Source organism: Ochotona princeps, chromosome 31 (assembly GCF_030435755.1).
Source record: "Ochotona princeps isolate mOchPri1 chromosome 31, mOchPri1.hap1, whole genome shotgun sequence".
Classification (NCBI taxonomy): Eukaryota; Metazoa; Chordata; class Mammalia; order Lagomorpha; family Ochotonidae; genus Ochotona; species Ochotona princeps.
The window spans coordinates 1,921,092-2,065,270 of record NC_080862.1 but is presented as its reverse complement, the minus strand read 5'-3'; the positions used below and the strand labels follow the sequence as shown (position 1 = coordinate 2,065,270).

The following is a 144,179-nucleotide window of genomic DNA, read 5'->3' as shown; positions in this document are numbered from 1 at the left end:
CATCTAGAGTTTGACTCGAACATGATCAAAGCTGAGGCTTTATATTCTGCTCTCAAACATGGTTCACCGCTCCAGGCTTAGTGATGGCTTTATTTTTAAAGTCGGTAATCAATAAACAAATTTTCTATTATCATAATTAATCAGCAAGCACTAATAATCACATGTCCTTGCTGTGTCTCTGACCTCACAATCCTGTGCACCACAGCCAAATGCCTTCTCCTCTTCTGTATCTTACTAACTGCTAACAGTAACAGTATCGTAAATTGTTTCTCCTTTGCAAGATCACATTCTGGCAGTGTTTTAATCTGCACACTTTCTGCTTATTTTTTTTTATCTTGCTAAGATTCTCGGAATTTTTCCATCAGATCTTGAAACTTCCCATTAGCAGGAACTATTATCTAAAATATATTTCATTCTTTTCCTGGAAACTCTTCTACGAGTCTCAGTCTAATTTCCTTCTCAGCCCACGACACAATTGTCATCCCTGAATATCGCTTCGTTACACCCTGACAGTAGCAAGAAAGCCTACGTGTCCTGGAAAAGAGTGAAGCGGCTGTGACGGGAGAAGGAACACGGCCCACAGGAGACCACCTTCTTTTACAATATCAGTTCCAAGTTTACAGAGTTCTCCACACCACCCTCGGTCTTAAGAATTTGCTGCAAACACTAATGGAACTCTCCGAGCTCAGAGCTCATTTCTGCTACAGCGCAGGAGACGGATGGAATCGGCAACGGAAGAGCACAGGGCAGGGTCTGAGGAAGGAGTACTCCAGGCAGGGCTGCCCTTGTCCTGCGTCCACCAGGTCAGAGCCCGTCCTGACAAGAAGCACTCATGCCAACCAGGAGGTTCCAGAGAGCCTTACTATCTAGTTCCTATTGATATTCTACTAAATGAACAAGATCGATTCCCCACATGCTTAATTTTAGTCTCCAGACCTCGAGGTGTGACACCCCAAAATCACACCATTACTGTCTGGCCCTCACCCTAAATCATATTTTTGAGTAGATCGACACTCTACCTTAAGTCACATTGTAACTGACTGGCTAGCAGTCAAACAGGCCCTCCTTTCAGGAATCACACTGGAGGGCTTTAGGGATGACCCTCCCCCCAGAAACCTAAGAAAAAAGCTAGACTTCATTTGGAAAAATGATGAGTTCTTTACCACCCAACCACATGTCTTCTTCTTCTTGATTTTTAGTCTCATCATAATTATAGATATGGATAGATACATCCACTGAATATATATACATAATATATCACTCAATATATACTTATATATTATATATCCTGTATCAAAATACATTATATATGTCCTACTTTTATGTGTGTGTGTGTATACACACACACACATATCTATATATATCCTCAAATTAAAATACATGGATGGGGTCAGCATGGTGGCACAGTGCGTTAAGCTGCTGCCTGGAGTATAGGCATCCCATATGGGCACAGGCTCAGGTCCTTGATATTCTACCTCAGAGCTAACTCCCTGCTAACATTTCTGGGAAAGTAGCAGAACATGGCCCAAGTCCTTGGGCCCCTGTACACACATGGGAGATCTGGATGAAGCTCCTGACTCCTAGCTACAGCCTGACCTAGTACTGGCTGCGGCAGATATTTAGGGAGTGAACCAGCAGATGGAAGACTTCTCTGTCTCTGTTTCTAACTCTACCATTCACATAGTTTTTCTTGTTATTGTTGTTGTTTTTAATAAAAGGTACATGTTTTAGCTGTTCCACTTCCCATCCAGCTCCCTGCTTGTGGCCTGGGAAAGCAGTCGAGGACGGCCCAAAGCCTTGGGATCCTGCACCCACGTGGGAGACCAGGAAGAAGCTCCTGACTGCTGGCTTCAGATCTGCTCAGCTCTGGCCATTGCAGTCATTTGGGAAGTGAACCAGTGGATGGAAGATTTTTTCTGTCTCTCCTTCTCTCTGTAAATCTGATCTGCCTTTCCAATAAAAAAAAAATGAATTTTAAAAATAAATAAAATAAACTGTTAAAGCAGAAGGACGTGGATGGCAATTGTCATTATAAATTTTAGTATTCAGAGAGCTCCCAGTACATTTCCCACTTCGGGTCTAGTTCCGTTTACTGTGTGTTGCTCGGGGCATCCTCCGAACTTGAAAATCTCCCATTAGCTCTGGACAGATTACTTATTTAAAAATTCCCTTCCCAGTGTTGGCACTGTGGCATACGGGCACCGGTTCAAATCCCAGCTGCTCCAGTTCTGATCCGGCTCCCTGCTATTCTACCCGGCAAAGCAAAAGAGGATGACCCAAGGGCCCTGCATGGGAGCTGTAGCACCGTGCTAGGCAAACACAGAGGTAGGCGATGCACTACCGCACTCATCCGGGCACTGACACTGAGTGTCCCTTCAGCTTATTCAAGATTCTTGGAAACTCCATCAGTCAGCCTTTTTTATTCCTTTAACAAAATACTCAAGGCAAGCTGCATAGGAAGGGAAAAAATGCTTATTTTGACCTGTGGTCTTGGGGATTCCAAGACCGGGAGGCCCCACTGGTCAGGTGATGAGGACGCTGAATGATCATGACAAGCAACAAAGACTGTGCAAAGCAAGGAGCAAGAGAGAGACTGGGCTGAACTCAGGCTTTCTATCCAACACTCATGAGAACCGCCTTCTAGGCTTGCAGGCCCCGTGACCTCGGGAGACCTCGGGAGCCCCGTCCTAGTCTACCTCCAGGATTCTGTAACCGGAAGAAGTTTCTACACTCACTATCACTGACTTGCAACTTTGAGGTTTAAATATCTGTATGAGTTTAGGAAGCAAATCCTTTTCAAATCACAGCAATCCACCCATGGCTCCCCAAAACTTATGTCCTTCTTATGGGTAACCTAAAATCAGAAAGCAAACAGGATTGCTTCTCGGCCTCTTGGCTAAGAACAAGTGTAGGAAAGCAAACCGGACATACAGACCATGAACAAGCAGGGCCTTCATGTCTACCGCGTTCTGAACCACACTTAAAGCTCAAAACTGTCTACTTCAAGCCCGATCCCACGCCACGCCAACAGAATTAGATGATTCCCCCACTCCCCTAACTTGACAAAGGCGTGTTTGTTTCAGTGACAACTGGACGCCTGGAAAGAACAGGAGCACCGAGCTCACAGCTGTTCAGCAGGGAGCGGCTGGGAGGAATCCAAACCATGCTGAGCTGTTTGTTCTTGGCTGATGATGTTTTTCCAATAGCTTCCCTGCTAATCATGCCAATTTGATCCCTAAAATCAAGGATTTTTTTTTTCAGAGAAGATCTTACATATTTTAACACACTTGTATTTGATACAAGTTTTCTAACATTTAAGTGATTCGGATGGACATTTTCTTCCATCTCATTTTTCTAGAGTGCCAAGCAGTAAATTCCTTGTTTCTCTCACGAGTCCTTGCCCCCACCCAGGCACACACACCTAACTTTTCCACCACCTCCACCTCTCCCCTGCCCATTTTCTATCAGAATAAGCTGCGCCTTTGAAATGCTCCAGGGTTGAGCCTCTCTACCTGGTCAAACTTATTTTTTTTCTGGTTACCGAGGCAAAAATGGTTGAACTGATGAAACAAATGATTAGCACACTTCTCCCTAAATCCCCAAGATTTTTTTTCTGAACTTTCACATTTGTTGTTTAGTTTAGGAACACCACAAGATATCTTTTGTGGAAGTACAATGCTCAGAGATAGAACTGCTCAAAGCAGAGTTGAGGCTGAAGGATGTAAGTGGGAAAGAGGTTCGGAAGAAAATGAAAATCTGTTCTTTTTACCCTCACTCACATAATGGGTGCTTTACCGGACACAGAATAAAATATCAACCTTGAATTTGGCTCATGATCTTCATGATCTTGGAGCATGAAAATACTGCCAATTGTGGAGTAGTCTGTGTGCATTTTATCCCTTTATTTTTTCCAACCATCACTCACTGTTCTAGATATCAAGAATAGGGCAATAAACAAAAGAGATAAACTCTGCTTTCATGGAGTTCACAGTATTTTGGGGGAAGACAGGAAGCAAATAAAAACATGCACTTCATGTGATAAGATGAATAGGAAGACAAGAGAAGCGGGATGATAAGGGAAGATGCTTGTATCTACGGGCTCTGCAGCTGCACAGTCAACCTCCCCCGAACAGAAAACAGTTTTTGAAAAAAACAGAAAAGTTGCGTGCACTAAACAGCTACTTACATCTTTCGGTCATTATTCCCTAAACAAAAATACAGCAGCTACTTACATATCTTCTGTTGTTTTAGATATTATAAGAAACATAGCGATGATGTGAAGCATACGTAAGAAACACGGTTTCACACAAATATTGTGCCATTTTATACTGAAGGACTCAAGCGTGGCAATATTTGGTATCTGTGGAATGAACCCTCTGGGGACACGGATGTGCAACCACGTATGTGGGAGCGTGTTTATGTGCATGTCCGCAGGCGTGTTCTTTCACAAGGTGGGCAATATTCAATCAGGAACAGGTTCTATTGAGATGTATGAGACTAGTGCTGCCTTAACTAGACAAGCTCCTGTAAGCAAGAGCACAGATCGTCCTTAACATTGACCTCCAAGGACCTGCAGGGAGTAGCTCCGTGGATGTTTGATCAACACGTGTATGTGCTGAAAAGAATCAGCCGGTCTTACGGCAAACAGGAAGCAACGCACTGACTGTCTGGCTTCTTAGTTCTCCCACGGGACATCTTAGGTGGCAACTTATGTACATTTATCTGATTATAGTTCAGAACATCCCTGCCTCTCACCTACCCCCTCCTCCCCCTCCCCAGACTGCTCTGCCTTGGACACAAAGTGTCCCCTGTGATTTCAAGGCCACATCCCCTATCGCATTCCCAGCCTTGGTTTGTGATGTTCTAACTGCTCAGATTACACGGTATGGGGCAGGCTCCAAAGAAAATAAGGATGGGGAAATCATGAGGGCCATTAATAGATTAAATCCCCCAGGGCATAAAACTGGCTGTTTTAAATCAGAAAATAAACAAATTATTGCAAAATCAATGGCCTTACGCTGCAACCTTGAGCATTACAGGGTTAAATACTGAAGTTTTAGATGATGACTTATTCACACAGCTACTTAATGCTTTGCTCAGCACAATTTCAGGGTTACACTGGCCCTATCAGGTGAAAGCTGGTTTACTCTTAAATTTGATATTTCTGGAAGCAAACTATTTTTAGCATTGTTTCTTAGGTAGAGCAATTGTTAAATGAGATTGCTAAGAGTTTATACAGTGTACCAGGAAAACAAACAGGCCCCGTGGTTTTTTTGTTTTATTTATGTATGTATATAACTCGTAAGATGGACTTAGTCCCATCATTCCTCTCTTGGCAACCACCATCTGCTAAGAAACATGACTGCTTCTTGATTTCTGATCTATTTTACAATTTGTGACTAGTTTTTTAAAAGTTGCTATGTTTACAACTCTGGACATCATTCAGTGTGTCAAGATTATTCAAGAAAAAAGTGCAATCTTGCTTTTAAAATTTGATCTTCAAGGTACATGTGACGGAGTGGTGTTAATTCCAGGTCACATACACAAACACAGCTCAGAATCTGTGACACTGACAGCAGCAGCTTGGATTACTGGCTGTAGCCGAGACAAGGAAAAGTAGGATATATTTTAGGTCTGTGATGGATAAAGACAGCATTTCATTTAAAACGTCTGCCATTGAGAGCCAAAAAGCATCGGAATCTGCTGGCCGGGAGTTTGTGTATTGCGTCCCAATGCAAGCTAGCTGACCGGTTTCTCCTTTGCCTCTTAATCCTGTCCTGCAGAGGGTACTCTAGTAACCCTGTGGGGAGGGAGAGCGGGCAGCCTGGACCTTCCTTTACCCAGCTGAATGAAAAGAGAATTGCCGGAGGATTTTGCAACAAAGGTCTCTAACAATGCTCTTGGATGCCCGGAGACAAGGCTACCACCCACCTTTACCCAAACACAAAGGACTGCGTGGCACACAGGATTTTCAGTGCTACAGCTGGCTGAGTCCCAAGCTAAGCAGAGAGCCTGCTCACTCGCTCTGAGCTTCCCACCCAGCCGGACTGTCCACAGCGGCCCTTGGCGGGGCTGCCGGGCTCCAGTTCCACACAGCAGCAGACCTTCCTGCTCCGCTGCTCTGAGCTGTACTACACGCATGCGCTCCTGCTTTTCTGTTACAACAACCACTACTTTCTCATTGACAAGCGGCAGTAGCCATTGCATCTATCTTCGCTTTTTTTCTGAAAATTTGCATATTTTCATTGGGAAGGCAGATTTACAGAAAGAAGAGACAGAAGGAGATCTGCTGGTTCACTCCCTAAATGCTTCCAACAGCCGGAGCTGAAACAATCTGAAGCCAGGAACCAGAAGCTTATTCCTGGTCTCCCACGTGAGTGCAGGGTCCCAAGGCTTTGGGCCATCCTCAACTGCTTTCCCAGGCCACAAGCAGGGAGCTGGATGGGAAGTGGAACAGCAGGGATGTGGAAGGACACTGTGACCCTAGAAGGTCAAGGAGCACAGGATTACAATTGATAGGATAACGCTTGTATGAGAACAACTGAGTGGACAGCATGTGAATGAGAACACTTGGTGGGACATACAAAACAAAAAGTTCCAAACAAGGATGTGGAAACAGTCAAACAGCTGATGGGTCCCGTAGATGAGCTCAACGCCTCCTCCCTTATCCCACAAGCCCCTTAGTCTATAACAGTCCGATGCCCCTTATAAGCTGGGGCTATCGGTCACCAGTCCGCAGCCCACGCGTGTTGGTATAGGCCCCGTGCACCAAGTCCACTGCTGCAGGATAGGGACACAGCGACAGGAAGCGCTGCCCATATGGGATCGTGGTGCTGGGAGGTAAAGGATTAGCCAGCTGAGCCAACGTGCCAGCTCCTTCATCTCTTTTCTAACTCTCCTATGAAAACTAAATTAACATATAAAGTGTTGACAATCAAACCTGGTACATAATCCGTGTTTAATAAATGTTTCCTACTGCTGCTATGATGCTTAGGTTAGGGTTAGAAGAGAAACGACGCAGGATTCCTCCACTATGTGGTTGATTCCCTACTAGTATAAAGCTTAAAACATTCTGCAGGGATTATCTTTGGAAAAGGTGAGAAAGTGGAAGGAAGAAGGGAGAGAAGAGAAGGAAAGAAGCTTACAAACAGATAGAAAAAGAAAAATCTAAAATTATGTTCAGTTAAGCAAATAAGATTTTTTCCTTGTTAAAAATTAATTATATGCAGCAGGAGTGATATTGGATTACCAATAAACTCAAGTGAAAAATGTTTTTAAAATGCAAATAATTAATGTTAATGTACTTGGTATTTCAGGATAAGTAACTGCTTTATCAACATTTCTTTCACAGCTAAGAAATGTAAATACCCATCAGCACTGTCATGGTTAAAATGTTGATGTTGCTCCATGCTCTGCAATTTGTTAACTTGAGTAAGGGTGATTTAGAGTGACTGACATGTGATGATCCCCACGACAAGCCACTGTACAACCACACATACAGCAAAAATCCAGGGATTCAAACAAATCATAGAATGAACACCTAAGCATTATCTCGAGGAAAAGAGAATAGGTTGGAAGTAGCTTAAACAGCATTAATTTCATGTGAACACCATATGTTTCTTGAAACTTTCACACAAAGGGTATATTCACATGCCATTAACACCTTGTAATTTAAAAATATATCATAATAAAAGAACGGTAGCAAAGAATTCCTGACAACAGTTAGTGTTGTTCCTTTTTGTTCATCCTTCTTTTACCTCATCTTCCAAGGTCCTTCCAAAACATGAAAACAAATTCATCATGAGTACCAGAATGTCCCCACCACAGTGGACGTGGCACGCTGCATGTAAGACACTAACTGGTAATGGGAGTTGACCGTAGTAGTGTTCACAAGTCATACCCGAACACAGGCAGCAAGCATGGCCTCACTGGTTGAAATGTGTTAGCGCTCCTTTATATTGTCATTTTATTGGAAAGACAGAGATGTTGCACTTGCTAGTGCATAACCCAAATGCCTGTAGCAGTCACAGCGAGGCCTGCAGCCCGCATCCCAGCCTGGGTTCCCACTGAGTGTCAGGGAGCCCAGCCCGGGAGTTGCCACCCGCTGCCCCCCCAGAGTGCACGCTAGCAGGAAGCCGGACTCTCAGGCCCAGTCAGAACCTTAACGTCTACATCTTGAAACAGGTGGCCAGTATCCCAAATGGCATCTTAACTGCATATTAAACACTTGTCACAATTCAGCTGTAGCTAGTCAATGTGTTAAATGGAACACAAAGGGTTCCATTTAACAGGGTTAGAGTCAGAAACTCCTCATTAGGCAATTGCATCCTTGTATGAACACAATGTACTACAAGCCTAAGACGTATAATACACACATGCACGCATGAACCCGGGAGCCATCCCACACAAAACATGAGATTAAATGAAGCACAGATGAAAACAACACAAACAAGAGACGCAGCAAACATGAGATCTAGGAGGCCGCTGCCAGTGTAACATGGTATTCTTGCTGCTTCTCTGTAAATACTGTTTTTACAAGTACATTCTGTAGTAATGATAAACGGTATCAGGGAATAGTAAATGTCAAAACACTAGCACAGCCATTGATTAACCTCCTCAAGCTTTTTGTACTGTACATAATTATATGTGCTGCTTTGATGTGGCTTTGGTGCAGGTCTGCACGCACCAGCCTCACCACAAACAGGTGAGTCATGCGTTGCACTGTGACATGATGATGGCTATGCTATCACTAGGCAACAGGACCTTTTTCCCCAGTAAAATCTCGTATGCAGATAATACAGTCAGTCTACAGGTGACCAGAAGGTCCTGACGCAGTGGGGCATGACTGAAGTAGTCGTAGTCGAGACTCATTCTCTTATCCTGAGCCCAGGGAGCCCGCAGTTGACCACCTCGTGTGGATCCTGTCACAGTGTTAGTACTCAAGGCTGCTCCGGTCCTTGTGGCCGTTCGGGGAGTGAACCAGTGGACAGAAGATCTTTCTCCCTCTCCTTCTCTCTGTAACTCTGCCTTTCAAATAAAGATAAATGAAACCTTAACAACAGAGAAAATAGGAAAGAAAAGGAAAAGGAAAAGAAATCCTCATGAGGTATTAAGTAGTACTGGCGGGTAGGAGGAGCATAGAATCACAAGCATGATTAGATCAACAGACTGCCTCCAAGGATGGATTAATCCATCTATGAATTAATAAGTCTCAGCAGTAAGTCTATCATAAATTCCAGCTGGACTTGGTCTGTTGCGATTTTGCAAAGCACCCCCAACAACAAGAACACCTTCCCCTCAATAGCCTTTTCAATCTCCCAGCTTCTAGAACTAGGAACTAATTACACAAGCCTTTATTTTTTGTGAATTACACAGTGTATATTCAGGTAGAGCAACTGAAATAGACTAAGAAAACGTTCATGGTAGTCAGGGGCTTTACAATTATCTGGCTAAATCTACCTAATTCCAAGAATCCCGTATTTCATTTTCTCTTCTTGAAGTCTGATTAAAAATGAACACAGTTCTTAAGCTCACAGCTGGGTAGTGACCGGAATAGCAGAGACGCTGCAAGTGCTCCTTGGGTGTCAACATCTCCTCTCAGACCTGCCACGCTACGTGACCCTCAGGCGTCCATGGCACCCATGAGCAGCGGCCCACAAGGCCCCCTTCTCGAATCTGATCTTGCTTGGAAAATTGCAGAAAGCTGACTTGAGCCTCCCTTCCATATCTGGTGACACATCACAGAAAAAATTGAGGGCATTCAGTTCCCCAGAAGACACACCTCCTTAAAGACAACATTACTGAAGGATAGGAAAGCTACTTGGAGTTCCTCTGTGACTTTGTCTAGCTCCCACCCTAGGATTTCATTCTTCCCAGTCTCTGAAACCTTCTGTGACATCCACTGAACTACACTCCTAGTCTTCCAGCGTTTACCATTTGAGGGGAAGAAGGAGAGAGAGAGGGGAGGAGAGAGAAACAGAGAGACACAGAAAGAATGGGACAAAACGCCCACTGCTGCTTCACTGCCCAAATGCTGCCAAGGGTCCCTAGCAAGGCCTAACGCTGCCTTTCTTCTTTTTTCCTTTTTTTTTTTTTTTTTTTTAGATTTATTTTATTTTTATTGCAAAGTCAGATATACAGAGAGGAGAGAGTCAGAGAGGAAGAGCTTCCGTCCGATGATTCACTCCCAAGTGACCGCAAAAACGGCTGGAGCTGAGCCAATCCGAAGCCAGGAGCCAGGAACTTCCTCCAGGTCTCCCACGTGGGTGCAGGGTCCCAAGGCTTTGGGCCGTCCTCAACTGCTGTCCCGGGCCGCAAGCAGGGAGCTGGAGGGGAAGCGGGGTGCTGGAATTAGAACTGGCACCCATATGGGATCTTGCACATTCAAGGCAAGGACTTTAACCACTAGGCCACCGTGCCAGGCCCTTCACTACCTTTCAAAAAAATAAAATTTCAAAAAAATTAAAATTTGAAGAGGAAAAGATCTCACAATCTGTGCCTCTTTTTCCATTTTCACGTGATCTTTTCCTATGGCCCGATAACTAGAGCCTCGGAGCCAAATGCCATCCCCTAAGCTGGTACCATCCAAGCTACTGGGCTCTGGCTGGACCGCTGACCCTGTTTTTGACTTCGTCGCTGCTCCATCACCCTCCTTGAGCCTAACTAGGGTATGCCCCACACTGGTGTCTAAGGCAATCTCAGAACCACTACGGAGCTGCAGAATTTATACTTACTCCCATATGTATTTTATTTAGTCTCACACATTTCTAGAGCTCTTCAGATCAAAAAACCTGGTTTCTTAAAAGGCAATCTCAACAGCAGATAATACGCGCGTCTATTAAATCACCAATTGTCTTCATTTTAAGTTCTTGATTGATATAAAGGCCTGTTCTTTTTTTTTTTTTAAGATTTATTTTATTTTTATTACAAAGTCAGATACACTGAGAGGAAGAGAGATAGGAAGTGGAGCTGCCGGGATTAGAACCAGCGGCCATATGGGATCAAGGCGAGGACCTTAGCCATCAGGCCACGCTGCCGAGCCCTAAAGGCCTGTTCTTTTAAATACTCTGAAAAACTGTGTATGTTGGCAGTGTCCGGACTATAACAGAAAGTCATCTTTCATCCAGTAAGACCGCATGGCATTTCTTTGAATATTCTTTGATCAAGCTGTTCCCATTGAAAATAAATATGTATTTGAAATTACCAAAAGGTCTACACAAGTACGAAATTACTACTTGTTTTATTAATTTCTTAGGGAAAAAAATAAAGTTAATCACTGCTTGAGTTTTGTCCATTCCATTACTACATTTACTACTGCTTAATTACTTTTAATTGTTAATAATGAAACCATTTTAATGAAACAACATGTTTAATTTTCCAATGAGTTAATTTAAATGCAATACTTAGTTCTTTAAGCTGGTTATTTTGAAAGCAATTTTTAAAAATTATTCTCCCAGGCTCGGCACAATGGCTCGATTGGCTAATCCTCCCTCTTCAAGCGCCGGGATCCCACACGCGTGCCAGTTAATGTCCTGGCTGCTCCACTTCCCATCCAGCTCCCTGCTTGTGGCCTGGGAAAGCAGCAGAGACGACCCAAAGCCTTGGGATCCCCTACCCGCGAGGGAGACCTGGAGGAGGCTCCTGGCTCCTGGGTTCAGATCGGCTCACCTCCAGCTCTTACAGCCACTTGGGGAGTGAACCAGTCAGTGGATGGAGGATCTTTCTCTCTGTCTCTCTTCCTCTCTATAAAATCTGATCTGCCTTTCCAATAAAAATAAATAAGTCTTCTAAAAAACTGATTATCTTGGAGCAGGTGTTTGGCATGGTGATTCAGGTGCCGACTGGGGTGCCTATTTGCCATGTTAAAGTGCCAGGGCACAAGTCTTAGCTCTGCTCCCAATTCCAGCTTCCTGCTTATGCAATCCCTGGGAAACAGCAGGTAATGACTCAAGAATGGGATGTGTGCCACATGGCAGACCCAGGTGGAACTCCTGGCTCCCGCCCCAGGCCTACCCCAGCCTGGGCACACACAGCAGACCCAGGTGAAACTCCTGGCTCCCGCCCCAGGCCTACCCCAGCCTGGGCACACACAGCAGACCCAGGTGGAACTCCCGGCTCCCGCCCCAGGCCTACCCCAGCCTGGGCACACACAGCAGACCCAGGTGGAGCTCCCGGCTCCCGCCCCAGGCCTACCCCAGCCTGGGCACACACAGCAGACCCAGGTGGAGCTCCCGGCTCCCGCCCCAGGCCTACCCCAGCCTGGGCACACACAGCAGACCCAGGTGGAACTCCCGGCTCCCGCCCCAGGCCTACCCCAGCCTGGGCACACACAGCAGACCCAGGTGAAACTCCCGGCTCCCGCCCCAGGCCTACCCCAGCCTGGGCACACACAGCAGACCCAGGTGGAACTCCTGGCTCCCGCCCCAGGCCTACCCCAGCCTGGGCACACACAGCAGACCCAAGTGGAACTCCCGGCTCCCGCCCCAGGCCTACCCCAGCCTGGGCACACACAGCAGACCCAGGTGGAGCTCCCGGCTCCCGCCCCAGGCCTACCCCAGCCTGGGCACACACAGCAGACCCAGGTGGAACTCCCGGCTCCCGCCCCAGGCCTACCCCAGCCTGGGCACACACAGGAGACCAGGTGGAACTCCCGGCTCCCGCCCCAGGCCTACCCCAGCCTGGGCACACACAGCAGACCCAGGTGGAGCTCCCGGCTCCCGCCCCAGACCTACCCCAGCCTGGGCACACACAGCAGACCCAGGTGGAACTCCTGGCTCCCGCTCCAGGCCTACCCCAGCCTGGGCACACACAGCAGACCCAGGTGGAACTCCTGGCTCCCGCCCCAGGCCTACCCCAGCCTGGGCACACACAGCAGACCCAGGTGAAGCTCCCGGCTCCCACTCCAGGCCTACCCCAGCCTGGGCACACACAGCAGACCCAGGTGGAGCTCCCGGCTCCCGCCCCAGGCCTACCCCAGCCTGGGCACACACAGCAGACCCAGGTGGAGCTCCCGGCTCCCGCCCCAGGCCTACCCCAGCCTGGGCACACACAGCAGACCCAGGTGGAGCTCCCGGCTCCCGCCCCAGACCTACCCCAGCCTGGGCACACACAGCAGACCCAGGTGGAGCTCCCGGCTCCCGCCCCAGACCTACCCCAGCCTGGGCACACACAGCAGACCCAGGTGGAGCTCCCGGCTCCCGCCCCAGGCCTACCCCAGCCTGGGCACACACAGCAGACCCAGGTGGAACTCCCGGCTCCCGCCCCAGGCCTACCCCAGCCTGGGCACACACAGCAGACCCAGGTGGAACTCCCGGCTCCCGCCCCAGGCCTACCCCAGCCTGGGCACACACAGCAGACCCAGGTGGAACTCCCGGCTCCCGCCCCAGGCCTACCCCAGCCTGGGCACACACAGCAGACCCAGGTGGAACTCCCGGCTCCCGCCCCAGGCCTACCCCAGCCTGGGCACACACAGCAGACCCAGGTGAAGCTCCCGGCTCCCGCCCCAGGCCTACCCCAGCCTGGGCACACACAGCAGACCCAGGTGGAACTCCTGGCTCCCACCCCAGGCCTACCCCAGCCTGGGCTATTGCATTCATCTGAGGAAGGAACCAGCTGATGACAGGTCTCTATCTGCTTCTCTACTTGCATTTCACATAAAATATTTTTCTGATGAGTCTCTTGACCTTATTCTTTGCAATCAGAGACGGGGCTAGTGAAGGAAAAGGGAGGAAAGACACTAGGTGAATATCAAATGACACCCAGAAGTTTTTAAAACTTCAGCAAAGGTTTTATGCTCTATCAAGCTCTTCTCAACTACAGAAAAATGGATGGCTATGCCTGACAAGGTGTTATAATAATACCGCAGAAGCAATTCTTGTCTCCATAATGGAAAGTTACATGTCAGGATAGAATAACTCTGGGTCTTTTCTATTTCACATGGACTGATAATTTATATGGCCATTTTGAAGGGATGTCAGTATCCAGTTTCTCATTCAACTACATTTGTTCTTTTCCAATCATCCATTTCCTTTATGACTCTTTCCTAGTTACACAGAAAAATGTGAGACTGCAATGCTTTTACCTGAATCCTTAGACAGAATACAAACTGCTAGGACTTTCGCAATGACATGCCAGTTTACTGGCAACATCTGCTTTGAGGAACTAATCCTCCCCACCCCTACCCCCACTGGGATGGTTGGAACTGGGAGCAGGGTGAGCTTCAGGCTTTATTACGATTCGTTATATGCCTCCATAATAGTGTTCAGTATTTTTCTTCAAAAAAATGTTTTTAATCCTGGGGTTGGTGTTGTGCCACAGCAAGTTAAGCTGTCACTTCCAATGCCAACAGCCCACATGGCTGCTGGTTCAAGTCCCATCTGCTCCACTTGCAGCTCCCTGCTGTTGTGCCTGGGAAAGCAGTGGAAGACGGCCCACACGTTCAGGCCCCTGCCACTCACACGCAAGACCTGGCCTGGTCCAGCCCTGAGCATTGTGGCCATTTGGGCAGTGAGCCAGAGGAAAGAAGAGATCTGTTTCTCTCTCAGAGGAAGTAAAATCTGCCTTGAAAAACAAATTTAAAAAGAAAATCCATTAATGGCTAGTGCAGTAGCTCAACAAGCTCCAAGTGTCAGTGCCAGCAACCCATAACAGCACCAATTCATGTCCTGGCGGCTTCACTTTCAATCTAGTTTCCTACTTATGTCCTGGGAAAGGAGTATAGGATGACCCAAAGCCTTGGGACCCTGCACCCACGTGGGAGACCCAGAAGATCCTGGCCCCGGCCTTTGGGGAGACAGAGAGAGCGCTTCCATCTGCTGGTTCACTCCCCAAATGGCTGCAGTGGCTGGAGCGGAGCCAATCCAAAGCCAGAAGCTAGGAATAGAAAATACTAAAGGTCAACTATCAGATCTTATAGAAAAAAATTGATTAAAGAGAGGACGTTGAGAATCCTTGCCAGTGCGGAGCCAGAGCTAGTTGCAATTCCACCTAGAAGGCCCCAGGAGCAGTTAACATGGAAATGAAGAGGCAAGAAACTTCCTGGCTCTCAGGTTTAGACAACAGATCAGAGAGGGCTTCCTCCCCCAAGTAGGGGAACAGGAATGAACAGACTGAGGAAAGGAACCTGCTAAACAGAACAAATTGTGTTCCAGGAGGCTGCCTCTTGCTGGGGAAGTGTAAACTCCTCAAACCCCGCCCCATGCCTACAGGACCACTTGTCACTAAAAGCTCGAATGCTGTGAATAAATTTTGACTGTCCACCTTCAGTCAGCAGCCCAGGTGTATACTTATCGGCTCCATGCACCAAGCCCATCGCTGCAGGACAGCGAACAGTTAACACTGCTTTTTCAGAGAGCACGGCTGCCAGTCACTTGCTGTGTCTCGGGCAAAGAAAACTCTACAGAAGGTATTTCTGAGCAATGGCAATGCGCACTATGTCAGCAAACAAACTTTCCCATTAATTCTTTCAGCGGTTGGTTTCAGGACAAAGCTGATCTTTCCTGGTGACTACACAGTGAAGCCCTTTTGCATTTTTAAAAAAGATCTATTTATTTTTATTGCAAAGTCAGACATACAGAGAGGAGAGACAGAGAGGAAGATCTTGCGTCCAATGATTTACTCCCCAAGTGAGCCCAACGGCCGGTGCTGCGCCGACCTGAAGCCAGGAGCCTCCTTCGGGTCTCCCACGCACGTGCAGCGTCCCAGGGCTTTGGGCCGTCCTCAACAGTTTTTCCAGGCCACAAGCAGGGAGCTGGATGGGAAGTGGGGCTGCGGGGATTAGAACCAGCGCCCATGTGGGATCCCAGGACATGCAAGGTGACGACTTTAGGCACTAGGCCATCGCACTGGGCCCCCTTTTTGCAGTTTATGTTAGTAATATCCTACTATGAATTTTGTGCTCCGCCAGTTTGAAGAGCAACTTAAAATCTACAAGAGCAGAAAATAAAGACAAAGCAAAAGCATTCTTCGAGACTTACTCTTCCATTTGAGTGTCAGTTGGTGTGAGAGCTGCTCCGCTTAGAATCCAGCTGCCCGCCCTGCTAACAGGGTAGGAAAGCAGCACAAACGGCCCAAGTTCTCAGACCCCTGCCACCCACGTAGGAGGCCCGGATGAAGCTCCTGACTCCTGGTTTCAGCAGGGCCCAGTGTCAGCTGCTGCAGCCATCTTGAGAGCGAACCTGCAGTTGGAAGGTTCACTGTTTCTCCCTCTGCCACTCTTTCAAGTCAGTAAATAAATCTTTAAACAAGATATTTACTTGAAAGGCAGAGTGACACGGTGGGGGACGGGGTGTGGCATAGATCTGTGGGTCCACTCCTCAGATGTCTGCGACATGCCACAGCCAGCATCTCCACCTGTACCCCCCATGCGGGTGGTGAGCTGCTGCCCGCCCCCTGCCCGGATGCTCGTTAGCAGAAAGCTGGCAGAGGCCAACGTGGGAGTTGATCCGAGGCATTCTCCATGGGATGCATGTGTCCCAAGCAGAGGGCGAACCCACAGCGCTACGACATTCACCCACTATTCACTTCACAGGGTGAGAACATTGAGAATGAACGAGTGGTCTCTACTTAGCAGATACAGGAAGGTCAATACTTCCAAATGTGGCCTGGAATCCCGATCACCTGGAGGATTCTTGCACAAACCACCTGTGTCTAAGCCAACTGCACTGACTGTGGGGGGCCTGAGAGTTTGTAGAGCTTCCAAAGGCACACCCCTGTGTGCCAAGGAGCTGCCCAGCAGGCACACCTTTTTTTTAAAGATTTATTTTTATTGCAAAGTCAGATATACAGAGAAGAGGAGGGATCTTCTGTCTGATGGTTCACTCCCCAAGGGACGGCAACAGACAGCGCTGAGCCGATCTGAAGCCAGGAGCCAAGAACTCCCTCCAGATCCCCTACGTGGGCATAGGGCCCCAAGGTTTTAGCCCGTCTTCAACTACCTTCCCAGGCCACAAGCAGGGAGCTGGATGGGAAGAGGGGTTGCTGGGATTAGAACCAGCACCCAAATGGGATCCTGGCGCGTTCAAGGCGAGGACTTTAGGCGCTAGGCCACGGCAATAGCCCAGGCATACTTCTTAAACATCACAATTGCACCACTTTGAGAACCACTAAAAAATAACTATTGGAAGGGAACCTTGCTATGTACAGGTTCAAAATTAGCACCAGTGGCCTGGCGTGGTAGCCTAGTGGTTCAATCTTCGCCTTGCATGCGCCAGGATCCCACATGGTTGTCTTGGCTGCTCCACTTCCCATCATCCAGCTCCCTACTTGTGGCCTGGGAAGTAGTGGGAGATGACCCAATGTCCTCGGACCCCGCACCCACATGGGAGACCCAGAGGAGGCTCCTGGTTCCTGGCTTCAGATCAGCTCAGCTCTTGCCACTGTGGCCACCTAGAGTGGGCCAGTGGATGGAAGTGTGGTAAGGTAGGCAGCTAGTTCAAGGTCATGAGCTCAGAAGCCGCTCCCTCCACTACTAACAGGGTGTTCCCTCCTGCCCACCTGTGATGCTCACCTACCACTGCCTGGAACCCGAGTGTGACCACGCCCCTCACAAGCCCCTATAAAGGCCCACGACAGGGGGGCCTCACTCTCATGGTCGTGTGTTTCTGTCGCTCACTCTTTCCCAGCACAGACTGAGGACAGGTAGGCCCTGAACTTGTGCCCTGAGTGTCTGCATTCCTCACCCTCTGTTCACTGCTTGGGCGGGACAGACGCTGCTGCTCAGGTGCTTTGTGTTTCCAATGGGAGTACTTCGGAGAGTTGTAGGAGTGGCAGGCCTAGCGGTGACGGTGACGGAATGTGGCCAGAGAAGCCAGGGAAAGGTGTCTGCAGCCTGGTGGGGGGCCCAGGTTATTCGTAGCACATCTCTCAGGATAACTTACATTGCTGGGCACGCTGGGACACAGCTCTTCAGCTTAACAGATGGACTTCGGGGTAATGACCTTTTGTTCCTCTTGGGGTTACAATGACTGGATTGCCATATGGGCTTGTGGGCCCTGTTATCACCAAGCTTGGTTAATAATGACTCCTTCATGAACTTTCGACTTGTCTGGCGTCATCTCGCTCGCACCCCGCAACAGATCTTTGTCTCTCCTCTGCAAATCTGCCTTTCCAACAGAAAGAACCCTTAAAAATAGCACCATTCTTGGTTTCAGTCTCAGCAAAAAGGTGGAGAAAGGTCAATTATCAGCAGCTTAGGATATTACTCTCGTTGTCAATTACACTTCTGGAAATATCCTCTCTGACTGTCTGGAACTCAGGAGGCTTTGCTGTCCACTGGCTGGCGTCCCCGGCCTCCCGCTGCTCCAGGGGAGCAGCTCGGGCGCATCCCCACCTGCGCGGGGCGGGCGCTGCCCACGGGGAGGGGGGCTTAGCACTTCGGCGGCCAGCGTTTTAGCTCATTTAAAGCGCTAAATACCAACGGTCCCGGGGCCAATAAACCAAATTGCCCGCACCTCTGAGAGCAGTACAGCAGTATTCCTCAGCCGGTGTTCTGGCCAAGACCGGCCAACACTGCCACGGGGCACCAGTCTACCATACTATAAGTCAAACTTTACCTGAGGCACAACGTCAAAATACGGTTTAGGAGTTCCACTGCCCAACCGGCACCTGAGGTGGTTTTTTTTCTGGTAAGCGCCCTGGGGCGCCGGGGGGCTGCAGGAAAACCTAGCGGTCGCTCCCTGCAGACACTTGTGCCTCGAGGGCCGTGGAGGTGAGCGCCTGGAGGTGAGCGCCGGCTCTGCGTCCGCCCGCGGCCCCGGGCTCGCTCACCCTCCGCCGGCCGGGCCTCCGCCGCCCTGCCCCGCCGGCCCCGGGCCGGGGAGGGGAAGAGCCCAGAGCCGGGAACCGGGACAAAGCGGGAGGAGCCGGGATGGCAAAAACACAAAAGGCAGGGCTCCAGTGAGAATGTCGGAAGGAGGGCGGCTGAGGGCGGCTGGGGGAGGCTGGGGGAGGCTGAGGGAGGCTGAGGGAGGCTGAGGGAGGCCGGGGGAGGCTGAGGGAGGCTGAGAGCGGCTGAGGGAGGCTGAGGGCGGCTGAGGGAGGCTGAGGGCGGCTGAGGGAGGCTGAGGGCGGCTGAGGGCGGCTGAGGGAGGCTGAGGGAGGCTGAGGGAGGCTGAGGGAGGCTGAGGGAGGAGGCCAAGCCGGTTAAAAATAGCAGCGCGGCCCGCGCCGGCCGCGTCCTCCCGACTCCACCCTGGGGCGGAGACTCCGCCTGGAGGCCGCGGCGCCGTGACGTCAGCGCGCCGCCGCCCGGCCGTGCGCGCACGCACAGGCCCCGCCCCTCGTCCCGTACAGCCCGGGCGGCCGGCGGAGAGAGCCCGTCAGTCGGCCTGTCGGCGCGGCGGAGAGCGCGTCGCCCGCGGGCCTCGCTCGCTGCTGCTGCCGCCGCCGGAGGCCGTGCTGCGCCGTCGCGGGTCGAGGCCGGGAGCCACCGCGCGCCCTCGGCGGGCCTTGTCCGGGGAGGCGCCCCTCGAGCAGCCCCTCCGCCCGCCCGCCCGGGCCTCGCTCCCGCCCTGCCCCCTCGCCTCCGGCCGAGCTCCGGCCGAGCCCCGGCGCGTCCCGGCCACGCTCGGCTGCGGCAGGAACAAAGGCGGCCCCCGCGGCGGCGGCTGCGACCCGCTCCCGGCCCGTGGGAGCAGCGGCGGCGCGGCTTCTAGAACACCCGGAAGGCTCGGCCCTTGCCCAGAGGCCTCGGCCCGGCCGCTCGGCGCCGGAGTCGGCCGTGCGCGCGCGCGCGGGAGCGAGCCCAGCCCGGCTTGTGCGCTCGGGGTCCGGGGACCCCCGGCTGGCGGCGGCCCGGCCAGGTGAGCCGTGCGGGGTGGCGGGCGCCGCTCGGGGCGGGCGTGCGGGCGGCTCCCTCGGGAAGCACAAAGGCAGAGGCGTCGTGTGGGCGTCGGGGCCCGAGGCCCGGGTGCGGGCGGGGAACAATGCCCGGCGAGCGGGGCACACAAAGGGGCCGTGCGGGCGCGGGGGGCGCGCGGGGCCGGCGGGCGGGCGTGCGTGACTCAGGGCTTTTCCGGGCGGAGAGGCCTGGCCGGCGGGCGGGCGGGGAGGAAGCGGGCGCCTCGCCCTTTGTCCCGGCCCGGGGGGCGGGCGGGCGCTCGGTGGGTTTCTGGCACGCGCGAAGCTTCGCGGGACGCGGCCCTGGGGGAGAGCGGGCAGGCGTGAGGGCCCCGGGGCCGGGCTGCAGCTTCACCTTCGGCACCGGTGCTCGGCGTGAGCCCTCGGCGGGTCGGGGCTCCCGGGTGGGCCCCCCTCGGGACTGGCCCAAGGTCACGGCCGAGGCCCACGAGTGTCCGCGTCCTGCAGCGCTCGGGGCTCTCGGCCGGGGGGCCGGGGTGTTTAGCTTCTTGTTTCCGAGGGTTGTGGGGGGCTGCGTTAAAGGGAGGCACAGACTGCGGATCCCCGTTCCGGCCTCACCGAGAGCCGCCCCGAGTGGCCTTGTTAAAGGGGCCCGAGTGCTTCAGCGTCCGGGGCGGGCTGGCCGGGCCCTCGGGGGACGGCGGCCCCGCGTGCGTGGTGCGGGGTGAGCTCCGCACGCAGGAGTGCCGCCAGGCGCGGGCTGAGGGTATAAATAGAAGCTGATTTCAGAGGCTGTCACATTGCCACCTTGTGACAGGCTGCGGCGCCCTCCCATGTGGTCCCGGCAGGCTGTGCGCGGGCGCGGGGAGAGCCCACGGCCGCGAGGGTCCCGCGGCGAGGGGGAAGCCTGGGGGTGGTGTCCGCTGCTGCGGGGGGACGTGGAGTGGCCTCGCGTGTCTGAGGCCGCTGGCCGCGCTCTGGCCTGGCCTGCGGTTCCGACCCGTTGCTCTGCCCGGCTGGGGCCGTGCGAACTGGCCAACTTTGTGCGTGCCCTGCTGCTTCCGGACACGCAAATACAAATTCCTTTGAATCGTTTTCTTGTCACTGCAATAAGCGACTTCTTAAAAATCCAGCCTGAAAATATGTATTAATCAACTTAATAAGTGATGTTGAAATGTTTCTACTACCCTGCTCCAAAATGAGTCAGCTAAATTCCACTTACTATTTAAAGAGACAGCGTCCCCTACACGAGCATTGCTCAAAACAAGCTCTAGATCTTGATCACTTTCCGTACAAACGCGAGTGGCTTTCCAGCGAAGTGCTTAGAAAAGCATGTCCGAAGAAATTGTCCATTTCAAAGCTTTTTTTTAAGTTTAGTAAACTCAGTACATTTTCTGCAACTTGCCCTGCAGTGGTACTTATCAGTTGACAAATGGAAAAATTGTCATTTTCAAGTTGAGGAGGACTCAGTCCTTGCCTCTTAGAATTTGGATAATTACCATTTGCTTGCTTAGTTGTATTTTAGCGTGTTGTAGTTGGAAAATGACTGACTGCAAAGAGTGAACCACTACTTTTGTTTGTGAGTTCTTGAGTGATGGGCATTTTTTCTTAGCCGAAGGAAAGCCTTGGTGTTAACTGTGTTTCTCTCCATTTGAGCCAGACTTCTGGGAAAGCAAGGGTCTACTCGATGCACAAGGTTTCCCTGGTAGTATAACATTAACAGTTAGTGAAGGTGTTTATGTTGCTCGGCTGCCGCCAATTTGAGCTTGCAAAGGTTTTCTTCTGGTTGTGAGACAAATAGTAGAGCCTTAGGCTGAGAACCCCGAGATTGGTGGCAATGGGGCCTGGCGGGCTTTCTGCTTGTTTGGAAGCAGGTCTTAGACATGAAGCAGCTTTCCTAAGCAGCTGGCACCCGCACTCGGGGCTTCAGAGGAGGGCGACTCCAGCCAGAAGGGCTATAGCAGACTTGCCAATAAGATCAGCAGGTTCAGATTTTAGCTTTCAGAAAGCCTTTGGGCTGAATGCAGTATTCAGCCACCTTAAAGAACCTATATATTTTTAAAAATCACTGTTGATTGTAGAGGGTTTTTGTCTGGTTTTTTGCCAGTGACACAGACACATCGGTTGAGGTGATCTGCATATGCTGTGGGGGAGCAGAACAGCCTACAATGCCAGTTGCTCCAATCGGCTCAGCTCTAACACACCTAACCGACCTTTAGAACTGAAACCACATGAGAATTTAATGATAGAATCTGATTGTTAATGCATTTTATAAAGGTAGCAGAACATGTGATCTGTTCTTTTTTAAACGGTATTAACACAGCTTGAGCCTGTGTTAGAAAGATACTTGATGTTTAGAAGTAGCAGGTATACTGGTGGTTGCATTATTCCAGTCTTTGTGACATGCTAATTCCTGAACTTTATTTTATTTATAGCTGCAAAATATGGCTCAAGAGACTAACCAGACCCCAGGGCCCATGCTGTGTAGCACAGGATGTGGCTTTTATGGGAACCCTAGGACAAATGGCATGTGTTCTGTTTGCTACAAGGAGCACCTTCAGAGACAACAGAACAGTGGCAGAATGAGCCCGATGGGTAAGTTGCTTCCAAGGAAAGACCGCTTGAAGGGCTGGCGGGCAAAGAGCGGACAGCTCTGAGGGTGGACAGGCCCGCCTCAGCGCTTGACCGTCTACACTCACCTTCCAGCGCTGCTGGTTCTTTTCAAGTTGTGTTTCATCCTTGTGTTCAGTGTGTACATATACAAAGTTTTGAGGGTGTGGATCCACAATTGTAGCATGATGCAGGTGCTTAAATCACTGAACTTTGTTACTAAGTCTTTGTTAGTTGTGTTTTCGTAGTGTTGATGTATTCTTACATATCTTCCTTTTAAATAGGGACAGCTAGTGGTTCCAACAGTCCTACCTCAGATTCTGCATCTGTACAAAGAGCAGACGCTAGCTTAAACAGCTGTGAAAGTGCTGCTGGTGGCACAGCTGAAAAGTCAAGGTAAGAATGAGCATGGCAGTGAGGACATCAGAATGCGGTGTTGTCCGCATGTGCTGCGCCCTGGGCTTTCTGGATATTGCAGTCAAGGATCCCATTGACTCTGAGTGAGATGTGTATTTAAGCCCTGTCCCCTGACCCACCGAGGGGCTGTTGTTTTAAATGCCGTGCGTTTATTTCCTTGTAGCTCAGGGTTAGGAACTGTGGAGAGAATTCTCCACAGACTTTATTACCACAGAAGGTGTTTTGATAAAGCTGCTCCTATAAGCATTGCTGCTTTGTTTTGGTAGAACATGCTAACCTGTACATGTGTGCAGCCTTTGGTTGACCAGCGTATGTCAGATTGCTTGCTTGCTTCTCGGCCACTTAATGTTGGCCATCCACTGTCTGAAAAACTAGGTTATCCTAGTTCCTTTTGAGCATGCTGGAAAAAATGATGTGAACTGACAACTCATTATCTCCAAGAAGTGCCCTTCCCATGTTAAAATAATTGTTTGCTTAAACTCAATAGAAACGTGCCTGTGGCCGCCTTGCCAGTGACTCAGCAGATGACAGAAATGAGCATTTCAAGAGAGGACAAAAGAACTACGCCGAAAGCAGAGCTGTCAGAGCCAGGTACGCTCTCGGCTTGATTCTAGTCAGCTTGGAACTTGGTAGTTGAGAAAGGGTTGCGGTGGGGGAGGGCTGTCTGGTTTTCCCCATTCAAGTGGAAGAAGTGTGTGTGCAGAGCAGCAGGCACTCGGATGCCCTGGTCGCGCTCTGTCCCTTCGCATCTGCCTGCCAGCAGGATGTGTAGTCTGCGCTGTGCTGAGAAGTGAGTTTCAGGAAAGGTTTGCACTGGAGCGTTAGTGTGGTGGCAAGCGTCGTCTTCCAAAACGTTGAACGCTGCAAGGTGAAGGGTGAAAGGTCACCGTGGAAAGGCATTCTGATTTTCAGCTGTCTGAATGATCTGGCTGAGCAGGTTCCCACAAGCCCCTGCATACGCTGTGTGGCATACGTAGTAAAACCATTCTTCACGGAGTGGTGACCAAAATCTAAAACTTTATTGCAGGGGAGGTAGTTATGCCATCTATTTTAAGTACCTGCTTTTGCTGCGTTATAGCCAAGCAATTTAATCTTCCATAATCTGGCTTAAATTGTATGTGGAATTTGTTTTGTTTTGTGGTTAATCTAACATTAGGCTGTTGCCCTGTGGCTGTACTAATGCAGATGAATTGCAAATTTGAGCACAGTTGGGAATTAGAGTATTAAACCAGTTAGCTTAGGTATAAGTTAATAGCACTGATGCTGGCATATTGTGAAGGCAATTTTAGCACTGCCTATGTAAATTTGCCATTACAGTTTGGGTTGAGATTGCAGTGTAATTGGACATTACATAAGTAGAAATAGATTTTCACTGTGGTAGATTCTAATGTCTCAAGTATGAACTAAAACAGATGGGAATAAATTCGAGTACTTTTACTTTAAAAAAAAAGCATACAGCTTTCCATAGATCATTCTCTGTCTATCCAAAATCTGTCAGAAGTAGAAAATGTTGTAAAGAAATACTTCTAGGAAATTCATAAAAGTCTAAAATCAAAACTTAACGAACGCTAAGTAATCTTTAAAAGAAAGTTTTCTACATGTGACTCTGTGGTACAGTTGTGAAAATGGCAGAGTTATTTTAAAACTTGTAAATGTGGGTTTAGGTTAGGAGTCCTGGTTTACAGTCAGCCTGTATCAGTTTCACTTTTTTCCTTAGAACTGATTTGTGATCAAATACATCAGAAGGTGACATGAAGTGCTTTGAGCAATCCTTATTTGCATGTTTGAATCTTGAAATTTTTAGTATGGAAAAACTGAGCAGGTCTATCAATATTTTCTGTATCTTTAAAAATATAGATTAGAATCTTGTTCTCAAGTACTGGCTGTTAAGAGTGACTCTTTAAAGGAATGTGATCATTTTACACGGAATAGTAATTGGCAGTAATTCTCAAGAGAAAGTTCTGGTGTTAGGATGGAGTTCCTGTTAGGAAAGGTATAACATTCTTGCTAAGAATCTGTTCAGTGTTTTCTGTTTTTAAAGTGTAAGCCAATGAACTCTGCAGATTTCTAACTTTCACCCTTACTTTTCAGTGGTCACTCAGCCCAGTCCATCCGTTTCTCAGCCCAGTACTTCTCAGAGTGAAGAGAAAGCTCCTGAGTTGCCCAAACCAAAGAAGAACAGATGTTTCATGTGTAGAAAGAAAGTTGGCCTTACAGGTACTGCAGAGCCCTGCAGCCGGTAGAGAATTCTGAGACCGCCCAGTCCCTCGGGAACTAGTTGGTCTGTTGTGTTTCACCCATCAGTTGCAGGGCTGCTTGGGGTGCCCACATCCTGATCATGGTCCAGCTAAGGCATCCTGGCAGGCAGCAACTAATGGCACAGGTGTTTGGGTCCCTGGCACTCCTGTGAGAACCAGAGGTGCCAGGGCTCCTGGCGTTGGCTTGGCCCGTCTAGGCTGCTGCTGGTATTTGAGTTGTCAGCTAGCAGCAGGGGGAAGATCTTTGTGTATGTCTCTGCGCCTTTTGTAACTTTAAAGAAAGATCATTCTAAAGGCAGAGCCACAGAGAAATCTTCCATCCACTGATGAACTGCCTGAATTCACAGTGGCCAGAGCTGGGCTAATCAGGAACTTCTTTCTGGGTCTCCCAGGTGAGTACTGGGACCCATGCGCTTGAGTCATGTCGTGCTTTCCTAGAGGCGTTAGCAGGGAGCTGGATCAGGACACGAACCAAGGTCCATACGGGATGCTGACACTACAGGCAGAGGCTGTAGGTACAATGTGGCACTAATCCCCAAATGATATTAAAGTCTGGAAATGTCCAGAGTGGGGTAGGAAGAGTGGGAGATTTGAGGCATGAGGGGAAGTTGGGTTCCATTTTAATCTGTCTAGTCACATGGAAATTTTAATTTCGGCTTCTCCAGATTATTTTTATTCTTTAAAACAACTCTGACAGCAACACTTAATCTGTCAGAAGACAACGATTAGATAGATCTTTTTACAGAGACTGAAGCTGCCCTGCCTGCCCCCTTAGCTGCCACAGTTTCTCAGTGACTGCTCCCTCTTGTCTGCAGGGTTCGACTGCCGGTGTGGAAACTTGTTTTGTGGACTTCATCGTTACTCTGACAAGCACAACTGCCCTTACGATTACAAAGCAGAAGCTGCAGCGAAAATCAGGAAAGAGAATCCAGTTGTTGTGGCTGAGAAAATCCAGAGAATATAGAGTACTACTTGTGAAGAGACTGAAAGTTTGTTTTTATTTTAATATATCGTAGGAAAACATTAAAGAGCAGATGCATGGCCATTTTTCTTTGGTGTTCTCCAGAGTTTTACTTTACACTTGTCTGTCTTAATTAATATTTTAGGATGTTTGGGTGTTTGTTACAGGCAGAATTGGATAGATACAGCCCTACAAAGTGTATGTGCCCTCCCCTGGCTAGAATTGGATGAAAATCGACTCAGTAAACTGATACACACAGATAACGGACAAAATGGAGTTCCCATGTGCCAAACATTATGAAATCTCTGCATGTTTGCAGCATATCTGCCTTGTGGGAGTGTAATTCAGGTGTCAGCTTTTGGCTCGTGGTGTGTGCCCATAGCTGTAGGAAAATGGTACACCAGAAAAGGACTGGCAGTCTACTTCTACCATACTTCAACCTCACCCTCTTCATTTCCACACGTTCTTTGAGAGCAGGAAAACATCCGAGGCTCGTTTGCTTTCTGTTAAGCCCAGTATTGGGTGCCGGACGTAACCTGGTTAAATTGGTCTTCTAAAAGCTGTCAACTAAATGGTTTCTGCAAAAGGTAAACATCACGCCTGAGCCAGGAACGGGGTCTTGAGGTGAGCTTTGCCACCGATGGCCGGCACCAGGCCAGGTCTGCCTTCTCTTTGCTGAAAGTGTGTAGCACTGAACTGCACTAGGATTAACTTGTTTACAAGAAGAAAATAAAACTTTCGACTTTCACAATCAGCAGCTCTATCGAGTAACATGCATCTGAATTTTTAAGTTGCAAAGGTATCTGAACAGTTAATTTTCATGTACATCTTTTATTGAATGTTTTGGTTCAAGAAAGAATGTTTAAAACTTCCTTCAAGACTTCAGTTGTCACTGTAACTACCCTTCTGCATGGAGAACCCTCCCCACCATGGCTGCAGTAGACGTAGTGGTACCCAGCACCACCTGCAGAGGGCTGCTTTCTCCTAGCAACTACCTGGGCGTAGGACTCTAGTGTTCTCGGGTGTCTTGCATGGGCTGCATTATCTACAGCATTGTACAATAACAACTAGAAAAGGCAGTATACTTCACTGATGCTTGTCTGGTAATACCACTTCTGTGTTATAATGGAAGGTTTTTTTGTGCTGTATGAAACTTGTGTTTTTTATATATAAATGAGTATAGTTAGATTAGTGTTGTGGTAATGCCTGTTTTCATCTGTAAATAGTTAAGTATGTACACGAGGCACTACTTCTGATTTATTGCAGTGTTGAGTCCTAGTTTTTACTTTATTAAAGCCTTCAGATTTGCTTTCAATTCTTTGTACCTTAGTTCTGAGTTAGATCTACAGATGTGTACAGATAGTTCATATTTATGTATTGCACATAATCATGCTATTCAGCATTGATGCTCTATTGTATTATGTAAATAATAAAAACCATGTACAGAGGGAAGCGTACACTTGTTTATTGGGTTTTTAAGCCGTAGTTAAAATCCCAGAGAAAGGAAGTAGCTCGTATGCTACCATCTAGCTGCGTACATGTTTTGCGTGACTGGTTTATGTGGGCCCCCTGAATTTCATCTCAAAGTGAGGATGTGGTTAAGATACGCAAAACATTTTCAAATGTGCATGTTTGAAGAATTACACAACTTTAGGATCAAAACAATTTAGAAAGTACAAGTGGAGGTTAATAGCCTATTAGCACTTTGCTGTGCTGTGCTTCAATATAGGCAAGTTTGAAAATTGTACATCTTGGGATGCAAACGTTGGGTCTCATTTTGAGATTTGACCCATGGGTGTGATCTGCAGTTCTTATACCAGATAATAACTAGAAGTAACAGCCATGTCAATAACGAAAGCCAAGAGCAGAACTGTTGCAATAGATCATAAAAACGGAAGCTGAGAATACTGAATCCTGGCTCACTATGGGGCTTTTTGTGTTGCTTGGCTTCAAGTTGGGATGGGAGCAGGATTGTTTTTTGTGTGGAGATAAAAGGGCTCTGCCTAGACATGAATGGCTTCAAGGAATTACAGCTGAAAGGTAATGGCATTCACAAGGAAAACAGTTTTAGGCTAAAGCGGAGAATTCCTACTCCGTGCTACCTCTGATAGAAATTCGCACAAGAAAAACAATGTATACTGCGGTTTGGACAAAGAATCCTGTGATTCTGTGAGGTAACTTTACGTAGCAGCAGTTGAGCTAGGTTTGAGCTTGATGAGCAGCATGTACTGAGGAAATCAAATGCGTAAGGGCGCCTAGAAGGCCGAAGCCCACACTGTTGCCTTCAGCTGCAAGAAGGCTTTAACTGTGGGATGCACCTCAGGTTAACCTCAGCATTGTAAGAATGTTTTGTTCCCCATTACATAACTTAAAATCTGCACACCATTACCCAAGCCAGAGTATGAGAGCTGTGTGCCCTGTGTGATTTCTTGCAAATCTCATCCCATGGGGACCCCATCATTAAACCAGACTCTTGCTGTGTTACAAAGGAAGCTTGCTTTGAGCATGGTGAAGATCTTGCAGTCTAGCCCAAGTGCAGGCAAGTTGCCGAGTTAAATGGCGGTGACCGTGTATTTGGGGGACGTGAAGATAACGCAGCGCTGAGCAGTCACTGGCACATCCTATTTCTGATCATCTTCGGGGAATCTTCAGAACTTGCAATGAAAATGAGCACAACAATACAAGTTCAACAGATTTGTAACTGAAATTTTTCGTTTGGAAGTATGTTAGAATCCTAATTCTCAGACTGCTGATTTCCTTGTTAAAGAGGTTCTAAGTAACTTAATGAGCTGATGTCCCAAGGATGTCAGGGGTACCATGATCACAGTCGTGCTGGTGAGTGTGGCCGGGTCGAGTGACACCAGCGCACATTGAAGGGCACCGCTGTTGGTTCTGGCCCGTAGGCCTCCATTCCAGAAGTAAGCAGAAAGCTGACTTCTTCCATATCGGGTAGGAGATTCTATCCTCTAGATCTTTGCTGGTTGGTGAGCAGAGCAGCTGGTGTGAGCAGAAATGTTGAGTTTTCACAACGACTCACATTAGTACAGTTAGTTTTAGATCAGCTCAGCTCCGGCCATTGCGGCTCACTTGGGGGGTGAACCATCGGACGGAAGATCTTCCTCTCTGTCTCTCCTCTCTGTAAATCTGCTTTTGCAATAAAAATAAATAAATCTTTAAAAATTTTTTTTTCTGCAGCTTTACCAATACGTGAAGAACCATTAATGCAAAAGTTTTGTTTTAAAATTGTGATTTTTTTAAATGTTTGATTTTTAATTCTATTTTGGGGGGGGTGGGATTTGTTCTTATCTGTGAGGCAGGGACCCTCTGCCTCCTGGTTCATTCTGGAAATGGCCTGCTAGGGCCACAGCTGAGCCAGTTCGAAACCCAGAGCCAAGTGCTGCCTCCAGGTCCACCATACAGGTGCAGGGTCCCAAGGCTTTGAGCCTTCCTTGACTGCTTTTCCAGCTGGTGCTGTCCGGATCCAGAGCCAGCAGCCAGGAACTTCTTTCCGGGTCTCCCATGCAGGTGCAGGGTCCCAAGGCTTTGGACTGTCCTCGACTGCTTTCCCAGGCCACAAGCAGGGAGCTAGATGGGAAGTGGAGCAGCCAGGACTAGAACCAACACCCATATGGGATTCTGGAGCGTTCAAGGTGAGGACTTAAGCTGCTAGGCCACTGCGCCGGGCCCTCCCCTCATTGTTTGAACAGACTGGCAAACAGATTCTTTCAGCTTTCGAGGAAACTGAGGAAGTATGACGAATAGGAAAAAAGTTTCTGAGATGTCTTGGCCATGTTAATTCTAGAATTGGACATTAAGTGTATTTGAGTTTTATCAGGATGGGTGGTTAGAATTTCAGAATTTTTACCTGATTAATTAATTTTACCTTGCTAAAAGATTAATCTTTTAGCAAAGTCATTCTCCAAACTGGATCACCAAAATCAGCGGGAACGTTAAAAACAAGCCTAAGTGGGTCTCCATCCATTTCCCTGGTTTGGACTGCGAGGGTAGAATCCGTTTGGGGCAGGTCTCCCTTAAGTGACTCTTAACCAAGCAGAGCTGGAAAATGCTTCTCAGACCAGGCGCTCGCTTTCCTGTAGACTAACGTACAATAAAGGACGGGTAGGTTTTGGAAAATCCAAGGACCTGCTCACTTGAATTCTTTTTTTTTTTTAATTTATGTATTTTTATTCGAAAGGAAGTTTTACACCGACAAGACAGACAGAAAAAATCTTCCATACACTGATTTACTCCCCAGAATGGTTGCAATGGCCACAGCTGAGCTGATCTGAAGCCAGGAGCTTGGAGCTTCCTCCAGGTTTCCAACAAGGGTACAGGGGTGCGAGGACTTGGGTCAGTCTCAGCTGCTTTCCTGGGCCATAAGCAGGGAGCTGGGTCGGAGGTGGGCCAGCACCCCGTGGGATGCCAGTGCTGTAGGTGGATCAGCTTGCTACACCACCACGTGGAGTCCCTTCAGTTCTTGTATCTATGCATCATTATCCCCTCTTGCAAGTGTAGGAATGCTTGATTTTTATCAGAACTCTTCTGTCTTGTTTTCTAGCCTTTATATACTCAGAAGTCTACATTAGTGTGTTTGCAAAATGCTGGCATAGGAGCATTTCAATTTTAATGTTTAATCAGTTTCAATTTTTTATGTATATTGCTGATTACATTTGGAAAGTCCTTGTGAAAGGTAACCAGTTAGTCATATAGTTGTTTAGACTTCAGTGAAACTCAACAATAAAACTCATATGGGCTCTCCACCCCTCTTATATACTTGTCCATTGCTGTCCCTCCACCACCCTTGAAGGAAAGCTGCTTCAATATATAGGCATTCTTTCCCAGCTCTGGAAGAAAGAGCAAGGAAAGGTGGTGAGAAAAACCAATCATGTCTGTACTGTATTTTGTGAATTGTCTAGAAAGCTTGAACAAGAATGCAGGCCAGGCAGATCCGTCCCTAGCTACGCCTGGGCAGGCTCCCCGAAGCACGTTCAAACCTTGTCAAAAGCATTGCAGGGCCCGGCGGCGTGGCCTAGCGGCTTAAATCCTCGCCTTGAATGCCCCGGGATCCCATATGGGCGCCGGTTCTAATCCCGGCAGCTCCACTTCCCATCCAGCTCCCTGCTTGTGGCCTGGGAAGGCAGTCGAGGACGGCCCAAAGCTTTGGGATCCTGCACCCGCGTGGGAGACCCGGAAGAGGTTCCTGGTTCCCGGCTTCGGATCGGCGCAGCACCGGCCGTTGTAGCTCACTTGGGGAGTGAATCATCGGACGGAAGATCTTCCTCTCTGTCTCTCCTCCTCTCTGTATATCTGACTTTGCAATAAAAATAAAAAAGTCTTTATTTTAAAAATTCCCATTTTTTCCTTACCGTATTTGAAACTGAGTCTGTTCTTTCTCAGAAATGGTGAAACTCCATTTCATTAGTCTCTAAACCTACCAAAATTGTCTGGAATACAATCTGCCCCAACAAGCCAGTGAGTAGCATGAGCCTTTTCCTTCCCTGTGCTACTCTACAGTAAGACAAGTCCTCCAATTTCCTGAAAGTTAGTCTCTGTGCCAGCATCTGATCAATGAGCTATAAGCCACTGCTAAGCTCGGGTCTCAACAGCGTTCTGCACCAGAGGCAGCTGCCTGACCCAGCGGGTCGGACTCCACACACATCCGCCGGCCCGGAGAACGCAGGAGGGCTTGAGCACACCACACGAATGGGAGTAACAGGTGACATTCTGCCGGGCTGCTGCCCCGCGGCCCAGCTCAGCACTGGATGCTGTGGGCCATACATATCCACAGCCGCGTTAAGCATCAGCCAGCACAGTTATGTGCCTTTGAAGCTCCTGGAATAATACTACGACTCTTAGATGTTTCCTCTGGGTGTTTATCAACATTCCCTCTAAAGAGCATCTGGCTCATAATAATGTTTGCATTTTTTTAACATTTTTACATTTTTTAATTCAAAAAATAGTAGAGATATTTTTTCACCTGGTATCATACTTGTCATAAAACATCACTGCATGATTTATTTTATTTTATTTTATTTTATTTTATTTTTTTTTTTATTTAACTTCATTAATTACATTGTATTATGTGACACAGTTACATAGATACTTGGGTTCTCCCACCGCTCCCCAAACCCTCCCACCATGGTGGATTCCTCCACCTTGTTGCATAACCACAGCTCAAGTTCAGTTGAGATTCCCCCATTGCAAGCATACACCAAATATAGAGTCCAGCATTTTATTGTCCAGTCAAGTTCAACGGCTTCTTAGGTATACCCTCTCTGGTCTGAAGACAGAGCTAGCAGAGTATTATCCCAGTCAATTGAAAGCTCCATCATACCATCAGCAAAAATTTACATCATTATGGAATTAATTGACATAGTAATGAGTAACCAACATGTTGAAAGTAAATGCGAGTTCCCAGCCACCTTCTGTGACCACCTCACCTATACTTCAATTTAGTTTATACACAACATATAACATTCAAAACATAACATGTTATACATAACATCATATCATCTTAAATTAAGGCAAACATGTGGTATTTAACCTTTTGTGATTGGCTCATTTCCCTTAGCATTATGGTTTCCAGTTTGGCCCATTTGGCCACAAAGAACTGCATTTTGTTTTTTTTAATAGCTGAGTAGTATTCCATGGAGTAGATGAACCATAGCTCTCTTATCCAATCCTCTGTTGATGGGCATTTTGGTTGCTTCCATGTTTTTGCAATTACTGATTGTGCTGCTATGAGCATAGGAGTGCATGTTGGTTTCTCATAAAACAATTGTTCTGGATATATTCCTAGGAGTGCTATTGCTGGATCATATGGTATGTTGAATTTGAGTTGTTTGAATATTCTCCATACTGATTTCCATAGAGGCTGTACCAGCCTGCAGCCCCACCAGCAGTGGAGTAGGGATCCCTTTTCCCCGCAACCTCGCCAACAAGTGTTGTTGGTGCTTATAATTTTTTTTTATTATTATTCCTTTCTTTTTAGATGACATGAAGGAAAAACCAGCAATAACATCCAGCACAACAGTGAGTTCTCTGTTGGGTTTCAGCGCTCCGTTGTTAAGCAGGTAGAAGAGATTTACTTCAGAGAAAGTGGTAAGACAATATACTCCACATTTGAAAAGCTAGTTAATAAAGTTTGTAAAACAGCCTGTATGGTCACCCTTGAGTTACAAGTATTTTAGTCATTAGAAAGTGGCCAGTAGGGGCCAGTTGTGGCCAGTGATGCTGTGTAGAAAATAAAGCCACTGTCTGCAGTCCCAGCGTCCCATCTGGGCACCGGGAAAGCAGCGGGAAGACAGTCCAAGCCCTCGGTCCCTTACACTCATGTGGGAGACCCAGAAGAAGCTCCTGGCTCCTGGTATCAAACTGATCCAGCTCTGGCCATTGCAGCCATTCTGGGGGAGTGAACCAGTAGATGGAAGATCTCTGACAGCCTCTCCCTAACTCTACCTTTGAGATAACTAAATTATCTTTTTTTTAGAAAATTGCCAAATATGTGAATGGCCATGAAAAGATTCATGGAAAATAGATACCATGAAAAAGCTACACGTAAATTTCAAGACTTTTTGTACCCACATAAATTTGTCTTTTAATTCCACTGCTCATTTAGAAGAAATCGCATCATTTCCTACAATGTTCTGAAAGAGAAGGAAAGGTTGAGTTAGCACCAACATGGCCATAAAACCCCAGCAGCTGCCCTATGAGTAACCACAGCTCGAAGGAGGAACACCTTACGCAACCGAATCCAGCTAGGACAGTTGAAGGAACGTAGGGAGAGGGCCTGGTGGGCTGTGCAGCTGGGAGAACTGCAGCTCCAGCAGAGCAGTCAGAACAACCATCTCTGACGGATCAGAACAGCCCGTTCTGATCAGCTAAAAATGAGTCAGAAATGCAAGACGATGACAATTTTGACAAGAATTTTTTGAAGTACAACGAACGGAAGGCAGTGTGCATGTACATCAGAACAGCTGTAATCAGAGCCCAGGGTTGATGCGTGTACCAGAAACTTACTTTACGTGCCCTTTAATTTTCAAATGCTTCAGTAAATTGTTAATTCAAAAATGGGATACTCGTTTTTCATATTGTTTTTGGAAGACAGAGAGACACAGACAGTTCATGTCCTTGTCCATTGCCCAAAGCCTCAAACAGTCAGGGCTAGGCTCAGGGCAGGAGCCTGAAACTCACTCCCAGGTGGGGCCCAGGGACCTGAGTTCTCTTCATCTGCCGTCCTCCAGGGTGGCCAGCAACACAGCTGGAGCAGAAGCGGAGGAGGACTTAAACCCTTGGGATGCCGTGCAGTACATGGGCATCACAAAAACCACCGTGTTGGATGCTTGCCCTCTCATATTCTTGAAGTTAACACGTTTCCTCAGAGCTCCAGACATCTTTCAGAGTCTACGTCTGGAGTCCGTAGAGTTTGGGCTGCTTCCCGCTTGTTAAGCGTGGCAATAGTGTGGCAATTATTTTAACTCTTTGCTCTTGCTGTGAACTTTGGCAATTCTTGTGGGAAAATCCAAAATAGTTACAAGTGTTGTTCTGATTACAGTGCATTTTTATCCAAGCCCCCGTGTCCTGAAGTTTTTCATCTAATAAGCTCATTTGTTGCTAATTCACCTTAATTTCTTTCAAACTGCCCTTTAACTCAAACTTCCCCATTTTTTTCTATGGAGGCAAATGATGAGGTATTCAAAATTTAGTTTCAATAATATTTCAATTTTTGTGTATAGGATTTTTAAAAAGTCATTTATGTGGATACAAAAGTAATATTACCAGAATTGGAAAACATGAGGGAGTGACTGGGTGTGGGAGTCAAAAACAGTGATTGGTTACAGGCTGGAGCAGGAGGTGACGGGCTGGAGCAGGAGGTGACGGGCTGGAGCAGGAGGTGACCGGCTGGAGCAGGAGGTGACGGGCTGGAGCAGGAGGTGACCGGCTGGAGCAGGAGGTGACGGGCTGGAGCAGGAGGTGACGGGCTGGAGCAGGAGGTGACCGGCTGGAGCAGGAGGTGACGGGCTGGAGCAGGAGGTGACCGGCTGGAGCAGGAGGTAACCGGCTGGAGCAGGCGGGCTGAGTGCTCTTCAAGGTTTGTGTTCCATGTCTGACCAGACTCTGTAGTTCAGAAAAAAGAACTACTTTGGTCAATGACCAGCTGATACTTTTGTTACAAATAAAAATTTTACTTCATTTTGATTAGTGGTTTTTGTCCTTTCCTCCTCGTAAGTGAAATAGAATCCAGGAACAGAGAATAGAGAATCTTTATTTTTTTCTATTTTTTTCCTCTTTGTGATTAGAAAATCAATGGCACTTTGTCGGCTTGATTTAGTCACTCCACAACGCACACATACACTAAAACAATAGAAACTATTTCACACACACACACAAATTCTTTTAAAGGGGGGTAACATGGTTCCCCAGATCAGCCAGAAGTGCACTGGGCTTCAGGAAAAGTTCTGGATGCTTCCGGGTCTGCGGTGAAGTGGGTCTGTGACCACAGACAACCTTTGGGCTGTGGGATCCGCATCTGTTCCCCCCGTGAGGTAGTACCCACGCTGTAGCTACTGGCCAGGTCCTTCCCCACCATCGTGGACATTCAAAGAGGGGAAGGACAATTGCTCAGAGCCTCAACTCTCTCCCAAGAAGCAAAGCGCTGCCCTGCTACCAGCCTGGGAAAGCAGTAGAAGATGGCCCAAGTGCTTGGGCCCTGCACCCGTGTGGGAGACCCAGAAGAAGTTCTTAGCTCCTAGTTTCAGCTGTCCCTGGCTGTTGCAACCATCTGCACAGTGAACCAGCACGCGGAAGACCTTTCTTTCTCTGCTCTCCCCCAGTTCTGACTTCCAAATAAATAATTAAATCTTTAAAAAGATTTTAAAAAGCAAATGGTTTCTGCTTTAGAACAAGAGTCGTCAAATTGCAACGTATCCAGCTTGCCATCTGTATTGGTGGGCTGGATCTAAAAACAACAAGGATGGTTTTTCTTAGCTGATTGAATGATTAGAGGAAAAACAAAAAACATAACACAGCATCTGACACATGTGCAAATTAAATAGAATTTGAATTCAGAGTGTATAACTAAAGTTTTATTGAATGTCATTGTTTCCATGTTGCCTACGGCAGCGTTCCTATAGGCAAGGCGGAGGGATTGTGGCACAGACCACGAGAGCCCAAAATGTTTGCTCTCTGGTTCCTTGTAGAAACACTTCCTTGTTCCAGTTTTAGAAGGAGCCTAAGGGCCACAAGCGAAGAGTAGAAGGAAACGTGCCTGTCCACCTTGAGCTCCTGATACCTCCAGCTTCCTGCTTTTCTTGCTGGCTAGATTTGCCTGACCTTAACCTCACTCTCCTTATCTGCTTATTTACCAGATAGTTACTGCAATCTTCTTGAAGATGCTTTAACTTACAACAGTTCCATACGGAACTTACATCCCCTGGATGACATATTTGGCGTTTAGAAGAACCCAAACCAAAGAAATCCCTTCCTGGAAGGCTGTGGAGGGAGACACTCACAAAGATGAGGTTTTCTTTAAACCCTCATGTCCCATGATATAGACAACCGTTTCTTCCACTTCACCCAAAACAAACTTGTTAGTTTTGTTATTACTCTTTCAATTGCTCTGACAATGAGTCATTTGCTGCTAAATTCTTCCTTGGGGGAAGGAAGGATGGTGGGAATTACCTTGCAGTGATAGTCAGCTGCAGAGCACGTAGTCTCAGTTCCCTTTAGCTAATATGGCAACGCCTGGTAACTGTTATTAAGAGGGAATTTTTTTCATGATAGAGAAAATAGTTCCCTGATGGACTGGAGCTGTGATTAGAAATACGGGAAGCAATGGCCTCAAACTATAGCTTAGGGAAGAAGTGCCGGGAGAACCGATTACTGCACAAATCCTCTGGGCTGCACCCCAAAGGATCTAAGGGTCCCTGGGGGGGACTCGGGAGAGCAAGTGAAGAAGGAGGACGAAAAATCCAGACCACAGCCTGCAGAACAATCTTCACATAGCATTCTAGTAGGTCCTGGAATCCTAAATTTTAAAGCAACAATGAAGCTAAGTAGGCAAGGTCGTGATTTGACCATTGCAGAGAATGAACGCGTCTTTGAAGGCAGTGCTGCCTCGTTCAAATCCCACCCCTGTCATTGTCACTCTACGGACCTAGGTGAGAACTTGACTCCATAGGTCCATTTTACACACGAGAAAATTGCCGTCACACATCTGGTAAACAAGGAGAAGCTGGGACTCAACTCCTGGTTGTCTGCTCTCATTCTTCTGGAGCAACAAATCTCAGTCTGGGACACTTGTGCCTCTAGGGTTGGTGGAATAATGAATTTCCAAATCTATCCTTGAGGGTAACCTTATATGTCAAAAGGCACCTTCCGTCTTGAGGAGGGGAAATCGCGTAGGTGTGTCCGATGCGATTGCAACAGTGCTTACAAGCAGGGGCGTCTGAGCGGAAGGGAAGGAAGGCGAGCTGAGGCGAGCAGGAGCTGGGGGAGAAGCAGAGCCAGCGTTTGACACCAGGAACTCCAACATGGACCGACTATTTTCAAGCAGCGTCTTATGTCCGCCCTAAGGCCTGCCCCGCGTCGACGTTTGTTTCATCTTAGAATTCTCCTTTCCCTCTAGAGCCGGCACATGCAGACACACGTGTTTGTGGACCGAATGATGGAATGACTCTGTGGGACTTACCTGAATGCCCTTTCAGAACTCGTGTTGAAATGCAACCCCCAAGATAACAGCTGGTTAGGACTCGACCCTTTTAAATGGATTAACTCACTTAAGCAGCACGTTTTCTTGAGACTGGGTCTGTTGTGAAAGTCAGTCTGTCTGAGTGTCTCGCTCTCTGTCTTTCACCAAGTGCCGCCCTGTGTTGCCTTAGAATGTCGGTACTGGTAATAAGCCCACCGCCAGATGTAGTCCCCTGATCCTGAACCCGAACCACGAACCGAAACAAATCTCTTTGCCTTAGAACTTACCCGGCCAATGGGACTATGTCATTTACACGTGGAAACTGACCGGGAGATTTCTCTCCACACCCTTTGCTTTGTAATTTTAGCATGTGATCATGTAATTCCTATAGCAGTGTGACCATAAGCATTTGTAACGCAAAGTAAAATTTCATTTGCTTTTGCTGTAGCTGTAACAAATTCAGCAGTTTTAGGAAATCCAAACTTATTACTGTATGGCTCTGCAGGTGGACGGTGCGGAAGTGCCGACAGGGCTCAGTCCTTCCGGAGGCTCTGGGGAGAGTGTCTCCTAGCCTGGCCCAGGGTCCAGCACCTCATCCTCACTCGCGGCCCCTTCCCAGTCCCCAGGAGAGCGGTGGAGCAGCATGCGGCCAAGCGGGGCTCTGCCTCTCTCTCTCACCCTCGTGTTTCTTCTCTGCTCCTTGCCTGCCTCTTACAAGGACCCTTATGAAGTCTTGGGCTCACCACATCACGCAGGAGAATCTTAACCACCAAAAGATCTCTAACTTAGCCATGTCAGCAAAGTCTCCCTTGTTACCTACTATGTCATTAGACCCTATAGGTCATTTCCATGGAAGGCAATAGTCTCGGGTTTCCAGGGCCTAGGATATCCGAGTCTGCAGCAAGTTGTTATTCTGTCCAACGACTGGCAGTGACGGCTTGTTAGCCAGCTGTGCCTCAGTCTTCACATCTGTGAGACAAGGGGCAGCGCGATTGTTGCTGCCCACGAGGTCGCTATGGGCATTTGGTGAGTGACTCCAGGTGAAGGGGCCTGGAATATTGTCTAGGTTCAGCAGAGCCAGCTAGTATTCCAACTGTGGGTCACTTCGCTACCTTCCTGCCGCTTACTGGACTGCTAGCTCCCTGACAAAAAGCAAGATCTACACAAGTGTGCCTTGCCAGGGACTGACTGGGTTCCGGACGATTCCAGCATAAGGGCTGTGAATTAAATGTGACAGAGAATTTAGAACATTGTAAAAAAAATCACTACATTACATTGCCATGTGAAACAAAAGCAAAATAAAATATGCAAAACCACAGATATTTTAATATGCAGAACTAAAAATTATGCACATGAATAGACTGGGGGAAACACCCAAACATGAATGCATGAAGAACAGTGGTGGTTTGGGTGTGGAGGGATGACGGGCGATTTTTGTATGTTTAACTTTCAGATCTCCTCTCTTGAGCATATCTATTTTTAAGATGTAAAAATAAGTTATATCTTATTTATACTGCTGCTCTGACACACACGCATACGCACACACACGCGCGCGTGCACGGGGCAATATTATACACTGAGCCAGCTCAGAATCAGTGGTCCTGGCTGCATTACTGTTCTAAGCTCAGCAGTTACAGTCTGAGTAAACTCTGGCACGGTGCTGTTGTGGGAATTTGTTTTCCAGATTGGACAATCAAAGGACATTTGTCAACTACTCTGAGTTTACCTACGTGTACCTGCCACCCCTACATCCAGCATCTCTCGTAAGTCCTCCTTGATTAAAAACAACAACAACAGCAGATCACGATGACAGGTTTCGTTATGTACGGGTCAGACCATGCCTTCCCTTTATAGATCCACGGCTTCTCAGAGAAAACCCTGGAAAGCACCCCACCGACACTGACCTCACTACCCAGTTAACACGTCGTGACTCTCCTGAGTTCTGGAAGCTGGCAGCCATGTCACGGGCACTCGATCGTGGTTTGAGTGGGAAGCCGGGCACCAAGGGTACAGTGGGAGTGACCTGCACTGCCCGGCCCAGCACTGGTGCGTGTCTCGATCTGCTTATTGGGCTGGAGCTGCGCAGGAGCCCGTCCTCCAGCCCCAGCCTCTGAGCCTCGATGACCTCTTTGTTTACCCGCTCATCAGAAGGTGGCAGCTGGACAATCCCTTTGATTTCTGCACCCCGGGCGCAGCAGGCTAAGGCCTGAGCTGAATAAACATGCTATCATTTGGCCTTGGCAGGATTCCTGGCAGCCCAGGCCAAGCGATGTTTAAGGAGGATAAGGTTTAGATTAGAAAAGGGGTGAGTTATTTTTTCCTCTGGTGATATCTTAAGTGTTCTTGGGGTTTTGGATAAAGCCTCAGCTCAGTTGCTCCAGAAAGAAAAGCAGTGAGCTTGGGCCGTTCTAGGTTTGGCATGTGCTGCTCCTGAGTGTGGTTCCTGCTGTGAGGGTGGTGGACTTGGGAATTTGCTGAAAGTTCATAACCTTTTCTTTGGGTCTTTGCACAGGCACACTCACGTACACACACATACGCACACGCCAATGACTTCACTTATTCCTGGCAGCTGGAAGAGACTCAGGAGCCTCCACGACTACTCAGACAGCCTGCATCTCCTTGATGAGCCTCTGGATGCCCCAGTGCAGCCCTCTTGAGAGCCACTCCTCGGTGCCCACTGAACGGGCATGGCTGTCACAAAGCCGAATTCCCTAGGCAGTGGGGCCTCGCAGAGCTCGCCGGGAGCCCTGCCACTGGCTTCTGTTTATTACATGGTGTCGTGCAAACTAAAACGATGTCATCTCTCAGCGACAAATGGGTTGGAGCAGGGAAGGAAAACAGAACTAAATAAAAGCAAGGTGACACCTCTTGAGGGGCCAACTGTTCCCAGGAAGATTGCATGTCACCAGTGCCTTCCAGCTCTGCCTCTCCTTATGGGGTCTCTAAGTGACAGAGACTCCAGGTGGAGTTTTCCTTCTTGTTTTGTTTTCCAAATGTCTCTTGTTTATAAGCTATCTAGTCTATGGTATTTTGCTGTAGAAGCCAAAATAAGGACAAGTAGCTCAAGCACAAACATAGGCTGTCTCCAGTCTGGTTGAAGGTCCTAATAATAGAAACTTCAATAGCTTTTGTATTTATTTCTCTGAAAGATGGGATGAGGGGGGTAGAAAGAGGAGATGGCTCTATCTACCGTCCACCGGTTCACTTTCCAAATGCCTTCAATCGTCATGGTTGGGCCAGGCTGAAGCCAGCAGCCAGAAGTTCCATCTGGGTCTCTCTCCCACACGGGTGACAGGAACTCAAGTTCCTGGTGTTCCCCAGGATGTATTAGTAGAACATGAATCAGAAGCAAAGTGGCTAAGACTCAAACCAGGCTACCTGTTATGGGATGCCAACTTACCAAGCTGTGCATCAACACGGTGTGCCTCAGCACTCCCCCCACACCACCCCACTTGAGCGTTTTCAGTAAGACTCACAGCACAGAGGTAAGGGGACCCGATGTGTGTCTTGGTCTACCGCAAGACAAATACGCTTTAAAAATCCAGCTTCTGCTTCTCATTTTGATAACGCAGTCTTACCAGCGAAGACAGGTACAAGTCCCTCCAGGAGGCACACCTACTGGCACACTTCCCATGTGCTAGAGAGTGTCCAGAGCGACTGACCCGCTTTAATCTTCTCACTCACCCTACGTATATCACTGTTGTTGCCACTGTATAAACGGCTCAGAGCCGTGAAGCCAATGGCCCGGATCCTAGAGCTTGTGGACAGGAGAGCTGGTAGTGAATTCCAAGCCTCCTGTGTTGGGCTGCTCTGGTCTGGTCTCTCCGAATTTTTATGAGATGTTATGAATTCTCTTCACTTTCCAGTTGAGTTCGTCCTGGCTTGCCTTGCTAGTCCCTGGAGCCCTAACCCCCAGCAAGACTTCAGAGGGTTTCATGCTCTCCAGAGCAAACTCAGTTTTCAATGTATTTAAAGTAGCCTTCACACTGTTTGTGAAACTGCTAGATAATTTATCTTTTAATCTCCATGTAGGAGAAAACAATGTAAGTGGACGCATGCTTCAGCGCTCAGGAAGAAGGGGAGAAGAGAGAACACTCGCTGACCTCATTGCAATGTTTGCCATTAAACGTGAGAAATAGCTCCCAGAGCCTCGCATAGACTTACGAGATGGTGCTTTCATAGAAACCTAAGCCACGCGTCGTAACGCTCTCTTTCTAGTGGTCACAAGTCAATGTCAGAACTAAATTTCTTTATAAAATTGTTTTTGCCTTATTATAAACACGTTGCATGTCCCTTGTAGGAAATTCCGAAAATGCAAAAGTAACCAATGAAATAGGACCACATTTCTAAGTGTTGAATCCGGGCTAAGGTTCAAAGATCATTAGGGTTTGAATAGTAATTATGTGGTTATTTTTATGAATAACTGCAAAGAAAAACTTTCCCTTTTCATGCAATCTTAAAATGTTTTACAGAAGTTATTTTAAAGCAATCAAGTTTGATTTTTCCTGTTTGTTCCTAATTGTTACAGGTGTCTCCAGAAAATTGTTGAACATAGGCCTATGGCATTCATGGATACTTTCTATTGTCTGGGAGACCACATTCTGCCTTCTTTACACTTACACAATCACCCGGAATTGTGAGCTTTGAAAAGCTGTGGTTTAGAAAGGCTGAAGCACGGAGCAGGGCACGTGATTTCACGGTTTTACTGCTTGGGGGGCCAACACACCATACGAGAGTGTCTGGGTTGGAGTCCCACTCCGCTCCACCTCGGCCAAAAGGCGCACAAGGATGTCCCCTCTGCTGATCCACTTTCCAGGACAAAGCCCCAGCCCAGAACGCAAACCAGGTCTGCCCGATGGGCAGCAGGGCCCCAGATGTCTGAATTACCAATGCTGCCCCCAGCAGTGCACATGAACAGACAGCCAGGCTAGGGAAGACAATCAAGTGTGAAACCAGGCCCGCTGATGCTGCCTATGGTCGTTCCACTCACGTGCTTACCCTGCCCCTGCCCGTCATTTCAAACAAGGCAACTTGGGGCCAGGCCACGGTGTAATAAGCTAATCCTTTTCCCGTGGTGCTGGTGGGATCTCATATGGGCGCCAGATCATGTCCCGGCTGCTCTACTTCCCATCCAGCTCCCTGCATTTGACCTTGGAAAGCATTGCAAGGTGGCCTAGGTCCTTGGGCCCTGCACCCACGTGGGAGACCTGGAGGAAGTCCCTGGCTGCTGGCTTCAGATCAGCTCAGTACCAGCTCTCGCAGCCATCTGGGGGAGTGAGCCAGCAGATGGAGCCAACAAACCCTTCTATTCGTTACTCTATTTTTCTAATAAAAATGTATTATAGTGAAATATATATATATATATAAACAATGTAACCATGTTGTCTGTAGGTCTAAGTTCCACAAAGCATTTATAACCCATCATTTTGAGAGGTATTCATTGCTTGAGTAATTATTTATGTCATATTTACTTGCTGAATGCTTCTCTGAGAACCTCAATATAATTGATAAATATTAGCTTACTCTGGTTGGTTTTCATTGAAGGAAAAATGCGGGCTGTAATTACGAGCAGTTTGGAATCGCGGCTAGCTTTGCAGCTCACAGAGCACCTGATACTGCGCTCTGCGGTTCTGGCTTCTCGCTAGGTACGACATCCTGCCTTTTGTGTCTGTGATCTGCTGTCTTGTACTGAAAAGCTTCTGGATGACAAATCAGCAGTACCAAGTGAGGCCGAAAGAACCTGGTGTAAACTCACTCTATTTTATCTGTAAGATATTATTAGGAACATCTTGAATTAAACATGCACGATTTTATTCTTAGGGTCTTTCGAATAACTGACATCTCCTTTCTAGAATAACATCCAACATCCACCAAATCCAACCAGCCAGCGGAAAGTCTAGATTTACAGATAAGTGGCTTGCTGGATAAAACACAAGAGCTACACAAACCTTGTTGTGACACCGGTGTGCCTAGACTGGTGACCCTTGACCTCTGTCTTTCTGCTGACTCCACTGAGTATTTCCGGCTTCTGCCTTCTGAAGTTCAGCCATCGGATGTATCGTGTGTCGCTGTCTGCTGCTGTTGCTTTCCTGTTAACTCCCTTCAGGTGGGGGGGCTCCGTGCCATCCCTGGCTTGCGTTGACATCACCGTGACATCCCTGCAAGGTGATGCAGGGATCTGCTGTGTTTGCCCAGCTGAGTCACTGTCTCGTTTAGAAACAACTCTGGGGCCTCAGAGTCTGGGACAAGGGTCATCTTTGAGTTCACAGTGAGTTACAATATCTGCTTTTCCAAAACGCTGAGGAAAGATGGAAGGCCCTACTTTTAATTATATATGTGGGCATGTTTCTTTCTAGCACTGTACTAGTTAACCAACACTTGTATACTCAAAAATGGTAGCATGAACATGTATTATTACATCATGATAGTTTGAGTTGGCAAACTAATAAAACTGATATTTCCATAGGAACATACTTTGTTTTCCCAAAGTTTTCAATATCATTCCATTTAATTAGAAATAAATAATTATATTCAAGTTATGCTTGCTCAAAAGGTTTTGAATTCAGATGTCTTTAATCCCAGGAAATGAATATCCCAATTATTTGTCCTATGGTGATTTTAAGCTCTGTAATTTTATTGAGATTGATACCGTTAATTGCTTGGTGGTCTATCCTTCATTTCTGGTGTATCTTCTTTTTTTAACTTTTTAAAAATATTTACTTTTCTTTTTAATATGGTTTACATAATTCAGAGGGACGTACACCCATGTGGGACTCTGACTGGGGTGGGAAGGGTCAGGTATGGAAGACAGAAGGTGAGTGGGACAAGTTCTGTTTTTCCCTCCTGCGTCCATAGGGGAGGAGAAGAGGGGTCCACTGCTTGCCTGGGGATGGAGGATAGTCACATGATGACACCTTAGAGACCCCGATATGGGGGAGAGTGTCCTCAGGCTCCTACCTGAGTGCTTTGCACAGTTCTGAGAAGTTGTTGGTTTCATTGCTCCAGGGTTGAGAAAAATCTTTCCAAGGGCTGGTGGTTGGCAATATCCACCTTAGTGCTTGGCATTCAGCAACAGGTGGCACAGCCTGGCTCAGCTCAGCCTGCCCTCCACCCCCTCCAGTCTAGTTCTTGTCAACAGGTGCAACAGGCTAGTTCAGCCTGGCCCACTCCCAGCAGCAGCCCTCTTGTGAACGGCAAGTACTATGCTCCAACCAGGCCTGACCTGCACCCCATCCTGGCTCTCGCTTATGTCAGTGTGTGCTAATTTAGCCCAGCCTGACTCACCCCCAGACCCAACCCACAAGTATGCCAACAGGTGCAGCAGCCTAGCCTAACCTGGCCCATCCCAGATCCAGCTCCTATGTTACTGGACAGGTACCCGAACCTAGCCTGGCCTGCTTCATACCCATTCTGGCCCTTGAAAGCACCAATAGATGCTAAGGTCCGGCACAGCCAGCCCACACAAGTGCCTCAGCTTTGCCTGGCCTGACTTACCCTAGCCCTGGCTCTTGTCCTCCCCAGCAGGAGCTGTGGCCTAGTAGGGGAGTTCGCCAAGTTCCCCTCCAGGATTGCACATGCTGGCAGGTACAGTGGTTCTGCTTGGCATTGTCTACTCTCAGTCCAGGCCTTTGCATGTGTCAATGGGTGTTGCAGCCTGAGCCAGCCGGACCACCTCCCAGCTGTGGCTCCCATGCGCATCGGGTAGAACTGGGTGAGTTCTGTGGTCCAGCCTGGCTCAGCCTGTCTGTCCACGAAAACCAGTGGGTGCTGCAGTCCAACAGATGCAAGCCCACAATTCCCCAACAGAATCTGCCCCTACATCGGGTTCTCTCATATTCTGGTGGGTGCTGTGGCTCAGCTTGATGTGGTCCAGCACCTGTTCCAACACCGCCTCCCAGGATGAGCTTCAGCTGGAGGCTGAAACCAAAGGCAACCGAGACTTGAACCCAGACACGGGGATTGCAGGCACCCCCAAGAGTGTTCGAACTGCTGCGTCAAACGCCCAATCCTTAGTAAGAATTTTCTCTAGCAATTCCAACTTCAGATTGGCTAAACAGGAGCCTCCAAAAAGCAAAAAAATCTGCATACAGAGTAAAAAACCAAATTCTTGAAAAAATCTCTTGAAGAATTTCAAAATTAACAAACTCTTCACTTGATTTTTTTTGAGACATCAACTTGCCAGCCCTCAAATATATCCAAAGGAAAATGAAAAATGCATGCACTTTTTGGTAGTTTCCTGTGCATAATGCTAAGTCCTCATGAACTTAACTTTTCTCCAAGGTTACTAGTCAGCCCTAAATTCTTTTTATCATTTGCTATGAAACAGGTGTGCATCCTCAAACCCCCTCCTCTATCCTTTCCATTGCTTTCATGTGTCAAATGAAACTTCTATCAAAATCCTAGACAAATTAGGTGTGCTCTAAAACATACACTCTAAAGCAGGCCTTCAAATTCTGCAAGGAAAACACCTACTTTGGTCAATAGATTAAACACACACACAAACATACACACACACACACAGTTGATGCGTTTTCCACTGGCTAATTCCAATCGTAACAAAGTACCCATGTATAAAAGGAAAGAAATCAGATTTTACAACTTGGTTCCCCAGGGAACAGACTCTGAGATGGGAAGGGGAAAAGCAGCCAGGGCAGTGCCAGCTGTGCGGAGAGGCTTCTGCCATCAGGCTGGGGGTGGGTCTGCAGGAAGTAAGAGGTGTTCCGAGCTGGGAAGTGGGGCCTGGATCTTTGGAGCTGGCCTGGACAGGTTGCTGGATGCTGACCACCCAGGCAGGGTGTGACCGGTGCTGTCAGCTGGCATCCTGACCGGTGGGGGTCACTGAAGGGACAGGCCCAATAGCACACAGCACCAGGCCTCCGAAGCAGCCAACATCCCTCATGTTTAGAGAATTCCGCTGAACCTGGCGATGCCCTAGACACAGGAGACTACTTGATCAAGTTCATGGAAAAGAAAAAATTCAAAGAGAAGTTTGCTCTAGTGCAAAAGAAGGTCCACGGCTGGAAAGTTATGGAAAGAGCAAATTTCTGAAAAACTGTTTGTGAGATTAAAAAAAAAATTGGACCAGCATTATCTTTCAATTCAGCTCCCATGAATCTCTGAGGTTCCCTTAAATTAGTGACCACTTCTTTGGGAGGATGAGATCGGCTGTCCTGAATAGGTTTTCTTTGTGCAGGAACCCTCTTGTAACTTACTCACGTTGTGAACCCACGGGCTAATGCCTTCTCAGGGGAGCAAGTGTCAGCCAGAAAGCAGCCACCATGGTGGCAGGTGTATGTTTGCAATGGGGGAATCTCAACTGAACTTGAGCTGTGGTTATGCAACAAGGTGGAGGAATCCACCATGGTGGGAGGGTTTGGGGAGGGGTGGGGAGAACCCAAGTATCTATGTAACTGTGTCACATAATACAATGTAATTAATGAAGTTAAATAATAAAAAAAAAAAAGAAAGAAAAAAAAATACAGACATCAGAGCAAAGTCGTTTGGAGTGGAGTCCCACGGATGGGTCTTTTCGCGAGAGTGGTTCAAGAGCTCTGCATGTTGTTAAGTCACTTGGCCCTTTGGCTAGTGAGGGCACCAGATGGCTAATAATGCCATGTCATGGGAAGGCAGCTGAGATGTTGCTCAACCCCTACTATTTTCAACTTGAGCATCAACATCTACTGTAAACAAAGAGAGCAAGTAACTACGCCTGCAGAGGTGCCCGTGGCTCAGAGCTGTGGATTATCAGCTTCAACGGTGCAACGTTTTTCCTGTATATTTTGAATGTTCAGCAACACAGCACAGTCTAGTGAGGAAATAAAGAAAATGCCTACCAAGGACCCAGGATCTTATCCTCCCAAAGACTGCTGCACGGAATACCAAAGGTAAGCTTTGCTTCTGCCGAGTCTGTCCCTGTAAGAAGGAAGAAGCAAGGCCAGCAGCTTTCATTCTGCTAGGACCCTCTGCTAGGAGGCAGAAGGCTGCCGCACTGGCTGACGCTCGGCCGGGACCGGGATGCACCACATTGCACCGTGCAGGAAACAGAGCGTCTGCTCAATTATTCAGCCCAAAGGCCCAACCCCATTTCAAAGGCTAGGGTCCTCACAAACGCGTTCCTTGTGACAATAACATGGACAAAAAGGGGTGGCTGGGCTGTGCAACCTCAGATGTTCGTCATTGGAAACAATCCCTCCATTGGAGACACGCCTTGCCAGATTTTATGTAAGAACTACTACGGAGTGCGTCGAGTTTGGGGACAGGTTCTGTGCCAAGTTAATCACAGGCTGCTTGGTTGATTATAGCATGCGTTCTGTTCGCTCGTCCAGGAAGAAGAGCGATCTTTGCATGACGTGAGAGGGCTGAACATGCCAGAGAATTATGTATTGTGTTGTTTGTTAAACTTGAGAGCCGAGACCAGCGCTTCATGCTGAAAACCTCTAATCAGCCATAGATTGTTCAGACTCCAAGCTGTGTTTATGATAATAGCAGATACGTAGGATGCCTGTATCTTCCATTTGCAAATCAAATAGAAACACACATTATAATTGAAAGCCCCAGATGGAGTTAGAAATTAATAACAGAAAAACATAACTGAAATGAATTACTGGTGAAAAGAAGAAACCTACTCATTAAAGTCCTTGAGTTCCTAGAGTCCTAGCCGTCCCCAGGCGAAACGCGGGGAGAACGCATAGTAACTCACCTGAATTGATTAGATCTTCATCCTACCTGGTAAATCATGTCTAAGAAAAAGCAAGAAGACACTGCAACTACCACACAATCCTTTTTGATTTATTTATTTGAAAGTTAGAGTTACGGAAGGACAGAGTGAGAGGCACAGAGAGAACTATTTCATGCACTGATTCACTCCCCCAAAGGCTAGAGCCGAGCTGATCTGAAGTTGGGAGCCAGGAGTTCCCAGGGTCTCCCATGCGGGTGTAGGGGCCCAAGGCTTAGAGCCATCCTACACTGCTTTCCCAGGCCACAAGCAGGGAGCTGGATTGGAGCAGCAGGGATTAGAACCAATGTCAATGTAGGATGCCAGAACCTGAGATAGGGAAGTCTTCACACCTTTTTCTGTTTGTTTGTTTAAGTAAATAGCCGTTTTTAGCACATGGGGTTGTCATGGCAGGCTAATCTGTTGCCTGTAGAACCGCCATCCCATACGGGTGCCAGTTCAAGTCCTGGCTGCCTCACTTTCCATCCAGTTCCTTTTTATGGCCTGAGAAAGCAGTGGAGGATGGCCCAAGCCCTTGGGACCCTGCACGCCATGGGAGACCTGGAAGAAGCTCCTGGTTCCTGGATTCGGATCAGCTCAGCTGCGCCATTGCAGCAATTCAGGGAGTGAACCAGTGGATGGAACATCTCTCTGTCTCTCTTTTCTCTCTATGAATCTTTCCCTCAGATAAATATAAATAAATCTTAAAAAAAAAAAAAGAAAGAAAAGAAACCAGCCTAGCCCTTAGGAGACCAAGTTTCATGTGACCTCCCAGTCAACCATGCTGCCTCGTTCTTGAAGAACCAGTTTCCCTTGTGTCCTCAGAGTGCTACGGGTGCCCCGCCTCTGAATGACAGCGTGGTGAGCAGTGGGAGTGACACCGGCCGTTGCAGTGAGGGAGTCACAAAGACCTGACTTTGAACCTAAGCTCCTTGCTGAGCTGTGTGGCCTTGGGCCACTTAATTATCTCCTCTGAACCTTGGCCGTCTACTCTCTAAAACGAGTAATGAGTGTGACCTGACCCAAATCCATGATGGGAGCTCAATGTGGGCCGTGCCCTGGGCCTCACCAACCGGGGAGAAGAGAACAGTGTCTTCGGAATACTGCTGTGTCTACCAGGGCTTCTGTAATACAATATCACAGACTAGACAGCTTCAACAGGAGGTTATTTTCTCACAATCCTTTTTTAAGATTTTATTATTTATCTTTTAAAGGCAGACTTACACAGAGAAGGACAGAAAAGAGAGAGGCCTTCCGTTTGCTGGTTCACTCTCCAAATGGCCACAATGTCCAGAGCTGAGCTGATCAAAAGGCAGATGCCATGTGGATGCAGAGGCCCAAGGGCTTGGGCCGTCCTCTGCTACTTTCCCAGGCCATGAGCAGGGAGCTGGATGGGAAGTGGCACAGCTGGGATGCGAACTGGCATCCACATGGGATGCCAGCACTGAAGGCTGAGGATTAACCTACTATGCCATCATGCCAGCCCCTCTCACACTTCTAAACCCTAGACCATGGAGAAGATGCCGGCAGCATTGTTTTTTTTTTTTTAAATTATTTATTATTTAACTTCAGTAATTACATTGTATTATGTGACACAGTTACATAGATACTTGGGTTCTCCCCACCCCTCCCCAAACCCTCCCCCCATGGTGGATTCCTCCACCTTGTTGTATAACCACAGCTCAAGTTCAGTTGAGATTTCCCCATTGCAAGCGTATACCAAACATAGAGTCCAGTATCTTATTGTCCCGTCAAGTTCAACGGCTTCTTAGGTATACCCTCTCTGGTCTGAAGACAGAGCCAGCAGAGTATCATCCCAGTCAATTGAAAGCTCCAACATACCATCAGCAAAAATTTACATCATTATGGAATTAATTGACATAGCATTGTTTTTTAATGGCTCCATCCCCCCTCCCACTTTCCTCTGGCTTTTCAGAGGACCAGCCAGCTGTTACCTGCCTCTTCACGTGGCCACACTCTGGTTCATAAGCATCCCTAGTGGCTTCTTCAAGGGACACCATTCGCAGCGGATCTTATTTCACTTTAATCGCTTTCCAAAGCCTGAAGCACTGCTAGTTGGAGCTTCAACACATGTGGGGCCACCTAGGGGCACACGTCAGCCCGTGACGGACAGTGGCTTGCATTGGTACGGTCTTTCTGCATAGTGCCATTGCCCCAAAGCATCCTAAATTAGTTGGGCGTTTTGCTATAGAACCCCCAAACCAAGTCCACCTTCTGACACACTGACTGCCAATGCCTACCGACAGGTGGTAGAAGAGAAAAGGTTATTCACAGCAAAGCGCAGAGGTAGGCATGGGCACCCATTGCATAATTCCTCGGCTCCTTGAGGAGTTAGGCGTGAAGGTTCTTGTCGGTTGCAGTCGGGGCTGTGAGGTGAGCTTGTGTCTAAGTTTCTGGTTGGTCAAGGGTACTGCTGCCTTGCCCTTGGTTTGCCAGTCATGGCATGAACTTTAGGGAACTTACAATGGGATAGACCCAACTGGGTGTGGGGAATGCTGGGTCAGAGCAGCTACCTCCTGTCCTAGGCCTGGAATTTCTCTGCCCAAACCTGGAATGTCCCTAAACAAACTGCTCTGGACAGTTCTCTCTACTGGAGAAACACATGACTTCTTGCAACTGGTAAGGAGAACCTTGAAGGTTCAGCTGTACACCTCTCTCAGTTCAGGGAGTTCCTTTAGATTAGGGACAACTTGGGCTAAGGAGGCAGATGCGAGCGTGGCTGTTTGTACATTACAAGGGCTTGGCTTCAGGGAAGGGTCACTCAACATGAATTCCAGGAAGCATCTTGCAGGCGTATCAAATTGGGGAACGTCAAATTTTCCATTCCTGCCCTGCCCAGAAAGCCACTTAGGGGTCCTTCTCTGCCCTCAGCCCAGTGAAAACATGACTTAGCCTGGGGACTCTGCCCAGTGCTGGGGATGCCCAGGTGCGGGAGCTCTCGGTGCAGCCTAAACCGCAGCCCAGCAGGCCCATGTGGTTAGAACAAGACTCGCCCCCGTACTGGGTGACAGCCAGCCACTGGGCCCCTGCCAGGCTACTTATACTCTTATGCCCAAGGGCCTTCATGGAAACAGCTGCTTCATCTGTCTGCAGTCTCTTTGCCTGTAAAGTTTGGACAACAGCGTGGAAGGCTGTTGTCTGTGCCCCCTCCTTGTGTTTCAAATCAGGCCTGGGGGCACACTCCAGGGAGAGCCTCCCGGAGCACCTCCCTGACATTAACTACTGGCAACTTTCCTTGCAAGGTAGCTCACATACTCAATGAACCCCCAGTTTTACATTAGGGCAGGATTCCTTTGCAGCTCTGCCTCGCCTGTTACCTACATGCTCAATGGGCACCTTTCAGAACCGCGCCCCGAGGCCCCCGATTCTGCCCTCTTGACCTTGGCACTGCTGTTAGGAACGTTGGCTCCAAGGTCAGATCGTTGAACTTACATCCTTTCTGCGACCTTGGATGAGACACCCACCTTCCTTGACCCTGTTTGCTCACTCACACACTATCCTATCCCTTGTCTGGTGGGATCGTGGTTAGTGAGCTCGGCACTCCGTGTAGAGGATCGACCTCTGGGCCTGGGAACACCGGCATTATTGCCGCTTTCTGAGTAATGACTCTCTTTGTATTTCTGTCTAGTTTCTCTCACTTGGCTTTCTGATGCATGCAAATGATGCCACTGAATCTGTCTTATGCAGAGCAGGAGACAGTGGCGCCCGTAGCTCAGGGACACGCTGTAATCACTCAGGGTCCAGAGCAGGGCGCTGGGGCCCACGGAGGGGGTGCTTAACCATTGTGCTCAGTAAATGATATATGTTGGTCACAATCAGTTAGTCAACAGATTCGATATAGATGCTGCCTGCATTCTAGAAGGTGGAGAGAAACACGAGGGTGGCTGGGCAGTCACCTTTCTTTTCTTTTTTTTGCTTTGAAGAGGAGGAAGAAGAGTGAGGTTGAGATCTTGCTTCTGTTGGTTCACTCCCAACATGGAAACAACAATCAGGTCTGAGCCAGGCTCAAACAAGAAACCATCAGCTCCATCCTGGCTCGCGAGGGGCAGGAATCGAGGGGCACCCGTAGAGAGCTGGACCTGCAGAGCAGGACAGAGCTCACAGCGGCATTTGGACACGGGATACCAGACCCCTAAGGCACAGCCTGACACACTGCACCACGCTGGAAACGGAGCAGCGTTTTCTTTCAAAGATCTTATAGCCTCGTTGCGAAGACTTCAGAATAAAACTGGAATAACAAGACTCTATGGGAATGAAATACGTTAGGAGTTCCAAGGAGGGAAAATGGAGCCCATAGCAAACCAGAGCGGGCAGGACACGGGGACTTCAGAATGTCTGATGGCGTCAGGAAGACATTTCAGAAGATCAACTTGAATTGGATTCGTGAAAAGCTGCTTCCGAAAAGCTTCCCATGCTCTTGAAGTGTTGGTGCTTTAGGAAAGGGTAACATTTCAATGACATCGGGATAAATGAAGGAAACTTCTAGAGTCTGGCGGAAGGCCGAAAGGATGAGGTGTGGAATGTCTTAGTCTCGCCTCTGCTTGACTCTGGAAGGGTAATCCATGGCCTGGATGGGCCTAGGAGTGCTGCGTGCAGGGGCACCCTTGGCAGGCCCCGCAGACGCTGCTGCCGCCTCCGCGGGGGCAGGACCCCAGATGTCACTGCTGCCCACCAGGAAGCTTGGCAGGATGCTGGACTTATGCCCAGGTACTCAAATATGCAACGTGGGTGTTTCAACCCATGGGCCAAAGGCCTGCCCTCACAAATGCTTCTTATTTCAAAGCCCTGGGAGAAACGGCTCCCCTCCAAGCAGGCTTGTCCACGGGCTTGGAGTGCGTGGCCTCCCACCACCAGGAGGAGTTGCAAGACCAAGTACTTCTTGTTCTAAAAATAACTTGAAAGCATGCAGCTTATTATTTTAAGAGGCTTCTTTACACGCGTTTTCTCACTTGGTTAGCTCAACAACCTGTGAGGTAGGCGAGCGATGCTGCTTCATGCCCAAGTGGAGTGAAACTCCGAGAACGGAGTGATTGAACACAAGCAAAGAGGATGAAGACAAAAATCAGGGTGTAATGATCTACTTACCACACCATGGTGGGCTCAGAATCAATATTTTGCTCATTTTTTATCTGTGGAAAGATTTTTTTTAAATTCCCCAAAACATCAATTATGTGAACTAGTCTAATGCTCATTGCTACTCATTTTTCATTCTCTTGGCCAAAGTGTCCACTGGCTTTCTAATATTTCCAATTTAAAGCTTAACCTCATTTTGCATAATTTCTGCTTCTTACACACTGTACAAATTATGGTGGTGATAAACACAAAAATTAAAGTCCATGGAAGAGGCCGTGGGTGTGGCCGTCTGGCCCAGCAGTTCGCACATGGGGAAGATGCCCACACCTTGTGTTGGAGTCTCTTGGTTCGCTCCAACCCCAGCTCTGACGCTTCCTAGCGTAGACTCGGGGAGGCGGCCTGGAGGGCTGGAGTCCTTGGGTTCCTGCCACCTGCCTGGGAGACCTTGGTGAATTCCTGGCTCCTGGCTTCGGTGCCAGCTCAGCACCAGCCGTGGCTTCACAAAGGGAGTGAATCATCAGGTATGAACTCTCCCTCTTGTCTCCTTTCTCATCCTCCCACGTATAAGTAAATATTTAAAAGGAAAAAGAGGACAGATATGAAATCCTACTTGGGAAAGAACTTACTGTAAATCATGTGCCACCTGCTGGAACAGTGGTGACATGACACGTACAGTTGGAGAGGCATGAGGACTTTCAGACCCCAGAATGCTACCCACAAGCTTAGTATCACTCAAAGCCCTCTAAAATCATAGGTTTCTCTGCCTGTTCAAGTTAATTTCAATCCCATACTCAGTACAGAAGATTAAGATTTTCATTAGCAAGATAAGAATATGCTGTTGAGTTCACTGTTGATTAAAAAAAAATCCATGTCACAGCACAGGATCTTCATTCAGGAACTATTTATACAGTTTAGAAGCAAGTAAAATCTCTTGAAGGATTTTAGAAAATGCACAGTTAGAAATCATACTAGCATAAATATAGAAAAAAACCCCTCCTTTCCCAGTCTTGTAACCAGCGAATTCCTCTCACCTCAGCACTCACTCAGCTTTCCTTCAAGCTTGAAACAACCCCCTTAACGAGGGCGGGGTACTGGATTTGTGCTCCTACAGTCTGTATGTTTAAAACACGTAGATTTCACTGCCGTAATAAAGCCACAGGCATCAAATGAGAACTGCACGCATTTGCGCGATGGTCTCTAAATCTCCATGATTGGAGCTAAAGGGCTCTGCAAATTTATCAGCGCCAACAGATCCCTTCCTTAGTATTCTCCCTCCCTTGCAGGCATGAAGACAGAGCCTGAGAAACAGCCACACGAGTTCTGTAACCTAGAAATTAGTCAAATCAGGCCGCTATCCCATGGTTTTGTTTTCTTTTGAAAGATTTACTTATTTTTACTAGAAAGTCAGATATACAGAGAGGAGGAGCGACATAGAGGAAGATCTTCCCTCTGATGGTTCACTCCCCAAGTGAGCGCAGCGGCCGGTGCTGCGCTGATGCGAAGCCAGGAACCAGGAGCTCGTCCAGGTCTCCCACACGGGTGTAGGGTCCCAAGGCGTTGGGCCACAAGCTGGGAGCTGGATGGGAAGCGGGGCTGCCGGGATTAGAACCGGCGCCCATATGGGATCCCGGGGCTTTCAAGGCGAGGACTTGAGCCGCTAGGCCACGCCGCCGGGCCCAGAAGGCAGCATTTATCGTGGCTGTAACGCAGGAGCTGCCTTTCCAACGGTGCAGGTGATTGTGATGGATGTGGAAGTTAGAGCCACCCTTCCAGACTCTACTTCGATCTCTAGTTGTCCTGTTTTCACGTTTACCAACTGGGACCAAGAGAGGGAAGCCAGAAAAATATTTTTTAAAGAGGGAGGGGGGAGGACAAGAAGGGGAAGGAGGAAAAGAGGGAGTTACAATCTTAACTCCTTTTTCCCCAGGGCTCCCTGGAAGCTGGAGTGAAGGGCCTCTGGCTCCCCTGGCGGCCGACCAGTCATGAAGGCAGGAAGCAGAAAGCTACCTCACCTGGCCGTCAGACACTTGGAGACACCAGGGCAAATCCCCCAAAGCAAAACCATCTTCACTATCTAACATATAATTATGCAGAAATTTCCAGAGACCTCCCCATAACAGATTGAACAGATTTGGATACAAAGGGCATATGAACATGCAACTATTTTTTTAAAAACATGTATTTATTTTTATTCAAAAGGTAGCTTCGCAGAAAGATCTTCCATCCACTGGTTCATTCCCTAAACGACCACAATGGCCGAGCTGAGCTGATCCGGAGCCAGGAACCAGGAGCTTCCTCAGGGTCTCCTTTGTGGGTGCAGAGGCCCAGGGCTAGAGCCATCCTCTACTGCCTTCCCTGGCCGTAAGCAGAGAGCCGGGCGGGAAGTGGAGCAGAACTGGTGGTGATACGAGATGCTGGCATTGTAGGTGCAGGATTAGCTTGCTATGCCACTGCACCAGCCCCTCAAAATGTAACTATTTAATTTAAATAGGCATTTAAGATATTTAAAATCATGCCACCAACAGCAGGCATTTAGTCCAGCGCTTAAGTCACCATATTCTACAGCAAAGGGTTTCGGTTCCGCTTGTGAATCTGGCTCCGCTGGCAGCGCAGGGCCTGGGTGCTGCCCTGACGGTGCCAGGGCTAGGCTCCTACGCCCAGCTCCAGGCTTCAGCCCCGAGCCAGCCGGGGTCCTGGCAGGCATTTAGAGGCCGAGCAGCTGGCGGGAACTCTCTTTGTTACTGTCTGCTTGCCACTCCAATAAATTCTGAATGCCACATTTTTTTTTTTTTTTTACAGTTCCGGAGATGCATCTATTTTTGCTTTTATTTTAAAAAAAAAAATTGACTGGGGAGGCAGAGACAGAGGAACAAGCAGGCGGATGTCACAGAGCCCGCATGCATGGCTTTACTCCCCAGATGTCTGCGAGGACTGGTTGCTTGAGCCAGCATACAGCCCCCCCAGGCACACGGTGGCGGGGAATGGGGCAGGACTGAGCTGGGTGGCGAACTCAGGCAGTCTGATGTGGGGCCAAGGTGTCTTCATCAAACGATCAAACGCTCCCACAGCTATTGTTTTCACAAAAACTTATTTACATTAACATATGTCTATTACAACACTCCCAACATCTAAACTTAATTCACATAAAGCAAAACTCTGTGGTCCTCATTAAGATTTCTTTTTTTAGAAAAAGATTTGTGCTTTTTAAAAATTTAATTTGGAAGTTAGAGTTACAAAGAGAGAGGAAGAGATTTTACATCTGCTAGTTCACTCCGCAGATGGCCATAGTGCTCCCCGGCCAGGCCACAGCCAGGAGCCAGGGGCGTCTTCTCTGTCTCCCACACGGTTGGCACAGTCCCCTGCCCTTAGGCCGTCCTCTGCTGCTTTTCCAGACCATGAGCCGGGACCTGGATCAGAAGTGGAGCGGCTGGGACACAAACTGTGCCCCTGGGGTGCTGCCCTTGCAGCCGCGGCTTCCCTCACTCTGTCACGGACTCACAGGTGGTGACAAGCAGCATCTGAGACTGAGAACCGCTGCGTCAACCTCCAGGCTGTGTTGGAAGTCAAGACCAACAGAGCCACAGCTGAGGATCAAGACAGCAGCTGGAAGAGAAAAACAAACAGTAGCGTTGGCAAGTTGTCCCCTGAGGTGCAGATGGAGAAGGGAGATATTTTGCAGCTCTAGAAATTTGATAGCTGTTCTCTTGCCAAGAATATCGGGTTTATTTATCCATCACAGCTTTGTCAGACAGGGAGAGGGAGAATATAATAATAATAGTAGGGGCCCAGCGTGATAGCATAGTGGTAAAGTCCTTGCCTTGCACGCATCAAGATCCCCTATGGGTGCCAGTTCTAATCCCGGCAACCTGCTTCCCATCCAGCTCCCTGCCTGTGGCCTGGGAAAGCAGTCGAGAACAGCCTAAAGCCTTGGGATCCTGCACCCACATGGGAGACCTGGAAGAAGCTCCTGGTTCCTGGCTTTGGATTGGCTCAGCTCCAGCCGTTTTTGCAGTCACCTGGGGAGTGAACCATCGGACGGAAGATCTTCCTCTCTGTCTCTCCTTCTCTCTGTATATCTGCCTTTCTAATAAAAATAAATAAATCTTTAAAAAATAATAGTAATAATAATAGTAATGATAAACCTTCCATGTCAGGGATTTGAGCAGTTTTGGGAAGAGAAACACTAATCTATCCATAGAGATGGCCCCCTAAAACAGGAATTAAAGCAAAGAAATTAGCATAATGCCGTTGTGGTTCCAAAGGGTCAAAAAGACGCAGCAGCAGAAGGGTTACGAGTGCGTGGGAGTTCAAGGCACACCCCCAGCCTAACGGACGCCGGCTCGTCCCCAGCCCTGGCTACTGCATGTGCCAGTATGTGCAGCACGCCAGTCTGGTCCATCCCTCATCTCAGCCAGCTCTCACGTCCACCAGTGGGAGTCGTGGCCCAGCAGAGGAGCCAACACGGTACCCCGACCAGGCTCAGCCCTGGTCCAGGGTCTTGAGCAGCTCGGTTCTCCATAGCTACAGTATTTGATGTATGGCCAGCAGGTGGCGGATGAAATATTGCAGGATGTACAAAACAGGCAGGTTCCAAATGGCTACAAATATTCCTCTTAGGACTGTACTTAAGCAGCAGGATGTTAAAAAATGTGAATTTGGTACTGACAGGCTTAGAGCTAACAGTCTTGACCTGTAGCCATGAAGAAGGGCTCACCGTTGACCTGCTTATGTTCCAAATGCACTTGACTTTCTAACCGTGTACGTGTGCTAGACTAAACGTCTCCCCTTCTGCAGCCTTGACAGTGACAACAAAGACTTTCCTTGGTTTCCTTGGTTTCTGCCCCTTCTTCCCCGTATTCCTCCTTTTCGGATACCAGGGCCTGGGGGCAAAGATCCAACAGGAAGTGGAAGGAGATGGGATGGCAGCATTGGGAGCAGGGAGAGAGAGTGGCAGCCCTGAGTGTTTATGTGACGTAAGTGGACAAGCTCAGGCCGAGGGGAAACTGAGGCAGGGCGCTGATGGGGGAAGAAAGGGCTGGAGAACTCAGAGCCACCAGCAATGGCGTTTGAATTTACAAACAAGGTTTTGGTTAAGTTCAGACCATCCTCACAATTGTCTCTTGATTTAAGAGAACACTCCAGGCTGTGTGGCATCAGGACATGTGTCATCCAGCTGGTGTTGAGTCAAATCCGTTGAACATGAAAATGTCACTTTCCTTCTCGTTGATCTATTATAGAACCTGCATTCATCCCCAAAATTTATTTTTACTGCATAGGAAAAACTATACCAAGTTTTCTTCAGGAAGAATGATCTTCCACATGCGATCTTCTATTCTGCTGTATGTCAGCATAAAGTTAGTTCAACTACTTTTCATTTTTCCGTCTAGGAGGGAGACTGGCTGCTTCACAGAGGTGTATGTGCAGGACACGGCCGCTAGGTGGCGCACCAGTTAAGCATCTGCACCTATTGGACTGCGTTCAATCTCACCTTGCACCTGAAAAACGCCAATTTTCTATTTTGTTCCAAAAAACTAGTTTCATCGCTGAAATAACTGTATCTATTCTAACAGTAATCTCACTTGGATCTACATGCTCTTTCGACCTGTTAAATAATTTTCGAATGATCTTTGTTGTCCTGTCGTGAAACGAGCTGCGTGGAGGAAGTTGACCCTCAGTGGTGTGTGCATGCAGAAACCGGACACGCACCCGGCAGTCTAGCTGGCCCCGGGAGGATGTTTTATCTCCACAATACCTTCAGATGTTTTCTCCGACAGCGTGGACATTCTCTTACCCTCTCTACAGCCCAACTACAAACGCTGTGACCTAGCTCCAGGGATTGACAGACTGGGTTGCAGGACCAATCATGCCCGTTGTCTGTTTTGGTAGGATGCAGTAGCTGAAATGTTCTTACGTAATTATGAGCTATTTAACACCTGAAGTGTATATGCAATTCTGGAATTCAGTGTCCACAAACTATCGTTTTTATTTCCTTGCTGCCTTGACAGAGTCTGAGTATGTACCCGCTGGCCCTTTACCACAAGCACGTGACGATGCCAGCTTTGGTCTGCACACGTGGTTCCCGCCCTGCCAACCGTCGGCTTATGTGCCTAGTTGGGTGAAGAACCCAGTCGCACTGTGGGACTGCTACGGACTCCTCAGCATCCTCCTTTGTGACATGAAGAAGGTACTATTCCCCTCCAGTTAGGTGTTTGTGAACACTGGGTTGGGTCCACACATCTCTCGGAACAATGGCGTATGGAACGTGTTACGTGTTAGCTGCTGTGACCACTTTCAATCTTAGCTTCATTTTCATTGAATGATTTATGTAAGTATACATATCTGCATGTGTGTCTATGCATGTATCTATATGTGCACACATATGTTATATGTTGTGGGGTGCTTGGGGGCCTGCACCCCGTGTCCCAGGGCCTGACCTGTGGTCTCAGCTCTGTGTCCAATGCCAGCGTGTTTCAGTGCACACACTGGGTGATCCACGTGGCTTTCTCACAGGGGTGTTCTAACTCACAGCCTCACCCGTAACACAGAGGGTGCCTGCCTCTTAGGTGCAAACTGAGCGCTCACCCAGACGCCGGCTTCAATGCCTCTCGGTGGGACTGGAGGGGAGCATCTTGCCAGTTAGAAACAGATCCTCGTCTACAGCTACTTTCTTCACATCTTTTGATCAAGTTGTAAGAACAATTGGAGATTTTTTTGTGATTTATAGATTTTCGAACATTAAGAAAATCATTTTACCGGAAATATGTTCTATAACTATTTTCCCACATTGTTAGCTGTGCTTCATCTCCATTCATGATTTTAAAAAGCCATTTGGACTTAACCTGAATATAAAGAATTTAAGTAATTTCAAACTAGCATAAAGTTCTTGTTGGTAAAATGTTTGGACTTTGCTGCTCTCTCTGTTGAGGTCTGCAGCTGGGCGGCTCCCTGTGGACCATCATGAGGTGGGCACCTGCGGCATGCTGCAGAGCTCAGGTGTGGGGTGGACGTCCTACTGACCGTGTGGCCTTTCTGGGCCTCGTTTCCCTGTACAATGAGGAATGCAGGACGGGACGCAGAGGACACCTTCAACCACGTCTCTCGGCACAAGAGTTACTTGGAGCTGAAGACACTGGAAAAACAGTGACTGCTAGGAGATGCTCTCATCTGTGTGAGCATGACTGCTACTACTACCGACCTCAAGCCTGACCCTCCAAGGGGAGCACAGTTGTCACCTGTCCCCTCCCCGGGAGTTCCGTTGGCTAGGGAAGATCGACTTTTATCATGGCGGAGTGAGTCACGGCTGACACTTAGTTCAAATACTGCTGGCGGTGAGGGCACCTTATCCCAAAGGGCAGCACCTTGGCATGGAGGCTGCTCTCTGGCCTCTGCCCTGGAGGTTGCATCAGAAATCTCCAAGATCCCACTCCAGGTGCCCTCCTGTCCCTGTGCCACGAGGACACAAGAAAATGAACCCATCAGTCTCAGATCTCTGAGTTATTGCCTTAGATCACACTGCTTGTCGATCTCACTTTTCTGATTAGCCACTCCTTCCACAAGCCTAGTAAACCACTACTACTAATAATAATAATGATAAAACACACATGCCTGCCTGTTTCCGGGGGACTCATTTTTCAGGTTTCCTGCACCATGTGAGCCATAATACTAAGTGAACTGGTATGCTTATCTCTTGTGAACGTGTCTTTTCATATAGAGACAGAACGATCACTCGAGCAGTGGGTGAGAAGTCTTTCATAAACTATTTCGTTTTCCATCTCTTCCTCTAGAAGCCCAACCAATGTTCTTAAAAAGCCACATATTCGCTATTAAGTGGCAGACATGCCTCCTGCCCTTTCCATGAGAAGAGGGTATAAAAACTTGTATCTCACACTTTTGAAGTATTCAGGTTCCCTTCCTAACCCCCCACCCCTATGACATTTTGAAACAAAACTCATATCTTCCCACACTCAAAAAGTTTTCTTTTCCCCCTTAGGTTTGTCTATTTTCCCTTCCCCCCAAAGAAGCTCTTGGTTTTGTTGATTTTTGCATTTTTTGTTTCCAGTTTGTTTTTTGTTTTCCAGTTTGTTGCCGCCGCCGCCGCCCAGCAGCGGCGACACTAAAAACGTCAAGTCATACTTTTGGGGGTCCAGGAAAAGCTGGCAACCGGACCTCTCACTGCCAAAAGCGGCTACATTTAAAACCTCCTCTGCCCTGCGCCTGTCGCCATTGGTCGAAGCTTTCCCACCCGCTTCTTCCGCCACCCTTCCTCCTGTTTTCCGCCTCCCTTCTTCCCACATTTCTTCCCGTGCTCTCTGCTTCGCTCCCCTCAGTCAGTCTCCTTGTCGCCCCCCAGTCTCGTCGCCCCTCAGTCTCGTTGCCCCTCAGTCTGTCTCCTCGTCACCCCTCAGTCTGTCTCCTCGTCGCCCCTCAGTCTGTCTCCTCGTCGCCCCTCAGTCTGTCCCCTCGTCGCCCCTCAGTCTCGTTGCCCCTCAGTCTGTCTCCTTGTCGCCTCCCAGTCTTGTTGCCCCTCAGTCTGTCCCCTCGTCGCCCCTCAGTCTGTCCCCTCGTTGCCCCTCAGTCTCGTAGCCCCTCAGTCTCCTCGTCGCCCCTCAGTCTGTCTCCTCATCGCCCCTCAGTCTGTCTCCTCGTCGCCCCTCAGTCTGTCTCCTCGTCGCCCCTCAGTCTGTCTCTTCGTCGCCCCTCAGTCTGTCTTCTCGTCGCCCCTTAGTTTGTCTCCTCGTCTCCCCCCATCTGTCTCCTCGTTGCCCCTCAGTCTGTCTCCTTGTCGCCTCCCAGTCTTGTTGCCCCTCAGTCTGTCCCCTCGTCGCCCCTCAGTCTGTCCCCTCGTTGCCCCTCAGTCTCGTCGCCCCTCAGTCTCCTCGTCGCCCCTCAGTCTGTCTCCTCATCGCCCCTCAGTCTGTCTCCTCGTCGCCCCTCAGTCTGTCTCCTCGTCGCCCCTCAGTCTGTCTCTTCGTCGCCCCTCAGTCTGTCTTCTCGTCGCCCCTTAGTTTGTCTCCTCATCTCCCCCCATCTGTCTCCTCGTTGCCCCTCAGTCTGTCTCCTCGTCGCCCCTCAGTCTGTCTCCTCGTCGCCCCTCAGTCTGTCCCCTCATCGCCCCTCAGTCTCCTCGTCGCCCCCAGTCTGTCTCCTCGTCGCCCCTCAGTCTCGTCGTCGCCCCTCAGTCTGTCCCCTCGTCGCCCCCCAGTCTGTCTCCTCGTCGCCCCTCAGTCTCGTCGCCCCTAAGTCTCCTCGTCGCCCCTCAGTCTGTCTCCTCGTCGCCCCTCAGTCTGTCTCCTCGTCGCCCCCAGTCTGTCTCCTCGTCGCCCCTCAGTCTGTCTCCTCGTCGCCCCCAGTCTGTCTCCTCGTCGCCCCCAGTCTGTCTCCTCGTCGCCCCTCAGTCTCCTCGTCGCCCCCCAGTCTCGTTGCCCCTCAGTCTGTCCCCTCGTCGCCCCCCAGTCTCGTCGCCCCTCAGTCTCCTCGTCACCCCTCAGTCTGTCTCCTCGTCGCCCCTCAGTCTCCTCGTCGCCCCTCAGTCTCCTCGTTGCCCCCCAGCCTGTTTCCTCGTCACCCCTCAGTCTGTCTCCCAGTTGTCCCCTGTGCTCTGTCTTTGTCCATCCGTCTGTCCTCGTCTAGCTTTTACTGGCTACTTTTATATAGTTCTCCACCAATCACTTCTCTTCGTGGGTCCACTTGGCGCTACGTGATAGGCCAGTAATCACCGCGGGGGAGGGGGGAACAAGCCTATCCTGTTTACCTGCTGGCGAAACCAGCTCCGCCTCCTGGCCCTGGGCCACCGCCATCTTGCCACGCCCTCCCAGTCCCAGGAGGGCTTTAACACCCTGCTCCCCACACCAGTTCATTTATTTCTGTTCTGATCTTGCTCTGGGGTTTGGTTGGTCCCTGTTTTTCCAAGTCCTCACATTGTAGCAATAACTCTTTAACTTGAGCCGTTTCTTTTAAGCGCTTCAAGTTATAAACGTGTTGTGAATTTCGCTTCTAACACTGCCCTTTGCTGCATCCCAAAGGTTTCTATACGTTGTTTTCAATCTTATTGATTTCGAGAAAGTTTCTGATTTCCTTTGAGTTTCTCCCATGATCCTGGATTATCCAGTAGCGTGGTGTCCGTGGTGGATTTAGGAGTGTTCCCTCACTCTTCTTGGTGATTTCTAATTTTATTCCTTTATTGTCTGAGAAAATACATGGTATGATTTCAAGCTTCGAACTTACTGAGATTGAATTAGTGGCCTAACCTGCAGAATATTCCAGAAAGTGTGCCATGTTCTGATGAGAAGAAGGTCCGTTCTACAGCTGCAGTCCTTTCCGACCTCATGTTTAGGGAACCAGTTACTCTGTGCTGCTTACACATATGAACTTCTTTCTTAAAAAGATGCAATCCATGATCTATTTCTAAGCATCCAATCATCAACAGGCGCGTGTTCTGCCTGTACTGCTGGCATCCCACATGGGTACCAGTGCTAGTCCTGACCATTCCACTTCTCATCCAGCTCTCTACTTCTGAGTCGAGAGAGCAGTGGAGGACGGCTCAGGTCCTTGGGTCCCTGCACCTGCTTGGGACACGCGGAGGAGACCCTTGCCTCCTGGCTTTGAATGAGTCGGCTCCAGCCACTGTGGCCATTTGGGAAATGAACAAGCAGAAGAAAGATCTGTCTCTCCTCTTTGTAGAATCTGCCTTTCAAATAAAAGTATAAAATAAATTTTTTTTAAAAAAAAAGCTTATTAAGACACGAAAAGCTTAGGAGAACAGCTATGGTCATTTCAGAGCAATGAAAGTGATTCATTATAATGTCTTCTCAAATCCATTATGAATATTCAAAAGACTGCAGCGCCACCATCAGATGGAGATTTTTACTACATTCACACTTTTGTAAGCCTAGCAGTAATTTTATAGGGATCGTGAGTTTTTCTGTGAGCTTCTATATAAGGGTTTTCCTCATGAATCACAATAAATATTAAATCCACAAAAGACTTCAAGATTGTTCTGGCGCCTGGCATGATGGCCTAGTGGCTCACGTCCTCGTTTTGTGTGTGCTGGGATCCCACATAGGCACTGGTTCTAATCCCGGCGACCCTGTTTCCCATCCAGCTCCGTGACTGTAACCTGGGAAAGCCGTCGAGGACGGCCCAAAGCCTTGGGACCCTGCATCCTCATGGGAGACCTAGAGGAGGCTCCTGGCTCCTGGCTTTGGCTCAGCTCCAGCAGTTGCGGCCGCTTGGGGGGTGAATCAGATCTTCCTCTCCGTCTCTCCTCTCTGCATAGCTGACTTTCCAATAAAAATAAAGTAAATATTAAAAAAAATTGTTCTGGATGACGTTAAAGTATGTTACTAATCTTGTAAAAACAGCCAACCTAAATCTCCCATTTCTCTTTTATATTCGCACTTTCGAATTTCTACCACGAGACTACCCTGGGTGCCTAGTGTGCCACTGTGTTCAGCCAGGACATGTTTGTAATGCTGCAAGGTTTGTTGCGGTTATATAAAATAGCTCAACATATGTAAGTCGCCAAGCCAAATTCTCCTTCAACAGTTCTGCTCCCTGAACGACAGACAACAAGTTCAGAGACAGGAAACATCCAGGTCTCCTGGGGCGGTTTCACGGTCGTGACGTAGGGTGGGACTTACGAGGGCTGAGTCAGGGAAGCACTGATTTATTCTAAAACACGGTCCTGTCGCTTCAAAGGCAGAGCACACTTCCCCTTTATCATATTTTAAAGCAAGATCAAAAGAAACCAACCAACCAAACAAACAAAACCACAAAGAACCCCATGCTCCTCTGGCTGACAGCTGTATCTCTTCAGGGAGTCTGAAAATACTCCCAAGTCCTATTTTTTTTTTTTTATTGGCAAGTACTTATCTCATGTCCACATCTTTTTAAAATTCCAAATACAGCACCACGCAGTAATTCGCACGTGTCAATAATTACCCAGTGTGCTCACAACAAAGTCAGCACATGCTGTTCTAATTTAGGTATGTGAAGGTTCTCTTATGTGTATTTTGACTAAGTTGTTTTCAGCAGAGGAAAAAAACTCGGACTGTCTGGGCTGAAGCTGTGCAGGACCTTCTGCTGTCTGGAGGGATGGGAACAGGTTCTAAGCTGGTCCAAGTGGGTTTTCTTGTGCTCCAACTCAGAATGATGGAGGAAGGCCAGACAAATGGATCGACTACTCCAGCCAAGTGTTGCCAGTGAGTATCTGGGCAGAGACTCTACGGTGGACTCTCCCCAGCGGATTCTGGAGAGACTTCATCGCGACTGGAGTGGCGCGAGTGACAGCAATTCGAGATTGTTGAACTAGCAAAACCAATAAAAACTGATTTTTAAAAATTATATATTTATTTGAAGAGCAAAATTATGGAGTTTGAGGGAAGAAAAGAGAGAGAAATCTTCCATCCTCTGATTCACACTCCAAATGGCCCCAATCCCCGATGCAAAGCTAAGCTGGACCCAGGGGCCCGGGGCCTCCGTCAGGCCCTCCCACGCGGGAGCAGGAGCCCCGGGGCCTCCGTCAGGCCCACCCACGCGGGAGCAGGGGCCCCGGGCCTCCTTCAGGCCCTCCCACGCGGGAGCAGGGGCCCCGGGCCTCCGTCAGGCCCTCCCACGCGGGAGCAGGAGCCCAAGGTTTGAACCATCTCTCATCGTCCACTGCTTTCATAGGCACATTAGCAGGGACCTGGTTCAGAAGGAGAACTTCTGGGATTTGAACTAGTACCTCAAGGGGTACACGTGTTGGAAGTGGTGACTTAACCTATTATATCACAGCAGCAGCCCCAACAAACTGATTCTAAAAGCATTAACATTATAATTTAGTTCTTAAAAAAAAACTAGTATACATGGGCCCAGCGCAGTAGCCTTAAGCTAAAGTCCCCACCTTGTATATGCCAGGATCCCATATGGGTGCCAGTTCTAATCCTGGCAGCTCTGCTTCCCATCCAGCTCCCTGCTTGTGGTCTGGGAAGGCAGTTGAGGATGGCCCAAAGCCTTGGGACCCTGCACCCGTGTAGGAAACCCAAAAGAAGCTCCTGGCTTCGGACTGGTTCAGCTCTGGCTGTTGCAGCACATTGGGGTGTGAATCATCGGATGGAAGATCTTCCTCCCTGTCTCTCCTCCTCTCTGTATATCTGACTTTCCACAACAAATACACAAATCTTTAAAAAAAATCAAATAAAAACTTAAAAACTATACATACTATAGTGACTAGAAATATGCTGGCCTGGATAAATATCCGATTATTTTAAAATGCGTGCTAAAAGAAGAAAAACATTGTTAAGATGAGCTTTTATTAAAACTGATAGAACCCAGACGATTGAAGAGAGAACTCGCACAGAAAAAAATCACACGAACACAGATCTCATTTATTTTTGCGCAGAGAAAGCTCACCCAGCACAGTAACGGGAGGAAGATCAGATCAATGCCGAGGCAGGGAAGACCTGCACCCACACACGTATTCTCAAGAGCAGCAGTGAGGAGGTTAACAGTGAGGCAAGGTGCTCGTCTCGTAAGAACGCTTGACAGGCCTTGCAGTAGGAAACAACAGGTAAATCGGCGTCACACAACACATAAGCTAAGAATAACATTTGATATTCAATCCACTTGAATCCCTTGGGTTATGAAAATCCTCTTGAATTTATGCCAAGTTTCAATACTGGCCTGTGTGACTTCAACATTTCACATTTAGATTGCAATGTTAGGATTTCCTATAACAAATACTCTAAAACACTGAATTCAAAGTTATACCTAGTAGGTCTGAAATTACAAAAGCATCCTTTATGCCCCCTAGAAAACAAAGCCTTAAAGTTTCTCACTAACCCACACATTCAATACGTAACTTCAAGGCATTACCCGTGACATATTCTTGACTTTAACCCTCCTTGTAAGCATATGCAGCACCGTCAACATACGCACGAGGGGACAACACCGGGAAGCTGGCTGATACTGAGGTAGCATCCATTCTGTACCCCTTCCCACAGAACTGAGCCTTCCAGCCTGTCTTTAACACTTCCCGTATGCCTGGCTCTGAGGGGAAAACACTAAAAATAGGAAGAATCTGCTAGAAGGTGAAGATCCCACATACACTGCTGTATCTCACATCAACTGTGTTTCCTCTTCATGAAGTCAACAGCAGTTGCCAACTACGATATTCAAGGAGACCCTTCAAAATCAGGTAAGCATAAAGAAGATTATGTCTTCACCTTGCCGTTGAACTTGAGAATTGTCATGTAAGGAAAAGAGTCAAGTGGATTCAATGATCATGGCATTAACTTACAAAGACTTCCTCCCGGTCAGAAGAGAGCTTCCAGCACAATCTCCCGGAACCTAGAGCCTCTGATAATCCAGTTAGAGCAGCGGGGAGGTGAAGAGGGGCAGGTTGTGGCTGTTCTCACAACAACTCCGTCCACCCTAATCTTGTATTTCCCATGTTTCTCTCTGTTATGGAGAAGGCATTCTCCTGAGGCAATCAGTCTGCAAATTGACATGACAGGTGATTCTTGAGATATTTTCCCCTTTTAAGGAATATTCTGGCAAAAATGATCAGAGAACATGGAGCAACTGGAACAAGTTTGGGGGAGGAAGCAGCTTGGGGTGTTAACCCCTTGGTTCGGACACACGGTGACAGGTATGACTGGTATGGCATAACGCCTCTTTACAGCTCAGAGAGCCGACCTGCTGCGGGCAAAGGCGCCATTCCAAGGTGTGGAACACCTGGCCCCATGTGTGCCTAATCGGTAAAGCTTTGGAAAAGCATATGCAGCGTTCAGCAGCACCACATTCCAGGGAATAAAAACGTATCAATGCTAAAGGACACAGAGAGATCAAGTACGTGTAAACATCTGAACACACCGTATTATTACTAGAAAAGATACGCACGTCTTCACACACTGTCAGGGGCAAACACAATGTCTGACAACGGCTGCGCAGGCCGTTCTCCCTGCTCTGATGACATACTTATACTTACTAGATGTGAATGTTCAATCTCAATGCGATTGGATGTTCAGCATTAAAACGCACAGACCCTTACGGAATGTAAAATTGTGGAATTTTCCAAAGACTAAATGCAATTCTGCCTGTTAGTGGATCTGCCGCACCTCATTCAGTCAGACACGACTGTAAACACGTTCCCTTGGCAGGAGTTGAGAGCGCACGACAGGGAAGCGGCAGCTCATCTTCAACATGGATCAAGAATTAGAAGCACTGGAATCACATAAAACTGGAATTGGAGTTTACTGAGCTACTTAATATTTTATAAAGTAAGCTCTTTTGCTTTGTTAAAAAATTACCCAAAATGTGTTCGGTCTTTCGGTGTAGTATATCCATAATCAAATCTAGAAGTATTTCTACACGCCGTGGGGAAAAGGTCCAATTATTGACAAATTAGCACGAATAGGTGAAACTAAATATTTGTAATATACTAGATGAGTTGTGTTCTTAGATGTGTAAATCTGGAATTAGCTAGATTAAAGCTTTCACTGTGAGTGAGTAGTACTGATTTATGTCTAAGCTCTAGGGACAAGTTTCACATTAAGACAAATCTGTTTCTTGCTCTTTATATTATCTAGAATTAAATAAGATTTAAATCATATTCACATGAATATTTTTAAAGAGTTTATAGTAAGGTCATGATTAGGTTTTAACTCAAGGTTATGAGAAAGAACCCTATACTAGGAAACACAAAACACTGACTTGTTTAGTGTTTTTAGATGTAGACTACAGATTCAATCCTATTCATCTAAACATTGAGTGGGATATCTAGTTTTCATTATCCTAACATTGCAACAGCCTGAATATTACAAGGAATTAGACAAGTGGCTAAGATTGGAAGAGTGCTTTTAATATACATAATAAAGGTTTTTAATATTTCTTTATTCATCCTTGTCCTTTACTTGAAATTCTAGCAGATCGATATCTGAGTAGCTAATCTGAGCAAGCGTGGGTGCAGTGTGTGAAAGGGACAGGCCACTGCAGGGCAGGCCTTCGTGTGAAAGGGACAGGCCACTGCAGGGCAGGCCTTCGTGTGAAAGGGACAGGCCACTGCAGGGCAGGCCTTCGTGTGAAAGGGACAGGCCACTGCAGGGCAGGCCTTCGCGTGAAAGGGACAGGCCACTGCAGGGCAGGCCCTCGTGGTGTCACCAGCAGCCCCAGGGCCTGGCTGCTGCCCTAGACCAAAAGACTCCCGTCCGTACAGCAGCAGAGCGTGGAATTCGGCTCCTTTCTCATCAAACAGAAGCAATTACATCACACAACTATGAGCTAAGGTGATTACATAGTACACACAAATGCAACTATTTATGCCATGTATTCTACAAATAAAATTTCTACCAAACTTTACATCTGTAATATCCAACTTCTAGTAAACACTTTTAAGCACAGAACTATACTAAGAAGAAAACACGGACATTCAGTTTCTGACACACCCCCCCAGGAAAGCTAAATACACAATAGCACAGCTTTGAGATGCAAATTCCATGAAGTGCAAGTGCCCAAAACACAAGGTCAATCTAGAAACAGGTTTTAAAATCCAGCAAGTTCGCCTTAGAAATGAGTATGCCCCTTTGCAAACACAATCAGAAGTGATTTTCCAACAACTGCTTAAAATCTCACTTTCGCTCCCTCGTAAAAATATATTCAAGAGTTCATTTTAGCTTCTGAATTTTTACTTTGATTAGCTCAAAATACCTAACCTTATGGAAACAGCTTCTCTCTCCACACTTCCATAGATGTATACATATATAAGACACCACTAACAGTTACATTTCTTTCTTTTTGAGCTGAAAGTACATCCGAACAGGTCAGCAAGTTATGAACGTCCCACTCACGAATTGTGAATTGGCGTGGCTTCCTCTGAACAAGCCGTCAGGTGAGCAGTGCAGCTAGACACAGACAGAGACGGTCAACCCGGGAACAAGGAACAATATTTGGCTTCCGAACTCCTTCGGAGCACAGGAGCGACGGGCCAGGCTATCCCGGGGACCTGACAGACGCCCACGGCTCTCACACCGAGCTGGAGAACGGCACCACCTGCTTTCCACCCACATACACCTCCTCAATGTTTCGATCATCTCCTGGAAGAAAAATCAAGGAATCATTCATGACGAGCTCTGTGTCAGTCATCATTTCAATGGCTTTGCAGGACAGATTCAACTTCTAAAAATTCACTTCTGAGAGAAGAGACGCAGAAGGCTGACTCTGCTGTCACTGCCCTCTCTCAGCCTGACAAGCGAAGGGCTCTAGGCAGAGGGTGCCAGAGCGGATCTGAGGCCGACAGCGGGCAGAGGTAACCCGTCGACTGGACCCAGGCCCACCGGAACGGGAGGCTCATCCCCACCCCAGAGTCACGCTCAGCCTGGGGTGGGTGGCTCGTCTTCAGAACCTGTGCCCTCCAGGAGTGCGCACGGATCCAGAATATAAGAGAAACACAAACAACACAACAGAAAAAAAACTCCAAACGGTCCAATTTAGAAACAGGCAGTACGTCTGACAGGGATCAAAGAAAGATACACAAATTGCTTAAGTAAAAAAAAAAAAAAAAAGCTCAATATCACTAATTTTCCAGGAAATGCAAATCAAAACCACAGAGGGTCATGTTGATGTCATCCCCGCAAGGTCAACCGCCATCAGGAAGACACACGATACGGGTTGGTGAGGATGTGGGGGAAGGGAACCCTTCCACGCGGCTGTGGGGTGCAGAGCAATACAAGCATCGTGGAAGACAGCCTGGCACTTCCTCAGTGAGCCAGGCCAGCACCCCAGGCAAGGCGAGGCTGATGAGGAGCTGACTTCACTCTCTGTTCACAGCAGCTGAGAAATGGGAGCCGCGGAGTGTCCACGGATGAAGAAGTCTTGGTACATGACCACAATGAAATATCACTCTTCCCTTAGAAAGGATGGGCAGGAGCCCATTCTATTAGGTGGCACAATCCAAAGCATAAAAATACAAGTACCACGTTATCTCATTTGTATGTGGTTTCTGAAAATAGGCAACTTCATGGAGGGGAAAACAAGGTTGGTTACCAGGAGCTGGGGAGGGCAGGACACAGGTGGGCTGATGGGCACCAGGCTTGACAAGAGAGTGGGCGCTCCAGGGGTCACACAGCGGGGCACCCACAGAGAAGGCTAACACACTGTCGTTTGCTATAAAAAGAAAAGCCGCCAGATAGGATTTTGTAAATTTTTACTATAAAGAAATGTTCAGTGCTTGATTGGATAGTACGTATTGTATACATGTAGTGACATCACACAGACTCCCACAAACATACATAGCTTTCATATGTGTTACAATTATTTTTAGTGGTTTTTTTTTTTTTTTTTTTAAGAAATAATGATTGTGTCCTTCCATTTCAAAGTCACTCAGTACTGAGCTCACCTGACAGAACGGGAGGCCAGGCGGAGCCCTGCTGACTCTGCCTCAGCTCTGTTTATGTGTAAAACTGAAGGTAAGTCCATGAAACGCACGTGGGGAGTGATTCCACCCTATACTCATCACGCACGCAGTGCGGCAGGACAGGCTGTGGGGCACAGAGCGGGTAAAAGGAGACTGGGCCTGAGATACTTCCCTTCGAACTTCCGCCGCTCGCTCAGAACTCCCTCGAGGGTAATGTGTATTCCAGGCAGCCATGTTTAGGAGTGTTAAAAAACCAATCAAAGCAAAATACTGTTGTAATGGTCATAAGCAAATAAAGAGAGCTGTATCTAAGAAAAAAGACTAACATTTTATGTAGTATAGAAATCATACATTCACTTACCTAGATAGAGAAATTTCTGGATAACAGCCTGAAGTGGAAAATAAAAATAATAAGGAACATTATTTCGTACACTTAGCAAATGACACTCAATGTCTAGAAACTGAAACTTATTTTCCAAAGGCAAAATCAACTTCTAATTAAAATGAAAGGGTCTTTGGTTTAAAATATCAAAACAAAGAAACAGTCCAACAGCTGTTAACATATGTTATTGCTTGCCTGAAACTTTTTGGTATATAACTTTGAAATCTCCAGAGGTAAATTATTATATAAATCAAATAAATGAGTTTTTTTTAAAAATTCAAAAATTTCAAGAGATGTATGATGTAGAAATAATGTCTTTGAATCTGCATGAACACGACTGGGCCCTATTCCCAGAAATTCACTTTGATAAAAGAATAAAACGAGGGCCCGGCATAGTGGTCTAGTGGCTAAAGTCCTATATGGGTGCCGGTTCTAATCCCAGCAGCTCCACTTCCCATCCAGCTCCCTGCCTGTGGCCTGGGAAAGCAGTCGAGGACGGCCCAAAACCTTGGGACCCTGCACCTGTGTGGAGACCCGGAAAAGGCTCCTGGCTCCTGGCTTCAGATCGGCTCAGCTCAGGCGATTGCAGCCTTTTGGGGAGTGAATCAGCAGACAGAAGATCTTCCTCTCTCTCTCCTCCTCTCTGTAAATCTGACTTTTCAATGAAAAAATAAAATAAACCTTTACCAAAAAAAAAAAAGAGTAAAAGGAATAATATGTAAGGAATTATTAAGCCATAACATGTAAGCTCAAGATTAAAGAGGAATGTCTCTGTCTCTCAAATCAATATTTTTAGTTTCAAATTTTTTAAAAATTATTTGACAGAGTTACAGAGAAGGATGGAGAAGGGAGAGAGAGATGGAAAGGAAGGGTGAGCGAGTGCTTCTGTGTGCTCGTTCACTCTCCGGATGGTCTCAGAGCCAGGCCGGGGCCCACGGAGGCCAGGAGCCTGACTCCAGCTGCTCTCCCACTCGGTGCAGTAGTGGCCTGAGTCAGCATCTTCTGCTGCCTTCCCAAGCACGTTCGCAGGGGTCTGGCTCAGAAGCGGAGCTGCCAGAGTCCGTACTGTCATCATATAGGATGGTCGCATCAGAGCCGGATGCCGGCCCCACTGGACCACAGAGCTGGTCCCGGAAATAAGTGTTTAAAAAGTACTCAGCTTTGTCCATTTTTTCATATCTTCATTTTTGTAGGAAGCCCCTTTGTGTTGTATAAAACGTGTATTAATTATGCAACTTATAATAACTAATACTTAATGCATTTTCTGTTGTTACTCTCTTTCATTATAGAGACCTCAGCCTTGAATTGAAGTTGGGTAGAAGAAAAAAAATTTTTTTTCATACAACAACTAATGGTACAAAGCTAAAACAATTCAGCATTTCCCTCTTAAAGGATTTATTTGTTAAAAGGCAGATAAACAGAGAGAGGATGCAGTCAAGGCGAAGGATCTGCTCTGCTAGCTTATTTCGCAGACGCCCACACCAGCTCTGCACAGCCAGGCTGGAGCCAGGAGCCGTGAACTTCCCCAGGGCTCCTCCAGGGGACAGGAATCACCAGTGCCAATCCCCTTCCCTGCCTTCCCAATCACAGTGCCACAGAATTGGATCAGAAGCAGATCCTCAGGACCCAAGCTCAGGGTTCCAACCTGGGGCAGGCAGGCGTTTGTCAGGGACATTAAACGACACTTGGCACGCTTACGCCGTTTCAGAGCACTTGGGTCCCTGCTGGCTGCACCCTCGGCGGCGGCAGGCCCTGCCTTGATCTGCTGGGTTCCTGCCCATCCGATGGCAGAGCTGGACCTTACTCCTGGCTCCTGCTTTGGCCCAGCTCAGCCCTCACTATCGTGCGTGTATCAGCACACGGGAGTCATCTGCTTCTGTCTCAATCTCTCTCTTTTTTTTTAATTTTATTACTCTTGATTTTATAACACAGTTTCATAGGCTCTGGGATTCCTCCAACCCCTCCCTGTACCCTCCGCCCATGGTGGATTTCTCCACCTTGGTGCAGTATTACAGTCCAAATCCAATCATAATTCTTTCATTGCAAGCATGTACTTTGCATAGTGTCCAGCATCTTATTGTCCAGGTAAATTCAACTGTTTCCTGGGGAGACCATCTCTGGTCTGAAGGCAGAGCTGGCAGAATATCATCCCGACCAATTAAAAGACACAACATAACATCAACAACTGTTTACAACCTTATGGAGTTAAATGACTTGGTATTGAGTGCCCAATATGTTAGAAAATGCAAGTTCTTAACCACATCCTGTGACTACTTCATCGACATTTCAATTTTAGTTTATATACAACTGGCTGCTATACACCTTAAAAGGCTATCGGGTACTATTCAGCTGTCTCGTGTCTATTTTCATTTCTGAATTTAGTAGTTCATAGTGTTGAAGCATAATTTTTACTGAATTTGGTGGATTTTGGGATAGTCCATGTTGGCCTATAACTCTAACAAGGCATATGTCAATAGTTGAGGTGCAAAACAGTTTCAGGTGGGGTGTGCAGAGAAATCTGCAATACCTTAGTGAGGAGTAACTTCTGTTCGTGTCCTACCTAGTAAGGTATATGTGAGTCCCCCGCTGACTGTTTCCTGTCTGGTTCTTAGCTTTCTTTGTTGTTCTCTGTCTATTTAATCTAATTTTTTTGGGAGGGAGGCTTCAGAGTGACCCTGATGGTCATTGCAAGAGAGGGTGGGGATCCAAAGTTGGAACTAAGTAAGGACCAGAGAAAGCTCCTCTCCCGATTCCCGAAGGAAGTGTACTGTTCTTCTGTTTCTGCGGGCCACTCAGGGCTCCTGGCTGTTGTTCTGATGACCTTGGCTCCTGTGGGTAGGATCTGTGGGGTAGGATCTGTGGGGTGGGATTTGGGCTTCTTCCATCCCATGTGGGAGATCCAAACAGGAGTAGATGACCTCAAAGTCTGCCTCTTTCTCTACACTGCTTTCTGCCTTCCAAATAAGCAGAATGAATAAGTGTATGCTGATTTAAAAAAAAAACTCCAGATTTTATGATTAAAGTAAGATGAATTAGTGCCTTTTATACATAGGGAAACATTTATAATAAGAACAAAGCCCATTTTCTTATAAAATTAAGAAAATTCATTTAGCATAATGGTCAAGAGCCTAGCACTTGATAACCAAAGTTCTGGGTTTGAATCCAAGCTCCACCCAATCCTAGGAGCCACACCCCTTAGGTGAATCATTTAACATTCCTTAAGTTTCACTGCCCCTGTGTTAAATGGAAATATTAATCATCCTTATATCCCTTAAGAGTTGTTCTGATGGATAAATCATGCAGCAAGTGCTCAACAGGTGCTGGTTATATCAAGGTTATTTACTGACAAGCACATTCAAATACATTCCAAGTATGTGAATTGTAAAATATCACCAGAGACTTTGCTCCCCTCTGAGATCTCCTGCATTCCATCATAATATTTTAGTTTTGGTTTTTCTTTTTCTACAGCCTCATCAAATACCTCTCAATTAATTTTTCTTTACCTACCTCAGAAAGTTCACCAACAAAATCCCCATAAAACACGTCAATGGGAGAGTCAGATGCTTTGGGGTTGATCAAGAGGGCATCAAATTCCTTGCCCACTTCGAAGTTTCCAATCTCGTTATCCAGCCCCAGGGCTACAGAGGGGGACAAGTAAACCAGCAGTCAGCATTGCCACCAGCTGAGCATGCTAAGGGCTCTATTTGCAAGGACACAGGACAGTCTGCCAACATGTATGCTAGTAGGGAAAAAAAGTTAGTATCTTAGTGGCAAGGCAATGCACTCCTACCCAGGATCACAGGACATCTCACAGGAAACATAGCAAGCAAGGTGAAGTCCAGTCTGAGAATAAAACAGTTCCCTTCACCTCCATGGTCAAGGTTCTGAGGGTGTCTGTGCCCTCACCTCCATGGTCAAGGTTCTGAGGGTGTCTGTGCCCTCACCTCCATGGTCAAGGTTCTGAGGGTGTCCGTGCTCTCACCTCCATGGTCAAGGTTCTGAGGGTGTCCATGCCCTCACCTCCATGGTCAAGGTTCTGAGGGTGTCCGTGCCCTTCACCTCCATGGTCAAGGTTCTGAGGGTGTCTGTGCCCTCACCTCCATGGTCAAGGTTCTGAGGGTGTCTGTGCCCTCACCTCCATGGTCAAGGTTCTGAGGGTGTCCATGCCCTCACCTCCATGGTCAAGGTTCTGAGGGCGTCCGTGGCAGCTTCCCAGTGATGCCACAGCCCAGATGGTCTGGCCTTTCTTTTCGCATTCCGAAACACGATGGTTGACGAGACACCCTTTGTTTTTTTCTTTCCTATTCTCCCCCAATACTTTAACTTTTTAGCTTTTTTGTTCCATGGAATAGCTCGAGTGATTCTTAAATACATTTTTAAAATAACTTTTGCACATTTACTAATACTGACAGACCCATTATAAAGGCTTCTCAGTAACAAGTTCTCATGACGCAGCAGCTGAACGTCACGGGAGCAGACCGATCTCTGCAGCCTCAGAGGCGTTGGGAAGGATGCACTTCCAACTCAGGACAATGATGTTACTTATCTCAGAGCTACTCTGTGTTCCATGATCTCTGCATGTCAAAGAAAACATCTCTCCTTTTTATGACTTAGTTTCAGAAGGGGGGCAGTCGGCTTTCCTACTCAATGGAAATGTTGATTCTAACGCTCCGTTAAACCAACGCCCCGAGTAAGGCCTGCCACAGGGCCACAAACAGCAGCCTGCGTAAACGCAAGCTTAGCTAGGGTGCAGCACTGGCCATTTCAGTTCTCACATGAGTGTGTTACATCCCGTCACTGTCAGGATACAGTCTAATGTGGAAATACTGGATCAATTACCCTTGTTGGGCAGTACTGGGCACGCTATTCCTCTGCATGGGTACCCAGAAGACTTGTCAATTCTCCAAGAATTGCTTTAGAAATCCTACTTGTTATTAACAGATTATCTAAAAGGCAACTCTTTTATTCTCGGAAATGCAAAGAATTCTCATAGCAAGATGGGAGGCTGAAAATGATTAGAAATATTAGAAGCAGTAAGTGACCTCTGCTAACTGTATGTTGAGGGGATTGAAAATCATACAAAATCATTGGAAATTCTCCCTCTCTTCACTGATTAGCTCTACTTCTTCTTACCCTTGACAAGCAAGGATTTAATGTCTGTATTCAAAATAACATTGCTGGGTATTTAGTAGCCAGGGTCCAGGGAAACTGGAAAGTCTAGAAACTAGCTGGGTTGTTTGTGAGAACCCGAAAAGTACAGGAACAAACAACCAAAAAGACATAACTGCTTTCAGTGAATTTATAAATGATATAAATCCAAACGGTTACAAATGGACCTTCCTGGGGTCAAAGTGACTGAAAACGAACATCACAATAGCAGTTTTGCTGCCTTCAGAGCCAAGCTGGCTCTGTAGAGCTTACTCAAGCATGTCTTAATCTTCCTGAGGAAAAGCAGAAAGGCCACAGTTTCAACAGAAATTCATTCATCTTATTCCACTCAAATTACAGTAGAGACATAAGTTAAGGACAAGAAATGTCGTAACAGTAAGCCCGGTGGGTTCAGGGAACAGATTCAACAGCTACTCAGCGAGCTGGGAATGATTTGGTAGGCACCGCAAGCGGCTTGGACAGGAACTGCATCCTGATGAAGCAGTCACAGAGCCTAGAACACAAAATGCACTGTTTCAACCCAACTTGTCGGTTCCATAAAAACAGGGTCAAACAGCTACTTGAACTCAGACTCAGGCGTGCAAATACAGTGGTGGTGTGTGTAGGGGCGAAAGGACACGTCACACTCAGGACAGATGAAACCATACGATGTAGGAGAACATGAAGGACATGGCTGTCACTTGTTCTTCTCGAAACGTCCTTCGACGTGATCATCAAAGACAAATCACTCAGAAAAAATTACTGGCCTTTTTCCTTTCTGGGACATTCTTGGTCTCAACGGCTCTCCATTTCTAAGACCCAGGATAATGAGCACAGATCTACATCCCTGAGTAAGATGTATTTATATCTGCGATTTTAATATAGTTTCATGTTATCTTTCACCATCATTCATTCAGATTGTGCTATCATTCTAAAGTGACTTAGCCCAAAGAACTACCAATTTCTATTTTTGCCATAAAATATAACTATATATGAAAACTTGGAAAAGCTTAGAAGCAATATTTCCATATCAACCAGCTACATTTTCACATTTCTCTTCTTTTGAGTTGACTCGAATAATTTGTGTATTTACATACACAATCCAAACACATGGCCTCAGCAAGGATTTACATAGAGATTTGCCAAAGGGCAGGACAGGGCGAAGTGAGATCCCCCACTCACACCAGATTTTCTATATTCAAATCACAGCACAGTGCACTTTGGTGGCTGTGTGGCCTTCGCTTTGGCTCCTTATTAGCACAGGGACTGGTAAATGCACTTCGAAGTGTGTCATACAGTAAGAACTCAGTAAGAATCTGGCTATTAATCCCACCATGACCACTCAGGTCCACAGAGAGAAAACTACTAGATTCAATGGAAGAATGCATGTGATCAATGTAAATATTTACTGGAGCGATTAATATGATAACTGAATATCAAACATCTTTTGGCCAAAGAAAGTGAATTCATCAAAACAGTGAGTCCTGACTGTCTACCCTCTATGTCTCATGTGCCACTCTGTAACACACAAGTCATGGATATCTGGTCTCCTCGGTACCATGCAAGCCTCCCTGCACGGTGTATTTGTATCAGTCGTGCCCACATTAGACCCTGCACACCAACCCGCACAGACTGGCATGCTGCCCACTGTGTGAGACAGAAACAGAACAGTCATTACCTTGGCTTCCTCCCAGAGTAGCTAGTCTGAAGACTTCTTTGAGGGTGAGGCTTTTCTCATTTACCTTATTAATTAAAAGGATATTGGAAACCATCATGGCTCTTCGGATAGCATCAAGCATGGACGACGAATAGCCACCCGCGACATCTGTGGCAGGTAACACAAAGCCGAACAGTGACGTTAGGAGACAAAATGGAATCACCAGTGTATTCGATTACTTCTTCTGTTGGTTCCTTTTTGCCTCTGGTGACAAATATTCAGTTTTCAATGTGCTTAAAGAAAAGCTCTTGTTTATCAACACAGGCTAGCCATAGTCTAACGTGAAATTTGTTTCACACAGCAAAGACCCACGACATCCAGATCTGGACCAGGTGGAATTTAGGAGCTGGGATGGAGCTCTGACTGGGTCTTCCTGGAAACAAGAACAGGAAGCTGAACTGGAAGAGAAGTAGCCAGAACTGAAACACATTAAAAAAAAATAGTCAACTTGCAGAAACAAAGATTATAATGCTGGTTGTTAGAGACTGGGGTTGTAGGAGGTAGGGAAATATTGTTCAAAGGATACAAATACCAAATTTCAAGAGGAATAATGAGAAAAAATATTTCTCACAGTGGTTTGGATGCTGTTTGGCATGCCTATTGGGGTCCTAGGCTGGGCTTCCAATCAGTTTGATTCTAGCACATTCCCTCGGAGGGCACAGGTCTGGCTTCGGTAGTTTGGTTCCTATCACCTACACGAGGATCCGGAGTGATTTCCAGCCTGGCCCGATCCTAATTGCTGTGGGCCTTCAGGGAATAAACCGGTGGATGGACAATTAGACAAAAACCGGGCTCTCATAACCGTGCCATCGCAGAAGGCGCAGCAGATGCCTGGACAGGCGACTCATTTTCCACATGTTCCTTTCAAAGCAAGTGACTCTGCACGCCCTGGGAAAAGAGCTACAACGCATCCTGAAGAAAGGAAGTGTCGCCAGTTCATTCGCCACCCAGGACGTCCTTCAGTCTAGTAAACATGTGACTGCCTTTGGGGATCGGGAGCTCTCATTTGGCTCAACACGGTCTGAGTTCTCAACGCTAGCACACACTGAATGTGTGATCACTTTGGCAAGGTCAAATAATTCTCTTTTGAAACAGCATTTGTGATGATAAAGTTATTGAAAACTTAAAAACATACACACATAAATCATTAAAATGTAGCCGGAGGACAAAACGAAAACAGCAAAAATCAAGGGCCTTTTCATAACAACCTCTCAAACACCTTAGAAGAAGTGATTGTCTTAAACGGTAGTGTCGTGAGAACTTCTCCCTCTGCGTCCCATCCCTGACTGCTTCCAACCTGTTCTGTTAGAGTTAGAATCACTGCCAGGTAACAAGACCGTTTCTTAAATAATACAGATCCTGCATGAGTCACATTACAAACGGACACGCGCAGGGCCCAGTGCGGTGGCATGATAAGCTAATTCTCTACCTGCAGGCACTGGCACCCTATATGGGTACCGGTTCATGTCCTGGCTGCTCCACTTCATGATCCAGCTCCTTGCTTATGGTCTGGGAAAGCACTGGAGGGGGACTCAAGTCATTGGAGCCCTGCACCAGTGTGGGAGACCCAGAAGAAGCTCCTGGCTCCTAGCTTTACACCAACTCAGCTGTAGCTATTGCAGCCATTTGGGGGTAAGCCGGGGGAAATCTGTAACTCCTCCAGATCAAAGAAATAAGTCTTAAAAAACATAAGTGTATACACACATTAACCACTGTTTGAGTTTCAACGTATGAACTACAGACCTGTTCCCAGACCTATCTTCACTTCATGTTTCAGGACTTCCAGCACGTTTAGCGTACCACTGCTGAGCCTGTGCAGAGAGAAGATGTCAAAATGAGGAGATTCACGCGCTACCACGCAAAGAAGACCAACAGGACCAACACTGTAATGTAGTGGGTAAAGCCACAGCCTGTGACCCTGGCAACCTACACGTGTGTGTCCCAGTTTCTCCACTTCCAATCCAGCTCCCTGCTAAAGGTGTGGGAAAAGCCTAGGAAGAAGTTCCAAGCATCTGAACCTCTGGCATTCATTTGGAAGACCTGAAAGAAGCTCCTGGCTTTGGTCGGGCTCAGCTCTGGCCACGTTGGCCATCTGGGTAGTGAGCCACTGAATGGAAGAAGCAACAGCAATGATGACAACTCTCTATTTCTCCTAGTCTCTGTCATTCTAATTTCTAAAATATCTTTCATAAAGAAAGGGACTAATAACAATGATAGAGACATTACTAAAAACTCTCTCTCCTATTGCGAGAGCTCCAAAGCCAACAAAAACATATCAGACCATCCAAGTCTTAGAGTAAAAGGGGTCATAAAAAGTTATAATCCTTGGCCCAAAGTTGATCTCAGGATTCTACAGAGGAGCAGGGGCCAGAATGGAAAACAGGGTATTTTGTGGATGGAGAAATAAATGAAGAAATGAAATCCTGCAATGAGTATAAGAGTCCTGTTTGATTTGGGGATTATTTATTGTATATTTTTGAAGACTTGGTTGTTTTTATTGGAAAGGCAGGTTTATAAAGAGAAGGAGAGACAAAGAGAAAGATCTCTCATTCACTGGTTCACTGTCCAGATGGCTCCATCAGTCGGAGCTGAGCTGATCCAAAGCCAGGAGCCAGGAGCTTCTTCTGGGTCTCCCACATGGGTGCAAGGTCTTTGGGCCAAACCCCACTGCTTTTCCAGGACATAAGCAGAGAGCTGGACGGGAAGTAGAGTTGCTGGGACACGAATTGGTGCCCATATGGAATCCCAGCACTTATGAGGGTAGGATTAGCCAACTGAGCCATAGTTCCTACAATGGGTATCATCCCTTTGTCTGACTACACCTGTAAAATGAAACATGAAGCTACAACCAGAGAAGAGGGTGCAGGCTGGTGAACCCAGACCTGACTGCTCAAGATCGGCTTCTAAGGTCAGCAGTGACCAGGAAAAGTGGACCTGGGGTAGAATTCCAAACTTGACGCTGAGCGTAACAGATGCGCTACCCTTCTAAAAACACCAAGGAGAACCAGGCTGACCTTTTACAGCCCAAGAAGATACAAAGCTCAACAAGGTTTGCTCCAAGATACAAGCAAAAGCTCCAATGTACACGCAGCTCTGAATGTTGTGAGAAAAAGAGAAACAGGACCATTTCAACAGAAATGTGTCCTCAAGAAATTTAACTTCAAATCTCAATTGCAACTAGATTAGATTTCAATTTAGAGGATGCTGTGAAACTTACCCTGGGGATAGCAAATCCTTCTGTCTGGGTAAGTTAAAGCATAATTAGAGTTGCTCAGCTATATGTAGGCAAAGATTCACTATCTGGCGTGGTCATTTAATACATGAAAACTCAGGACTTGGTGAGCTCTTCAGAATGCCCAGAAACACATCAAGTGGCTCTAGACACCTTTGTGATACCGTTGCTGACCTACAACTTTGTGAACTGCCAAGTCCAGACTTCCAACAGTGAACAGCGGCCAGGGGCTCTCTCCTGCTGCTGGAGTTTGTTCCACTCCTGTTTGAGGTTTATGACCCCGAGCTCTTCGCTCCTTGGGTGGGTAACTCTGAGTTCAGTAGCAACACACGTGTCTTAAATAACTTCCTCCCTTTCTTTGTTTTACTTCCTGAAAGACACTTTTTGTGAATTCCTGCCAAATAACTCCTTGTGTTAACTTGGGCCTTTAAGCTAGCAGCCAGGGACTGGCATCACACAACCTAGGAAATTTTCTGAAATCAGGTTATGTTATATTAATGGGCTTGCTTCTAGAGATGACAAGCCATAGCTTTCATCTGATGCAGATCTATAAATTTTTAAGAAGTTATAAACAGATCCTTTGTAGTTGTGGAAATGGTTCTAGGACTGTGCGATGTGAGCTGGCCTCCATCAGACCTGGCAGTGTGACATAAATCACAGCCCACTGGCCCCTCGTAGCACTGTGCCTCTTTCCGCCACCACAGCACAAACAGTGATGGGGGCTTCCTGGAACATCTGGCTGACATAAACAATTGGTGAGTCTCTGGCCATAAATTCTCAAAGTTTTTTTTTAAACTCCTTGTGATAAATTTCCTATTGTGCTTTTTATGTGCAAACTCACAGATCTGGGGAGATGTGGTATTCTTCAAATTTTCTCTGTTCATTTTCTCCATGAAAGTACGAAAGTCAGTCTATCTAGTTCCAGTCAAACCTAACTGGGGGCCCGAAAGCTAAACATAGGTGACCGGGGAGGCCCGTAAGACCCTCTCTCAGGAGTGAAGACAAGGGCCTTGCTCCTGCCAGAATCTTTGTCTCTTCGCTCTTTTCAATGAGTGCCTTGCTAACCTCCTCTTTGGCTCAGCATCAGCCACCGGCTCTGTCACTGATGGGACAAGCTCCCAGGGTTTGTAACGCATGGTTTCTTGACTGGCCGGCTCTGTTCTGGGAATGTACCCCAACAGGCTTTCTTTACTATTGCTGTTTTGTCTCTCTGAGCTATAATTCACAACTCCACTGGTGAAAAAGAACTGACACAAGGCGGTCACTGCTGGTGATGATGGCTACAGCAGAGAGATCTGGAAAAATGCCTCCGAAAAGAAAGGTGTCCAGCTGTTCATCTGAAACACAAATATCTGCAATTGATCAAGCAATGACTGCCTACTTACGACAGATTAGAGTTGGGACAATGTGCGATCGATGCTCCTCGCTCACTGAACGTGTTAAGCTCTTCCGCAGAGAGGTAGCAGCCATGCGCCATCACTGTCTGGGAAGAGAGCATCCAACACAGGACTTACACTCACAAATACTTAAGTTCCCATCTTCAACAGGATATGCAACACTCTGACATGGCTATTATCAAGAACACTCATGGTTACCTAGACCGACAAGATCTCTCGGTACAAGCCGTACATCAGGAAAGTCACATAAAAATATTATTTGACCAAAGCCTCAACAAATTTGTGGATCTTACAGTTTTCTTCTTGTTTCTCTATAAAACAATGCAGCTTGGTGCATGCTATCTCCAGCACAGGATGTTCATGTAGTTAGAAGATGTTATGATTTTTTTAAGAAAGCTGTCAAGTTGCTTTCTTTTCTTCATCTATACGGTGACCTAACGGTGGGTTGCACTTGTTCCCATGCTTTTTTAAAAGAAATTATTTGATTTTTATTTGAAATGCAGAACTAAAGAGAGAAGGAGACGGAGACCACCGTCCATTCCCTGGTTCACTCTCCAAATGGCCGCAATGGTCAGGGTCGAGCAGATCTGAAGTGAGGAGCACCAAGTGAGTGCCGGAGTCCGACGACCTGACCCGTCCTCTGCTGCTTTCTCGGGCCAGGGCCACAGAGGAGCTGGAGCAGCAGTGGGACAGCCGGGACCCAGAGCAGCACCCGTATGAGACGCCAGCACTGCAGGCAGAGACTTAGCCTACTGCCCCACAGCGCTGGCCCCACTTGTTCTCATTCTAATTAGAACTTTCTAGAAATGAGCTTTCCCTCTTGGTATCCGGCAGTGATGCTGCCAAGAGCTGTTCTCTATTCTTGCTTCTAGTTTTAACATGACAGGTGTCAATGGTTTTGACGCATATAACCCAATAAAGCTCAACTCACCTATGTTTATAGTTTCCTGAAGATTAGGAAAAGTAAGATTTTCTCATCATTATTTCAAGTGATCCAGTAAAGTGGGTGCTGCCTTCGATATGTGAGCTTGATGAACTATTTCTCTGAGTAAAATCTCTGTTTTTATTGAGTCGGATTTACCTTTTTATAGTTTGTTTCTCTCCGCCCTCTCCCCCCCCCCCCCGCACCCAGAACAAAGCCTGTAACTAAATACCAACACTGAGGACAAACAAACACGCTCTCATGTGTGATCCGGGCTATTTCCTACCCTGGAGAAGTACATGCACGTCATGGAAGTCTAAAGATTACTACTGACATTTAAAATTAGATATATCTGCCTGGCTTTACACGATTATGTAATGATATACAATTTACCTTATTTGTCAGAAGCTTGTTTTTATCATATACATCTGTGTAGTTTTTATAACCGGGGTACAAGTTTTTCACAGCTTGAACTTCCTCACAAGTTTCACTGATATGGCTCTGCAGGAAAGGAAATAATATTTTCAGGATTTTTTTTTCTGCAAAAAATATCATAGAACTTATATTTCTTGCCTCAAAATAATAAGGCCGATTTCTGCTAGCTGTTGTAAGGGACAAAGGGACAGACAATGAAGACTAAACATGAGTTTTATGAATTTGTTGGTAAACTTTTATTTGTATGGAAGACAGAGAGAGGGACACAGAGAAATCTTTGCACAAATGCCAACAAGAAGGCTGAGTCAGGTTGAAGCCAGGAAACAGAACTACATTCAGCTCTCCCACATGGGTGGGGGCATCTGAATACCTTGGTCACTACCCGCTGCCTCCTGAGGTGCGCATTAGCAGGAAGCTGGACTCGGAGGCTGAACCAGCACTCCATCTCCCTCTGCTATGGATGTGGGCCTCCCAGCGGCACCTAAACTGGGACACCAACACCCCCCGCACCTGTATCATGTCAAGAAGTTTTGCTTAAAACAAAAACCTTTCAGACCAATTGATGTGCACAAATATTACAGAAATAGTGTTTGAACAAATGAGTTCTTACATGAATGGCAATGCCATTTTTCTATCTCCAAAAGATGTCCCTGTGTAAGTCAAATAAATAAATGGCAATATTCTAAATAAACAGGTACTCCACCTAGACAATGAGCTCCTTTCCCGGCCTTGCAGAAATCTGACTTCATTAATGGAATGCTTGGAAGAGAAGGAAGGAGACCTAGACGATGCATGCCGTACTGATAAACATGTTGTTTAAATGAAGAGAGGCACACGGCGACACCCGGCCAGCAGACACCTGGTTTCTGTGTGCTTACTACTGTAATTTCCATGTGTTTTTAAAAGTTATTTTTATCTTATGTTTGGGAGGAAACAAAAGTATTCTATTTCCAAAATAGAACCTCTTTAAGTTTTAAAATTGATCTCCTGGAGAGAATTACATGTGAGACTGAATTTTAAAAAAATTTCAAATATCATGGGCCAGAGTAGGGAAAGTGGAAATGGGAGCTCAAGAAAAGTTAATAAACCACGAAGATTAAAAACCACCTCCATAATACAGGAAGAATCAATGAGCTGTTTTGTTTCCAACTTACCTGTTCATATAAGATAACCAATTCTTAAGGGAATTTTACACACTGTGTAATTAAGGCTGGCTGTGGACAGGGGCACTCTCGATGTAAGCTTGAAAATGTTTTATTCCTAAATTGCAACAATTTAATGTCAAAGTAAGCTACAGCTTTTTTGTTCCTAATTTTAAATTAAGAAACTCAGAACAAAGGGGCTTTTATATGCATTCTTGTAAGGTGGAAATTAGAATTTTTATTTTGTTTTTTTTTTAAATAATACTCAGTTCCTCTTGGAATGGAGTCAAAGAGTTCTAAGAGAACAATAGAGAAATGGAAGACATGTTGTAAACGCACACTACAGAGACTAAACAAAGCGTCATGACGTCATAATGTATGAAGGTCTCTTCATCTCTTAAAGACCGATCACAGAACACTGAGGCTAAAAGAACAATTAAGGATCTGAGTCGGCGTGACATCTTTCAGTGTCTTTCCGGCCTGTGATACCATCGCTTGTCAGGGATCTCAGTAGAAGAGATAGGGATTACTCAGCAGAAGAAATGGAGAACATGAACTGAGGGATAGTTCAGGTCTAGATAAGAACACGGACAACAGAAATGCGCCCACCTGAATGTGCAGATCGTGGGTCTTAGCGATACTGCCCAGTTCACTCATCAAAGTCTCAGAGCAAGAAAGGGAAAAGCGTGGTGTCACAATGGGCTTCACTCTGGGGTACTGGAGGAGATAAAACCATTCCAATGAGGCTACAGTTATCACGAGTGCCCACTACCCTAAACCCACCCAGCAGGATGGCTTTATATCTTCACTGTGACGGACAATCCCTCTTCTAAGTTTCATGAAACAGCTCACAACGGAGAATGAAGGCAAGTATCCTTCAACGCTAAATTCAACCAAGAGCGAAGTAGTCCCTAGGGTCCTCACTCTCCCCGCCACATCAAAGCTCAGGGGAAGCTAGACAGACAGGTCACTGAGACTTGATAGCAGAGGAGTTGCAAGCAGAATGCCCGAGTGAACACGAGTGAGGCACAGCCTGTTTTCATTTCACAGGGCTGATGCGTCTTGTGGAGGTACTTGGCACAGCATTCCTGACAAGCAGTTCGCTGCTGGGTCAGGTCTACGCCGCCTGTGACTGGCCAGTCAAGACAGAAGGACTCACCGAGTGGTGAGGATAAGCAGTTACAAAACTCCACTGATCCTCCCATCGGAGATGGGACTGGAGGGGTTTTGTGCAGTTTTTATCAGAACCTCACAAAAAAGGGAGGAAAAAGGCCAGTCCTGCCAATCTAAGCAATGATCGAATGCAGTCACACAGTCCAGCCTGCTGAGGGGAGGCAGAGAAAAGCATGCCCTCTTGGGTTCACCCACAGCGGGCAAGCGCAAGGCGGAGGACCCGACCACAGGCCTGCAGGGTTCCCACACACTGTATGTGTCACCCAATGCAGCCTGTGACCAGGGCATCCATATCTCAGCTTCAGTTCTGTGATGACTACTGTGACAATGATTCTATCTCCCTGTTTACATGTCCAGAAAGGAGACTGCTGCATTACATCGGCATTTACGCGATGGGCAGACTCTGGGCTCTAACGCACCACAGGAGTGCTTAGGGATGTGTTCCTTGATCTGATACTGATAACCAGGAAACAGTGTATGTCAAATCATCGCATGTGATAACTTTACTGTATGTAATTATTGGCTAATTAAATATTTTAAACTATAAAAGATGGCTGACCTGTTTATTAGAGTCCACTATAACAACAATGTAAGGGTCCAGGAAAATCCTTCTGTCAGTATGGGAGAAGCCCATGCAAAGTCTAACCTCTACCAAACTGAACAATGAACGCTCGCACGGACACGAAGGCAACGTGAATGCAAGCTCTAAACAGACGTACTTACGTTCCTCTGAAGCAGCTCTGACACGAACCTGAAAGGCAGAAACCAACGGGAGTCAGGACATGCGAGCCCTTCCGAAACATGTCTACAAAGGCTAAAATCTGATCTTTCCACATCCACATTTCCACGCAAACACTTCTAAGGCTGCACATGTTTCATCCAACACTAATTAAAGATTAGCAACTGGTAATTACTTTGCTTTCTCATTTGCATTCAAAGATGGAGAGCAAAATCACAGAGACATGCCCTCGCCCATGTTCACTCACGCTGCTCATGAGTCTTCCCACTGCAGCCAAGCTGCGCCGCCAGCCCGAGCTCCGTCGGAGGCGTGCTGCCCTGTGATCGCCCCTCGGACATTACAGCCACGAAATGCACCTGGGAGCTTCTAATTAAAGCACAGGCTACTCATTCACACAGCATCATCATTTACTTTTTAGTTTCTTAAATTGTTTTCCACAATAAATGGCTTTGGTCAGGCCCAGCCCTGACCACTGTGGCCACTTGGAAAGTGAACACTTACACAGAAGAGCCCTCTGTCTCTACCTCTCCCTTTCTCTGTGTCTTTCAAATCAGTCTTCTAAAAAGCGACGGAGAAGCTCAAGCAACATCAACATAACCTGAGTGTTTGTGAGACGCAGACTGCTTGCCTCCCTCCCTTCCCACCTTCCCCTTCTCTCACCTCCCCCTATATCATCACAACAGGACAGTCCCTTGGTACAAGCTACAAGCTTTACTTTCTGACATTTAAATGCATATGGCATGACAAGTACAGGCAAAGGTAGTATCGTATATTAGAGGTGTATTTAAAAGTTTCATTGGAACTCTATGCAGAAGAAGAGATTCACATAGTACCCTCATTTTATGGGAAATTAGTGTCCCTTGTACAATTCATATATGATAATGAGGACAAAGTGTGGTACATCTACTCAATGGAATATTACTCAGCCATAAATAAGAAAAAAAATCGTGTGTACTAGAAACTATTATGCTTACTGAAATAAGCCAGAAGGACAAACAACATGTTTTCTCTGACATAAAACAGCCAGTACACAAAGTACAACATCTCTCTATACACATTTTCACGTATGTGTGTCTATATGTAGATGCATACACACAAACACCATCACTTTCAAAGCTGGAGTCCTACGAGGGGTGGATGTCAGAGCAACGAGGAGCAATAAGCCCAAAGAACACAGGGAATGAGATGGAAGATCCTAGAAACTTGGCCTGCAGGGTTAGTGACAACCCTGAAGCCCATGAAGAGCTTCTTTTTCCCTATCTGGGAAGCTTTGCTAGCTACTGTTTCCTGCCTTCTGCTATATTCATTTGCTTGGGAAATAAAATGCAATGGAGGCCAACCAAGGCCGCAAAAATTAACTGACAGCTCTACCCAATGCTAACAGGAGGTGCACACTCCCTCCCCTCCACGATCCCACAGCAGCCCCTCAACTCGTCACCATCGCCCCTCAGGACAAACGTAAATAAAGACTGGACAAGGAAAAGAGAAACGTTACTTCCAACCTTGTGGCAGGAAAGGGTTTGGTCTTGGAAAATATTTATTATCTAATGAATTTCTCCTATAGCTCTTAGATATTAGACATGATACCACAAAAATACTTGTGAAATCAACAAGGTGCTCTTGGGAATGTAGATCCTGGGAGGCGGTGGTGATGGCTCAGGCACTCGGGTACCTCTCAGCCATGTGGGAGACTTAGATTGGGTTTAAGCTCCTGGCTTCTGCCCTGTCCATCCCGGCCATTGTCAGCACTTGAGAAGTGAACCAGTAGGTGGCAGTTTTGTGTAGGTGTGTGCTTCCAAACAAATCCTCAAGAAACTATGTATAAATTATGTAAGAATGTCAAAGTACTTAAATGATCAGTAGACTATCTCAATGTGGTATCAAAAAAATACCTATGGAAAGCTCATGATCGCAAATAACAATGTAACCCCTCAGCCCCCAGGCCAAAGTAATTTAATGAGTAGGTTACGCATACTGAAAAGCAAGTCGAATCTGTAGGAGAATCTCTGTCTATAATACTGGATGCAGAGAGGGCAAAATCATCTAATTAAAAAAAAAGTCCTTCATTGACAAGGATCTACTCTAGGATACTTGTATCAAGTTCTTGGAGTTTTTAAAAATACAAACACACATAGCATGATCATGCAAAAATTTTAGGAGAATATCAATTTCACAGACAACTCTCAACCACTGCCATCATTTGAAGACACACATCTGCCTTAGCAAATGCTTCTGCCCACCTCTGTTTCTTTCCCTCTGTTCACTAACCCATGGGCTCCTCCCCGCGGCATAAACAACTCTGCACTCAAAGCTGTGGAGCCTGCTGTGCAGCCCGGCCCTGCTGCTCAAGAGTGCTCAAGAGCCAGTCTGTGAGCGTATGTCAAACTCAGTTTCCCTACCAAAAAAAGGCGCGATTTCAATGGGCATCAAACACTCACTGCAGAGGAATGCTCTTTGTAAATCATTACTGATTACAAGTGCAGATTTATCGTAAACCGTCTGATCCATTGCATGAACTAGAACGGCCGAATCACTGCCTATCCCAGCTGTGCCCCTCTGCATTCTGGACTACCTCCACGCCACACAGTGACCCATCCTTAAGGCAAGGCACGCCACGCGAGCAGCCTACCTCTGGGTTTCCTTGACGGACTCCTCCGTGCTTTCCTTGTATTCGGGAACAGTGTCGTTCAAATCCATGCAGACTTTGCCCACAAACGCCCGCTGCCCAAATTTATCTGTGAAACAATAAAACAATCCAAAGGCACATTCCTTTCTCAAATAGTACTTTTTGTGAGCCTCTACCAGGCATTTTGAAATGAAAACCCCAAGGGAGGGTATAAAGGATGGCTCACCATCCCACCACTTCTGAACAACAGCATCAACACAACCCCATTAAATTTGGCACATGGTGAAATGTATGGCATTCAAGACTTTAACCCACCACCTTCCCCACCCCACTGCCAGGTTGGCCAGGTAATAATGAGAGGGTCTTACTCATTATTCCACTTCTCCCTTTGCTAGTACACTCAATCTGGATGTTTTCCAAAGTCACAAAAAGTGTTTCTCTCACTGTAGCACTCAGTGAAGCAGGGAAAGTCACAGATTTCAGGGAAACGCTTGATGAGCCCTTGGTCTAGCACGACCCTTCTCCACCCCCACCACCCCCTGGAATCACACTCTTCCTCTTGTCTCTTATTCTGCCACCATTCTTGGGTTGAGTCCCCCTTTCTGTGACAGAACAGGGCTGCTGGATTTCAACACCCGTGGCTCGGGTTCCTTCTTCCTCCGAAGGCTCCAAGGAGGGTGGCTACTATTTGTTTTCCGTTCAGACCTGTATGTGGGATTGGGAGTGACATATGAAGTTCTATAGTAAAAGGGTGCAGTGTCACTGTGGTTATCTGGCGTGGGTGAGGGGGAGGATTGCTGAATGGTCCCAGCAGCTCTCAGCCTTGGGGAGCCTAGCCCTCACCATCAGGAATTGCAGTTTCCACTGCAAAGCTGAAGGTACTTGAGAAATGCAGTTGTTTTTGTAATGTCCTCACCCCTGTCATAAGAATCGCTCACACATCTTTCTGCCTCGTTCTCTCCCCTATAATTTATTTTGCTCTCAGGCCATTAGATTAGTCTTCCTTAAAATACCACCTTCATTATTTCACCCACCCAGCTCTATTCACCTGGTCTGATGCACAGGGTCAAGCTGTAAACAAACAGAACCATCTCATATGCCCACCTTCCTCTTCCAGCCCACCACAAAATGCATCCTCTCTTCTTGTTAGTTCTGCTTCCTGTTGCTCTACCCACCATTGACATTTCTTCCCCTTGCCCTCTGCCTGTGTTATTTCTTTGTCTAGAAGACATTTTACTCACTCCTGAGTTTTACCTTCCCTCTAAAGTCCAGTAAAAGGTCTCTCCATGATGTCTGCCCACCTGACCTGGTCTTGGTTCCATTGACCCTCCTCTGAAAACTACAACATTTACCTTCAGCATCACCCATGAAGCCATTTGTCATAAAGTACCTTAGCCAACAAGCAATGGTGTCAGTATATCAACCAACAGGTATACTGAGTACCTGGAATGAATACATCACACACTGTTGGGTACAGAGTATACGATCACCAACCTAAATTCAGTCCCACATCTGCTTAGTAGCTGGAGCACACCGGCATAACCTTGATGATCATTTCATCGACGTGAAACATGAAGACATCAAAAATGACCTTAGAAGGCCTCTGCTGCGCAGAGTGACCCGTCTGAGTCCGTCCGCACAGTGACCCGTCTGAGCCCATCCGCGCAGAGTGACCCGTCTGAGCCCGTCCGCACAGTGACCCGTCTGAGCCCGTGTGCGCACAGTGACCCGTACCATGCCAGATGTCTAGTAACAGCTCCACAGATGCCACTGGAGCCATTACTCAATGTATGTAGGTATTCTGTCTGGCTCCTCAAGGACACAGAAATGACTTTCTGTTTCGTCGTGTTCCCAACATCTAGCACAGTGGCCTGTGTCTAGTCAAAAGCCAAAAGACATTTGTTGACTATAATATAAAACTGTTGCCAAGGCGAGAATTAGTAAACCTACTCTATAAATTCACAAATTAATATAAAAAAATCAGATCCCAACACATCATTTTGAAAGCAGAAACCATAGCAACCAATCAAATTACTTAAAGAATAAAGAACATTTCAGAGCCATGGTTATAACCCAGATTCTAAAGTACCTGCAATAAATGCTATGTTCACATTCTAGCAATTAAAGGGCGAGACTGCTCGCCAGGATGAGCTGCTGCCAGGCATGGTCTGCCCTCCTTGCTCGCTGCGCCCATGAACCCCGCCTTCACCTGCGCACCTGTGATTTCCGCAAGGAGCAGGGATGAGTCAGTATGAATTGTTCCGAAGTAACAGGCTGTGGTCGTTCCATTCTTCAGTGTTCTTCTCTAAAAATAAATCACAAAAACTCTGAATCGTGTGTGCTCAGAAAAGTAACATGGCATATACAGATGAAAATAGAGTTCTAGTTTTTAATTTTAAGATGTTTTTATTTAAAGATATGCCATCTTGATATAGAATGTAGTTAAGTAAATGACAAGAGCAGTTGTATTCTAAAAGCGTTCTCTGGAGGAGAGCTTGATACTTTTGATTTCCTAGATTCACAATTTTGGGATCCAGAACTCATAAAATGTGATACTAATGAATTCCTTATTCTTAGGATTATTTCAGGACATCCAAATTTTGTTGCATCTTGGGGTACATAATTAGATTTTTATATCTACTGTAGTATAAAATCGCTCAGCCAGATTTCCAGTCCAACCTGTCAGACTGATCACATTTCTGTATCTCCTTTTTTTTTTTTTTTTTTTTTTAGCAAATTTCCACTAACATAACAGGACAGGAGTAGGAGATACATTTAACCTCCAAGGAGAGCCAGAGAGGAAACATGAGCAGGAGAATATGTTAGCACCTTGGAAGGCAGAAAAAAAAAAAAAACCATGAATAAGAACCCCAAAGCAAATTAAACAGCGGAAGAGAAGCTAGCAAGTGCTGCTGGTGAGTGAGCCAGAAATCTGTGCGCAGACGCTAGAACCCACAGGGTTCTTGTTTCCCCATTAAAATCAACCGATTGTGCTTAATCTAGTCCTTATTGGAGAAATTTGTAGAACCTGGTTAGTGTTTGGAGGACACTGCCCCTTAACGATCAAGGAAGATCCCGTTGACTCACAGCATGCTGCCCATCCTCAGAAGCCTGAGCAGACTGTCCTTCACACTCCTGCAGGAGCCCGAGAAGCCCAAATGGACCTCTCCTCACATCCCGTGGGGGAGCCAGGGACTCATTCCTTCAGCAAACCAATGCCTCTAGACATGAGGGCCCACAATGGAAAGGCTACTCAGAGGCTTCACTGTTCATAACAGAACAAAGCTCCGTGAGTCACAGGTGCTACCTCAGTCCTTTCCGATCAGCACCTCCAGTATATAACCCTTAGATATGAAAGTGGGCTCACAATCCCAAACACCAATGGAAAGCAACTTTTAAAAACAGAAGGGTGTGGAGCGAAGCAAGGAAAACATAAAAAAGATCTTAGAGGAAATACAATCTGTAAAGTCAGAAAAAGCTCAGTTAAAAACAAAAGTATGAGTAACATCCTCAAAGAAACAAAACAAGCATCAGACACACAAAGCAAGGACAGATGACTATGAAAATCAGAGAGGACGAGATCTCCAACGGTACAACGTGAACGCGGAGGTTGGACGCTATCAGACGGATCAAATCCGCAAAGAATCTCACGGGAAAAAAAAGGAAGGAAAAAAGAGAAGAAACAACAAAGATGGAAGTTAGAGGTAGAACGGTAGTACAAATAGTTTCATTTGGTAAGTAATACATTTTGAATTAGAGTTCTAAAACTTTTTGTCTAAGTTAATGGAAGGGGCAAAGTGATCTGAGATATGATATCACTTGAAAATCCTCAGAATTCTCAACACAATGAGTAAAAACAGAACGCAAAAACAAAACAAAACATATAGCTGTGAGACATTCAGTCTTTGAGTAAAAAGACACTAAAAGCTCCCAGAAAAAGGAAATCAGCCATACATGAAGGACAGAAACCACAACAGGACTGGATTTTTTCCCCCCAGTGTGTTAGAAGCTGAAGAACACTTTCGATATTCTAGAGAAATGATTTTTAAGGTAGAGTTTTATTCTGTGTTAAATTATCAATCAAGTATGAATTGATACAAATTGAGGTATGTGAAGACAGAATAGGGAATACAGACACACAAGAAGGTAGAGTGGGCCTGGTACAATGACTCAATCCTTCACCTTGTAAGTACTGGAATCCCATGTGGGCACTGGCTCTTGTCCTGGCTGTTCGATTTCCCATCCAGCTCCCTGCGTGTGGCCTGGGAAAGCAGCAGAGGATGGCCCAAAGCCTTGGGACCCCGCAGCAGCATGGGAGACCTGGAGGAAGCTCCTGGCTTTAGATTGGCTCAATTCTGGCCTCTGGAGTCATTTGGAAAGTGAATTAGCAAATGGAAGATCTTTCTCTCTCTATCTCATTCTCTGTTCATCTGCCTTTCCAATAAAAATAAATAATTCATTAAAAACTAAAAAGTTTGTGGGAAATTTGTATTCTAAGGAGAAAATTAAGCATGGATTTGATTTTTTTTTGCAACAAAATAAACTTATCTTTTTTTTTGTTTTTCTTTTTTTTTTAAGATTTATTTATTTTGTTACAAAGTCAGATATACAGAGAGGAGGAGAGACAAAGAGGAAGATCTTCCGTCCGATAATTTATTCCCCAAGTGAGCCGCAACGGCCAGTGCGCGCCGATCCGAAGCCGGGAACCAGGAACCTCTTCCAGGTCTCCCACACGGGTGCAGGGTCCCAAAGCTTTGGGCCGTCCTTGACTGCTTTCCCAGGCCACAAGCAGGGAGCTGGATGGGAAGTGGCGCTGCCGGGATTAGAACCAGCGCCCATATGGGATCCCGGGGCTTTCAAGGAGAGGACTTTAGGCACTAGGCCACGCCGCCGGGCCCATAAACTTATCTTTTGATGGTATTATCCATGGGCTCTTTTAGTTTCCATGTACCGTGGAGGGGGCGAGGAGGATTTCCAAGAAGAAAAGAAATACAGGCATTCTCATTTTTGAAAGATATGTAATCAAGAAAATGAACTGCAAAGGGATCTACCACTGCCATTTCAGGACACAGTGACCAAAAACATCCTGAATGGCCGCAAATTAGCTGAAAGGAATGGGAATTGGATTGTCGTCTGCTTACACAATGTGGGTAAGCAAATATTCCAAATAAAATAATATTTAAGGGGAAATTCTTGAGCCTATGGAACTGTATCATGAAAAATAAAAAAAATAAAGATTCTAGTTACATGGGACAGTGTAGAGTATATAAGACTTAATCTCACAGAGCTATAAATCACAAAATATCAATAGGAAAACAACAACCTTTCAAAAGACAAGTAGAATAATCATACAAATTAACCCTGAATTAGCTCAAAAAATAAATTTCAACTGTGCTCTTCACCACCCAAAATGACACCGGTTACATTCACTAACAAATCAGAATAAAATAAAATTAAAACAGAAACATAACCCATATTTTTCCAAATTTTCAAATTTGCAAGCACCTGTCTACCTGTCTACCTGTCTACCTGTCTTGGCTTGAATCAAAACACGGAAGAGAGAGATGCAGGGGGAAACCCAGAAATTATTGCTTGTTCCCACTTAAATACTGCAGATACACATTTGTTATTTATGTAATAAATTATATAATTTGTTATTTATGTAATAGAATTGGATTAAATTGGATTAAATTTTTACTTTAACACAGGTTTTTTTTAATGTTTATTTTATTTTTATTGGAAAGTCAGATATGCAGAGAGGAGGAGAAACAGAGAGGCAGATCTTCCATCCGTTGATTCATTCCCCAAATGGCCACAACTGCCAGAGTTGCACCAATCTGAAGCCAGGAGTCCAGAGCCTCTTCTGAGGCTCCCACATGGGTGCAGGGTTCCAAGGCCGTCCTTGACTGCTTTCCCAGGCCACAAGCAGGGAGCTGGATGGGAAGCAGGGGTGCTGGGATTAGAACCAGCACCCATATGGGATCCCAGCACGAGCAAGGCAAGGACTTTAGCCCTAGGCTACTGCACTGGGCTCTGTTCTTCACAGCTTCTATTTGGGCTTCCCCGGCCCTTCCTTCACTCTAACTCTGTTAGAGAGAACACTGACTACGCGGTTTTCCCACTTGTGAACAGGCATGTCAGCAACACCACAGCTGGCGGTGCTTTTGGCTTCCTTTAGCCCACAACTCCCGACAGAGAGCGTCTGGAGATCAAGTTCAATGAACTCATCGCAGACTTCAAACTTAGAATGCCCATGAATTTCTAGGCTAGGGACAATGATCTTTAACAGGTTGCCTATTCCTAGTGAGCTACAATATGGATGGGAAGACGGTTCAACTGCCCGTGTTTTTCAGAATGGGCTGGATTCCTTATTCATCCGCCAGCGACAAGTCCATACGGTGAGCACCTGCACTCTCTTATCCAAGAAAATACTGGCAACTGGTTTGTCTTGGTACACTTACTCTCCTGTTCCTTAACTATAATTTGGGAAGACTTCTGAACTCTGTAATCTTTTAGCTTGCTTCAATCTCTTGCCCAGTTTGTAATGGTTACCTGAAGATATTCTAGGCTGGCTTACTACTCTCAACAGATTTTGACTAAAATAAACACTGGGTTGTTTGTAGATTGAACTATCACTTCCACAGACATGAGGTGACTTGCTGGAGTTCATCCATACCTGTTTTCTGGAGGAGGAAATAAAAATTTTTAAGTTAGTTTTGATTGTGGTAATTTGCTTCTTATCCCTTCGCACTGTCTCAGGCACCCAAGATGGATTCAGGTTAAACTTCAGCTCTGTGAAGCCGATGTCAGCTCATCTGGTTGTGTGGAAAACATAGCATGCCTGCATTGAAAATATCTGTCAGGGATAAAACCTAGTTTGTACGCCATGATGTTCACGAAGATATTTCCTGAAGGGCATGTAGTCCTTGATGCTGCATCCTTCTAAACACAAAATCTTGCTATATCTGAACATTTTTTTAATGCTGTACCATCTTTATAAGAAGGTACTTCGAGGTTCTCAAGGCAAGGCATATTATAAAAAACCACCACACTTGGAATTAAAAAAACATGTTGTATTAACATAAATGTCTTTTACTGTATGAATTTTCTGAAGTTTCCTCATATATAGTTGAGAACAAAGCACCAGCCACATCAAGAAATACTGAGGCTGACTAAGTTTTGACACAAGGACCAGACTTGCTTGACCTTAACAAATGTGTTCTTTTATTATATGCAGAGTTTAAGTTAGTAACTATTTACCCTCTCTGGATCAGGCTAGATGTTTAAAGCCAAATCTGTAAACAACTTTGATGGGGAAATGAGCACTAATCAACGGCATGACTTCTTGGTGTGCCTCACCCCCTTTTCCTTTAATTTCATTCACTTTGAATATAAAGTAATTTTAAGATATTTTAAATCTCCTTCAGAACAATGTAAGAAATGAGTCAGTTTTGAGAATAAAGATTTGGTATGGTTAACACAATTCACCAACACAATGCAATTTCATACACAGCTTTTGTTCTCAGTTCTTCTGGTGTCATGTGGATGAATGCTCAATTCACAGGATCCACAATTACACTGAATTTATAATGAAGTGAGGCAAGTGTGTAAGTGTTAGCCCTTGCTTTCACTGTAAGGTGGGATGGTGTAAGGCAGGAGAAGCTGGCAGGCCAATATCTCGGGTGGCTTATAATATTGTCCCGCCAAATAGTCAAGTCTTTAGGAGAAAAATCCTCAATGAGTTCAGCAAAGACGTATGGCTTGTTTCTGGTTGCTGAGTGCATTCTGTTTCTGGGACAGAGGTAGGAACAGACAAGGAAGGGAAATCGTTTTCAGGAAAGAATGGAAAGAAGGAATTTTCAGAGACTTCCACATATGACGAGACGTCAAAAAGTTCACGGAACACAGAATTGAACAGAAGTTTGTTTGCTGCAAACAAATTCAGAAATCCTTCAGGGAGTTTTTAAAAATGTCATAAAATTCATGCTATAAAAAAGGAAGAACTCCACCTTTCTATACCAAAATAAATTCACCTTTTTATTCTGTTTTCCATGAACTTCTTGAAGTGGCTTGGGACAGCTGGCACACAAGCTAAAACTGTTCAATGAATGAATTTGCCCTGGAGTTCCCTCTAGTGATGCTAATGTTTGTCAGAGTCCCACATGCTCTGAGACAAGCAACCATCCTTTTTTTTTTTAATCATCTTTCCAAAGCTACCAAAATAACACAAAATTCTTCTAAAGGTAATTGGTAGTTTTAATTTTAAATTTCCTTGGGTATTTTTAAAAACAAGCACATAGATAGGGATATCATGTGCTAGGTACTATTTCAACAACCCCACAAATATTAACTCAAATTATAACAATTTCAGGAAGTAGGCACTATCATTATCTATTTCTTTTTTTTTACAGATGTGGAAAGGGAGCCACTCAACTTTTCAAAGGCTGCTAGCTATTCCATATGGTCTTCAGAACTCAATTATGAATTGGCAGGAACCGCAAACATACTTACACGCTTTCAAACCAAATTTGGTCAGTATAACAAGAAAAGAGAGTAATGTACAGAGCCCACCAGAAGGAGGATTTGGGAACTGGAATGACTTTCCCTCTTTGTCACGTAGGTTAGGTGGCCACAAAGTCTATGAAAGGCGTCAACAGTTCCCTACAGCCCATGTGACTCTGTCTCAAGGCGTGGGTGTTGCGGAAGATGACCAATCGTAACAGGATACTCACAACAACTCTGGTGTAGACCTCTTCAGCAAAGTCGATGCTCCGGAACCTGTGCTCTGTAGGAAACGTGTACTTGTTCAACCACTCCAGAAGCGGCAGGTCCACATTACTTCCAGCAAAGAAGTACTGAGGGGCATGGATGTGAGTGTCCACCAGCCCAGGCATGAAGAACTCACTGGAAATGAAGACGAGAGGAAAAGCATTTAATAACATCTTTAGTTATTCCGCATATCTTTGAAATATGTTTTCTCTTGACAATGGTTTAATTGTTCATTCCACACGGGATTATAGCTGATGCAACCAAATAACTGTCAATTTTCTTGGTATTTCAGGGTCAGGAAACACACATGAGGCTCTGCTAGGAAGGGGTACCGCTTCCAGGGTCAGTGGGGCTCATCAGAGATGATGAGGAAAAGGAACAGCACTAAACAGACCCCAGAAAGAGGGAGGCCATGACCTCCTCCCATGACTTTCTTCTTCCCATTAGTGGCCGCAGGACCGAGAACAAACACGGGGGGAGTGATCTTCAGAACATCCAGGGCCAGGCTGAGGCAGGTACTCGCAAGTTGCTAAGGGAGACAGGAAGGCGAGAGACATGCCGGTTGCCATGCTAAAGCCAACAGCAATGTTGACATTGTCAAGAAATTTAATCCTCTCCCATTAGCTGGAGGGACTGAGTTCTGAAATAGAAGTAGCAAGAACCAACTGAGAGCTGCTCACACACAGGTAATCTTAGGAACACTCAGCAGGCACCTGCAGCTGAAGGAAGAGGCAGGTAGGTATTTGGACTCCGTTCCTCGCTGTTTCTGATCACTTCTTCGGTTGCCCTGATTCACCAGCGAATATTCTAATTGCTACTAATTCTTGTATTATACAGTTTATGAAATATATATCTAAGAGGTTTCAGAGACATTAATCACAGATTTGAGGTGGCCCCAAACTAACAAACACTTAAGCTTTCCTAAGAAACGGGTCCAATTCACTAGTGCCTCTTCAGTTTGCCATCTCACCCAGACAGACATTTGCCAAACAATAGTGTACACTGTGACCACCGTCTGCTGGAGAAAACACTAAATCACACAAGGAACTTGAATTTCAAAGTAGATAGCTACAAAGACTCCCTTATACAATCCAAAGAACACACACCATCCAAATGTAGGGCATTTAAAGCAGGAATAGCCCTCTGCTTCGTTCTGAAAACAGAGTTTTGAATGGAGGTGATGATGAGAGCAGGCACAATGTGGTGAAGGCAGGTGGTATTTATTCAATACGTATACACTAGGAACAGGGCGCTGCACTCTGAGTGTCCCATCTCAGCTGAGGGAGACAGCCATCCTGCACTGACTGTAGAAGATACATAACTCTGGCTTTGGACTTGCTGGATTTGAAGTCAAGTCTCACCACATACCAGAAGTGGGGGTGCCCCACCTGTTACTTGATCCACCTGTGATTTAGTTTCCCTTATAGAAAAATGGAGATACAGTGGCACATAGAGCTAGCACTGTTAGGACTGGTTAGTGTTAAGAACAGTGCTTAGATAAAGAAGAGCTTCAGTAAGTGGTGGTGGGGATGATGAATGCTCACATTAAACATGATGGAGAGTTTTTTTTAATCTTCATTTATATAGGTAAGGTGAATTTCCAGACAGTTAAGTAGCTTGAAAAAAAAAGTTGTAATTAAGTAGGGAGTATTGGAGCTGAGATTTCAGCGCAGGCATCTTGACTCTAGGCTCAGTACTCCTGAGGACCGTATGTGTGGTTGCAGGAGTGTTAACTCGTACGAAAGCGAAGTACAGTGGCAGCTGGTCGTGTGCCGGGGGACAGCATTAAGTAGGCCCTATGTGCAAGAGTGCACTGAGGGAACAGAAGTTCTGTTCAGTTTTCAATGTCTGCCACTAACTTCCCCAGGACACGACAGTCCTTTGCTGCCCGCTGTATAAGGTGGAAAGGCAGTGTGACTTCTTCATGTGGTTCAACTGCTTCATCAAGCAGTAAGTATTTCCCACATATCTACTATGTTTAAGGAGCTCAGCTGAGCTAGGGGAGTCCAAAGAAGAAGAGGCAACATAGTGTCCTTAATGACTTCGTAACTGCAGGTTTATTAGGGGTGAGGGAGTGTGTAAGAAAGAGAGGGAGAGAGAGCAAGCAGAAGGGGCAGGGGTAGGGGACAGAGGAAGAAATGAAAAGAGGAGAAAAAAGAGGGAAGGAGAGGAGAGGGAAGATGGGAGGTGAGACGAGAGGAAAGAAATCCAGTCAAACATAAAAGGTTTGGATGAACCATAATTTCACTCTTGGGCATTTACCCAAGTGAAATAAGATATATATATATATATAGATATATAAAATATCTATATCTATCTATCTATCCATATATATATATCTATATCTATACAGAAAGCTCTGTACAAAACTGCTTAGGCAGCTTTGTGTATACTAGCCTCAACTTAGAAGCCACCTAAAGACCTACTACAGAAAACAGCGATTTGAAGAAACTTGTGATACTACGTAACACTACTGAACATTAAAAAGATGGACTATCAATGCATATAATAATATGGATAATTGAAAAAACATTGAATGGGAGAATCTAAACATAAGGAACAGGAGCACATATCCAGTCATTCTATATCCACATGACAGAAATCAAACAGAGGCTGTGAGTAGCAGGAGTGGCTCTAAGGAATTTCCAGGAAAAGAATGTTTCATCTTGATTTCTTGATGGGTGTTTGGATTACATAGGTATAAACGTTTCAAAAAGTATCAAATTATAACCGAGATCTATGCATTTCAGCATATAAAGTGTTTTTCTAAAAAAAAAAAAGAATTTTTTTGCTAACAGTGTCTTAAGCACTTGATTTAGTAATGTAACATACTTAGGTCATTTTGTAGCCCAGAGAGAGGGGACTGTGAGAATAGTCACTTCTGTTTCTTGTCTGCCTTGGCAAGCTACCACATAGAGCACTTCAGCTCTAGGATGGCGAAGCTTGTGGCAGCTGGCACATGTTGGGAGACGCCTGTGAATTCCCAAGCGTGAGACTCTGAATAAAGACACGGGACAGAAAAGGAAAGGATGAACATGAGATAAAGAACTCAATCGTTTATTAGATCTGGAAAGCCAAGGAGACAAACGAGTCAGTGTAAGGTTCTGAACATGTGTGCTGAACAGCACATAAATGAGAGAATCTAGAGAGGGAAGCTGTATGGGGGGGGTGGCCTAAAAATTCTGAACTTAGTGTCAAAATGTGGTTTTCACGTGTCTGAGAAGTGGATATGTACAGTAAGAGGTCACACAGAATTAAAGATGGGATTCAGACTGAAGAGTCTCATCTATCTACGAAGGAAGCCATACCAAATAGTGGCACCAGAGATTTCTCAGACTCCAGGAGTAAGTTCAGGGAGAAGGTCATGACCACTTTGGGCAGACTGCTGTTAGGAAAATAAGGCAAGCCATGACACAGCTCATAAAGGACAAAAAGGGAGAGTTTCCAGAAGGAACAGGATGAAACCACAGGCTCAAAGGCTTCAGGAAATCTCTTGGACCCCAGCGTGATGATGGGGGGGGGGTGTCCTTGATTACAGAGGAATTCATTCAGTCTCTCATTTAAAAAGTACTTACTGAAGCTCCAGCTTAAGGTCCTGAAGAGAAAGCGGTAACATAAGAGATGGATGTTACAGAAAACATGGACAGATACAAAGTATCCTTCCACATTGCTAATGAAAGTCAGGAAGACACTGTTACTTTTTTCACGGAGGGACAACCAGACAGTGTTCGTGTCAGCAGAAACAAAAGAGATAACTCAGGGTACAAAGTCTTCAAAGGCAATAGAGGACAGGGGTTTATTGCACCTGCAGTATAACTTTCACCCAGAAAACTTGCAACTCTTTTTAGGAGATAAGAGGCATTGTAAAAGGCTACCTAATAGAAATTCACCTCACCAAGATTATACTGCAGGATTTATCTCAATTCTCAGTACATACAGAAGCATGAACTGTGGGAACTGCAGGTGTGATCAGAGGGCAGAGGGCTTTCCTGCTTCATTTTGCAGAGAGGGCAAAAGAAAGTTAGGGAAGGGCAGCACATTTTCAGAATGTAATGTGGTAGAGGCCCCACTCATACCATACCAGGAGGGCTGAATCTGAGCCATCAGAAGCCACGCTACCCAGGCAAAGCACAGAAGATTGGGGCATGCAGCAGGAGAGAAAGCTTTCCGCCCCTCACCTTGTTTAATCACAAACAAAATCCAGTGAGAAAAATCTCAGCTTCTTCCAGAGCAAAGCCATCAGTTTCATATTGCAAACCTCAATGTGGGCCAAGTTGTATCATGACTTGGTAAAAGACCTCTGCATCCATCCATCAGAATGTGCACCCGAGAGAAAAGCAGTACCAATACGTCTACAAGGTCGCATGGAAAGGCCAGCCTTGCCCTGTCTATACACGACGGTCACCTTTGGCAACCTGTCCTGATGGGATACTATGTCCCCTTGCACTGGAGGACCTCAGCTCCGTCCCACTGCACAAGAAATGCAAGGTTGTGAAATAAAGATCATTTTGTCTTCATTTAAAATGTTGTCGTTTTGTTTACAGCATTCATGAAAACATATTTATTTTGATTGTGGGCTTTTTTGCCTTCCCCGTGGTCTTTATTGTGCCTGAGGCAAATGTGTCACTGCGCTCGCACTGGGCCTGGCCCTACACAGCTGTCTAGGCTCCGTGATCAGGATCTGATCCGCTCCCATCACAGCACTGTCCATGGCACTTGTATTATAACTTTCCTTTTAAAAAATTCCATATTGTACAAATCATTTTTAGGAAAAAAAAGCCCATAGTGTAGATGCGCTGTGTGGTGGGCCAAGCCTACTGTGACAACTTTCTGAGACAGAAGCATTTGGCGCAGTTACTGAACTGCCTCTTGGGACACCTACATGTCAGAGAGCCGGAGTGCAGACCCCAGCACTTCCTACGCCAGCTTCCCATTAGTGTCGCCCCGGGACGCAGCAGATGAGGCCCAAGTGCCTAGGCCCCTGCGCCCCTCACAGCAGACTCAGATGCAACACCCAGCTCCTGGCTTCACTCCTAGCTTCAGCCTAGCCCAGCTCCACATGCTGCAGGCATTCAGGAAGTGAACTAACAGATGGAATCTCTCCTGTTTCCTTTTGTTTCCCTCTCTCTCCCTCTACACACAGACACACACACACACACACACGCACACTCTCTACTTATCGTCAAGCTAAGAGTCAGACACATTATCTTCTTTTTTTTTTTTTTTTAGATTTATTTGATTTTTATTACAAAGTCAGATATACTGAGAGGAGGAGAGATAGAGAGGAAGTGGAGCTGCCGGGATTAGAACCAGCAGCCATATGGGATCAAGGCGAGGACCTAAGCCACTAGGCCACACTGCCAAGCCCAGACACATTATCTTCTATGAATTTTTAAATCATGACTTAAATTCAACTGCATGTACTTTGTATGTTTGGTATAACAATTACTTTGCATTTCAAATTTGATCTTTCTCCCAATACCTCAATCTTTCACCAAACTATAACTTACAACTTACCTAACTACATCTCTGTGTGCTGTGCTTTAAAAGGAAATCACTCAGGAATATGCATGGTTGAGGAGCTTAACTTCCACAGCAGGTTCACAAGAGGACCCACAGATCTGTTCACCGCTCCTGACCAAACACCTTCTGCATTCTCTCACCCCCACCCCGCTGCAGCTCATCTGCCTCTGAGCCTTCTCCAAATTCCCCATTCCAGGTCAGGCAAGCATCGCAAAGGTCACTCCTCCTCCACACAGATTCTCATGGCAATGAGAATGTCCCATGAAGGAGACAGTCACACCCAAAGGTTCTGCGTTCATGACCAGGTTATTCCTGGAGTGACAGGAAAGGGAAGGTGTCAGAAAGTGGGAGTGTTCTTATAAGTGCAATAAAATGCCCAGCACTTTCACCTTGCCTTCCTGGCCTCTGACCAGAGAGAGGCGAGCTTCACACACACGAGGAAGTCAGGAGCGCCAGTGGGAGCGCTGACCCCAACAGCAGCATGGCTGCAGGCAGCATGAAGCTTCACACCGGGTTTTAAATTCCTAGTTCAATGTCCCTCTCACTACATTATCCTAAAGTCAATTTTCACTACTTTAAGAAGGAAAACAACACCAATTTTATGGAGCTTGGAAACACAGTTGTCCTGGAAAAAAAAGTTACGTGAGTTTTAATAAGGAATTCCCCTTTCCATAAAATAAACCAACCAGGCTACAAGGAACACATTTCATGCAAATATTAAAATCATAAGACAACGGCTCAAGTGAACTTCTAGAATACATGTTCCCTAACCATGCTGAACAATCACTCCTCAAATTTCTTTCCTAAGCACCTGCCATAGTTCATCTTTGCTACAGCCCTCCCTTCAAACGACCTTCTTTACAGAGGACGTCACGGTCCGGCACCGTATTTGCATGTATCTGTTGCACATGGGCTGCAAACCACCTGAGAATGAGAATCTGAAGAGCCTTTCCACCTTCGGATGCCAGTGTTGCACATATTGGGGTCCACGGATCTGCTGAGGGCTTGAAAGAATGACAGCAGTCTCCAGTTCTCAGTTTCCACCCTCCCACTTCCTGCTTTCTATCCGCCTTCCCTTTTCCGTCTCCTCCGCTAACCAGCTAATTGGTTTAGGAAAGTAGTCTGCCTTTGATTTAAGCCTCAAGAAGTTAGTGCGGACTTACTGGTGACTCAGTTCTCTTACTTCGCAGGGTTCGAAGCACCATTCCTTGGCCAGCCTTTCTTGCTGAGAAGCTTCTTCTAGAAACACTATCTTTAAAAAGAAAGAAAGAAAAGAATTATTTTTTAATGAACCATAGTCATTTGTTGTCATTAAATATCTACAGAATCAAGATGACTGAATAGGGAAAAAATTGCTTATTTAGACAGGAAAAAAAGCAGAAGGGTACATTTCTGGAGGACAGCTGGAGAGAAGTCTGTGGCAGTAGTTATACAGGCCTCCCTAGGGCAGAAGCATGAAGCAGTGAGTGAGAACATGATTAACATGAAGCAGTGAGGACATGGTTCACACCCCTAGCGGCTGGGGGCTGGGGAGATGCTTTCATCTTGGAATAAGTAAGAAGGGTCTGTGACAGCCAAGCCACAGGTGACATCGCCCGAGGGAGAACGCTGGAGACCATGCTCACTTGAGTGCTAACTGGAGTCAGGGTGCCCATCTACACCCATCTCCTATCCTCCCACAAGGCTGCCCAGTGACTAACAGAGGAAACATCATCTTAATAACGTGAGTACAGGTGCTGCAGCTCAGCCACACATGACTGGGGGATTTTATCAGGGGGCAAACCCACACTCTCCACTGACTTGCAGTCTGGCCTGGATGCTTTCCCAGGAACCAGACATCACATGTGACTGTAAGACATTGCTCTGGCCTCATGTAATCTCAGCTGCCTGAATTCACACTTTTAAGGCAGAACACTAATAGGTGGCTGATGGTGGAATTGCCTCTGCTTTCTGTGGGCAGGGCTGAGAGTGGATCCCCTGCAGCCGATGACTATGGGAGTCTTACACGCAATGGCCGTGGGGATTCTGCGACCGTATGCCAGGACGTGGGGCGTGGGTGGGTCTGTGAGTAATCACTGTGTCTGGCTTCAAAGGCTGAGTTCCCTGAGCATGTGAAGTGGGGTCACGGCAGGGGATTCTGTACTCACACTGAGGACCATGTAGACCCCTCACACGGCTGAGGTGTCTGAGCTGGCAGAGTGGGACGTTGCCATGTGCTAACATGGGGCGACGAGTGTCTTGGAAGATGAGGTGACAGTGAGGCGCTAGGTGATGCGATCAGATCTTCCCCTCACTCACAACTGAGATCTACCCTGCCAAGTTGAGTACTGTCCTGAGTCCTTGCCCCACCTTGAGCACTGGCCAGAGCCCACCAGCCCATCCATCACAGGCCTCTGGAGGTCCACGGTAGGAACAACTGCTCCACAAAACCACAGAGGCGTATTTCAAAGAAAAAGGCTAGAGAGCAGATAACCAGCCAGTGTTTCTACAAAAACGAAATGCTACATTGGATGGCACAGAAATAACAATGGGGCCCTGCACGATAGCTCAATTGGCTAGTCCTCCACCGACAAGTTTCTGGATCCCATATGGGTGCGGATTTTTCCAGAAACTTTTTGAAGTTCCTCTATATAATTCCCATCTTAAAGTTCTTATCGGGTAGTTGCCACATTTGGGTTCTTGTAGGATCAGTTTCTTCTGTTGTTTTTCCTCTTTACTATGAAGTGTGGAGGCATTTTTTTAAAAGACTTTTTTTTCGTTTTATTTGGAAAGAAAGATTTACAGAGAGGAGCCAAAACTCTTCCATCTGCTGGTTCATTCCCCAGATGGCAGCAACGGCCAAAGCTGAGCTGATCTGAAGCCAGGAACTGCTGGCTCTCCCACACAGGTGCAGGTTCCCATGGTTTTTTGGCCATCTTCTGTTGCTTTCCCAGGCCATAAGCCAGGAGCTGGATCAGAACCAGGGCAGCAGGGGCATGAGCCAGCACTGTGAGGGTATGCCGGTGCTCACAGGTGGAAGATGAGCTCGCTGAGGCATTGTGCTGGCCCTGTTTTGTTCTTGCACCTAGTAACAGTTTTATTTTTTAAAGATTTGTTTTTATTGGAAAGGCAGATTTACAGAGAAGATCTTGTGTTCACTGATTCACTCCCCCAAGTGGCTGCAATGGCCAGAGCTGAGCCGATCCGAAGCCAGGAGCCAGGAGCTTCCTCCAGGTCTCCCACACAGGTGCAGGAGCCCAAGGCTTTGGGCCGTCCTCCACTGCTTTCCCAGGCCACAAGCAGGGAGCTGGATGGGGAGCGGGGCCGCTGGTATTAAAGCCAGCATCCATATGGGATCGTAACTGCTGCCCAGACCTCCTGCCTCTGGAGGGTGTGTGTTGAGGGTGTGTGTTCCTCAGTGTGTGCCTTTCTCCTTACTCAGGTCCGTGACAACAAAAAACTAAGAGTGAATGCTGTCATTGCTCCGAAGAGCTCACACACAGCCAGAGCGCCCTCGAGACCGCTAAACGAACTCAGGTAAGCTTTAAAAACCGTACTAGAATTGATTTGAGTATTAAGTAATTTCGTCTTTTAAATATGTCTGAATTAATTCTTTCTCGCACATGCTTATTATAAACTATAGTGCTTTTTAATTTTTTTCCTTTTTAAATTGTATTTTTGACAATCTTTACATAGTTAATTAGGGTAAAAAGGTTCAAGGGCTATAGGAAAATGGGTAAGACTATTATTTCCATATTGTTTCCTTCATATATCTGAGGTAAAGGGGGATTTTAAGGGAGAAACCCCACCCAGTCTCCCACCCGCCCCAGGTCCCTGATGTGGGGCATGCTCCAAGGCTCTTGCTCAAGTGGTTTTGACAGTTCACCAGTTATGAATTGCTGCCAATCTTGCCACTCCAAGCACAATGAGGTCGTTGAAGAATCCACTGACTGTCATAGTCCATCATTGAGTTTCCGTTTGCCCAGTATTTTGCTGCCAACATATAGCTGAGGTGGTTGATTGACTTGTTCTGTCCTCTGTCTCTTCACGGTTAGGGTTCTGAGTCCAGCAGTTCGATTGGGGGGGATCCCCAAAGAAACTTTGTCTGAGGTGTTCCCAGACCAGATTCTTGTATGCACTAGCAAGTACAGGGCCCGGCACAGTCCATCGCTCCGATCAGTTGGTGGTTGCAATTGCTGGGCCGGCTCTGCTTCCAGCCCTGTCTTCCACTGGAACCAGTGGGTGTTGCAGTCCAGCCTGGTTCTGCCCAGCACACACTCGGCCCTCACATAAACCAGTGTGAGCTGCAGTCTAGTCGGAGCGACCCACAATAACCCCCACCAGGCCCGCCCCCTGCCCTGATTTGCCAGTATGTGTAGCAGACTAGTCCAGTCTGTCCCACATCCCATTCAGCTCTCATACATGTCGACGGGTATTAAAGCCTAGTTCCATCTAACCAGCTCAACTATCCAGCCCTCACGGATGTTGTTGGGTGTCTCTCTGTCTAGCCACCCCAGCCTCTGTCCTAGTTTTCATGCCCTCCCGTGGGGGTAGTAACCCAAGAGGGAGGAGCCCACTGTTTCCCTCCCAGGCCATTCCCACTCCTGGATTATGCACTCTCCAGGTGGTTCTGTTATAGTGCTTTTTTAAAAAAGGAAAACTTTGTACCCAAGAGCACATTCTCCTGGTGTGTAGTTAGTGTACGTGTATGATGGAGGTGGTCAGTTACTGGAAAAATGAAATGATAAATCATTATTTTCTAATACAAAGTAATTTCTAAAGGATCAACTAAAAATTGTAAGTAAATATCTTAACTCCACGTGCAAGTAGGCATTCAAAATATACAAACAACAGAAGAAGTTTAAAAAGCAGTTTACTATTTGGTAATCATAAACACTTTAGGCATCTCTGGTAAGAAGGTAGATAATATAAAATACATTTATGTATTTAAAAAGCTGTTGGTCACTTGCCAATCCCAGCTTTTTTTCTATTTTCATGAAAACTGAAGACAAACTTGAGTCTCACTTTTCCTTTTGGGTTTTTCTCTTATCTGTGGGAGTTGTTTGATGCACCAGACCCGGTTATGAGCTACCTTTGCTGCCAGTATCATATTCATGAAGTCCCTGTGGGACTTTATGTAAGGGAGGTATTGAGAATCCAAGTGTCGAGCTATACAGTATTAAAAATGGCTGACTGGCGTCTGTTCCTCCTCTGTCTCTGGGGGAGGGAGGGAAGCTATTGCTTCGGGGAAGCTGAGGTCCAGAGGACAGTGGGAGTGATAGTAACATGAAATGGAATAGCACATGATAATGCCCAAAAACTGAATCATGGCATGAGCTATGCTGATGTTACGATGCTAGATACAAAGCTACATTATGTTTTTCTAATATGTGGGCGAGACACAACAGTGGTGTACGTGAGAGGGTGGTCTCTAAATTCAGGCTTCGCAACACAGAAGCCCAAGGCCAGCTGGGGAACCAGGGATGCATCGTTTAATCTTTTGTGGCCTGGTTCCCTAATCTGGAACACGGGTAACATCTGTGCTCTCTTCACAGGTATACGGCAAGGACTAAATAGGATTATGTTGGTGAAGATGTTAACACAGGCCTAGAATATCCAAGTGTTGTTATCTGTTATCTGTGTTCATTAAGTAGAATAGGATTGCTTGCTCTGTGAAGCAAGAAAGCAACGAATGAAATTTACCTGCAGAAAATAGTTTTACTTTTAAGTGTAATACTGCGAGAAAAATTGTTTCATGGCTCATGAAATACTGAAAAAAACCCACTGCTTTTAAAATCTGGTTATTTGAAAGGCAGAGAGTGCCAGTCAAGATGAAGTGCTTCCGCCTAAATGCTCACAACAGCAAAGACTTGGCCAGGCAAAATCCATCCAGGCCATCTCGTGTGGACGGCAGGTGCTGTCTGAACCACCCCACCGTCTCCCAAGGCCTACACTCTCATGATGCTGAGAACAGAGCCAGTTACTGAGCTTGGACACTGTGAGGAGGAACATGGGCACATCAGCCTGCATGACAGTACCAGGCCAAATGCCCATCCCACACATCAAGTGTGTCATAGATCTTTCCCTGTCCTGCCTCCCAACTGGAAGACCCAGATGGAGATCCTGTTTCCTGGATTTGACCCGACTCAGCCCTGGCTATCACAGCTGTATGAGGACTGAGCCAGCCAATAGAAGCTCTCTCTCATTCTCTTTTTGTATCTCCCCACCCCCCATCATCACTCTGCCTTTCAAATAAATGTGGCAAAATTACAACGTATGGTTGATATTTGCTTTATGGAGCCATGGCTTGTTTGTATCAAGTCAACCAGGCTTACGTGGCCATTTTCATTCACTTGCCACCGAGTGCTTGGTGTGACCTGCAAAGCCTTTTGTGCAGGCCTGTCTAGATGGGCTGCCAGGCACACATATCATCATTAAAAATCACATTTTCATAAAACCATAGAAACTGCCAACTGGCAAGGGCCTTCTCATTTAAATCTCTTGTTTTCTAGATGAGAAATTTGAGTCCCTTCTGTTGAGCAAAACAACAAAAGTGCGCTCTGACTTGAAACCGGCACTGTTTAGGATGATCAATAATGAGAATGTCAGGAATGCTGAAGCCAAAAGTAATGACTGTCAGCTAATAAAACAGATCTTTTCAACACGAGGGCTTCGAACACCAGACGGCAAATCTGGGCAGGAGGCTGGTTGCTATGAAACACAGTGAATTGCTCTTTGGGTCATTGTGAAGTAGCTTATCTCATCCAATGATATTTCATTGATAACAGGTGTCTCAACCCATCGCGTAAAAATCCACTCTTGAACAGTTGCGATGAAAGACAAAAGCAGGCATAAACACAGCATTTCAGCGGTTCCTGCAGCATTCAGGCAATAATGAACATTGCCATATGAGTCCAATTCAATTCAAAAAGACTGATGGAAAAGTAAGAGGAAATAAAATTGCCTTTAAAAAAAAAAGCCAACAGGATGGAGCAAATGATGTTGTAAAAGCAGCAAGCAGCAGCATGAGGGACTTCGACCTCTGAGTTTAAAGTTCTCCTTTACCAGATTATGGGAACTGTTCAAAGTAGACAGCAAGTAGGAAGATCTATCGGAACAGGCCTGGAACGCTAAAGACTCCCGCACACTCTGAGACTGCTTCCTTTACAGTGTTAACCAGCGAGCAGGAAGGCTTCTCAAAGGATCTAGACGGTTAATGTTTTTGGCTCTGTGGGCTATACAGACTCTGTTGTATTACGTAACTCTGTTATGGTAACACAAAAGCAACCAGAAACAACATATAAGTAAATGGGTGTGACTAGATTCCAAGAAAACATAATGTTTTGAATCTAAACTTTATATCTTACATAACTGTCCATGTTATAAACATATTTCTTAGAAAAACATTTAAAAATATTTTGAAAACCACAGTTGGGTCACAGGCCATGTACAATTCAGGAGTGAGCTGGATTTGACAGGGCAGTGCTAGCTGCCAATTGCTGATACAGACTCCCGAAAGGATGCGAGGAAATTAAAATCCCATAACTCGAAGCCCATCCCAGGGGCTCCCACTAGAATGTGTCTGAATCTTTTCCTTTATGACTAATTTTCAACTGTTAATAACTTATCTGAAATTTCCTTAGAAGAGTACTTATTTACAAAGTCCCATTTTCCTAAAGAAATAACATCTCTTCACTGATAAAGACGTGACTATAGGAGGCAATCCAGATGTCTTTCAGTAGGCAACGGCTAAATAAACTGTGGTGCATCGGACAATGGGATCTCACTCAGCATTGGAAGAATGAAGTTATCAAACCATCGAAAGACACAGAGGCAAATGAAATGCAGATTACTCAGTAAAAGAAGTCAACCTCTGAAGGTTTCCACCAATATGAGATTCTGAAAAAGACAAAACCATAGAGACAAAAATAATCTCAGAAGATGGAGGTGGGGAGAAACAAACAGAACGCAAAAGAGTTTTAGGGCAGTGAAACTTCTCTACCCTGTATGGGAGGATTTGCATCATCGCACCCAAACAAACCAGACTGTACAACTCCACGTGAGGAAAGCCTTGCTCTCATCTTTCATTCTTATTTTGGGCTATAGAACTAGTTATTTATCCTCGGTTTGGGAGTGACAGGCTATATTGGAAGGTTTTAACAAGAAGATGACCAGGACGTAGAAGAACCTTGAGATGAAACCACGAGTTCTGAGTAGAACTGACATTGGATCAGAACAGAAGGAAGATGGTCACAGCTGCAGAGAGGGGGCAGCCATCACACTCCAGCAGCATTCCAGAGCAAAAGCAGAATGCACTCCGTAACAGACTCTCCAGCAACACAGCTTCCCGTGTCATGAATAGGAGGAACCCCTAGCAAAACAGAGTGGAAGCAGAATCACTGACTCACACTGCAGTCGATCCTCAGCTAGGAATGCCAAGCACAGGCTGAGTGACCATCTGGCAAGGATGTTGTAGCAGAGATTAATTCCTACACAGGGTGAGAGGGGAGGCCCCAACAACAGCTCGGATTCTAAACAGCATCCTCAAATACATCCATGAAATCATTTGATACCTCTTGTTTCAAAAGATGAAGCACAGGGCCCGGCGCAGTAGCCTAGGGCTAAAGTCCTCACCTTGTACATGCCAGGATCACACGTGGCTGCCAGTTCTAATCCCGGCGGCTCTGCTTCCCATCCAGCTCCCTGCTTGTGGCCTGGGAAAGCAGTCAAGGACAGCCCAAAGCCTTGGGACCCCGCACCCGTGTGGGAGACCCAGAGGAAGCTCCTGATTCCTGGCTTCAGATCGGCTCAGCTCCAGCCCTTCCTATCTGTCTCTTCTTTCCAATAAGAATAAAATCTGTTTTTTTTTTGAAGGTGAAGCATGGTCGTCCCCCTCAGCTCTGCACCAGCACAGTGATGTGCACAGAATGCAGTACTCGCCCACTGTGTGACTGAAGGCTGGCGGGGGGCCCACTGGCAGGTGGGTATACATGTGTGTAACGTGGTAACACAGAGCTCAGAGAGGAAGTGCGAGGCAGTGGAATGGGATGAAGACAGGCTAAGATGGAGAGAAGGGTCAGGCCCGGAGAAGCAGAGAAGACAGGCCGACAGCAGAGGGACACCTGGAGACCTGTGGACGTGGGGAAGAAGCAGACAGCAGAGGGGGCGCAGTGAACAGAGCTCTCCTGGCAGCCAGGTGGGAAGGGGAGATGACCAGGAGCTCAAGAGGTGATCCAGCCACAGAACTGCGGGTGCTGCTGCCTTTTACCGTCCAGTCATGAGCACAGGCAAAGCAGCAGAGCCCTGGGGGACAGAGAGGGAACAGGGTAGATTTCATGGCCACAGTCTCATCAATGCCACATCGTGCACCATCTTAACTTCTGCGATGAAGCCCCTGGGGGGACAACAGTGAGCTATGCATGTGCTGAGCCGGAGGAAATCTCACTTCCAGTTTAATAATGCCAACTTGGCATCCCACAGGTTTCATCCTGTTCGGGTTGCCACAAGACCTAGCTTCCAGCAGGTTCTGACAAAAAGAAGAAAGAAAAAGAAAATCCACGCAACGGGCACCATAGACAGCCAATGGTGATCTAGGTTAAAATCTCAGCTGGTATCTCCCTAATCCCAGGTGCTGATGAAGGCGGAGTGAGAAAAAAAGGCTGAACAAACAACGCTGTGGCCACAACATGGGATCACAATGCATTCATGCATGGTGACCTGGGAGCTGGGACTGCACAGCTGTGGCAGAAGTAGGGCGTGGGAGCCCTTGACTGAAACTCCCTGGAGGAAGGTAGCATGAGCGTCAGCAGATTGCCACAGACAGGGAGCTGGATGGGAAGCAGGACAGCCGGGACACAAACCAGTGCTTCTATAGGCTCCCAGCATGTGCAAGGCGGAGATTTTAGCCACTAGTCTACCACACCAGGCCCACCTGTTGTGTTAGCCATCAAGACTGTGGTGATTTGATGCAGCAGCCATAGGAGTGAAAATAAGCACTTATCTCAGTGCATCCTAACCTGCAGTGGAAGATCTGTCTCCTCACTGCTCTTTACCTAGGTCTTTTTTGTACCAAATGGAGTGCTAGACACACAGAGGCAGTCCAAAACATGCTTGCCAGAAGGTTGGAAGGAAGCAAAGAAGAAAATCAAGAACAGAAGGAAAGAGAGGAAGCAGTTTCAAGCTAGAGGAAGTCGCCGACAAGGCTTATGCTTACTGCAGGAGACTAACGGCGTGGATGAAGAGAACCCGGACAGGCTGCAGCTCCTTCCCCCACTCCATGCCGCTCCACTCCCAAGGAGCCAACACTCAGCAATCCTAAAACAAACCTGGGCACGGGCCATCCAGGCAGAGAGAAGAGGCAGAGAGCGATTCCAGGGCAAACGCCAACTGCATGCTTCATCGTTCCCTGACCCACTGCGGAGAAGCTACGATGCCAACCCCGAGCCAGCTCTCCCCACAGTGTGCAGGCTCAGGACCACAGCCAGCCGGGACTGCATCCTGTTACTGCCTCTTAAGGTTGGAAAACACCTTCCTCACTCGTCACAGCTATCCCCTGTCCCGTCAGGCAGAGACAATGTTCAACAGTACACTTCATTTACTAGCCCCCATGATCCATCATGGCCTCGCGCACACTAAGCACTCAACACAGGACTTGCAGCTCTTGCTCGTCTGCTCCTGGTAGGAAAGGGTCTCTTTTTAAATACATGTATTTTTAATTTGAAAGGTTCATAGGAAGAAAGACAGACAGCATGGGGTCTTCCAGCCTCTAGATTACTCTTAAATCGCCATAATGGATGGCAGAAGCTGAGCTCATCTGAAGCCAGGAGCCAGGAGCCAGGAGCTTCCTCTACGTCTCCCACATGAGTACAAGGGCCCAAGGATTTGGGCCATCCTCCTCTGCTTTCCCAGGACATAAGCAGGGAGCTGAGTTGAAAGCGCAGCATCAACTGGTGCCCATTTTGAATGCCAGCACCACAAGTGGGGGATAAGCCTGATATGCCACTATGCTGGCCCCCAAAAAGGATCAACAGAAATAAAAATTAGTTTCCCAATGAGGAAGGCTCCCCTTATCCAATGAGTCTCCTACAAAGAGAAGTTCACACCTAGGACTTGGCCGGCACTCTTCAAATAAATCAACAGGACACTCATACCATGATTTGACTGGCAAAGCCTCTTACAAAATCGATACGAACGTGCAAAGATATGATGGCCCCCCTCTAGAAAACGTGCACTCAGCACAGCTAAGTCAGGTCCAACCATGGCTCTGTTTCCCAAAAAACTGATTTTAAAAATCAAATAAAATCCGACTCCAGCAAAAAGTATTCCATGTAACTTGGCATGCCCGCCTCCTTATTCAGGTAGTGACTCAATTATAGCTTTCGCAGCAGGTTTCACGTGGCCAACGTATTGTGAACTTCATTGGACTGCTTACTTAGATCAACAAACTCAAGTCCTGGAGCCATTCATGGAACACAGCAGAAGCCCGGTTACCGGCCTTGCACATTCCTGCATAAAGATGCTAGCTGTACACCAACAGCACTTTATGTTCCTCTCTCGCTCAAAGGGCAATGCCTACCTCAACTGCATCTAACGCCCTGGCACACGGCAGAATGGTGTACTGAAAGCTGAATAAGAACTAACAATCTGGGGGCAGATACTTGATCTAGCAATCAAGGTAAGGGTTAGGATGCTTACATCCCATGTTGGACTGTGTGGGTTCAATTCCCGGCTCCAGCTTCTTACGCCAGCTTCCTGCTAATGCGCATGCTGGGAAGCCGCGGGGAATGGCTGAAATATTTTTGTTCCTGCCACCCACAAGGGTGATGGAGACTGAGTTCTTGGCTTCCAATCTGGGTCCCAGCCCAGGCTGGCAGATGCAGGCACTGGGGGAGCAAACCAGCAAATGGTAGCTCGGCTTGTCTCTCAAAGAAATTAACAGAAGTTTTAAAAGAAAAAGGAATTAACAATTTGACGCTCTTGGAAATGACATACGATTTCTTTCGGAAATTCTCCAACAAACTGCCAGTATCCCTCAGAAGTTTGCTTGCCTAGGCAAGACAAAAAGCCAAGGAAACAGGAAAACAGGAGACTATTCTAATGTGCTCATGGACTCCCAAATATTTGAACACCAAAGAGCGTTTAATTTCTCCCACAGAGAAATGCTGAAAGTACAAACTTTAGAATGAGATTGCATGGTTAAAATCGTAACTTCACTGCCTTTGTGACCTTGTACATGAATTTCAAGCTCCATGATTCAATGTCCTCACCTGCGAACTGGGACAGAGGTCCTGCAAGAACAACATGAAGCAACATCTGTAACACTCAGGCCGGCGCTTGGCACACACGTGGGCACTCCAGAAAGTAAGTGGAAGGGGTGAGCGTTTGGCCTACAGGCGAAGATGCCAATCAGGATCGCTTCTCGGCCTTTTGATGAAGATCATTTAGGATGCCCACACCCCAAATCAGACGGCTGGCGTGTGAGTCCCGTTCTACTCGCAGCTCCAGCCTCCTGTTAGTGCACACTGCGGGAGCGGCGGGTGGTGACTCAGTGTCCCGACCCCACAGCTGGCACCTGGATGCAGGTCTGGGCTCCTGTGTTCAGACTGGCCTCCCTCAGTGGCTGAGTGTACCTGGGGAGTGAGCCAATGGGTAGAAGAGCTCTGTCAGTCTCTGTCTCTGTTCTAGTCTTACTACCTTCCAAACAAAAACAAATGAGTTGACAAATCAATATTACTAAATTTATAAATAAAAGATGAAAAAAAACATGCCTTTCAGATGTTTACCGTAAGCCCATGGATTGGCTAGGGGATCTAGCAAACGTATAAGAAATGTGTAAGAGAACATCATTGCCTTTCATGAGTTACCGTCTCGTTGGTGTTGTGGCAATGCATGTTAAACCACCTCCTGCGTGAACAGCATTCTATATGGGTGCAATTCAAGACCTGATGCTCTACTTACAATTAAGCTAAGAAAACAGCAGCAGATGGACCGAAGGACTTGGGACCCTGCCACCCACGTGGGGACCTGAGGTGAGGTCCAATCTCACAGCTCCACCACTGTAGCGTTTTAGAGAGTGAACCAGAGAATGGAATAGCTTTCTGTTTATTTCCTTTCTCGGTCTCTCCCTCTCTGTAATTCTTTGAAATATATTTTTTAAAGAGTTTACTTTCTATGGAGAAAATAAATTTACAAAGACTACAAGAAATCAGGAAGACTGCATAGTGAAATGTTTCTTAAAAGCCAAACTGGCATTACAAACCAAGCTGCGAAAACTCAGAGAGGCAAAATCCGTGTGGAGAGAGTGTTTGGGGGAGGAGGTGATGGGTCAGGTGCACAGAAAAGAGGAGAAATGATGGACATTAGGGATGTACAAGAGACGGGGAAGTACAAAGGCCTGGAAGCTGTCAACTGACCCGGGTGCGTTGATGCTGTCATTGCTACGACTCAGTTCTTCCGCCTGACCATTTGGTGCTTGCGAAGAAAGCAGTCCTGCCTGAGAACAGCATCACTCGCGTTTTCATTTCAACTGGCATATGTTTTTATTTTATTATATATGTATATTTTGCCTTTTTCTCACTCAGTTTTCCAGATAAGGGGGAAAAAGGGGATGATATAAGCCTCCATTCATACCTAGAAAAACTGTCATTTTCATACTTGATGTGAGTCACGTATGTGTTGATTTTCTTAACTGGATTAAAATTTCTTTGTGTAATGATTCTGAAAATAAGGAGAGAGGCAGAGGTGAGGTCGGGCTCCACGCCCTCCAGGAAAGTAGAAACACAGAAATAGTTCTCTGGCAATCTAAAGGCATTTCTAATTACAGAGAACATCTAGTTTTATAGTCACACTTGTTTTCATTTGTTTTAAACTCAGACAATTAAATATTTTTAGAAAAATGAAAAAGAATGTGCTTGGCTTTAACAAAACAAAGATTTTCACTGCTGGCTTTCTGAGTTCAAAAAATATATATCAGAATTTGTGAAATGCTAAAAACAAATTACTGAGATATGTTAGCACAATATTTTCAGGGTTGCAACTAATTCTAACCTTCGGCACATAAAAATTTGCCAATGCCCTGACAGCCATTAAAAAAAAAAATACAAAATCAACACACAAAAATCAATACACTTGGCACACAAACAATTCCACCGTGGAGAAAGAACCTGTTAGCTCAGTCTCGTTCAAAACAGATACATTGGGCCCAGCGGCGTGGCCTACTCCACTTCCCATCCAGCTCCCTGCTTGTGGCCTGGGAAAGCAGTTGAGGACGGCCCAAAGCTTTGGGACCCTGCACCCGCGTGGGAGACCCGGAAGAGGTTCCAGGTTCCCGGCTTCGGATCGGCGCGCACCGGGCATTGCGGCTCACTTGGGGAGTGAATCATCGGATGGAAGATCTTCCTCTCTGTCTCTCCTCTCTGTATATCTGACTTTGTAATAAAATGAATAAATCTTTAAAAAAAATTATAAAAAAAAAAAAACAGATACATCTCCTCGCAGATCCCACAGAGGCCCTCAGTGGAGCCCAACTCAAGCAGGCCACTGGACCTTCCCTTCCTGGGTCCATCTCTTCTGTTCCCAGATTCCTTGTCGATTACCATGTCAATCCAGTCTTGCAAGCCTTAAACCATGGGAAACATCTTCCTGTCTCTCCACATCCATTGGTCACACTGGGTTTCCTCACTGTCTCAGGGGCCGTACCCACGTCTCTCCATCACTGTCAGCTCCATCTGTCCTATCACCATGGCTACTTCATCCCTCTGCCATTTACCTGGAGGTGCAGTCCGATCATCACTTCATATGGAAGGCATTCTGGAAGAACCTTCTCAAAATAACCGATGTCCTCCTGATTTATATCTCACCGCATTCTGCATTTTTGTTTTTACGTCTCGCACTGGTTGGTTCATACTTATTTGATAATTGACTAGAAGTGTAAGTGATATAGAAATGTAACTCTCTGACTCACCATTTTATCCTAACTCCCTGGAGTCCCTGCTCTTCAGCAGCTATTATTAGCTCTTAAGAGCTCCGAGGATACTGGCTCCAGAGGTCCACTGAGTCTGTGCCCTGCTGCAAGGAGAGGACGCCCAAGTGTCCGCTGAGCTCACCCCTGACGTGGCTTCTCTCTGTGCTCTGCACTTTAACACGGCTAACAGCAGCATGAGACCAGCCTGCACACAGAGGAAGAAAGCAACCTCTCGATGGAGCAGTACAGGGGCCAAGCAGCCCCACTGTGCAGGGATCAGTGCAGCACCTCCTGTGCGGCACCATCAAGCACCCTGACTGTAAGTGGCTGCGAAGGCTGCTTAACTCCTTAACTACGCTACACAGAGAAGAGCAGCCCCACTATTTCTTCTTTCATTTAAAAGCGTTTAACAAATGCCAATTTTGTGCAAAAGCACTATATAGGGGACTGGGAGGGACAAGGAATGGATAAAAAAAGTTATTGTTTATGGAAGGTCTGCCATGTTCCAGGACTGTAAATTGTAAGTGGCAATTTACAAGCAGCATTTCAAGTAAATTGCCATCTTACGAAGAAGCAAACGCTTAACAAACCACAAGAGAAAAGGAATAAGCAAGCCTTTATAGTCTAAATTGTTTCAAGTCTTTGACCAAGTCTAAATTTAATGATTTTGAGAAAATAATGCAGAATCAGAATTCTAATTAAAATCTACTCTTCCAGCACCCTTAATTATTCACCAGGACAGGAAAGTAATTACGACTGCAAGCAGCGACCAAACACACTGTTAGAAAAATTCAGTTATTCAAATAACTGGTTGTTTGGAAGATGTGTTAAGAAATTTATTCATTTTAAAGGCAGAATCACACACACAAATCTTCCATTCATTGGCCCATTCTCCGATGGCGTCTAGGACCAGGAACTGTATTATGGCATCCACTTGAGCAGCAGAGACCCAAGGACTTGGGCCGTCTTCCTCTGCCTTTCCCAGCAGGAATCTGGCAGGGATGCAGGGCAGCCAGGATTCCAACCACCTCTCTGACAAGAGATGTTGTTGTCACAAGCATTGGCTTAGCCCAACGCATCACAAAGGTGGCCCCAGGAATATGCTCTTACACCGCATTTGGCTAACTCCTCAAAATAACTTTCCCAATCAGATTAATCTACGGTGAAAAAATCTGAGCAATATGCGTGACACAAAGAATTCATCTGAGTGCTTTCATGTGCTGTGCTATGAAGACAGAGGTGACATAGCTAGAGATGTGCTTTCAGTATTAGGCCACAAGTTGTGCTGAGTAGAAACTGGATCATAAAGAAACCAAGGATCAGCTTTGTCCCCAGGAAGATGGGAGTAGTGTTAGCAACGGCCTCCTTGAGGTGACAGACAGAACACTGCATTCACACAGCACATGAAAGGTGAAGAAACAGAGGGAAAGACATGAAGGTATTAAACTACACGGAAGACTGGGTAGATAGCAAGCCATTCCCACCTGTACTGGCTCTAGAGCCTTTAAAACATTTTCAAAGATGGTTTTTACAAGCTTGAGTGGAAAATGTCAATAGCAGCTTTGGTGACAATAACTACAGGGTGAAACCAACTCGAACCCCCACTAGCCGATGAATGGACAAACAAAATGTGGTATATCCCTGCAATGAAATAGCACTCAACCATAGGAAGGAATGGATGTTAAGACGTTGTGCACAGAATGGAAAACCATGGAAAACGTAAAAATTAGGAAAAACAAACACAAAAGCTCATCCATTACACATAGCCATTTATGTGAAAATTCCAAAATAAGCCAGTCTATAGATACAGCAGATTTGTGGTTGCCAATAAAGGGAAGGAGGAGACAGCAAACACCCATGTCACAGGTCATGACTTCTCTTCAGGTGTTGAACATATTCTCCGACCAGATGGAGGAGACAACATTGTGAATGCAATGAGTGACACTAAAAAGCTGAATTCTGAGTTATTTGAATTTTACCATCATTAAGAAAGTTATGAATTCTAAAATAGAAGCATTTGAAGAAATTTTATTATTTTATTTATTTAAATAGTAGAGAGACAGGGACCTTCCATTTGGGAATTCACTGCCTGAATACCCTAAGCAGATGGGCCTGGGCCAGGGGGAAGCCAAGAGCCGACAACTCAACCCAAGTCTCCAGCACGGCTGGTAGAGACCCAGGTTCTCCAACTGTCACCTGCTGCCTCCCAGGACACACCTTATTAGCAGGAGTCTGAAGTCACAGGCACAACCTGCCTGAAACCCAAGTACTCCACTTAGGGCGTGGGCGTCCCGAGAGTCTCTTAACCTCTGAGGCCAAGGCTGCCCCAATAAGATGGCTTGTAATTGTAAAGCCAAAACAAAACACACAGAAATGTCAACAATATTGTGAATAAAAATTATGCTCCACACTCCCAACTCACTGCTTCCTCTCTGTTACAGACAAATATTACTTGGTTTTCATTTTAATGGCTCCTTCCAGAAAAGAATGTATTTTATGTAACTATGTAGGGGCAAGGAATGCATGGGCTTATGATACACTGTTTCATTTCAATAGTTGGAAAATTCTGTGACTTTAAAATTGCTATACCTTTACATGTCAGTCGAGAAAAATTCACTTTAAATCAGAATTACCTTAAACTGCCTTAACTTTCAAGGAGTCTGTGCGTGTGTGTCTATGTGTGTGTTTATTTTTTAATTCATGAGTCAATAGCTTGTCAACAAACTGTGATTGACATAGTTGGATTTTAAGGTGAGATTTGCTTAAGAAGGCTCATTTTGTAAAAAATAATTCTAAAAACATGTTTTAAGTGATGGCCTAAGGAGAAAAACAGCATTGTAGCCATAGCAACAGGTGCCATAGTGATGCAAATCTGAGCAAGGCACTGATACAAGACATGAGGGCTGTGTTCAGTGAAATGGTTTTAGGAATTAATGCCTGGATGATCAATTCATGCGAATAAAACAGCATTTCAATAGTAGGGGGAGGGGAGGAGAGGAGGGGAGAGGAGATGAGGGGACATGATGGAGGGGCGAGGAGGGAAGGGGACTACTCCCTGAATTCTGCAACATGCAGCACAAGGCCATGCTAAATGCAGAAGCCAGAAAATCCACCCTAGTCTTCCACACTGCTGGTAGGAGATCAAGCAATTGGACCATCATTCACTGCTTTCCAAAGCATGGTAATAGGAAGTTGCACTGGAAGCAGAACAACTGGGACTTCAAAAGACTTGAACCAGTATTCTAATGTGGTATACCAGCATACTGCAAGCCGTGGTTTAACCCCCTAAGCTACAATGGTAGTCCCTGGTTCTGGCTTTGAGCTAGCTCTGTAGACGGCTCCTTTCATGGGGTGCTCAACAGGCTATTCCTCCACCTGTTACTGATGGCATCCCATATGGGCACCAATTCAAGTGCCGGCTGCGCCACTTTCCATCCAGCTCCCTGCCTGTGGCCTGAGAAAGAAGCAGAGAATGACCCAGGGCCTTGGGAGTCTGTACCTGCAAGGGAGACTCAGAAGTAGCTCCTGGCTCCTGGCTTCGAATCAGTGTAGCTCTGGCTGTTGTGGCCATTTGGAGAGTGAACCAGCAGATGGAAGATCTTTCTCTATCTCTCCTTTTCTGTAAAATCTGCCACTAAAATAAAACTAAATAGGTGCTAAAAAGGGGGGGAAAGCTCTTCCGGCTCTGGAAAGAGCAGGATATTAAGGGCAGACACATGACAAGTTAGCAGCCATGGGCAGGTGATCACAAGAAATAAGGGCAGCACTGACCACCACAGACCTAGAGATAAGGGATTATGCTCATTAAGAACTGAACATCTGGAAGGCAGCTGTTGGAAATGTTCCATGAGGGCAGTAGCTCTGTCGTGTTCCCCGCTGAGAAGCAGCCCTGGGATGTCATGAATACAGTCCCCACCTGAGAAGGAGGGCTGACCACACCGGACAACGCTGAGGGCTCCTTGCAAAGCGTAAGGCAAAGAGGCCTCAAAGGGTCGGGGGAGGGCTTCCTGCACGCTCACAGATAAAAGCTCGTGTTCTTTCCTTTAAACTTCGAGAAATGAAAAACAGTGATATTTTTAGCACCCAATTGGGTGAATATGTTTCTGGTATATTTAAATAAAGACTGAACAAATGAAATAGTTCCACTTAAGGTCCAAGATCAGGTAATATACAGGTTTTAACACTTTTAGGTCACTTACCCTTTGAGATCTGATGAAAATGTTCAAACCCTGGCCATCAGGAAAAAATCCCTATTGAGGCCCTGCTCTAATCATGAGGCCAAGGAGTACAGTCAGATTACTGCATGATTGCTTGGAGGAAATCTGGCTAACAATCCAAGGCCTTCTTAAATCTCAGTGTATTTAAAAAAAAAAAAAGCTTTCAGCAATTTTTTTCAAAACATATGCATAACTTCCCTCAACCAATTTCATTAAACCAGATATAATTAAATCAAGGTTCACATATTTTAAAGATATAATTTGGGGTAAGCTAGGGGTTTTGAGAAAGCTATGGCTTATGAAGTATATCCAGATCTTGGGTTTTACAGGTACTGGAATCCAAGGCATAAAAAATCAGCTCTATTGATAAGAAGTGCAAATAATGCTGAAGAAAAATATAAGCAGAGATGTTCACACAGCTTAAATGGAGGAGGGAGCGGGAAGTGAGTAACTGGACTTCGCTGCAGGATCAAGTGTGGATTTTTATCTGGAACTCAGTGACTTACAAAGGAGGCCAGGCTGGAAGCGAACCGAAAGCTCGGGTGCTCTTACCATAGGCACCGTGGTCTGCAAATGAAACTGAGCCAGCTAATAAATACTGAAGGGGAACAAGCCTGGATTCAAATCCCAGCTCCATTCGATCTTAGTGGTAACTCAGTGGGCAAGCTACTTCATCTCTCTGAGTTTTGTGTTTCCTGAAATTGTGTCTACTGGTAAGACTAAATTTGAAGGGCAGTGCTTGGCCCTGTGCATTTAGCTGGAAATGGTAAATCCATATTTCACTGCATTTGGAATGTGTTCCTGGCAACTGAGTCACGGGGCACTGAATTTCCTAATTCGATGTTCAGTACATGAAACATGTAGCACATGGGACAAACTCAATAGTTGTAGAATAAACAAACACTTGATATGTACATTTTTACACTCGGCAGAATTCAAGAAAGTAATTTTTCACTCTAGTGTCTTGACATGAAATGAGAACCTCTTAAAGGGAACATTATTTTCAAACTAGAGTGGATTTCATCCATAGACCACACTTTTGATGATCCATATTTTGAGCAACAAAAATAATTTTTGAGATAAGGTTAAATTGCACGTAATACTTGAATTTCTAAGGAACACATAAAAATGTATGAGAAATAGTCCCAGCAAATATTAAGATAAACTGTGCAACAGTTGCAATTTGTCAAAGCATTTATCCCTTCCATATTTGAAAAACCCTGTGATTACCAAGAGGTATTAGGTATTTTATACAATTTCTTCTTATTTCATGTGAATAGGAACTAAATCAGTTGGACTGAAAATGCATACGAGTAAGCTACATGGCCACAAAAGGTCCATAACTGCTCAATAGGAACACACAGTAAAAGAGACATTGAGCGCACAGCGAGACCCCTTCAAGAGGGGAGTAATACAAAGATCTTGGAAATTGCAGCTGAAGTACGTAACAACGAATGGCTTGAACACAAGCAAACTGGAAGACAAGCAGTCTCAGAATCATTCTAACAAAAAGAGTACTTCTCACAAGTAAAAATAGATCTGAAATTATAGCTTGAGTGTCCGTATCCAAAATGCATGAGACTGGGAGTGTTTCAGGTTCTGGAGGTTGTTTTTCTCTTTGGGCAGGAAAGATATTTGCATAGATTTTTACTTGTCGATTATCTCTAATCTGAAAATCTAATACCTAAAGGATGGAAAATCTAAGACTTAAAGCATCCACTGACATGACTCTCAAAAGTTTCAGATTTTGTAATATTTCAGGTTTCAGATCTCCGGGTTGGAGATATTCAATTTGTGGTGTATATTCTCTCATTAGATTCCATCATTGCCAAGACTGAATCACTAATCAAGGCGTACGCGTCTGCTCCGCATTTACACTTGATAAGAACAGCTATTCAGGACCCTTCCTCTTAAGGCTCAGCAGAAGCCCACTGTAGCACCACTCCTGGATGAATGCCGTGGAGGACAAGCAGTCCTACCAGCCCTCTGATGGCCATGTCTATCCATACATCATCTCAGCTCAGCCAAGATCTGGCTACCTGGACAGTTCTCGCCTGACCTGTCGAATGGTTTCATGAACCCCTCTTTTCATTGCTTCTTCAGCTCAGGATGAAGGGCCTCAGAGAGTGGGAAAGTTCTTAGGCATGACTGGAAGACATGGTATCCCTGCAGGAAAAATCCCAGTCTAATCAAGATCCAAGAATACATGTGCTCCTCTTTATCCATCATTTTCAGTAAAGGTGTTAATGGCCAGGTGGCAGATCCGCGCCTTTACAAAGCGACCCCTAGGGAAGCTAGGAGTCGGTAAGCCATTTTACACAAAGTAAATCTAATCCTAAACTTCGTTTTATGCTAACAACTGATTCTTCTCAATTTGCCCAGATTCTGTGGATCTATTTAAACCCCTTCTATAGAAAGGTGTGTTGTGAATACATGACTGAGGAGAAGAGGGGAAGGAAGCCCCCTGGCCATCATCACCCTAGATAATAATATTCATGCATTTGGGGTGAACGGTCTTACTTAAGAGGCGCTGTCCACCATCTTGGCACCTGTCAGAGCCTTCTGGACAATCAACCAGGTGTTAGGCCAAGCAGCACCTACACTGCTTCATGGCTACACATTAATCAGGACCGCCAGGAAAGTTCAGGAATGAATAGACAACTTTACATAAACAGAAGACAGAAAACTCCAGTCATGCCCAGTAGTATTACTTCCAAGACCCCCCAAATTAGAAAAACTGTGTTTCGAAACATCTCTCTGGGGTTACACGTGTCTTTTTCTTAACAAAAATTACTTGGATGCCTTTGCACCATACATCACATTAGCACATTAAATGACCACCTATGTTGTATTATAACCACATGAAGGACAATGTCCATCCTTACCATGATGGAAGGCAGCAGAGAGGCCAGGCCTGTGGCATTCACATACAACCACCATCTGCAGATCCCATATCCCAAGTGCACGTTGGTTCAAGTCCCAGCTGCTCCGCTTGCACTCCAGCACTCTTACTGTGCTTGAGAACGCAGCAGAGGATGCCCCAGGCTTTGGGTCCCGGCAGCCACAGGAGGTACCAGAAGAGGCTTCTGGATCCTGGCTTTGGACTGGCCCAGATGTAGCCACCTGCAGCCATGTGGGGAGTGAATCAGCAGATGGAAGATCTCTCTGTCTCACTTCCCCTCTGCGTGCGTGTGCGTGAATTGCAAAAAAAAAAAAAAAATGTACTTGTTTTTTTTAAATAAAGAATAAAATAGAGATTCCTGTAAGGAGCATGGGCCTTGAGTATCAGCCAGGTATGGTCTGAAATTGAGCTTTGTCGTTGAAGTCTCTGTGACTGCAGCCACGTCAGATAACTGTTTCAGATTCCACTCTCACTTGCTGCCACCTCATCCCAGAACTGCTGACATGCAAACGATCCAGCAGAGTGTATGACACGCAGCGCAACTCAATAAATGTTGCTTTCTCTGCAGCCTACTTTTATTTTCCCAAACAACACTAAGTCAATGCAGTTACAACACTCTTTAAAGCTAAGGGAAAGCAAAAATAAAATGAAATGATGACTTCAGAGAAATAAAAATAAAATTCATTTAGTAAGCAAGTACTACGTGCCAAGGCTTTTAGACATATTATCTCAACTGCCTCACAATGCTACCAACATATTATTATTGTAGTATTTAACAAGAGTGGCTAAGCTCAAATATGTTGGGAAATTTGTCCAAGAAAATGACAGAGTTGAACCTTGAACTGAGATAGTGTGACTCCAGAAACCACACTCATCATCACTTGGAGAACACTAACTTGACATGTATCTACACTTTTATGGGAGGACAGAGGGAGGGTCCATGTATCCCAAGTGTGGGATTATGACTAAGGAAGCGTGGGGAAAGGGATACCGATCAAAGAGGTAGTAAGATTCCATTTTGTTACAAATGGAAAAGAAAGGGGACATAAAAGTGGAAGCTGTTTCAGGTTGAAAGATTGGTGCCAACAATGTGAAGCCACCTGAGGGCATGGATTGGGGGAAAATAGCAGAAAATCTGCATAGATAATCCCTAGTTTTAGGGATGCAACATGGTGCAAGCCAGAAATGGTAATTCTATTCCCGTTTGCCAGAGGGTTCAATCAGGACAAAGGATGAGAAAACAGATTTGGTTCAAATAATTTCATCCCTAGAATGTCTTCCATAGAAATTTGAACTCCAGCCGCTCCTGGTAGACCACAAATGGCTCTAGATACATGACACTACTTCTTCTCTAAAAAATAACTTTTAATAATGTGGAGGAAATGGAAGAATGAGAAGACAAGAAAGGAGGCTGCCGAAGTATCTTAGCCAAGGATAATAAAGATCTGAGGAGCTGAGCAGAGGCCAACGGCCTGGAAACAAGTAGGTACCATCCCAGAGCAAAACTGGCTGGGCTGGCTATTCATACGGGTGTCTGAAGAGATCATGATATTTTTGGTCAATAATGAGAATACAAGAAGAAAATAAAATAAAGGTAGCCTATAAGCCTCTGGAAAAAAATATATGATCTTTGCAAATCAATGTGATAACATGGCTGTACCGAGCCACAGTGAACATATTATACAGCACAGATTTAGATAACTAAAAACAGTATCTGCCCCCAAAGAGGCTTGAAGGTCTGTAGTTGTAGGGCGACCTGAAGGTTCAATAATATCAGAAAATGCCACAGTGTCCCTGAAAGTCTCTCAACTTTTCCCTCACAGTCCCAAGCAGTAACAGCAATAGCTCCAGGTCTTCGTTTGAAAGCACCAAAAGAGAAAGGGTCTGTATTCCCACATCCAAAAACATTCTTAGACATTCTTTTCTTTTTAGAATTTTTTTTATTACAAAGTCAGATATACAGAGAGGAGGAGAGACAGAAAGGAAGATCTTCTGTCCGATGATTCACTCCCCAAGTGAGCGCAACGGCCGGTGCTGCGCCGATCCAAAACCGGGAACCAGGAACCTCTTCCAGGTCTCCCAAGCTGGTGCAGGGTCCCAAAGCTTTGGGCCGTCCTTGACTGCTTTCCCAGGCCACAAGCAGGGAGCTGGATGGGAAGTGGAGCTGCCGGGATTAGAACCGGCGCCCATATGGGATCCCGGCGCATTCAAGGTGAGGACTTTAGCGGCTAGGCCACGCCGCCGGGCCCTGTTCTTAGACGTTCTTTGTTCCAGAATGCCATCATGGGTCATGTTTCGTTAACAGAAAGTGGAAACGTAAGTAACTGGCAAATGGAAAAAGGACTTCCATGGCTGTCTTCCCCATGATGTGAGCTAGTAAATGACTGGCTGATCAAATGTAGGATGTATTAATAAGGAAGAAGAGGTATAGCTCTGGGGTAGAGAATAAATAATGCCTGCAATCAACATTTTGTACAGAGCAATGGGCTTTCTAGAAAACGGGAATTTAGCTGATTCCATAATACTTGGGCAAGAGAACACCTTTCTGATGAAAGTTAAGCTCCCAGGCCTGGCATAATAGCTCAACTTGCTAATCTTCCACCTTGCAGTGCTGGTATCCCATATGGATGCAAGTTCATGTCCCAGCTGCTCCACTTCCCATCCAGCTAACAGTTCACTGTTGTGAAAGCAGCGGAGGATGGCCTAAATCCTTGGGACCCTGTACTAGCACAGGAAGAAGCCCCTGGCTTCAAACTAGCTCAGTTCCAGGCATTGTGGCCATCTGGGAAGTGAACAAGTGGATGGAAGATCTTGTTGTTTCTCCTTGCTGTAAATCTGCCTTTCTAAGAAAAATAAATAAATATTAAAGGAAGAAGAAGAAGAAGAAGAAGCAGCAGCAGCAGCAGCAGCAGCAGGAAAGGATAACACAGAGCTGAGCGTTGTGATCCAGACCAGGACAGAGTCCAGCAATGCAAGACGGCAAAAAAGTCCCTGGGACACAGGAACTCTTTTCCTCCCTCGAGGCCGGGGATTTGGAGAACACTGTCTTATTTACCAGTGTTGAAACATCTTTTAACGCTTTATTGGGATTCTGCTTCCTGGGGCCCATTCCAGGCCTGCGGAGTCAGACTGTCTGAGAATGGTACCCAGGCAGTAGCATTTTAACAAGCATCCCTAGACACCTGTGATTCATTCCCAGACAAGAGAACAGCTTTAGAAGGCACATATAAAGTTATAATGACTTCAAGCCTGTGGCATATTTATTTATTTCAATGGGATATCATTTTTATGAGCCTTGAGACATTCTTAGTGTGCTTTTTATTCTTTCTTTATTCTTAAAAAATGTTTGATGAACACATAGTACCTGTACACCTTTAAGAGGCCCAGGGCAGCATCTCAACAGATGCATACAATGTACACTGACCAGACCAGGAAATCAGCAGCTCTGCTTTCCGGTGAGCCGTGAAAATCTTTAAACAAATGAATGAATGAATGAAGAGAACATCTCATCAACCCTAAAGAGGAGGAAGCTTCCATCTCAAAATGGTGGAAATAACATCTTAAAAAGCATATGCCATGCCCTCCCTTTAAACCCAATCAGGGATCAATTCTTCCACAGCTACAAACTTCCTGGTGAGCAAGTTTTACACTGTGGCTCTAAACCACTTGGTCAGCTCATCTTTGCACTTGGTTCAAAGGCAGTTCCACCTGCTGGGAAGGACAAGTTTATAATGAGTATGCTGTTTCCTTAGAAATTGACTCCCTGACTCAACCACAAATTGCATGGTCAGGATATGCTTTTATTCTTCTTCTATATAACCCTCAGAAAAGATCATCTGTTACAGATAAACTACTCCCTTTTCCTGCTCCTCTCCTCTTGCTCCTGCAAGATCTCCAAATCCAGCTACTTGCCTGTTACCTTATCAATGAAAAGCAGGGATAGATGAAATTAATTTTTCAACAAACAACAACAAAACCCTGAGACCTGCATAGGCACCTGTTAGGCCAACAGCTCCAGTCTATGACCGGGTGGGCAGGTTCTGCATGTCTGCTTTCTGGAGCTTGGCGGCCAAGCCCCACGAAAGGGTTCATGAGTCTTGTTTTAATGGAGTCTCTGCATTTGGGTGATCTCTGAGAGTTTTATCACCTTGGAAACATGACAGCAGGCTCCCTGAACATGTAAAGAAACAGAAAGACTATTTTTTAACCACAGTAGAAAAATAGGGCTTAGTTACCCGTAAGAGTCAGAACTGTGACTGGTAACACTTTCAATCGGTAGTTGTCTTTACCCTGAGAAGTTACAAATAGATGGCTTTTGCTAACGAAATGGTAGTAGGGAAACCACTCAAAATTATCCTAGTGCTGTATTTATTGTATCCATTCCTCCTTCTAGAAATCAAATGGCTATCAGGCTGGCCAGGCAACTGTTAATCCAGTTATTGTCTGTGCACACCCGACATCAGCCTAGCAGAAAACCGAAGGTGGAGAAGGTGCAGATGACACACTCACAGAAGACATTTTGAAACTTCAGATGGAACTGAACGCGTTGATGTAAATATTCATGTACGTGTGTGAGGGGGGCATGAATATTAATTTCTCAGACTATCCTAATATTACAAGTTGTCCAGCCTGCCTGAATCATCAGAACACTGTCTCTGTTGAATGATTTGAATGAAAGCAGTTGGTTACTTCAGGTAGGAAATGGATTAAACAACATCCTTCAAATACTCCCTTTTTTCGTTTCCTTCACAGCAAATTCAACCAAATTTATGGAGTGCTACCCTGTGCCAGGCGTCAGAGACACAAAAATGAATGAAGCCACGCTTGTTAAGGATCTCCCTCAAGATTTGGGCGCCTGGGGAGTGGGGACGGGGGTCTGTCAGAGCAAACCCCCTTGCTGCTGGCTTAGCTCAGCTCAGAACCCCGACGCCAGCGGCTCTCCGGGTTCTCCAACAACCAAACGTCCAAGTTCAACTCCGGGGCCACAGCGCTCGCTCTGCACCGAGCCAAGCCCGGGCTCCGCAGCGCGTCGCGCTGGGTTCCTTCCACCCTTCTGTCCGCGCGTCCGGGGACACCAGACCCCGGGCCACTTACTTTGCCGCTGTCACTGACGCCGAGGAGGTGATCCCGGAGCACCTCCATGGGGCAAGTCCAAGTGGAGTGGACGAAAGTCCCTCGGAAGATGTGCGCTAGAGGCGGCATCCGGGCGGCACACATGTCGGCGGCGCAGCACCGCGAGGGGCTCGCCGGCCGGGCAGGGCGCACGGGGCGGAGACGCGACAGGGGCTCCCTGCGGCTGCGGGCGCTGCGGAGCGGGCACTGGCTCCCGGTGCGCGCTGCCCCCGCTTCCCCTGGCGATCGCCTGCCCCCTGCAGGCCGCGCCCAGGGGCCGGCTCCCTGCCGCCTCAATGCCAATAGGATGTTTCTCCCGCGCGTTGGCTTCCGCGCTCCGCTGGGGTGTGGTTTTTCTTCCCACCTTCGCGTTAGTTTGTGATGTGTTAACTCTTTATCAAAATCAGCCTCTTTACCTTTCTGTAACTGGCACGCGTAGAACTGTGTCTGCCTGCCCGTTCTGCCCCTTAAACTCTGACCGGTCACTTGTTTCTTCCACCTGCAGCTCCCACATTACCAATTTGGGAGAGTTCAGGAACAGGTGAAAGGTCGGCTGGAGTGGACCGGTTTCGTTTTAACTTTTGCCAGCTGTGTAAAATGTTCGGTTCTCGTACGAGATTTTCTGGAAGCGTGGCTTATCCATTCGCAGTGGGGGCCCCGCCACGGGGAGCTCACCGGGACCCAAAAGCTGGTCTTTTTAACCTCGAGCCCACAAACAATTTCTATGCCACTTCTTCTCGCGCGTTAAATAAACGGATCTCTTTGTTTTACTCCCAGTTGTTCACGGGAAGAAAATTAAATTCTCACGTCAAACAGCTAGGAACGACGGCTTGCATGGGGGCCTGGGCGAGATGGATCGCGAGGGACTAAGTTCCTAAGTTCCTCTGGGAAAACCAACAGGTTTCCTTCTGGACTCGAACCCTAGTGCTTCCACCCCTAATGTTTCCTTGGCACTCTTCGTCCCCCTCAACAACAGTTCTTTGGAGTAACCTTTCAGACCGCCAAGCTACCAGCAGCCACTCCTACATTTTTATTCCATTTTGCTTCTGCCACTGCATGTATCATATTCATCCTTATTCATTTTATGTTTATGCATTTATTCCTGCTGTCCTTTCTCCAGCACAGCCCAGTAACAAATGAACAATACTGGGTCAGCGCCGTGGCCTAGCAGCTAAAGTTCTCCTCTTGCACAAGCCAGGATCCCATATGGGCACAAGTTCTAATCCCAGCGGCCCTGCTTCCCATCCAGCTCCCTGCTTGTGGCCAGGGAAAGCAATGGAGGACGACCCAAAGCCTTGGGACCCTGCAGCCACGTGGGAGACCCGGAAGAGGTTTTGGGCTCCTGGCTTCAGATCAGCGCAGTTTTGGCAGTACTGGCCAGCTGGGGAGTGAATCACGGAGGGAGACCTGCCTCTCTCCTCCTCTCTGCATATCTACCTTTCCAATCAAAAATAAACTTAATCTTTTAAAAAGCGAACAGTAAGAGAAGGGGGCACATTGTATGCCAGGGATAGTGCTTAATGCTTCATACATATTTGTCAGATAAACGAATGACTTGTTTTCCGATGAGCAGAGCAATGACCTGGGATAAATACCTGCTCTGCCGCCTGCTGACTGCAGTGCGTGAACAGGCTCTCCCTGAACTGCTGCTTCTGTGACACACGGTGGCTTACCTAAACAGTCTCTTTCTTTCCCACTTCCTTCAAGGACCCCATCCCAAAGTCTAGGGGAGCCAACTCATTTGGGCTTCCAGGGGACTTTCCCGAATTCGCTGCAAGTCAGCAATCCGGACATTCTTGAGCATAGCCTCGTGGAAGCCTTGGAATTAGGAGCCCCACAGCAAAGGTGGGCATTCCTTAGACTTCAACCCCAACTCAGCTCTGCAGACCACAGTCCTCCCAAGCAGGCCCACGAGCCAAGACACTGAAGACACTCTCTTTACCTAGGCTTATGTTCACTCAAAGCTGAGAAGGAAAAGTGATGAAAATTCAGTTACATATTTCCAACAGATATGCCGACTCCCTTACGCAGATACACGTAATCATTTTGTGTAATGAAAGCAACCTAAATATCCCACAAGTGAGTCTCATTTCACGAATAAGAATCTATGTACTCAATCGACTATTACATAGTTACAGAGAAGACTGGCTGACGGGGCAGGCAGGCATGTGGCACAGTGCTTGGATTGAAGTCCCAGGGGCACTCCAGCGTAGCTTCCAGCTAATGCACACTCCAGTCCTTGGGCCCTGCCACCCACCTGGCAGATCTGGGTGGAGTCTCACGGCTTTGCCCTGGCTCAGTCCCAGCCGGATGCAGGCACTTGGGGAGTGAAACAATTATCGTATAGACTTGTTCCTTCTCTCCCTTTCTACCCCCACTGTCCAAATAAAAACAATGAAAAATAAATGAAATTAAAATAGATGAAGTATGTTGCTATGCGAGAGATGTTTAGTGTTATGCTAAGCTCTTTTTTTTTTTAAGATTTATTTATTTTTATTGGAAAGGCAGGTTTTACAGAAAGGAGAGACAGAAATATCTTCCATCTACTGATTCACTCCCCAAATGGCTGCAACGGCCAGAGCTGAGTCAAACCAAAGCCAGGAGCCCAGAGCCTTGTCAATGTCTCCCACGCAGGTGCAGGTTCCGAAGGACTTCGGCCATCCTCCACTGCTCTCCCAGACTATAAGCAGGGAGCTGGATAGGAAGTGGAGCAGCTAGGACACAAACTGACACCCATATGGGATGCCAGTGCTTGAAGGTGGAGGATTAGCCAACAGAGTCATCACACTGTCCTCCTATGCTGGGCTTTTAAAATTGACATTTGTGCCATGATTACCATCATGGAAAATACGGTAGGCACTTGGCACAGGGGTTAAGAGGCTGCTTGGGACAACCATATCAGAGTGTGTGGGTTCTCATCCCGAATCCTCCATTTCAGATCCATCTTTCTGCTACTGTGCACTTTGGGAGGCAGTGCTGAGGATTCAAGTACTTGAGTACATCCACGTGGGAGACCTGAACTGAGTTCCAGGCTTAAGGCTTACGCCGGGCCTAGCCCTGCTGCTGAAGGCATTTGCAAAGTGAACAGGACTAGGAATAAATCAAAGAGATTCATTCATTTTTAATTATGAAGAACAAATAGCACCGGAACTGTCTGTGGACAGATACTAGAACCGAAACACTGACCTCAAGGTAAAATCAACTTCCGGGTCCAGACGAATGCTCAGTGGCAGGGCCCCCTGTGCTCAGAGCTGAAGAGTTAGAGAATGCTGACTAGAATTAAATGCATAGCACTAAATACTGTTGTGTGGAGGTGATGGAACTGTTACAGAATCTGGGCTGGATGCTTACCCACATGGCTGCTACTTGGTTTGCTAGTACGTAATTTGTAATAAACACGAGTAATGCCTCCAGAGCCCCAGTGGCATGGTACCCGCACTCCTCAGGAAAGTGCCAGCTCTTCTGAGCGAGACACGAGTCCACGCCATCTCCAGCTCAGATGGACAGCTGTGCTTGGTACCTAGCCACCGAGCTTTCTGCCCCTGCTGTGTGGCAGCCCAGTGCAGCCACAAATCGAGAAATCTCGTACTATTTGTACTGGTTCTCCCCTGACAGATTTGGTGACTCCTACAGCTTCCCAGTTCTCTGGCAAATTTGAGACTTAGCCTTCTATTCCCAGGAAATGTTCTCTATGCTTTGAGATTTGGAGGAGGAAAGGTATTTTAATTGTTATTAAAACAAATATGTGAGAGTAACTACAGATGATCTTCAGCTATCCTCTGACTTTGGGAGCTCACAAGGCTGGGGGCGCCATCGGTCTGGCACCTATGAGCCAATGGCACAGCCGGCGTGAAGCAAGAATCACAGAGGGGGAGCCAGGGAGCAGATGCACAGGGAGAACACTCTCCTAAAGCCATCATCAATTGATAACTGTGATTCCAATCCAGAGACCCCACCCACTCTGATCACAATGTAAAAGACCAATGCTCAAACACTGCGACTGGCACCATCAATCTATGACTTCACTTCTTAGCCATCTGCAGCAGTTGAAATGGAGGCGTCGGAGCTGGGGTGGGATGAATCCTTCTCAAACTGCAGTGAAAGGAGAACACAGCTTTCACACTCATCTTCAAAATACGGCCCCACACCTTCAGGGCCCTATCTCCACTATCACCTCCTGCAGGGAAAGAAAGAAAAGCCTTTTTTGGCAGGGAGTCTTCCTGCAGTAGCTGCTGGCTGCTCTTACCTGTGCTCATCTGCAGGCCACGGAATGGTTTTGTCCAGGTCCTTCACTCCGTGTCATATCTGGCCAATTCATTCTGCATTTATCTCGCTTTCCCAGCCATTCTGGATGAAAGCCCAGCTGAGGCACCTCTACCCCCTCAGCCTCACACAGGCAATCTGCACTGGCCCCCTGCCTCGCAAGTGTTCCTGCTCTAAGCCCCTGGTGTTCTGTCACCGCTTCTCTGCCTGCCCATCTCCCCCAAGAATACTGTCTCCTGGAGGACCCTGTCATTCTCCTCTCTTCCTTTCTGTGTATTTCCTTTACACATTTCCTGGTGAACACCAGGTGCTTGCCTATACGAATACTGCATTGCAAAAGATGTCTCCGTTTCCTGTGTTTCGCAGTTAAAAGCCCACAGTCTACAATGGTTTTGTTAATGGTGAATCATTTAGTGGAACAAGACATAAGAGAGTTTTTTCTCATTTATTTAGCTTTTTCAACCTTTTATTATGAAAATCTTCAAATATACAGAAAAGTTGTAATGTTCTGTTTCTCAGGATCAAAATTCTTCCTACTTTAAATGGACTAGAGGATCCCTGAATTCTCCAGTTAGTGGATAGAGCCTTAATTACCTGAGCTGAGATGCTGTTCGAAAGCATGACTAATTTTGACATTTTTTCCATCTAATTAATGTAATGGGACTTAGATTACTGCACTCTAATGCCAGAAAGAAACTGTTTCAAAGGGGCCTCTCTTCTACAATCTCTCATCATCACAATCTTATGGAATAAGAAGAAAAGGTATATTAACCACTTCCCAGATGGAGGAGCTGAGGTCCAAGGAGGCTGGCTTGCCTACCTGATGCAAATAGCATGGGTATGGGTCTTGGCTCCAACGGATCTAGTCTACAGTGAAATGAAAGGAAATAGTGTAGATGTGTGCCGGGGCTTTCCATAAACCCTGAAAAGAATAATCCAGCAGGCACAGGTCATTAAAATCATGAGGCACAGAGAATGACGGACAAGCTGGTGAATTGAGGAGCCATTTCTTCTCTCCTAAAGAGTTGTCATTACTCTGTGAAATAAACGCCTGCCTATTTTATTTATTCTTCTTTTTTTGCAGCTAAATCTATCAGTTTCCATGGTTCCCCAAGTTCACCATGGCAACTCTGACAAGCTTGTTATGCTTCATGGGAAAAAAAAAAAAGATACACCAAAAATTTGAGATGAGATAAATGCACTCCTTTTAAAACTGCGTTCTCTGGTTTGGGAAGCCTTAAGAAATAGCAAATCATGACAAGCTCAATTTTGAGTCCTTAAGTGAGAACACAAGTTTATCTAGTCACTAGAGGAACGCCCTTGGAGCCCCAGATTGCTGTCTCTGTGTGGCAGTAACCATGTGTTGGAGCATGTACTGGCACTAGACAGATACCTCTAGTAGTCAGATTAACTGTCAAACACATGAGAGATGACAGAGGTGGAAACACACACGAGCTTTCGGCTAGGAACGGGAGTGGGAAAAGCAGGCAGGTGCAGTGTGAAGTGGTTCTAGCAAGTCCTGGAGATGCAGATCACATCATTTATTTGAGATATTTCTACTTTGTGTAAGCACCTGATGTTATAAACATCTGTCCCTTTCAATGCTGTTTATGATACATCTCATGGGTTTTGATATTTTTAAAATATATTTTTATTGGAAAGGCAGATATATAGAGACGAGACGAGACAGAGAGGAAGATCTTCTGTCCGATGATTCACTACCCAAGCAGCCGCATGGCCAGAGCTGCGCCGATCCGAAGCTGGGATCCCAGAGCCTCCTCTGGGTCTCCCACACAGTACAGGGTCTCAAAGCCTTAGGCTGTCTCCAACTGCCTTCCCAGGTCACAAGCAGGACATTGGATGGGAAGCAGGACCACCAGGATTAGAACTGGTGCCCATATGGAATCCCAGCAAGTTCAAGGCAAAGACTTCAGCCGCCAGGCCACTGTACTGGGTCTGGGTTTTGATATTTTTCATTTCTTCAAAAATTTTTTTCTTATTTATTTTCTCTGGTAAATATAGATTGTACTGTCTTCTCCAATAAGGTTTTTCATTTTCTTTTTCATTTCTTTGGGGACACATTGACCATTCAATCGCATGTTACATATTATTATTGTTGTTGTTATTATTATTATTTTGCAACGTGGTTCCATAGGCTCTGGGGCTTTCCCCCTTCCTTCTCTAACACCTCCTCTCACTGATTTCCCCCACATATTGCAGTAGCATAGTCCTTCATAAGCAGTCACATGTCCACCATTCTGCTATTTAAGTAGTTACAGGACCTTTTTAAAATTTATTATTATTTTTATTGGAAAGTCAGATACACAGAGAGGAGGAGAGACAGAGAGGAAGATCCTCCATCTGATGGTTCACTCCCCAAGAGACTGCAATGGCCAGAGCTGTGCCTAACTGAAGCCAGGAGCCAGGAGCCTCTTCCGAGTCTCCCACATGGGTGCAGGATCCCAAGGCTTTGGGCCGTCCTCGAGTGCTTTCTCAGGCCACAAGCAGCAAGCGGGATGGGAAGTGGGGTTGCTGGGATTAGAACCAGCGCCCAAATCAGATCCTGGTGCGTGCAAGGTGAGGATTTTAGCTGCTAGGCTACCATGCTGGGTCCCGTTAAATATTCACAAATCTTTGAGCTACTGGAAGCAACAGAGTGTTAGAAGAGCTGAAAAGGATGTTAAAGTTGCAAAAAGTCTTAAATTGACTTCAACCTTCAATTAATAAATTCATTTTTTATATTATTCTGGAAGATGACTGACTTTCTTGGGCAAAGAACTTGGTTCTTTGAGCAGCAATCATTTTCTTAGTTTTAATATTCATATTACATGTTAGTCAGCTGAAAGCTGTATTTCAAAGTGTGTCATAATATGTTTGATTTTATTCAGCAAGAAAGAGTGAATCCATATTTTTATCATAATTCTGCCGAACTCCAATAAATCTGTTTGCTTTCTTGGTCTACAATAAGCTACTCACTGGCATCAGATTGCTAGAAGAAATTTACAAATTTACAGAGAAGGAAAAACTAACATAAGTGTCACATTAGGAAAATAATGTCGGGCCAGGTTCAGAGAATCAGATGATTCCAACACAACATCCTTTAGACCTCAGTCTCCTCCTGTTAAATGGGTATGCTGGTAACACCCGCGTCTCTAGTCCGCTGTATTAACTACAGCTATGCCTGCAAAACGCCTGGTAAGTGGTGAGTGTCTAATCGGTCATGTCTCCTGCCCTCCTCTTTGCTTTCAGATAATTCCCTTGACTGTTAAGACTCCCTGGGAGCCTGAAGAAATGGCAATGAACGTAAAAGGGACATCAACTGGAGATCAAAACCAACTTCATCACATACAACTCATTCTCTCTGGCTGTCAGATGCTGCGGTTTTGCAACCTGGGTGACTTCAATGTGCAACTGCCTAGCACATACCATAATCCTCAATTAATGCTGTCTCTGTTGGTAACTGTTTCTCGGTCAGTATCTAATTTAAAGGAAGACACCTGGAAACGTTGGATTTTAAGTACAACCAATGATGGATGCATTGGAATTTATCTTGCTTGTTGTGACAATATGCTTCTGTTAACACAGCCTAAGACTACACCTGTTCCATTAGTAGTCATATCATGTTATTTGAACATACTGTATTTTTAAATGATTTTTTTCTTTTACTAGCTGCTATAATGTGAGTTCTACACAAATTTAAATGATTTCTTGAACCCAAATCAAAAGCTTTACCTTATCTTTAGTGATGATGACCTTGCTAATTTTAAATCCCCACATTTCAAGTATGTGACTTTCCTACAGAAAACTTCCTCCTGACCTACATGGGAGGTCATAGGGACATGGCACACCGTGACCCCGGGGGAACTCCTTGGCCATGGTCTTGGCACACCAAGACCTCGACCTGACTTGATCATTGGCCTGTACCTAAGCTTCTCTCAGATGAACTACGCTGGGACTTCCTTGATAAGCAACTCTGAGAAGTCTGTGTGATCTTATGTTATCTGCCAGGCAGAAACAGTGTACATGACCTACGGCATGACTGGAGGGTGCAGAGAGACAGACATGCCTTCTAGCCAATTACAGTGCCATTGGTGGGTGGAAGGATAGGTTGGGAGACGCCCTTCTGCCTTCTCCTTTCCTTAGTCTGTATAAGTTTGTGCTTGCTTCACAATAAACGGACATGTTCTACCAGACTGTCTCCGGTGATTCTTGCTGAAGAACACTGTCCTCTCAACCCTGCTGGTCAGAAGCCCCCGAGATAAAACTAGTGGTTGGGAGGGAAAATGAGGAAGATTCTGCATAAATTATCTGACGTTGTAAACAAGAAATCATTTCACTAACATGAGAGAGTAAACCTTACTAAAGAGGAAGGGCCATGGATGGGAGGTTAGAGGGTCTGTGGTAACCTGCAGATTCTGGATGCTTGGGAGGAAGGGCAGTGTTGTGCTGCATCAACACAGATGTTTCCACTTTTTCATCTCTGATCCATTTGTTCCAGCTCTGGAGTAGCAGACCTACTTCCGCTTCTGGTAAGAGTAAATCCTAGCCTTTCTCTTCATGTTAGAATCTTAAAAGCTTTTGGTATGTTTCCAGGGATGTCCTTCAGTTTTCACACTTAGCCTTTAATTGCTCTTCAATGAGTCCCAAGCAGCTCCACTGTTCTAGTGATCACTACTGCCCCCTTCATTCTCAAGAGTCTCGCCCACGGAGACGTGAATGCTCTTCACCCAAAGGGGGTACAGTGCAGGCCACGCTGGTACAAACGTCCACAAGGGCACAGAGGACTGGGCTTTCTGTTCTTCATCTGCTGGTGGTGGTATCCTTGTTGATCAACTCTAAACTCCCCTGTCAGTGTCTACAATCCTGATGGTGCTCAAACTCCGATTCTGGGAAGTTTACTAAGGAGTGCCCTGCAGAAGGACACAGACAGAGGCAAGAGAGGGAATAGGGAAATCTGGGTTCCCCAATCCATGGAAGCCCTGATGCTCAGACGACTTAGTGGAGTAGCTCCAGTGAGATGAGGAAGCCAGCTCTATTTACACCTCATTATAATCAGTTGTCAAATAGGGAGTGCTCCAAGAAAGAGCTGTCATCATAGAAAAAGTTTTCTCTCAACACCTCAGAAGGCTGACAGCTAAGCATTATCTTGGACAACTCAGGGAACAAAACCTCATTCTGAAGAGGGGTTGGGACGGTACATCACAGCATTCATCAAAGACACAGAGCATCTCGGTTAGTCATTATAAACACATGCTGTGGTTTTTATCATTATTGCCAAGCTTCTCGTAAGGAAACTGAGTAACTTTCATCTCAAGGACACACAGTTATGGGAGCCATGTCATTGCTCAAATAACAGCTCATTTCAGCTTTGAACGTAGCCACAGAAAACATTTAAATAGATAAGCACGATTTAATTAATTCATTAATTAATTAATTTCCAACAAGTTTTTGCTTCCAAAAGCACAGTGGGCCAGATCTGGCTCACAGAATGCAATTTTCTGACTCTTGGTCTAAAGGATCCGTAACTGGAACTAGGCCTCTGAAGATGAAGCAGACCTTGGTGGAGCAAAAGGGGAAGGGACTCCCACAAAGAGGAAAGCACTAGTACATTCTTAACAGCCAAGAAATGCATGCCGAGAACAGGATTGGCAAGTGGATTAGCCAAGCTACAGCAAACGGCTATGAAGCCATGGGTTCAATGACATGGGAGTTGCACTGTTCATCTTTTCAAACACCTGAGAGAAGCTGCTAAAGAAGAATGGCTTTAGGAGGTTCACGGGCCAAGATGAGAACTTCCCACCGGTTGGGCATCTCTCAAGGGCGCTGGATTACACACTGCCTGACAGGGAAGACTGCACAGTGAACCAGGAAGCGAGAGAGAAGGGATGGGCTGAATTAGTCTCCCATAGCAAAGCTTCTCACAAGAGCTCCCTGAACAGCAAGCCCCCAGGATCACTAGACCAACTCCTCAGATACCATAACTAAACAGCCACTTTGAAGCCATCATGTTTAATACCAATCCATTACCTCTAGACATCAGACTTTGGGACTTACATGCCTGCATCATTTGGGAGTCCAAGATTGGGGGAGAAATGTACTAAGGTCATTTTACCAATGGGCATGGGAGGCGGGAAGTACGGCAGATGGAAAGAAAAAAAGGCAGCTACTGAGTATTTTCCCAACTGTTTGTATCTATCTGAAACATTTCTTTCTAATCCTTTATCTACTTAAACCCAATAATTAGCCTTCTCGGGTCAGCTCACACAAGAATCAGTTTCACTCCAAACCCTTTCTGGCTCCTCTTACCAGTGTCAGGTTGGATTGAATGCCTGCCTTGTTATTCTTGTAACTCTATAGCCACTTCCATCAAGAACCACCACACCTAAACACCTGCTCACACACGTTCACCTCACTCTACCGGTCGTTTATAGGTAGCAGCGCAGCTGTCAAACTCATAATTCACATACTGGGGAAGTTGTCTGGGTGATAATTGTGGCAAAGAATCACACCCCGAGCACACACTGTGAGCTCCTTCATGGAAAACATCTCTAACTTGTCCTTTTTTTCTCTAGCAACTGGCACACAGTGCATGTTCAGTAGGTGATGATGAATTTATGAATGAGTTAAAGCTCGAGGGTGCCACAATAGGAGTTTAGACTCAATGTGTGGAGTTGGTTTAGAAAAACAGTTAATCAAGTAAGACTAGTGTCAGCAACAGCCTTTTATTATAACAAAGTTATAAATGTTGATACCCCAACATCTTGTTCTTGGTCTTTAATTTGTGCTGTCCTATTCAACCCTCAAATTCCAATACACAGATAACCTTCCCTACAAAGCCTTCCTTCTTCACTCTCAATAGAATTACACTCTCTTATCTCTGTTTCACCATACTTTAAGCACAATGGAATTATTGGATATAATATGCAGCACAACAATTACCTAATGGATGAATTTCCATATTGCACTCTGAATTCTGGAGAGCAGGGGCCTTTGTGCCTGTCTCAGCATAGCTACTCAATGAACACAGATTGAGAAAACAAGGTTCTCACATTCTCTTAAGTTAATTAATCAACAATGGACGGTCTTATCTGCTTCTAAACAGCTGTGTGAGTGTTGAAAGGATGGGGAGATCGTGTATGTCTCAGCTACTTCTCAACTAAAGCCTTTAACCAGCACTTGCTGTTAATTAAGCATTTGATGTCATCAAAACAGTTATTCATTTACATGTACTAGGTGAGCTTAAACCTTTTAATAATATGTTTTTGGGCTCAGAACGATGGCTCAACTGGATGATCACTCCCTTGCAATCACTAGATCCCACATGAGTGCCAGTTCATGTCCCAGCAGCCCCGCTTCCCATCCAGCTCCCTGCTTGTGGCCTGAGAAAACAGTGGAGGACGGCCCAAAGCCTTAGTACCCTTCACCTGCATGGGGATCTGGAAGAAGCTCCTGACTCCTGGCTTTGGTTTGGCTCAGCTCTGGCCATGGCAGCTATCTGGGGAGTGAACCAATGGACAGAAGATCTTTCTCTTTGTCTCTTCTCCCTGTAAATCTGCCTTTTCAATAAAAATAAATAAAAAAGCATGCTGTCTCTTCTTAGAACAATAA

General features: G+C 46.3%; 2 protein-coding genes across 2 annotated transcripts; one reads left to right on the top strand and one right to left on the bottom strand.

Moving 5' to 3' along the window:
- The first annotated feature begins 19,647 nt into the window (after positions 1-19,647).
- ZFAND5 (zinc finger AN1-type containing 5) lies at positions 19,648-27,495 on the top strand. The gene is made up of 6 exons (XM_058657310.1): positions 19,648-19,799; positions 22,233-22,392; positions 22,692-22,803; positions 23,312-23,415; positions 24,916-25,041; positions 25,898-27,495. Exons 2-6 carry the CDS (start codon positions 22,242-22,244, stop codon positions 26,044-26,046), a joined length of 642 nt encoding a protein of 213 aa, XP_058513293.1. The 5' UTR covers positions 19,648-19,799; positions 22,233-22,241; the 3' UTR covers positions 26,047-27,495.
- Positions 27,496-70,527: 43,032 nt separating this feature from the next.
- Positions 70,528-132,492, bottom strand: GDA (guanine deaminase). The gene is made up of 14 exons (XM_004591769.3): positions 132,291-132,492; positions 106,300-106,388; positions 99,577-99,748; positions 93,062-93,149; positions 90,848-90,953; positions 88,203-88,230; positions 86,916-87,023; positions 85,123-85,230; positions 83,796-83,893; positions 80,922-80,989; positions 79,140-79,286; positions 75,821-75,951; positions 72,293-72,320; positions 70,528-70,612 (listed from the first exon to the last, which is right to left on the bottom strand). The coding sequence occupies exons 1-14, from the start codon at positions 132,411-132,413 to the stop codon at positions 70,542-70,544; spliced, it is 1,365 nt and encodes a 454-aa protein (XP_004591826.2). The 5' UTR covers positions 132,414-132,492; the 3' UTR covers positions 70,528-70,541.
- Between the last annotated feature and the right edge of the window lie 11,687 nt (positions 132,493-144,179).

Bases quoted from the DNA above. Each gene is read 5' to 3' on its own strand.
- ZFAND5 (XM_058657310.1), top strand. From the start codon at position 22,242: ATGGCTCAAGAGACTAACCAGACCCCAGGGCCCATGCTGTGTAGCACA. The intron at 22,804-23,311 runs GTAAGAATGAGC...TAAACTCAATAG, and splicing joins GGCACAGCTGAAAAGTCAAG to AAACGTGCCTGTGGCCGCCT. The intron at 25,042-25,897 runs GTACTGCAGAGC...TCTTGTCTGCAG, and splicing joins AAAGAAAGTTGGCCTTACAG to GGTTCGACTGCCGGTGTGGA.
- GDA (XM_004591769.3), bottom strand. From the start codon at position 132,413: ATGTGTGCCGCCCGGATGCCGCCTCTAGCGCACATCTTCCGAGGGACT. The intron at 99,749-106,299 runs GTAAGTCCGCAC...CTTCATTTCCAG, and splicing joins GTAAGAGAACTGAGTCACCA to TGAGTTCTTCATGCCTGGGC. The intron at 85,231-86,915 runs GTGGGCGCATTT...CCTTTCCTGCAG, and splicing joins CCCACGATCTGCACATTCAG to AGCCATATCAGTGAAACTTG.